This window comes from Oncorhynchus clarkii, chromosome 6, assembly GCF_045791955.1.
Source record: "Oncorhynchus clarkii lewisi isolate Uvic-CL-2024 chromosome 6, UVic_Ocla_1.0, whole genome shotgun sequence".
Classification (NCBI taxonomy): domain Eukaryota; kingdom Metazoa; phylum Chordata; class Actinopteri; order Salmoniformes; family Salmonidae; genus Oncorhynchus; species Oncorhynchus clarkii.
The window spans coordinates 48,593,785-48,717,678 of record NC_092152.1 but is presented as its reverse complement, the minus strand read 5'-3'; the positions used below and the strand labels follow the sequence as shown (position 1 = coordinate 48,717,678).

General features: G+C 42.8%; 3 protein-coding genes across 5 annotated transcripts; 2 read left to right on the top strand and 1 right to left on the bottom strand.

Annotated features, from left to right (window-relative positions):
• Nucleotides 1-9,750: 9,750 nt before the first annotated feature.
• Nucleotides 9,751-43,112, top strand: LOC139411246 (TSC complex subunit 1a). Of its 3 annotated transcripts, none has more exons than XM_071157284.1 (22): nt 9,751-10,079; nt 10,743-10,947; nt 12,903-13,006; nt 13,526-13,678; nt 13,916-14,060; nt 14,605-14,759; nt 14,881-14,954; nt 15,159-15,346; nt 15,805-15,917; nt 16,877-17,045; nt 17,250-17,329; nt 17,748-17,805; nt 19,720-19,824; nt 20,096-20,687; nt 20,975-21,018; nt 22,544-22,710; nt 23,039-23,221; nt 28,307-28,417; nt 28,632-28,754; nt 38,906-39,093; nt 39,374-39,550; nt 40,859-43,112. In XM_071157284.1, the coding sequence occupies exons 2-22, from the start codon at nt 10,839-10,841 to the stop codon at nt 41,502-41,504; spliced, it is 3,684 nt and encodes a 1,227-aa protein (XP_071013385.1). In that variant the 5' UTR covers nt 9,751-10,079; nt 10,743-10,838; the 3' UTR covers nt 41,505-43,112. The 3 variants fall into 3 exon arrangements, with proteins under 3 accessions (XP_071013385.1, XP_071013386.1, XP_071013384.1); XM_071157285.1 differs by having other exon boundaries at nt 9,767-9,907; XM_071157283.1 differs by having other exon boundaries at nt 9,786-10,079; nt 20,975-21,045.
• Nucleotides 43,113-43,433: 321 nt separating this feature from the next.
• On the bottom strand, nt 43,434-44,072 carry LOC139412392 (sperm acrosome associated 9). The gene is made up of 2 exons (XM_071159203.1): nt 44,005-44,072; nt 43,434-43,767 (listed from the first exon to the last, which is right to left on the bottom strand). Exons 1-2 carry the CDS (start codon nt 44,070-44,072, stop codon nt 43,434-43,436), a joined length of 402 nt encoding a protein of 133 aa, XP_071015304.1.
• Nucleotides 44,073-45,171: 1,099 nt separating this feature from the next.
• LOC139411250 (adenylate kinase 8) lies at nt 45,172-117,176 on the top strand. The gene is made up of 13 exons (XM_071157291.1): nt 45,172-45,255; nt 45,773-45,857; nt 46,309-46,358; nt 59,436-59,546; nt 60,876-60,944; nt 72,616-72,697; nt 72,824-72,895; nt 76,680-76,880; nt 93,913-94,044; nt 94,751-94,840; nt 97,261-97,402; nt 115,790-115,870; nt 116,813-117,176. The coding sequence occupies exons 1-13, from the start codon at nt 45,172-45,174 to the stop codon at nt 117,045-117,047; spliced, it is 1,434 nt and encodes a 477-aa protein (XP_071013392.1). The 3' UTR covers nt 117,048-117,176.
• The last annotated feature ends 6,718 nt before the right edge of the window (nt 117,177-123,894 follow it).

Here is a 123,894-nt window from a genome sequence, read left to right as displayed (position 1 = left end):
CTGTTTGTTAACTTGGTTTTCGAAGACCTTACAGATGCAGGGTAGGATAGATATAGGTCTGTAGCAGTTTGGGACTAGAGTGTCTCCCCCTTTGAAGAGGGGGATGACCGCGGCAGCTTTCCAATCTTTGGGAATCTCAGACGATACGAAAGAGAGGTTGAACAGGCTAGTAATAGGGGTTGCAACAATTTCGGCAGATAATTTTTAGAAAGAGAAGGTCCAGATTGTCTAGCCCGGCTGATTTGTAGGGGTCCAGATTTTGCAGCTCTTTCAGAACATCAGCTATCTGGATATGGGTGAAGGAGAAATGGTGGGGATTTGGGCGGGTTGCTGCGGAGGGTGCCGGGCAGTTGACCAGGGTAGGGGTAGCCAGGTGGAAAGCATGGCCAGCCGTAGAGAAATGCTTATTGAAATTCTCAATTATAGTGGATTTGTCGGTTGTAACAGTGTTTCCTAGCCTCAGAGCAGTGGGTAGCAGGGAGGAGGTGCTCTTATTCTCCATGGACTTTACAGTGTCCCAGAACTTTTTTGAGTTTGTACTGCAGGATGCAAATTTCTGTTTAAAAAAGCTAGCCTTAGCTTTCCTAACTGCCTGTGTAAATTGGTTCCTAACTTCCCTGAAAAGTTGCATATCACGGGGGCTATTCGATGCTAATGCAGAACGCCACAGGATGTTTTTGTGCTGGTCAAGGGCAGACAGGTCTGGAGTGAACCAAGGGCTATATCTATTCCTGGTTCTAAATTTTTTGAATGAGGCATGCCTATTTAAGATGGCGAGAAAGGCACTTTTAAAGAATAACCAGGCATCCTCTACTGTCGGGATGAGGTCAATGTCATTCCAGGATACCAAATCACATATGGTGTTGAGGGCACAGCTGGAGGCAGGGGGTGGTCTATAGCAAACGGCAACGGTGAGAGACTTGTTTCTGGAAAGGTTCATTTTTAGAAGTAGAAGCTCAAATTGTTTGGGTACAGACCTGGATAGTAAGAACTCTGCAGGTTATCTTTGCAGAAAATTGCAACACCGCCCCCTTTGGCAGTTCTATCTTGTCGGAAAATGTTATAGTTAAGAATGGAAATTTCGGCATAAGATACTATTTGAATGGGTGCCTCTGGAATATCTGACATGTACATTGCATTCTAAAACAGACCAGTTCTACAAAGTATGGGAACCTTATCTAAATTACCTAGAACCTGAGGTATCAGCTATTATGCTGCAAGGATTCTCGTAGAATGGCGGGGATCTATGTATTTCAGAACTACACTGTACGTTCCATGTGTGGAACCTAACCTCTTGGTTTAAACTGAGCTTTTTTGTTTAATTTCTGTTTGTAAGTTTGTTTAAAATGTATGTATTGAGAGACGCAGTGATGGTGATGGGGTGAGAGAAGCACCGAGCGGGAAGAGGAAAATGGTGTACGTATGTATGGGTGTGAATGTGTGTGTGTGCGTACGCGTATATGTGTGTATATGGATGAGTGTATGTATGTATATGTATGTGTGTGTATGTGTGTGTGTGTATATATATATAGATATATATATATATATATATATATATATATAGATATATATACGCGTCGATATGTGTTTTTTTCTGTGTGCTTTGTCTCTGTTGTTGTATCTCTTAATATGGGTGAAAATTGTGAAATTCCAATAAAAATACTGTTACAAAAAAAAAGAATGGAAATGTCAAGGTTTTTGGTGGTCTTCCTTAGCCAGGATTCAGACACGGCTAGGACATCCGGATTGGTGGAGTGTGCCAGGGCAGTGAATAAAACAAACTTAGGGAGGAGGCTTCTAATGTTAACATGCATGAAACCAAGGCCTGGGGGATGGGAGTGGAGGTAGACACTGCAGGGCCTGGATTAACCTCTACATCACCAGAGGAACAGAGGAGGAGTAGAATAAGGGTACGGCTAAAGGCTAACAGAACTGGACGCCTAGTGCGTTCAGAACAGAGAGTAAAAGGAGCAGATTTCTGGGTACAGTAGAATATATTCAAGGCATAATGTACAGACAAAGGTATAGTAGGATGTGAATACAGTGGGGGTAAACCTGTGCATATAGTGATAATGAAAGAGATACTGTCTCTAGAAATAGCATTTAAACCAGGTGATGTCACTGCGTGTGTGGGAGGTGGAACTAAATTGTTAGCCGAGGCGTGTTGAGCAGTGCTAGAGGCTCTACAGTGAAATAAAACAATAGTTACAAACCAGAACAGCAATCGACACGGCATGGTGATGTTAGGGAAAGGCATGCGTAGCCGGGTGTTCATACAAGTCCAGTGCGTGGCTTCAGGCAGCTAGCGGCACGGGGCTAGCAGGCTAACAGAAAGGCCTTAGAGGGATGACGCGATGGAGGAAAGTCTGTTGTGGCCCCCTCGTGCAGTTACATCAGCGGACGGATCAGCAGGGCTCCGTGTGGTAAACCAAGCCAATTGGCAAAATATGTATAGTGACCGAAGAAATATCTTCGAAGGGCCTCTTAAACCTTAAACTCTAAACTCTTAAGTCCAATGTGCTTTAGATAGCTAGCAGGCCGCATATTAGCGGCTGTGCGTTCAGGGGTCGTTAGCTGCTATAATTCCAGGTGGATTTAAAAAAAAAAACATAATAAAAATGTAAAAAAATAAAATAAAAAAATGGGTTCAGAGCTTGCAATCCGGAGATATGGAGAAGAATAAGTCCGACTAGCTCTGGTTTGAGTCGCGCTGTACAGACTGGCGATCACTTTTTTATGTGATCGAATCAACATTATATAATCCTTTTCAACAAAGAAAACTTTACAAGATTGAGTCTGTGATTTTGTAGTAGGCAGATCCAGAGCGCAACTGAGTAGAATCATGTTGCCAGGTAGCCCACAAGCGGTAGTCTGGCTTTTTCATGACGGTTTTGGAGCAGTGGCTTCTTCCTTGCTGAGCGGTCTCTCAAGTTATGTTGATATTGGACTCGTTTTACTGTGGATATAGATACTTTTGTACCTGTTTCCTCCAGCATCTTCACAAGGTCCTTTGATGTTGTTCTGAGATTGATTTGCACTTTTCGAACCAAAGTACATTCATCTCTAGGAGACAGAATGCGTCTCCTTCCTGAGCGGTATGGCGGCTGCGTGGTCCCATGGAGTTTATATTTGCATGCAGTTATTTGTACAGATGAACTTGGTACCTTCAGGCGTTTGGAAATTGCTCCCAAGGTTGAACCAGACTTGTGGAGGTCTCCAATTTTTTTCTGAGGTCTTGGCTGATTTCTTTTGATTTTCTCATGATGTCAAGCAAAGAGACACTGAGTTTGAAGGTAGGCCTTGAAATACTTCCACAGGTACACCTCCAATTGACTCAAATTATGTCAATTAGCCTATCAGAAGTTTCTAAAGCCATGACAATTTTCTGGAATTGTCCAAGCTGTTTAAGGCACAGTCAACTTAGTGTATGTAAACTTCTGACCCACTGGAATTGTGATACAGTTAACTAAGTGAAATAATTTAAACAATTATAGGAAAAATTCTTGTGTCATGCACAAAGTAGATGTCCTAACCGACTTGCCAAAACCATAGTTTTGAAATGTGTGGAGTGGTTGAAAACGAGGTTTATGTCTCCTACCCAATTGTATGTAAACTTCCAACTTCAACTGTGTATTATATATATACATACACACACATATTTTGGGGAGAAATTGATCCACGGGTCTACAAAACGCGGGCATGTTGCCCATCTCTGCTCTAAGAGCTCTATTTTTGGCAGGTGGTAAGGAGGCGCAAGTGTCAAACGTACTTTAGTATAGCACTTTCCACTCCTTACGCCAGGTTCGGCAATTTACCGGTCTATCAGTTCGCTTGTGTTGAGGTAGTAGGGGTGGAAATATGAGTTGTGTCCTTAAACACGTGTGCCAATATGCCAATTTCAGTCAGCGCAACTAGGGATATCTAAGACCGACCAAAAGCTGGTCTTAGTGGTAACGCAATTGGTTATGGCATTGATTTTGCCAGCCGAGGCGCCTTATGTATTTTATTTTATTAGGATCTCCATTAGCCGATGATAATGGCAACATCTAGTCTTACTGGGGTCGGACATAACAAAAAATACACTAGACTTTACAATTTACATACATTTAAAAGCATTAACATGTAGTGTGCATGTGCGCACGCATCTATCAGTTACACATACGTCAGTACATGCACACAAGTAGGACACATGGGCAAGAGGCGTTTTTCCGTGAGGTGCTGCTTCATTCGTTTAAAAAACATCAACAAGTTTGCTGTTTACTTGCACTATATGAGACAGGAGTTCCGTGCAATTATGGCTCTGTATAATACTGTTAGTTTCCCTGAATTTGTTTAACAACCTGAACCAGATTATAGGCACTAGTTAAGTGAGAAGCTTCATCAGACAGTGAGAAAAACAGTCAATATTCAGGTCCCCAAGAAAGTTGACCTCTCTGTTTACATCACATACACTATCAAGCATTTCACACACATGATCTGTAAACACTTGGTGGACTATAGCAACACCCTAAAATAATATGTTTTAGATGTCTAAGGTGAACCTGCAACCACACGTCCCACGATATCTTCTCTAAGCATTGCAGGGATATAGCACTGAATTCGGAAGTGCATTCAGAAAGTATTCAGACCCCTTGACTTTTTCAACATTTTGTTACATTACACCCTTATTCTAAAATGTATTGAATGTATTTTTCATCATCAATCTACACACAATACCCCATAATGACAAAGAAAAAACATTGTTTTTTACAAATAAAAAATTATAACTGAAATACCTTATTTACATAAGTATTCAGACCCTTTGCTATTCAGACTTGAAATCAGGTGCATCCCTGATGTTTCAACAACTTGATTGGAGTCCACCTGGTGTAAATTCAATTGATTGGACATGATTTGGAATGGCACACACCTGTCTATATAAGGTCCCACAGTTGACAGTGCATGTCAAAGCAAAAACAAGCCATGAGGTCGAAGGAATTGTCCGTAGAGCTCCGAGACAGGATTGTGTCGAGGCACCGATCTGGGGAAGAGTACCAAAAAAATTCTGCAGCATTGAAGGTCTCCAAGAACAGTGGCCTCCATCATTCATATATGGAAGAAGTTTGGAAACACCAAGACTTTTCCAAGAGCTGGCTGCCCGGCCAAACTGAGCAATAGGGGGAGAAGGGCATTGGTCAGGGAGGCAACCAAGAACCCGAGCTCTAGAGTTTCTCTGTGGAGATGGGAGAACCTTCCAGAAGGACAACCATCTCTGCAGCACTACACCAATCAGGCCTTTATGGTAGAGTGGCCGAGCAGAAGCCACTCCTCAGTAAAAGGCACATGACCGCCCACTTGGTGTTTGCCAAAAGGCACCATCTCAACGGTGAAGCATGGTGGTGGCAGCATCATGCTGTGGGGATGTTATTCAGCGGCAGGGACTGGGAGACTAGTCAGGATCGAAGGAAAGATGAACAGAGCAAAGTACAGAATCCTTGAAGAAAACCTGCTCCAGAGTGCTCAGGATCTCAGACTGGGGCCGAAGATTTACCTTCCAACAGGACAACGAGCCTAAGCACACAGCCAAGACAATACAGGAGTGGCTTTGGGACAATTTAATCAATTTTAGAATAACAAAATGTGGAAAAAGTCAAAGGGTCTGAATAGTTTCCGAATGCACTGTATATATTAACCTCTCCCATAGGCACTCCTGTGTCTTCAGCTACTGCTGTGTCAAAGGAATGATCTAAGTGAGTCTCAAAATTGGCTAATATATGAATGTTATGTTAGAAATAAAGTTCATGAAATCAATAACTTGCTAAGGCTACATTATCAGAGATAGACAATATGGAAAAGAACAAACAAATCAAGAGAATAAAAATAAAAACATTATTCAGAAGTCCATCAATCAGTTGGTGTGTGTTGCAGGGCTGACGCTATGAACCCACAGGCTTGGCTCGGTCATCCCTTTCAGGCTTTTGGGAGGGAGGGTGGACAGACAATGAGCCTGTCATAGTGGATGCAAGATATGTCCCCACGCGCTCTGACAGCTTTCATGGCTGGGATAAGTTCTTTCCTCTTCTGGCGCACAGCTTCAGGATAGTCCTAGACATTCCGCTCAAGTTCTTGGCTATTTCAAGAACAGCTACCTTGTCCTTGATCCTCAGGAACTTGACCACGATCGGCCTGGGCCGGTGTTGGGTTTCCAGTCCTGTCGGCGGACTCCACCTCACTCTTCTTGTGGTCCATATTCTGTTTTTAAATGATAATTTCCCTCACTTTGTCCTCAGATTCCATCCAGGTCTGGAGGAGATTCTGCAATTCCATCCACAACAATGTTGTTTCAGGAGAATCTGAGTTCTCTGTCATTGTTATTATGCATTCACATACAGAACTGATGTCCTCACTCAATGACTTACAGATTGCTGTTTAAACTCATCGAGCTAACCCTGGGAAAACTGCTAACTGTTCATCAGGTCCTGGACCTCTCTGGTCAGATTGTCCATTCTTTTATTAGTTGATTCCACAAGTATTTGGACACAATACTTTAAGCTATTTTCTTATTATAACAACTGCTTGTAGAACTCATTTTGTTTGTTTAAAATATCCTTCACCTTTAATAGACACCCCACAATGTCCTCAACGGTACTCCAACCGGCTTTTGTCTGTGTCATGGTAGCAACGTAGGCTACGCAGTTACTCCTCACAGTTCCAGAAAGGGCAGATGGAAACAGCAACAAACAGCAGGGATTCAAACAGTCACACTCCCGGGACAATTCATGGTTCTAGCCTTAAGGGCTGTGAGCTGTGTACAAGCTGCTAAGAAAAGCTAGCTTGATAACTAGCTAACATTAGTTAGAAGCTAGGCTAGCGTCTGCGCCAACAAGGGAATGAGCTATTTCTCTTGAGCAAAATAGACCTATTGTTCACTGTAATACAGTGAACGTTCTACACTTTTGTGATGTTACATGTTAGCAATTATTTGAAAATAAGTCGATTAATTCATAGTTTTTGCAAAAGAAAGCCACGAGAAAGAAACACATTTCAATGCATGTACATCAATGTTTTATTAAAATATCACAAACAGCAAATGAGTGAACCCCTTTTTAAAATTCTCTGACAATTTGTGTCCTGCTGCTGTTAAAAGTTTGGACTGATTATGTGCGATGCCATTGCATGAAAGGTGTCAGTGACTGTAGGAAGCCTGTTTAGGAAAATTAAGTTATTTAAAAAGACTGCTTATTGCTTATTATTTTTTTATTCTGTCAAAAAAAATATGCATCTTCCACTTTTCTCTGTTGGACCTAACTGTCAAATTGTTCTGAATCCGCTATATTTGCCTGTTGGTTTCCCTTTCACGTGACAAAAGTTACTACTTGCCATATCAACAGCAATGGTAGGCCTTCAAAGTATTCACACACCTTTTTCCACATTATGTTGTGTTACAGCCTGAATTTAAAATGGATTAAATTTAGATTTGTGTTATTTTGTCACTGGCAACTGAAATTGTTTCTCAAAATGTTTACTAATTAATAAAAAATGAAAAGCTGAAGTGCCTTGAGTCAATTAGTATTCAACCCCTTTGTTATGGCAAGTCTAAATAAGGTCAGGAGTAAAAAGGTGCATAGCAAATCATATATGATGTTTAAGGGACTCACTCTGTCTGCAATAATAGTTTAACATGATTTTTGAATGACTACCTCATCTCTGTACCCCACACATACAATTATCTATAAGGTCCCTCAGTCACACAAAAAATTTCAAACACAGATTCAACCACAAAGGCCAGGTTTTCCAATGCCTCGCAAATAAATGAAATCCAATCTCATTGGTCAGATACATGTGACCAATACACCCAGCCACTTAAAGAATACAAGCAGAAAGATTTAAAAATGTTTGTCTAACAATGATCAACAACCAACTTGACAAAGATTGAAGATTTTTAAAAAGATGAATGTGCAAATATTGCAATGCTCTTAAGAGACTTACCCAGAAAGACTCAGAGCTGTAACTGATGCCAAAGGTGATTCTAACATGTATTGACTAAGGGGCTTGAATACTTATCTAATCAAGAGTGTTTTATTTTACTTTTTACAAAGTATTTTGTATTGATCATTGACAAAAAAATAAATGAAATAAATTCCAATATATAACAAAATGTTGAAAAGGTAAAGGGGTGTGAACACTTTCTGAAGGCACTGTGTGTGTGTGTGTATATCTATATATATATATATATGGAATTTATTTCATTTATTTTTTGTCAATGATCAAACAGGCTGAGATTACTACACACTACTAGGGAGAGAATAGGTTATTTAAAGCAAGTTGCTTTGTTTTATTCACTGCCGATTTGTCTTTAATTTAATCTTTATTTTTGAAAACGTTTGGCATGTCCATGGCTCACACATAATGCATTTTACAGTAGGCCTATATCATTGTGAATCATATGTTTAACAATATATTTACATAGTGAAGCCATGCTATTACATAGAACATTGTGGACTGCAAACATGTTAAACATTCTTAGCAAATATGGGATATGTCTGCATTTAGTTACTTAGTTTCTGTAGTCTAATTAACAAACTAAGCTATAACTGACTAACATAATTGGAGTTGATGAAAATACAATACATAAAATACAATACACAACTTGAAGCAACCACATATTTAGCCATGGAGCACGTTCTGATCACTCCTCCACACACCTACAATTGTTAATTCATCGAAATTGAATTGAATTCAATTGTATTTGTCACATGCGCAGAATAAAACCGGTGTAGACCTTACTGTGAAATACTTACAAGCCCTTAATCAACAAAGCAGTTTAGAAAATATTTACTAAAAACTGAAGTATTTTTTTGTTGTTGTAAGAATTACACAAAATAATGAGGCTATATCCAGGGGGTCCAGGGGGCATTTGTACATGTAGGTAGGGGTAAAGTGACTATGCATAGAGAAACAGCGAGTAGCAGCAGTGTAAAAACAAAGTGTCCTGGTGGCCATTTGATTAATTGTGGGGGAAGATTAAGGAGCCTTTTGGGACTAGTTGACGCTCCATTACCGCAGCCTTTTTGCGCGCATAATTCTGGTTGTAAAAAAATCCGACACACCCCCAAACCTAAATCTTAGCCAGTGCTAAAATTTGACATTGCGTTCAGTTGGTTAAAATAGAGCCCTTAGGCTACTATTGAGAGTTTGAATCGTGGGCCTGGAATATACTATTCAAATACAAGGTGCAATTTTGAAATTTGGTAGTGCATCAGCAGTTTTCTTCATGTTATGCAGTGCGGCTTGGTAGGATCGTGTTTCGGACGCATAGTTCTCAACCTTCGCCTCTCTCTAGTCCGGGGGGATAAAACATTTTTTTTTAAATGAATTATGCTCTCTCGAGTCATGATTTATGTCCATATAAAAAAACAAGCGTTGTGAGCTCAACTGGTGCTTTGGTTCGATGGACTACACCTTCGCTTGTTGAGTAACCTTGCCTCTGAGACTAGAATACTTGTCAGCTCCCCAAATATGCCAAGGCTTTACATCAGCAGGTTAAGTATGCAGGCCTAGGCAACTCCAATATTTAGTTTTTTACGTACCTCCACAAATTCACCATTGCAGGCAACACAATGTAAGTGCGACTTCTGAGCAATGCCAATTCAACAGTGATATACTGCAGCACCATTTACAGTTACTGTTTGTCGTGGTACCGCATATGAATTGAAATCTGTTGGTAGGCCTAAGGTCTGGAATGGATAGGTCTACAGCACTTTGCCCTTGTGCGTAGGACGCTTGCGCAGACAGGCTTGCTATGTGAGTCACGAGAAGTCCGACTTGCCTCTCAACCAACAAGGCAGTCCCCATGCAACAACGCCATAGTCAACGGAGCACAATTATATTATATTAAAGTGTTATTGTTCCAATAAAAAAAGGAATGGTATGTATTATAACTTTCGTGCCAGATTTGAAGGTCAGCATTTAGTCGGACTTGGATTGTAGTTGACAGCTGTGGATAATTTTTCCTGAGTGCTGCGTAGATTTCAGGAGAGGGAGGGGCTTTTCGGTTGCTCAACATGGCTGCGCCCTGTGGAGAACAACAAGTGTAGAAGGTATTAAAATGTATTCCATGCATTTACTGAAGTGTTTACTTTCGCCGTGACAAATATTTTAGTCTAAAATTGGAACTTTGCTGGTACATATTTGAATTCAAAATAAATAAGTTCCCGCAAAATAGTTGATGAACTAATCGAGTTTGTCAGCACTGTACTAGCCAATGGTAACAGTTGACGTTAGCTAGCCAACTAGCTGGATGGCTAGCTAGCCTGGTTATAGATAGTTAACATTTTGGGGCAGCGTTCAATCAAGTTTGTGCATTAACGTCAGCTGTCTTCATTAGCTACTTTTTCTCGATTCATTGCAAGATGTCTTTAATATGTTGCAATGGTAATAACTTAGAAATATGTTGACACAAGTACTGTGCCGGCTACTCATCTCTCCCCAACTACTGTAACTAGCTAGCTAACTAGGATTCACAGATAACGAACTGTACACACGCGCTCAATTCCACCAGGCAGGCACCACTGATCATCCTTTATGTTGTAGTTGAACATTAAATAAAAAGTCAGCCTTGGCATAATACCACTTATTGATAGTAACTAGTAAATGGTCATATGATGTAAGTTCCTATTAATAGTATTGATGTGTAGCTAACTGCACAGCTGTATGAATTATTCAATTTTTTAGCTTGACCACATTTTATTTTCTGTCCAAAGTGCCTGCAGTGGCCACCCCATTAAAACAGCACAGCAGGTTGCTGGCAGGCTTTACCTTGAGAGGGAGGACAGTTCCATAGGTATCCCAGCAGCACCATGGCAAAGGAGCAGTCGAATGTGAGCGACCTCCTCCCGCTCCTGGAGTCGTCCGATCTGCATGAACTGGATCAGATCAAAAGTGTCCTCAATGACCACCTCGGCACAGGTCAGTACTCAAAATTCAGCATTATCCCCCCCCTCTTCCTACTAGCCACTCAACCACAACAGGTTGAGATTGCTACACGCTACTAGGGAGAGAATAGGTCAGTGTTTGCATGGTTTTCTGTAGGTCTCAAACTCTAGGTGACATTCTGCCGCCTTTACTGCAGAGCAATTAAGTTTTGGTTATTTAAAAAAAAAAAATTTACAACTTATTTGTGTTTGTTCTGAATCCCTATTAGCTCCTGCCTACTCTTCTTGGGACCCAATTACATACAATACAATACACAACACATTATTGCACACCACTCTACCATAACAGCCGAGTGGTTAGAGTGTTGGACTAGTAACCGGAAGGTTGCAAGTTCAAACCCCCGAGCTGACAAGGTACAAATCTGTCGTTCTGCCCCTGAACAGGTAGTTAACCCACTAGGCCGTCATTGAAAATAAGAATTTGTTCTTAACTGACTTGCCTAGTTAAATAAAGGGAGCAGGTCAATACAACACACGGATAAAGTGAATTGATTAAGTGCTTTACGATAATGATGGCTGGTCAACGAATCACTCTTAGGTTATTAATTGAGAGCCCAGAGACAAAGGTACAAAGGTCTTTTATAGCCAAGATACACCCCCTTCAGTCTACTTGACAAACAACAGATGTATGGAATGGGTCACAAGGTTAAGATTGGTATGAAATAGAGGTCGACCGATTATGATTTTTCAACACCGATATCGATTATTGGAGGACCAAAAAAGCCGATGCCGATTAATCAGCCGATTTCTTTTATTTATTTGTAATAGTGACAATTACAACAAGGGGTCCTGTAGAGGTTTTAAAAAGCATATGGAAATTAAAATAATAATGAATGTCCATCTTGGGCTCATAAATTAGTTTATTATGAAGTTCGATACCCACTGAGTTATATATATATTTTTGCTTCAAATCCAGATAATTCATTAAATAGTGATCTATTATGGTTACATTTGACATCACACAGGACCATGTGCTGACACAGACCAATCACATGCCGGCAGGCTACGAGGTCACTTGCGCCCTCATGCCATCGACATTAAGATTGACTTGCTCAGGGAGGATGAAAATGACTACATCGACCATGATCCTTTGATAGTTACGGCCACTTTCACCATGATCCTTTGCGTTTTTTGGGGGATGGGAGAGGGGTGCCATTCAGCCCAATTCAGCAATATGGTGCACAAATTCAGTCACTTCCGTTTTCATGTGCCATTGGGAGTTTTCCATAGGAATGCGTGGATGATGTCAGTGCTATCACTATCTACTGGTTTTGTCTAAAGAAAATACATTATTTTATTAATTGATAGTTGGTATTCAGCAGTCAAGTATGCCTTATTTACTTTGAATAACTACTAAAATAGTGATTTCTGTCAGACAGCATAGAGGTGTGTATCAATTTAACCTTATTTCTCACAGATATGAAAGATAAGGAGGTCATTATGCTTCCCAAACCGTGCAGCAAGCAATGCGTGTTAATATTCAGACCGAGCATTGAGGCTCTTAACAAAGCTCCCCATACAGAAACTGCCTTTTCCATTACATTATACAAGAGTAATTAGACACTGAGAGTCATGATCAAGGGCTGGGTTCTCTGTAGCTCAATTGGTACAGCATGGTGCTTGCATTGCCAGGATAGTGGGTTCGATTCCTGGGCCCACCCATACTTAAAAAGTATGCACGCATGATTGTCACTTTGGATAAAAGGGTCTGCTAAATGGCCTATATTATTAACAAATAAACTAACATCTAATGTATTGGTAGGATCTCCTCCTCTCTATGTTCTTGACGTTGTCTCCAGAGCTATATATTGAGAGATATCATAGCCATGTATTTTATTTATCTATTAAAAAAATACATGGCTCTGGTTGTCTCTAATCATCAACATGTTACATACATTGATTAGTTGATTCTTCCCTTCTAAATAACAGAGCGAGGATCTGTGCTGCTCAATGGCCTTGTCGATTACTACCTTGAGACCAGCTCTCCACAGGCTATACTCATCCTCTGCTCTGTCAGGGAGCCTCATGACAAGGTGAGCACTGTAGGGTAAAGTTGCCCAGAGGCTCTGATCTTGGGTTAGTTTAGCATTTTCTCCGGGGAGGTGATCCCTGATCTGTACTTAGGGGAATCTTCACCCGGAGCACCAATTGAGTTGCTTAGTCCCAGATCGGTGTGCTGTCCTGCCAACTCCTATTATCATTGGCATGAGTTGGCAGGATAGCACAAACAGAAATGCAACCAGTCTATCAATCCGGCCTCTGTGGATAAAGTGTGGTTTACCACAGGGATCTCAAAACATAACATTGTGCTCTGAACAATTGGATCATGGCTGTTTCACCACACACCTTAAACATAATTTTTTATTAATTGACAATATCCCACGGAAGCCATTGTTGACATGTTGAATTCCATGAGCAGCCATTGAGTGCTCACCGTAGCAAAACGTTTTCCAGCGGGATAAATACTTTTAGGTTAGTCCCTCTGTTTTGTCCAGTTCATTGTGAATACACCTTTGCATTGAATATGTTAACTTGTCTGTGTTGTCCCACAGCACCTCCTGGACAAGCTGAACGAGTGCATGGCCAAGCCAGCCTGTCGGCTGCCCACCCTTACCCTCCTGGGGCACGTTATCCGCAAGCAACCCCCCTGGATGCACAAGATAACCCGCTTCCCTCTGCTCACCTCCTTACTCAAATGCCTTAAGGTACATCAGTCAGCGCCTTGGTCAAAAGTAGTGCACTTTATAGGGCACGGGAGGTTGGTGGCACCTTAATTGGGGAGGACGGGCTCGTGGTATTGGCTGGAGCGGAATGAGTGGAATGGTATACCATTCCATTCGCTCCGTTCCAGCCATTATTATGAGCCGGCCTCCACTGATATAGGGAATAGGATGCAATGTGGTACACAGCCATTGAGTTTGCACTTTTTTTGCCAAATCTAGACGGACTCTGATGTGGTGGTGCTGATAACTGGAGTCCTAGTGTTGATCACACTGCTACCCGTGATACCCCAGGCAGGGAAGCAGCACATATACGACTTCTTTGACATCTTTGGCCGACTGGCGTCCTGGAGTCTGAAAAACCCAGGTGGTTTAACATAGATCAGTATTGCCCACATAGAAATACAATTACTAGAAAGGGCGTAGCCCATCAGACCACAGCAATTTGACACAGCAAATCACGCCTCTGGGACGACCAACCGTTTCACCTATTTGATCTATTCCATCACTAGATTCAGCTATTCATGGCTTTGATGATTATTTGACCAATTGAATCAGGTGTGTTAGTAATGGGATAGATGACATAAGCGAAATGAATGGAGGTTGTCGAGGAGAGGTTGGAGGAACACCCTAAGATCAAACCCATAACCTGCCCCATGGGAAGGAGGAACTGGGATGAGGGGACAGTAGCTCTCTGTGTACTATCTGATATTAGATTTTCCCATCATTAAATGTGTGGTGAATTGTAGTCACAGCCAAACTATTGAATAGTTCAACTACTAGAGCATCCATGCTCATCTAGCTACAGGACAGGATCTATTTCCTTGGGATCTCATTTGGTAATTTCCTTGGAATTGTGAAATGTTGCCTAACCCCTGTTCTCGCCCCACTCCCCACCCTGTGTGCCATAGGGCATGTGCACGGGGTGTATCTGATCCACCTCCATGCCAGTGTGTACTCCCTCTTCCACCGGCTCTATGGCATGTACCCCTGCAACTTTGTCTCCTACCTGCGCTCCCACTACAGTATGAAGGAGAACGTGGACACCTTTGAGGAAGTAGTGAAGGTTAGTACAACAGGACACGCCATACTCACCCCATCCTAGAATCTATGCACACTACATAAATGTATGTTGTGTGAAGAGATGTCTCGTTGTCATCCGTCTCACCAATTTGTTCGTTTCTTAGCCGATGTTGGGGCACGTGCGGATACATCCCGAATTGGTCACTGGAACCAACGACTATGAGCTGGACCCCTCCAGGTAAGCACTCAGAAAGTAAGATTCCCAAATGGCACCCTATTCCCTATATAATGCACTATTTTTGACTGGGGCCCTGGTCAAAAGTAGTGCACTATATAGGGTACCATTTGACGCAACCAAAGACTCTTTCGACTTGTAAGGTCTGACTCGACAACAGCCAAGTTTACACTAATAATAAGGGGTCCTGTCAAACCCCTTGGCCAGGTGGAAGAGGTTTGAGATCCACGACATTGTGATTGAATGTGCAAAAGTCTCCCTGGACCCCAAGGAGGCGTCCTGCGAGGAGGGTTACTCCAGCATGCCAGACCGCGTCACCATCCACCATCACCCCCACCTGCGGTCCGGTCTCGACTACACTGCCAGTCCCTACACCGACTTCCTCAGCAGCTTCGGTCAGAGCTCTGACACATTCATTTTGATACAACTCAATCCTAATAAAATATGACCAGCTCTGTCCTTAGCCTTGTCCCATGTCTGTTTGTGTCATCATGTCAACTCCTTGGCACTCATTGAGTTGACATGACGGCACAAACCTACCTGGGACCAGGCTACTCCGTCGTTTGTAATGACATAATGCAGTTACAGGCTAGAACAGCAGTTGGGCCAAATACCACTTGGTTACTTAGTTGTAAGCCACGCTTAAGCCACTGCTGTAATTCACAGGTAGAAAAACAATGGTTAAATATTTAATTTGCTTATAACCTGCCTTTTTATGTATTTTTCTACCACACAGTGTGTTACTTCAAGGGGTCGAAAGAGGTTTTGAGCTGTTCATCAGCGTGCCTGTATTTACAGGTTGTGTGTACATTAATGTTCCAGTTACGTGTTTTTTTTTCTCCTCCCCACACAGGTAGCTCTGCCTCTACCCCCCTATCGGTTGGCCGACTACCTCTCTCCCTGTCCTTACCCCAGCTACCAGGGACCCAGTCCTCCCTCTGCAGTCCCCACACCTCTTTCCATCAGGTAGGTCACTGTTCTCCAAGCGAAAACACCCCATTAGTGAGATTACATTGAAATCTTTGTTTATATACTTAACAAAAATATAAACGCAACATGCAACAATTTCAAAGATTTACAGTTCCTATAAGGAAATCAGTCAATTAAAATAAATGTATTAGGGCCTAATCTATGGATTTCACCTGACTGGGAATATGGATATGCATCTGTTGTTCACAGATACCGTAAAAAAAAAAATGGGCCGATGAACGATAATTTTCAGGATCTCGTCACGTTATTTTTGTGCATTTAAATTGCCATTGATAAAATGCAATTGTGTTCGTCGTCCGTAGCTTATGCCTGCCCATACCATAGGGCACTCTGGGTCTGTGGTTGTGACGCCATTTTGAATGTACTGCCAAATTCTCTGAAATGACTTATGGTAGAGAAATTAACATTGAATTATCTGGTGACCGCTCTGGTGGACATTCCTGCAGTCAGCATGCCAATTGCAAGTTCTCTCAACTTGAGACGTCTGTGCCGTTGTGTGACAAAATCGCACATTATGGAGTGGCTTTTTATTGCCCCCAGCACAAGGTAAACCTGTTTAATGGTCATTCTGTTAATCAGCTTCTTGATATGCCACACCTGTCAGGTGGCTGGATTATCTTGACAAATGAGAAATGCTCACTAACAGAGATGGAAACAAATTTGTCCACAATTTAAGAGAAATAAGCTTTTTGTGCATATGGAACAATTCTGGGATTTATTTTTCAGCTCATGAAACATGGGACCAAAACTTTACATGTTGAATTTATATATTTGTTCAGTGTATCAAGTATATAAAATAAAACACTGAAGCTCCCACTGAAAAATTAAGTTATTCTACACAATTGTATTCTATTCTGTATTCCCATTGATTGTGATTCATGTAAATTCTCTTGAGACACACATGGCCCTCTTGTCCCCTGTGCACATGTTTCCAGAACCAACACTGTGAAGTCGACCCAGCTGGGAATAAAGTGTCGATGTGGAGTCCGTGCTCGGATTGTGGAATGACCACACCTCCCACCTCGAGGGGTATCTCCCCTGCCAATGTTCCAGAGCTATCTCAAAGTGCCTCCCATGCCCCCAGCCAAACAGCCAGCACATCAGGTCATTTTTGTTCATTTTTTATTTTACCTTAGTTTTTGCTGGTCAAATACCGGCTGGGGAAAACATTTGAAGATCTAGTGAAAGTTAAGACGGGAGAACAAAGAACAGTTATAGTTAGTATACTTTCCGGTGCTACGAAGAGTGTTTTGATGGACTGTCATAAGGACTTTTCACTCAGAATTGTGTGTTCTTGTTTCATCGCAGGTGGTAAATGTCTCAGTCCTGCCCCGACTCTCTCCAATGAGTTTGAGCATCTTTGTTCAACCCCCAACACAACCAACCAGGCATGTACTATAGCACACAATTCTTACTACCATAATCTTTGTACCAGAACCCCTAAGCACTACTCCTAGTAGTTAATTACTGAAGATGTTCTTCAATTATTTAATTGGTTAGTACAGATCATAGCAACGAAAGGAAAGTATCTGCAGAGCCAGAGTGTACACTGAGCACAAGCAGAGCTGGAAATACCATCTTCAGCAGAAGTGGTGAACTGAACTCCCTCTAAAAGTCATGCAAACAAAGCAATCACTCCACCCGCAGAGGAGTGCCCAGCCTAAGGGAGTTTGTTTGCTCCAGCCAGTGTTGACTGTATTTAGATTGTGGTTGTACCCAGTGCTGTTTGTGCGCTGGTTGTGTGTTTGAAGCCAATGGTCCACCCGTAAGACTTTTCATCAGCTGAATTTATATCTGTTCCGACAGCTGAAGCAGAAACCGAGTGGAGAGGAAGAGAGAGGCAACCCTGAGGTCATCAGTAAAGGTCAGCAGCTTTGCTCATCTCCGAAAGAGGAACAGGTTTCGCTGTCACTATTCAGTGTTTTTTTATGGAGCTAATGTTAGCCTTTAACACTCATACCCGTATTCGGGTTGAAAATGGCAGGCTTGGACACTGATAAATGACCTTAATTGAAACGCAGTGACTGTACAGTAACATGCCATACGTGATGTCAGAGCTTCAGTCGGATCTCCGCTTCACAGCTCTTTATGGGTTTTGACTGACAGTCGTTCTGAACTTGAGCACCCCTCCTGCTAATTGGGCTACTTTTGCTCATTTTTTGTTGTCTGAGTGAGGTAAAGGCTGTAAATTACGTATTTTGAAAGATGAGACGCTGAGGATTACAATAAATACCGCTTTGATGTCATACAAAGAAGCCAAACACCTGTGAGTCCAAATGTGCACTTCACATTTTCATATCATAAAACTCATTGTAATATGCAGTGTCAATGTTTGATCACTATGTTTGATGACAAAGTGTTATAACCTGCAATGTCCTGAACAGAAAGAGCCTATGTTGTATTGTGAAGAAAATTTGCAATTGACCACGCATCTGAATGCACTCATGACTCTATTCTATGCTCACCAAAATTAGGATCTGCTTCTCTGAATTGCCTTGTGAAAGCCTAACACTGTAAGATCATATTTTATAATTTAGCTAGTTATGTTGGCAATTGATCCTGTTTTCAAATTATGCCCACCTGACCCAGGTTGCGATTTATTATGGACCGTTTTTGGATTGCGTAAACAACAGTTATTGTGTAAAGGTGGGGGATGCAGGGCTGTGTTCCAAACAAAAATACAAGTGTGCTTGCTCTAGTTCCTCAATGGCACAGCTAGGTTGAGCTCCAAAAAAACACCTTATAGTTAGACTTCTTTGAGTCATAAAAGTGCATTAAAATGACATAGGAACTGTGCACCCTTTAGAGAGGTATTTGGTCACACCAGTTAGTCCTCTCACTCAAACCCTTGTCATTTCTTTGTCTAATGTTGAACCTATCCCACATTTTCCCGGAATAAGAATTCGTTCTTAATTGATTTGCCTAGTTAAATAAAGGTCAAATATATTTTTAACATTTTTTTTTTTTTTTAACCAAATGTATCCAGAATATTTTCAGATTTCGTTATCAACAAATGCGTCAAAGTACAGAATGTAAAATGCACGTAAAATCAACAGTTTAATGTTTGGATTCAGTCTTTTAAAGTGAACTGTTGTCTTCACCTTTAGTCTAATAATTGTACCATAATCTCCAAACTGTTCCTTTTTTAATTGCTACACTTGTTATGCATATACTTTACATAGTTCTTCTGTAAGAAATATTTCAATGTAGCCCTGTCCATATAGGCCAATTCCCACAAGTGTAAGGAGTTAAGAACAAATGTCCTCTTCTTATGAGCGATCGTTCACTAGACCAGATTTCTAGCCTATTTTATTATGGCTGGCAATTGCTAGGTCCCTCATGATACGATATTATCACAGTACTTAGGTGCCGATACGATGGGTATTGCGATTCGATACTACGATTTTATATATTTCTTCCAAACATGGCTCACAATATGACTCGTTAGTTCTGTTGACATCGCCAAAGTACCTTTCCTCCCCAATTTTTGGGGGCTTTACGTGACCTTTGCTGTAAATAAAGGCATCATCCGAGACCATTATAGAATAGAGGTGGCGTTGACGGGACCTGGGTTGAAATAGTATTGCTTGTCTTTGGAATACTTTTTGTTTGATTGAGCCTGTCTAGAGTACCCAGATGGGCGGGGTTTGCACTTTTGCTACTATTCCATTAGTTTCATTGAGGCAAGCTCAATCTAGCGCAGCGGAAATATTTGAAAGAAAACAAATACTATTTGAACCCATGTCTGGAACTAAGCACACTCTATGCTCTTTGTCAGGTGCTGCTGGTGAGAGTGTGAAGACCATGTCATTGACCGAGTTGTCGGACTTCATCAAAGAGCAGGATTTGGACATTCAAAGGATGGAGAATGAACATGACGAGGGTGAATGGTTTTTCCCAATTCATTAAATGGTGTAGGGTGAAGTTGCCCCTATACCAGTGGTCTTTGGTCAGTTTTTCCATTTTCCTCACTAGTGGTTAGGATTGCAGGAGGGGAAGCCAATCCTTGATCTGTACCAAAGAGAAACTTCACACCAGGGCTCATTAAATCCCCCCAAACCTACTACGGTATTCATATCTTCCCATGAAAATCACTTGTGTTCAGTCAGTGTGAAAAATATTGATTTGTTCCATACGCTCTTCTCTCTGGTCAGATGCCATCACAGAGGAGCTCCTGAAGTTGACTGAGCAGAAGCACAAAGCAGACCGCTCTTTCTACAGCACTACAGAGACACTGACTGGGCATCAGGAGAAGGAGATGCTCCTCACCACCTCCAACCAGAGCCTAAACAAGGAGGCCCGGCGCCTGGTCTCCACACCCGACAAGAGCGAGTGCTCGGCAGGGGGAGGAGATCAGCAGCTCCCCTGGTCCTTCCGGCCGTGCTTCACCCCCATCGACAACCTGCTGACCGGATTTAGCATCTCTCAGAGCCCCTACAGGGCTGAGGAGGAGGGGGGCTCCGGTCTGGCAAATTATGGCCTGTTCTCCTCCCCCAGTATCTTCAGGGACCCTGTTAACCCTGTCTACGAGCCTCTGTTTGAGCTGGCCCTGCCCAGGGCTGCCTCTCTGTTCGTGGGGAGGAAGACTTCGGTGGCACTGGCACAGAGGGCCGCTGGCGATGAGGGGGAGAGGAACGCAAGCAAGGGGGAGGAGGAAGGGGACGAGATGGCGGCATTGTCCCCGCTGGAGGTCCTGGATCGCCTCATTCAGCACGGCAACGAGGCCTATGAAAAAGTGCTCAAGAGGTGAGAGGTCATGGCTGGCTGAGTGTGTTTCGCTACTCTGTCCGTATGGACGACGACCCCTTTATGGAAGTCTGGGCGGGCAAGCCAATTCCTTCCATAGACTAGTACTCCATCCATGTTATTGCTCTCTCATGTATTCACTGGTAGTCGGTCTATCTGTGCATTGTTATGAAGTGCTCATGACCTGGCTGTTTGGTGTGCCGTACTATGTCTGTCGGTGTCTGTTATTGACCCTTCATTGTGATCTTTCCTCACACTCCTCTGTACTGTGTGTGTTCTTGTTATAGATTGCCCATGCCAAACAAGTCAGTAGACTGGACACACTTTGGAGGTAAACAACAGAGTATGAAAGCGAAAGGTATTGCCAAATGTATTGCCACTACGCTATGATGGGGGAGAGGATGAGACTATCCTTTTTTTCCTGTCTGCGCTCTCCTTCCTACCGCATCCATCAATCTATTTGTCGGTTTGTCTCTTTTTTCTAGCAGGTTCCTACCTGTATCTTTGTTGAAAAGCTACATATCAGCTGTAAAATATGGAGTAGGGTGAAGTTGACCGTAAACGCTGATCTTGGGTCAATTTTGCTATTAACCCACTAAGGCTAGGATTGGGGGAGAGGGAGCTGATCATAGATCTGTACCTAGGGGAACTGCCATGAGTGTCTGTGGATCAACCTGTCCTTCTGTTTCTGTCCTCCAAACTCTCCAGGCTAATATTAATTAGATTGACCTATTCAATCCAATGGGATTTGGCTTACTATGTGATCAGAATCTGAGCGCCACTGCATCTCATTGTTTCTTGCCCTTTTGCTATGGAGTCAAAAGTTCGTCTTTTGAGAAAAATCTATGCATGCAGTGCTTAGGTTAATGCTTAAAATCTATGCAATATAAAGATCTATACTGAACAAAAATATAAACACAACATTCAACAATTTTAACTATTTTACTGAGTTACCGTTCATATAAGGAAATCAGTCAATTTAAATAAATAAATTAGGATTTGACTGAGCAGGGGCACAGCCATGGGTGGGCCTGGGAGGTCTCCCACTTGGGAGCCAGAACCACCCACTGGGGAGCCAGGCCCAGCCAATCGAAATGTGTTTTTCCCCACAAAAAGGGCTTTATTACAGATAGAAATACTCCTCAGTTTCATCAGCAGTCCGGGTGGCTGGTCTCAGACGATCCCACAGGTGAAGAAGTCGGATGTGGAGTTCCTGATCTGGCGTGATTACACTTGGTCTGCAGTTGTGAGGCCTGTTGCACATACTGCCAAATTCTCAAAAATGACATTGGAAGCTGCTTATGGTAGAGAAATTAGCATTTAATTATCTGGCAACAGCTCTGGTGGACATTCCTGCAGTCAGCATGCCAATTGCACGCTCCCTCAACTTGAGACATCTGTGGCATTGTGGTGTTTGACACAATTGCACATTTTAAAGTTGCCTTTTATTGTCCCCAGCACAAGGTGCACCTGTGTAATGATCATGCTGATAAGCAGCTTTTTGTTATGCCGCACCTGTCAGGTGGATGGATTATCTTGTCAAAGGAGAAATGCTCACTAACTCAGATGTATTAAAAAAAAAAGTTAAAATAATTCTGCACAAAAGTTGAAAGAAATAAGCTATTTGTGTATATGGAAAATCTGAGACTTTATTTAAGCTCTTGAAATGTTATATATTTATATTTACATTTATATTTTTGTTCAGTATAATTTGAATCGTTTTGGATACCACAGTACTAATATCTAGTTTTCTGTTGAGATGAATAACATGGCCTTGAAAAAATGAGTTTGAAAAGGTAATAAAATAAAAGTAATATTAAATAGTCAAACATTTTGCTCATGTGTCCTCTTGACAGGCACCACGCCGCTGGACGAGCTGCACACGCTGCGCAGTCAGGTGCTGCTGCTCCACAACCAGCTCCTGTACGAGCGCTACAAGAGAGAGCAGCACGCCATCCGCAACCGCCGTCTGCTCCGACGCATCATCAACGCCACTGCCATGGAAGAGCAAAACAACTCAATGGTTAATTAAAAACCTTGCACTCCCTGCCCAGTCAGAAGCCATTGAATCCTGAATAGAACATAACTTATTTTTGGAAATTAAAGCATGCATGTTGTTTACCAGGGTCGTATCCATTAGTGAACCCTGTAGCAAAATGTTTTGCAACGGAAAAAAGAAAACGAGCGGTTCATATTTGTGCCTACTGAACACGAGTATGAGGTTCTTTCGGTTGATGTGGGAGCGGTGGTTGACATATTTATTTAAAAAAAATGTATGGCCTGCTTGTTTTTGTTTCTCTTGAATTTTTTTGTTTTACTGTAAGGTGTGTTGTGATTTTATTTGGTTGCAGAAGGCCCAGCTGAAGCTGCAGGACATAGAGATCCAGTCTCTGCAGGCCAGTCTGGTGGAGGAGCAGCAGCGCTACAGGCGCCTGAAGGAGGATGGAGACACTGAGACGGCTTGCCTCCACAGTCAATTCCAACAGCTACAGCAGGGCCATGACCTGTATCTATCCAAGGCTCAGAAGCTACTGGTGAGCACACAGATGAATAACCACATATAGTACACAGTACCACTTTGACACAGGAGTGAATGTAATACATTTAACCTATCTTATTTTTATGAATCAACCGCCTTACAACCAGGACTTGCGTCTTTTCAGCAGGGGGTCTGTATATTTATTTACTGATGTCCAGCAGCCTCATGTATAACCGACGCATACATTTTACACTAAATATCTATGTGCACCATTTCTGAAAAGTCTGCGCACGCACAAAAGTATTGCGATTTATTAACTTGGCGCACGCCATACATACGCATGTTTCCAGTTATAAATCAGACCTTTCGTAAAACTGGCAGCGTGAACGCACATCATTCACCTTTTATGGTGACAGTAACTTCCTTAGTTGCTGTATATAACTTCTATGGGGGTATTGGAAACGGGCCACAACAGTATCTAAAGGAAATGGCCATGGCAGGTGTTGGCAGAATGTTTACTTTTGTAGTGACATTTGCCGTTTTGACCGTTTCTGAAAGACAAAAACAACTTCAAATTGTTGTGGACCAGTGAACAGATCTTTTGAATTCAATAATGTTTTGCATTTACTTTTTCCCAAACCTAAATATGCTGCACTGCCTGCAAATTCTGAAACATTGTCTACTTGAAAAACAAACTACAGTAGACCGACTTACAGTGGTAGCCTACACACTGCAATGCAAAATATCAATTGTCTGTTCACCTGTTAAATTTGGCTGTATGTAAAATCTCACTCTACATTCGGATGCATACAGCAACAACTAGAAATTATAATACCTTTCTAATAGGCTTAATTAAATGAGAGATGGGACGAATGGTAGCCTATCCTAACCTGTTGTAGGCGTATAGGCTATTTTGCGAGTAAGGAATTTATTCTGCAATGATCATGGAAATTAATTATTTTAAAATGCAAAGAAACTAAATTGATCGTCTAACTAGTTGAATAACGGTTAAATAATTTTTTTTTTTTTTTTAACGTTGTATTAATGCCTACATTTTAATGGATTAAATTAGGGTTTTTTGGTCACTGGCCTACACACAATAGCCCATGATGTAAAAGTGGAATTATGTTTTTTAAATGTTCACTAATCAATTAAAAATGAAAGGCTGAAATGTCTTGAGTCAATAAGCCCTTTTTGTTATGGCAAGTTCATAATAACATTTCCTTAAGTCACAGAATAAGTTCCATGGACTCGCTGTGTGCAACTGTTTAACATGATTTTTGAATGACTTCCTCATCTCTGTACCCCACATATCCGTAAGGTCCCTCATTCGAGCAGGGAATTTAAAACACAAAGACCGGGGAGGTTTTCTAATGCCTCCTAAAGAAGGGAACCTATTTTCATGTCTTTATTTTTACCCATTTACCAGTCATTGAACATCCCTTTGAGCATTGTGAAGTTATTGATTACACTTTGGATGGTGTATCAATACACCCAGTCACTTCAAAGATGCAGTTAACCTAACATACACCAACCCGAAGCCATGGATTACAGGCAACATCTGCACTGAGCTAAAGGGTAGAGCTGCCGCTTTCAAGGAGCGGGACTCTAACCCGGAAGCTTGTAGGAAATCCCGCTATGCCCTCTGACAAACCATCAAACAGGCAAAGCGTCAATACAGAACTAAGATCGAATCGTACTACACAGGCTCTGACGCTCGTCGGATGTGGCAGGGCTTGTAAACTATTACTGACTACAAAGGGAAGCACATTCATGAGCTGCCCAGTGACACGAACCTACCAGACGAGCTAAATCTCTCTGCAGCCGATGTGAGTTAGACCTTTAAACAAGTCAACATTCCCAAGGCCGCAGGGCTATACAGATTACCAGGACGTGTACTCCGAGAATGTGCTGACCAACTGGCAAGTGTCTTCACTGACATTTTCAACCTCTCCCTGTCTGAGTCTATAATACCAACATGTTTCAAGCAGACCTCCATAGCCCCTGTGCCCAAGAAGACTGAGGTAACCTGCCTAAATTACTACCGACCCGTAGCACTCACATCTGTAGCCATGAAGAACTTTGAAAGGCTGGTCAGGGCTCACATCAACACCATTATCCCAGAAACCCTAGACCCACTCCAATTTGCATACCGCCCAAACATGGGGACTTTAAAACAATTAGTTTAATGGCTCTAATAGGAGAGAACTTATGGTTGTTCAACAACATTGTAGTTACTCCACAATACTAACCTAATTGACAGTGAAAAGGAATCCCGGCTTCCCGAGTGGCGCAGTGGTGTAAGGCCATGCTTCGCAGTTGTGCGGCGTCACTACACCCTGGGGTGACCGGGAGTCCCATAGGGCGGCGCGCAATTGTCCCAGTGTCGTCCATGTTAGGGGAGGGTTTGGCCAGGGGGGCTTTACTTGGCTCACTGCGCTCTAGTGAATCAGTTAGGGAGTTGCAGCGATGAGACAAGATCGTAATCACGAAAAAGGAGTTAAAAAAAAATAAAGGAAAACTGTACAAAAAAATATTCCAAAATATGCATCATGTTTGAAACAAGGCACTAAAGTAATACTACCAAAAATGTGTCAAAGAAATTAACTTTTTCCCCTTAATACAAAGTGTTGTTTGGGGCTAATCCAATACAGCACATTACCGAGTACCAGTTTACGTATTTTCAAGCATCGTGGTGGCTGCATCATGTTATGGGTATGCTTATAATTAAGGACTGGGGAATTTTTCAGGATAAAAAAAAACTGAATCAAGCTAAGCACAGCCAAAATTCTAGATGATAACCTGGTTTAGTCTGCTTTCTACAGACACTGAGATAAATTCAACTTTCAGCAGGACAATAACCTAAAACACAAGGCCTGAGTGGCGAGTTAGTTTTGACTTAAATCTATTTGAAAATTTATGGCAAGACCTGAGTTTTTTTTGAGCAATGATCAACAAACAATTTGACAGGGCTTGAACATTTTGAAAATAATAATGGTGTTGCACAATCCAGTTGTGGAAAGCGCTTAGACTTACCCAGAGACTCACAGCTGTAATCGCTGCCAAAGGTGCTTATACAAAGTATTGAGTCCGGGGTGTGAATACTTTAGGTAAATTAGATTTCTCTATTTCATTTTCAATACATTTGCAAAAATGTATAGAAACCAATTTTCACTTTCACACTCTGGGGTATTGTGCTTAGATGGGTGAGAGCAATTTGATCATTTGAATTCAGGCTGTAACAACAATGTGGAACGGGTCAAGGGGTGTGAATTTTTTTCTGAAGGCACTGTATGCCTGTGATCAAATTCAGCACAGGGTAGGCATAACATTATTGCTTTCAAATATGTATTATTGGTACTGGAAGTTAAACATGTCAATTCCAGACGTAACAATTCAGTCTATATTCGGGCATTGTATTCGCTCATTTTAGTAACATTGCTCTGCGTAGATGCGGTAAATAGACTTGCTTTCTAATTTCACGCTGTGGACGCTCTTTTCTGTCACTTTAGTGCATTCTATTTCCAGTGTGTTCACAGGCGTTTTAAAAAAAACGTATTTTTGTTTGAATTAAGCTTGAGCGGCATCATGCAGTGCGTTTGGAAAGTATTCAGACCCGTTACTCTAAATTTTGTTACGTTACAGCCTTATTCTAAAATGTATGAAATTGTTTTCTGCACTCATCTACACACATTAACCCATGATGACAACGGGAAAACAGGTTTTTAGAAATATTAAAATAAAAAAAGATCTTGGAGTCCACCTGTGGTAAATTTAAATTGATTGGACATGATTTGGAAAGGCACACACCTGTCTATATTATGTCCCACAGTTGACGGTGCATGTCAGAGCAAAACCAAGCCAGGAGGTTGAAGGAATTGTCCGTAGAGCTCCGAGAGGATTGTCGAGGCACAGATCTGGGGAAGGGTACCAAAACATTGAAGGTCCCCAAGAACACAGTGGCCTCCATCATTCTTAAAATGGATGAAGTTTGGAACCACCAAGACTCTTCCTAGAGCTGACCGTCCTGCCAAACTGAGCAATCGGGGGAGAAGGGCCTTGGTCATGAAGATGACTAAGAACCCGATGGTCACTTTGACAGAGCTCCAGAGTTCCTCTGTAGAGATGCGAGCACCTTCCAGAAGGACAACCATCTCTGCAGCACCCCGCCAATCAAGGAAACCAAGATTGAACTCTTTGGCCTGAATGCCAAGTGCCACGTCTGGAGGAAACCTGGCACCATACATACGGTGATGCATGGTGGTGGCAGTATCATGCTGTGGGATGTTTTTCAGCGGCAGGGACTGGGAGACAAGTCAGGATTTGAGGGGAAGATGAACAAAGCAAAGTACAGATTGATCCTTGATGAAAACCTGCTCCACAGTGCTCAGGACCTTAGACTGGGGCGACGGTTCACCTACCAACAGTGCAATGACTCTAAGCACACAGCCAAGACAACACAGGAGTAGCTTCGGGACATGTCTCTATGTCCTTGAGTGGCCCAGCCAGAGCTTGGGCTTGAACCAGATCAAACATCTCTGGAGAGACCTGAGAGTAGCTGTGCAGTAACGCTCCCAATACAACCTGACTGAGCTTGAGAGGATCTGCGGAGAAGGGGAGAAACTCCCCAAATACAGGTATGCCAAGCTTGTAGAGTCATACCCAAGAAGATGCGAGGCTGTAATTGCTGCCAAAGGTGCTTCAACAAAGTACTGAGTAAAGGGTCTGAATACTTATGTAAATGTGATATTTCATGATTTTTTTTTTTTAAACATTTGCACAAATGTCTAAACCTGTTTTTTCTTTGTCATTATGGGGCATTGTATGTAGATTAATAAGGCTGTAACTTTGTTACGTTACAGCCTTATAATGTGGAAAATGTCAAGGGGTCTGAATACTTTCCGAATGAACTGTATATTCCCCATTTGCACAAGGCTACTTTGGCCTTCTTGCAATGCAACACTTCAGCTGTTTAGAAACTAAACTTTGTGTGACTGTAATCATATTCTCACGTCAATTTCAGTTTTTATGAATGACAACTTCTGCGTGAACTGGCACATGCGTGTTTTTGGGCATATTTTGTGTGTATGCAGCATTTTATAAATGAGTCCCAGGTACTGACTTCTGATTTTGTCTACAGAGTGAGTTACAAGAATGCCAAAGCAACATGGGAGAGCTGGAGGCTGAGCTTCAGAAAGCCAATAACGAGGCATACAACACTGGACACCAGCTCACCCAACTGTCCCTCAAGGTGAGCTTACGTGCATATAACAATTGCCATTATTAAGCATATTTAATTTCTCTATCTTATTCCTCAGAGAGAATAGCGTCTTAAAGAAGGTAGTTATAGGCTTGTCGAGCAAAATAAAATAATATTGTTGGTCAGTGTGTTTGAACAAACAAAACAAAAAAGTATTATGCTCCCAAAAAAATCTTTGCTTCTCTCTTCCTCTTCCCCTGTTCAGCTCACCAATAGTGAGAACCTCCAGCAGCAGATGTACTTGTTGAACAAACAGCTGCTGTTACTGGGAGAGACCAACAAGCTGGCAATACAGGAGGTGCAACGCCTGGGACCGGAGAGCAGTAAGGTAGAGGCAGGATTACGCCCCCCCCTAATATTCAACTCATCAAGCCTTTGATTAGTTGAATCAGGTCTGTTAATCTGAAACTATTGGATAAGGCATACTATGGTAGTATCCCACTTACCCTCTGAAAAGTGAGGTGGAATTATTTTTGCCATATTGCTTATGCCTACCCAAACGTTTAAGATCTACATAAGTTGTTAACCTCTCTAGGGTATGTGGGACGCTATCGTCCCACCTGGCCAACATCCAGTGAGATTGCAGAGCGCAAAAATTCAAATACAGAAATACTCAGACAACAAAACATATTTTACATAGGTTTAAAGATGAACTTCTTGTGAATCCAACCACGGTATCAGATTTAAAAATGCTTTACGGCGAAAGCATACCTTAAGATTATTTGAGAACACAGCCCAGCAGACAAATCATTACAAACAGTAACCAGCCAAGTAGAAGAGTTACACAAGTCCGAAATAGAGAGAAAATGAATCCCTTACCTTTGATGATCTTCATATGGTTGCACTCAGAAGACATTCATTTACTCAATAAATGTTCCTTTTGTTCGATAAAGTCTCTTTTATATCCACAAACCTCAGTTTTGTTTGCATTTTGTTCAGTAATCCACAGGCTCAAACAGTCAAAACAGGCAGACAAAAAAATCTAAATTGTATCCGTAAAGTTCATAGAAACATGTCAAACGATGTTTATATTCAATCCTCAGGTTGTGTTTAGCCTAAATATTCGATAATATTTCAACCGGACAGTAACCTCTTCAATATAAAAGGTAAACAAGAAAGGCACTCTCGGTCGCGCGCATGAAAAAGCTCTGTGACACGTCAGGGTCCATTCATTCAGACTGGTCTTACTCCCTCATTTTTCAGAATACAAGCCTGAAACAATTATGTCTTTTTACAGATCGACTGCACCTGTGACGTGTCTCACTCTACTGTGTGGGAGTCGTTAAAAGCATATCTAAGGGGCCAAATTATTTCATACACAGTGTATGACAACAAACAGTACACCAAACGCTTATCAAACCTCTCAACTCATTCTAGATGTGGACAACAGATATGCCTCTTATACTCCTGAACTCTACAAAGAGAGACTGCTACACCAATCGGAATTTGACAGTCTTTCCACCAAACAAACGGAGCGGCTTCTGTTTAAGTAGAGGCAAAAATTATATGAACACGGAGAGAAAGCTGGCAAGTTATCTGAAATCTGTTGCAGCTGATTTAACTTCTACCAATCCCAAAGAAATCAACAATCAATTTAAGCAATTCTATTCTTCCCTTCACTCGTCAGAGGCTCTTCCTGACACATCTCGTATGCATGCATTTCTAGACGATCTGGACATCCCCTGTCTCAATTCAGATGAACAAACCAACATGAATGCCTCAATAAGTGATGATGAAGCTACTCTGGTAATCCAGTCCATGCAGAGCGGTGAAGCCCCTGGGCCTGATGGCTTCCCTCTTGAATTTTATAAAGCGTTCTCCTCTAAATTATCCCCTATCCTCAGGTCATTGTACAATGAAATCCTTTCTAGTTAGAATCTTCCCCAGACACTTACCCAGGCGACCTCTTTCGGTTTTGCTTAAAAAAGACAAGAATCCACTAGACTGTGGAATATACCGCCTTAAGCCTTTTGTGCTGCGATTTATAAAATTCTCACTAAGGTCCTCTCGTGCCGTTTAGAGACAGTGATGCCTAATATAATTCACTTTGACCAAACCGGATTTATCTCAGGGAGGCAATCTTTCTATAATATGCGCCGGCTATTTAATCGTTATTCTTCCCACAAAACTCTACAGCCAGAGGTTGTCATTTCTCTTGATGCTGAAAAGGCTTTTGATCGGGTTGAGTGGGAATATCTATTTACAGTACTAGAGAGATTTGGGTTTGGCCTGTCATTCCTTTCCTGGATTAAGATTTTGTTCTCGTCCCCAGTGACTTGTGTTTGCACCAACAGTGTTACCTCCAGCTACTTCCCTCTCCACAGGGGGGGGCCAGGCAGGGTTGCTGTTTATCCCCTTTCCTATTTGATATGGCTAATGAGCCTCTTGCTGTCGCCCTGCGGCCGGAGGAGAGTATTAAGGGAATATTAAGGGGCAACATAACTCACAAGGTGTCCTTATATGCAGGCGGTCTTCTTTTATACAGTGGCAAGAAAAAGTATGTGAACCCTTTGGAATTACCTGGATTTCTGCATAAATTGGTAATCAAATTTGATCTGATCTTCATCTAAGTCACAACAATAGCACACTGTTTGTCTTGAACTTCATAGGGATAGGGGGCAGCATTTTCACTTTTGGATGAAAAGTGTGCCCAGAGTAAACTGCCTGTTACTCAGTCCCAGATGCTAATATATGCATATTATTAGTAGTATTGGATAGAAAACACTCTGAAGTTTCTAAAACTGAATGATGTCTGTGAGTATAACAGAACTCATATGGCAGGCAAAAACGTGATAAAAAATCCAACCAGGAAGTGGGAAATCTGAGGTTGGTCGTTTTTCAACTCAGCCCCTATTGAAGACACAGTGGGATATTGGTAATGTTGCACTTACTAAGGTTTCCACTAGATGTCAACAGTCTTTAGAACGTTGTTTCAGGCTTCCACTGTGAATGGGGGCTGAATGAGACAGAGGTCTGGCAGAGAGCCACGGGCTCGTGGCGCGCGGTCATGAGAGAGTTAGCTCGCTTTCCATTGCTTTTCTACAGACAAAGGAATTCTCCGGTTGGGACAATACTGAATATTTATGATAAAAACATCCTAAAGATTTTGTTTGCAAAAGTCCTGGATGTTCCACAGCGCTACTGGCAAAATATTCTGTGGACAGATTAAACTACAGTTGAGTTGTTTGGAAGGAACACAACACTGTATGGAGAAATAAAAGCACAGCACACCAACATCAAAACCTCATCCCAAATGTGAAGTATGGTGGAGAGAGCATCATGGTTTGGGGCTGCTTTGCTGCCTCAGGGCCTGGACAGCTTGCTATCATTGCAAAAACGAATTCACAAGTTTATCAAGACATTTTGCAGGAGAATGTTAGGCTACCTGTCTGCTGATTGAAGCTCAACAGAAGTTTGCTGACGCAACAGGACAACTCCCCAAAACAGAAGTTGATTAACAACAGAATGCCTTCAACAGAAGAAAATATGCCTTCTGGAGTGGCCCAGTCAGTCCTGACAACCTGATTTGAGATGCTGTGGCAAGAGAGCAGTTCACACCAGACATCCCAAGAATATTGCTGAACTGAAACAGTTTTGTAAAGAGGAATGGTCCAAAATTCCTCCTGACTGTTGTGCAGGTTTGATCCACAACTACAGAAAACATTTGGTTGTTATTGCTGACAAAGGAGAGTCAACCAGTTATTAAATCCAAGGGTTCCCATACTTTTCTCACCCTGCACTGTGAATTTACACGGTGTGTTAAATAAATATATGAAAACATATAATTGTTTATTAGTTTAAGCAGACTGTGTTTGTCTATTGTTGTGATCTAGATGAAGATCAGATCAAATTTTATATTCACATACTTTTTCTTGCCACTGTATATCTCTAACCCTGTGGAGATGTACAGGTTTATACTACAAGGTTTTGGGACATTCTCTGGTTATAAGTTAAACCTAACAAAAAGTGTGCTCCTCCCATTAATCATTTAGCAGAAGGAATTGGGTATGCCAATTTTCCATTTAAGGTGGAGCATCAGGTCTTTACTTATTTGTGGATAAAAGTCACACGCTCTGTTTTAAAAAACTTCAAAACACTCCTGCAATGCACTAAGCAGGATTTCATAAGGTGGTCGTCTCTTCCCATTTCATTAACAGGTCGCATTAATTCTGTTAAGATGACTGTACTACCTAGGTTTTTGTACTTATTCCAAATGATTCCCATTTTTCTGCCAAAGTTGATGTTCAAACAACTGGACAGCTACATTTCCAACTTCATTTGGAATAAGTCAAGGCCCCAGGCCTTACCACTTATTTTTTTTTATTTTTATTTTTTTAACACTACTACTGGTCAGCAAATATCTAAATATGTTTGTTGGGTTTCTACATTTGAAAACAATGTTGACCCAACTTGGGCCATCATGGAGTTAGTCAAGCCTTCCAACTTCTCTGGTCTCGCTCTTGTGCTCCCCAGTGCCCATGAACCTTGGCACCCATGTTTTGAACCCCATTGTTAAGAGCTCCCTTAAAATCTGGTCCCAATTCCTTCAGTCACTTTAGCCTTAAACAAGCAAGCGGCTTCTCTCCATGAACATCTAATCATCTCTTCCCAGTGTCACAGATTGACACGGCATTCTAGTTCTGGCATAGGAACGGTCTGGTATTTTTTTGTGTGTGACCTATTTGTTGATAACACAGTCTCATTTGATACTCTTGAGGGTTGACCACCCAATACCCACTTTTTTAGATGCCTGCCAACTCTCAGCTTTGCCAAAAAAAAAACATTTCCTTTATTTCCATTCGGGCCAACTAAGTGTCCAGTTGAGAGGTGCTTAGAACTTAACCCTTATCTGAAAGGCATAATCTCCAGATGATACAACATAATACAGAACATTAATTCGCCTTCCTTTGCAAATACAAAAACTGCATGGGAGCAAGACCTAGGTGGCGAGCTACCTGGTGAAATGTGGCTACAAAGTATTGAGCGTATCCACACATCCTTTTGCATAAGGCGTGAGCTTATTCATTTCAAGGGTTTGCACCGTCTCCATTACTCAAATGACAGATTGGCAAAAATATACCCAAATGTTGACTAAGTGTTTGAGATGCCACCAGAGTCCAGTGACTGTGGGACACATGTTTTGGTCATGCCTATCTTTGAGTGGCCTCTGCCTCAAAAATGGGGCCCCATTCTTACATATGTGTAATACAACTGTTAGCCCCAACCCATTCACTGCCATTTTTGGGGTACTTCCCCTAGACCAGAATGCTACCTTGCCGCCTTGTCCTCTCTCACTGGAAGTCTGCAAAGCCGCCCTCCTTTATGCAGTGGGTTAAGGAGGTGATGTCATCTCTGCCTCTGAAGGAGGTTAGGTACACTGTGCATGGGCCTGACAAAAGTTTGACTTAACCTGTTCCCCATTAATACAATACGTGGAGAGCTTGTCTTTTACTTAGTGTAACTTGCATAGTGGCCATTTGTGTTGATAATAATTTGTATTTAACTTTGTTTTCCCCATTTGGTTTTGTTTCTATTATTGTTTGTTTCTGTTTTTCTTATTTAACTTACTTTTATAGATGCCTTGGTGGGTGGGAGTGGAGGGGATGGATGAAGGGTTGGGGTTGTACTGTTTTTGTTATCTGAAAATCTACTAATAGTTAAAATACAAATAAAATGTAAGTATGCAATCTGGTTTCAGAGTTGGTCATGGGTGCACCTCAGCCACGCTCAAGGTCCTAAACGATATCTTAACCGCCATCGATAAGAAACAATACTGTGCAGCCGTATTCATTGACCTGGCCAAGGCTTTCGACTCTGTCAATCACCACATCCTCATCGGTAGACTCGACAGCCTTGGTTTCTCAAATGATTGCCTCGTCTGGTTCACCAACTACTTCTCTGATAGAGCTCAGTGTGTCAAATCGGAGGGTCTGTTGTCCGGGCCTCTGGCAGTCTCTATGGGGGTGCCACAGGGTTCAATTCTTGGACCGACTCTCTTCTCTGTATACAGTGCCTTGCGAAAGTATTCGGCCCCCTTGAACTTTGTGACCTTTTGCCACATTTCAGGCTTCAAACATAAAGATATAAAACTGTATTTTTTTGTGAAGAATCAACAACAATCATGAAGTGGAACGACATTTATTGGATATTTCAAACTTTTTTAACAAATCAAAAACTGAAAAATTGGGCGTGCAAAATTATTCAGCCCCCTTAAGTTAATACTTTGTAGCGCCACCTTTTGCTGCGATTACAGCTGTAAGTCGCTTGGGGTATGTCTCTATCAGTTTTGCACATCGAGAGACTGTAATTTCTTCCCATTCCTCCTTGCAAAACAGCTCGAGCTCAGTGAGGTTGGATGGAGAGCATTTGTGAACAGCAGTTTTCAGTTCTTTCCACAGATTCTCGATTGGATTCAGGTCTGGACTTTGACTTGGCCATTCTAACACCTGGATATGTTTATTTTTGAACCATTCCATTGTAGATTTTGCTTTATGTTTTGGATCATTGTCTTGTTGGAAGACAAATCTCCGTCCCAGTCTCAGGTCTTTTGCAGACTCCATCAGGTTTTCTTCCAGAATGGTCCTGTATTTGGCTCCATCCATCTTCCCATCAATTTTAACCATCTTCCCTGTCCCTGCTGAAGAAAAGCAGGCCCAAACCATGATGCTGCCACCACCATGTTTGACAGTGGGGATGGTGTGTTCAGGGTGATGAGCTGTGTTGCTTTTACGCCAAACATAACGTTTTGCATTGTTGCCAAAAAGTTCAATTTTGGTTTCATCTGACCAGAGCACCTTCTTCCACATGTTTGGTGTGTCTCCCAGGTGGCTTGTGGCAAACTTTAAACAACACTTTTTATGGATATCTTTAAGAAATGGCTTTCTTCTTGCCACTCTTCCATAAAGGCCAGATTTGTGCAATATACGACTGATTGTTGTCCTATGGACAGAGTCTCCCACCTCAGCTGTAGATCTCTGCAGTTCATCCAGAGTGATCATGGGCCTCTTGGCTGCATCTCTGAGCAGTCTTCTCCTTGTATGAGCTAAAAGTTTAGAGGGACGGCCAGGTCTTGGTAGATTTGCAGTGGTCTGATACTCCTTCCATTTCAATATTATCGCTTGCACAGTGCTCTTTGGGATGTTTAAAGCTTGGGAAATCTTTTTGTATCCAAATCCGGCTTTAAACTTCTTCACAACAGTATCTCGGACCTGCCTGGTGTGTTCCTTGTTCTTCATGATGCTCTCTGCGCTTTTAACGGACCTCTGAGACTATCACAGTGCAGGTGCATTTATACGGAGACTTGATTACACACAGGTGGATTGTATTTATCATCATTAGTCATTTAGGTCAACATTGGATCATTCAGAGATCCTCACTGAACTTCTGGAGAGAGTTTGCTGCACTGAAAGTAAAGGGGCTGAATAATTTTGCACGCCCAATTTTTCAGTTTTTGATTTGTTAAAAAAGTTTGAAATATCCAATAAATGTCGTTCCACTTCATGATTGTGTCCCACTTGTTGTTGATTCTTCACAAAAAAATACAGTTTTATATCTTTATGTTTGAAGCCTGAAATATGACAAAAGGTCTCAAAGTTCAAGGGGGCCAAATACTTTCGCAAGGCACTATACATCAATGATGTCGCTCTTGCTGCTGGTGAGTCTCTGATCCACCTCTACGCAGACGACACCATTCTGTATACTTCTGGCCCTTCTTTGGACACTGTTAACAACCCTCCAGACAAGCTTCAATGCCATACAACTCTCCTTCCCTGGCCTCCAATTGCTCTTAAATACAAGTAAAACTAAATGCATGCTCTTCAACCAATCGCTGCCTGCACCTGCCCGCCTGTCCAACATTACTACTCTGGACGGCTCTGACATAGAATATGTGGACAACTACAAATACCTAGGTGTCTGGTTAGACTCTAAACTCTCCTTCCAGACTCACATCAAACATCTCCAATCCAAAGTTAAATCTAGAATTGGCTTCCTATTTTGCAACAAAGCATCCTTCACTCATGCTGCCAAACATACCCTTGTAAAACTGACCATCCTACCGATCCTCGACTTCGGCGATGTCATTTACAAAATAGCCTCCAACACTACTGGATGCAGTCTATCACAGTGCCATCCGTTTTGTCACCAAAGCCCCATATACTACCCACCACTGCGACCTGTACGCTCTCGTTGGCTGGCCCTCGCTTCATACTCGTCGCCAAACCCACTGGCTCCAGGTCCTCTACAAGATCCTGCTAGGTAAAGTCCCCCCTTATCTCAGCTCGCTGGTAACCATAGCAACACTCACCTGTAGCACGCGCTCCAGCAGGTATCTCTCTGGTCACCCCCAAAACCAATTCTTCCTTTGGCCGCCTCTCCTTCCAGTTCTCTGCTGCCAATGACTGGGACGAACTACCAAAATCTCTGAAACTGGAAACACTTATCTTCCTCACTAGCTTTAAGCACCAGCTGTCAGAGCAGCTCACAGATTACTGCACCTGTTCATAGCCCATCTATAATTTAGCCCAAACTGCTACCTCTTTCCCTACTGTATTTATTTATTTTGATCCTTTGCACCCCATTATTTCTATCTCTACTTTGCACATTCTTCCACTGCAAATCAACCATTCCAGTGTTTTACTTGCTATATTGTATGTACTTCGCCACCATGGCTTTTTTTTGCCTTTACCTCGCTTATCTCACCTCACTTGCTCACATTGTATATATACTTATTTTTCTACTGTATTATTGACTGTATGTTTGTTTTACTCCATGTGTAACTGTTGTATGTGTCAAACTGCTTTTCTTTATCTTGACCAGGTCACAATTGTAAATGAGAACTTGTTCTCAACTTGCCTACCTGGTTAAATAAAGGTGAAAAAAAGAGACTCGGAGCTAGAAAATGGTATATCATACACTGCAGTTGAGCAACAATGGGAAAGTAATTCTGCTTTGAAAGTTGATAAACCTGTAACCCCACTTTTGAGAAAATGGCCCTTAAATGTTTTGGATCAGCTACTGGAGCGTTCTTCTTTGTCTACACCCATTCAGCATCATTCACACCCTCTTTAGCCCCACCCATCTCTTTAAGGATTCACATGTGAGGCCATGTACTAAACAACCAAAGATTTCACGACTAAAGGCTGGTTTATACTACAGGTGTGTTTTGTAAATTTTGCCTGGAGTGCTCTCTGGGCATTCATAAACTCATTGTCAGATTGTCCATTTGTAAATTCAGAGCGTTTTGCTCTCGGAGCATTCAGAGCGCACACTGAATGCTTTGGTCGAGGAGTAGGGTTGATCCGAGCGTTCGACCCTAACGTTGGCTAGCTTGCTAGCTACTTCCAGACACAAATGAGAGAACAGCTCACTCTGACCATTTTACTTGCCCTAGCAGAGATGGTTAGGATGTTTTGATGTTAACCAGAGCGCTGGTGACTGCAACTGTGCTGCTGGCAACAATTTAATTACACTTTTTTGCCACCGTTTTCTGACACCGTCCATATTCAGCAGGTGTTGAGCATTCGTAAATTATTCTGAGCTCTGGCACACTCAGACGAGAGTGCTCTGATAGCTGGTAAATTCGCTCTAGATATCTACTCTATGTGTATTGACAGTTGTTGTAATGACATCATGAACATTCTGTTGAAATGGTTACTTGCATTCTGGAGTCTTTTTGTTTAGACATGTAGCTAGCTAAACAATGAACCATAATCCCAACTCATAACGTTACTACCCTGCATGAATCGGCAGGTAGCTAAACAACCAGGTTCAATGTTAGCTAGCTAGCTAAAAGTACACTATAACTTGAAATGAAAACGACTTTCTGAGAAAATTAGAAACGTGTACTATCTGAAAATGTAGCTAGCTAGATTATCTTGCCTGTATACATGTATGGACGCTTATTCCTCTGTAATCCAGAGACTGGTGTCAAACACCAGAATTTTCTTAGCTATCATACTCTAATTCCAAGATTTCAAAACTTGGTCCTCTAGAAATTGGAGAGCAACACTTATGTAGTTCTACTATGTGATATCTTTTTTTTTAAACACGATAGAAAGGATTACCTACTCCTACTGACCAGCTCATGTGATAGACAAAAGCATGCTAAATGGCAGACCAATCTGAACTAATCTCTCGGCATGTCCAGCCCGCTCATTATCTCCACCAATCATGGAAAACTTGAAGGTTGCGGTCTTTTTCCGTGGCTAAACCAACTGGGCTCGTAATTTAACAATTTGTATTCGTATTTACAGATGTCATACAAGTTTGTTATTAAGGCACATGAAAGTTCACATGTTCCAGAAGGCATTTCTGCCCAAAAAATGCATTTGGATAAAAATTTAAAAAAGCGTTTTTAAATGGCTCTTGTGTGAAGTAGTTTCCTGAAACCAGCCAAAAATGTGCACCCCTTTTGCATTCCCAGGACCAGGATAGAGCAGCACTGCCATAGACTAAACCATTTCCTGGTCCTATCTGCAGGGACTGCAGATGCTGCAGTCATCCATGGGCAAGGAGCAGGAGTGTCTGCGTCAGAGCATGCTGCAGCAGACCCAGGGGCTTGAGGCAGCCCAGCAGCGCATCGGAGACCTGGAGGCCCAGCTAGCCAAGAAGGAGCACCTCATTCTGGAGCAGAAGTTGTTCCTGGAGGAAGTCAAAGGCCAGACCAAGTAAGGGCCCAATTCCACTCTACTTTTTTTTAGGCTATTGCGAGCTCTGATTCTCTTTATGTATTTTATTATTTTTCAAAGCGATTGTATTTAAAATGGTGGACAGATTTGAAAGGGGAGAACTGGTGGGGAGGCTGGATTCAACCGACATCAGCTATGTACTTGGCTCCCAGTACCAAACTCAACTCTTATTATTCCACAATGGATGGACTGTATTGTGTACTTTCCCCCCCGTGAACTTTTACATTTTAAAGGTGTGTCTGTCTATGTGTAACCCCAGGGGCCAGCTGCAGGCGTCGGAGAGCAGGTACCTGGCCATGCGACGGGTCACCCAGGTGCTGCAGACGGAGATGCTGCAGCTCTACAGCCAGCTGGACGCCGAAATGCTGACCACCAACCAGAGTCTCTCGGAGTCTGACACCATCGAGCCCTCCAGCGCTCCTCCTGGCACTTCCAGGTGAGACCCAGCACCTCCTTTGATCCCTTTCCCACAGTTTGAGGGATTGTTCCAGCTCCCACAGAAGGGATATAACAGCCAAGGGCCTTCAAAGCATAATTACGCAATATTGACAAAATGCTGCTGGTGTTTTTTTTGTACAATGAATGTCTTCTCTCTGGGACAAAGTCAAATGATATAACTGTGCCAAATGCTACTAGCAGGAAATGGTCTTTTAGGTAGGCTATACCCAGTGCAGTGCAATTTGCATTCATTTGAGCCATCTCATCATCGCTACAGTCTAGAAATACAGTACTATTGAAACCAACTCAGTCAGGATTAGGGGTGTGAACGTTTTAAACTAAATTGGGATCCTCACAAAATTGAAATCACTGTGCAGCTGGCTTGCCTGCTCTTTCTCTTCGCTAATAATGCGAGTGTGTGTTCTGTCTTCGATCTGTTGCCTGCAGAATAACTTAGCCTATTTATTAATGATAGGCCCTGTTTTACTGAAGTTGCGAGACATTGCAAGCCAAGAAATGCTAAATATACATTCCATTGTGACAGAACGCTTTTGATTGCCGATAGATAGGCCTAGTGCACGGTTCTGCCTGGTGGCCGACCTGCCTATACTGTGCCCATTCCCCGTCCCTCGTCCCTTTCCCCTTGCTATGAAAGATGCAGGTGTTTGTTCTCAGAAGTACGCCAACTAATCAGTCTCTTCCGTGCCAAAAACACAATCTTAGGAGTCGATTCCTAGCGGAAGATGTTTTCTTTTTACTAAATGTCTTTTTTAGGAGAGCATGGCCTGCATCAGGCAGTTTAAGATTGTGATGGATGTCAGTCCCCATTTCAGAAGCTGCATTCCTTTACTGACAAGTAAAATGCCCATTAAGTGAGGCGTCAAAACTAATCTCCAGATAAGGTTTTGTTTCTCCATATAAAAAGCACCCTTGGACAAACGAACATGCTGTAAGCCGAGGTGCTTTCAAGGCTTATATGACTGCGGTAGATATAACTTCATTGCCTGGCCCTAGCGGTTATACATAAGTAACTGGGCCATAATTCTGCATTGTGAGTTGACGTCAAAATAATAATCTTGTTTTAACAGAAAACCGTAAATGGCCGTTTTTAAACGTCAATCAAAATGGTCAATTTGTCACAGGATAAGGGAGAGGTTAGCCTGTATATAAATTAAAAGTAGGTACTATGGACTAATCCCAGAGAGATTACAGCTCTTGAACATAATGTTTTGTTTGATGGAGTGAAGCTGAAGACCAATGTAAAAAGATGAACAATAGTGTATGTGTCTGTCTGTGTGTTTGCTAGGCCAAATGGCAGCAGTAGCAGAACTGTGCCAACTGCTCAGGGCAGCTCTGACCGACGCACCCAAGCGTGGCCGCCTGGCAACGGAGGCACTTTACCACCCGGGGGTGGAGCTCAGTCCACTACCTCGGTGACCCTCAATGGCAGTCTGAAACAGCCCCCTCTCCTGTCAGATATGTCCCCTACCCACCTGGCCGCCTTTCCGCTTTCCCTATCCCCCGCTGGCACCCCCTTCACTGTGGGTACCTACCCCAGTGCCAAGAGCTTCCTGGGAATGCACGCCCGAGAGCTGTTCTGCAACAAAAGCGATAGCCAGTGTGACGGGGATGAGGACACCCAGCTCAGTAGTCTCTCTCACAGCCTGGTCGTCGGTGAGGAGAGCAGCGAGTCGACAGAGAACGTCCAGTCCAGCCCATTTCCTCCTCCCGCCACAGGCACCCCCCCACATTTTCCTCCTCCTGCTGCTGCTCCTCCATCACAGGGCTCTGCTCAGTCTGCTTTGGCCCAGGAGCCACCCCCATCAGACAGCCAGCAGCTTAGGGCCCACCACGGGCAGGGGGCAAGGCCTAGGGCCAGTGCTGCCGCCCGCCAGAGGAGGAAGGACCTGCGGATCATGGACTACAATGAAACACAGCAGGAGCACATCTGACGACGACGAGAGAGGGGGGGGTGGGGCAACAGCTGCTGATGAGTTGCCACTGTAACAACAGATGTAAGAAATATCTCTAAATGCAGTGTTATTTTCGCTGTTTCCCCAGTGGATGGGCAAATACAGATTCATATAAAGCTATATTATATAAACAAGAAAAAAAATGTCCCTAAGCAAAGGACAATGAGCAAATTTGGCCTCATAATTAGCTTTTTAATGTATTCTGTCGAAGGGCCACTGCTATATGTATCCATTAGGGGGAGCAAGAGTGAACAAAAAGTATTCAACAGTGAATTTAACATGGATTCCTTATGGCAAGTCCTATCACACAGAATTGGTCTATTGGGTGTGTAAATCTATATATTGAGGCTACGTCGGTCTGTGTGATGTAAAACGAATAACAGCAACAGGAAAACGAGCAAGAATCTTTTGTTAGATGTTTTAATAAGCTATTTATTTATGGTTTTGGCACACCCCAATCTAGAATGGCCTGAACTTTCTGTATGGTTCGGAGGGTCCTACTCACACAAGTGCAATACTTTTCTCAAATGGATTCATCTTGTTTTTTTTGCTGCTTGGTCAAAGGCCTCACAGCCTCAGCTTTTCAGAACACTTTTTGAGTTGTTCCATCACATTTCCCTCCCCAAAACACTGAGTGCCTCTTGTTTTAACACATATAGCTCTACAAATAGGTACTAAAGTTATTGCAATAATTAGTTATAATTTATAACCAGCTAAAGAGAGCTTAAAGAGTATCAAGTAACAATTTTATTTTGTCTTGTTGATTCAATGGGCATGATCCCACCATACAATGAAGTTTTACAGCAATAACGCATCTTGCCTAGGTTTAAGCTAAATCTCTAGCTCAGGTCGTGTTCCTGCAGTAGTGGAGGAACGTGCAATAACACCCTAGACCAGAGCTTGTTAATTCTCATACATTCTCTTGAGTTAAATGTGCCACGTGGCATCCATCTTGCTTTTTGGGGGTTTATTGATCAAGTTGATGTAGATCACTGCATTATTTTGTCTAGGCTAGAGGCCTGAGAGGACTGTGTTCTTTTGGATATTCAGTGCCTTGATGGCTGCACACAACTGCCAGAATTCCTGCAGTGGGACTCTGATGGCGCTCTTGATGTCTTGGCATTGAAGCTATGCCAGGTATATGTCCCTCTTCATAGAGGTCCTTCCTCACCCAATGCCTTTAAAGTGAATCAGGTCACAATGTAGTTCTTAACATGGACATATTGTGAGTTTCTGTTGCCATATAGTCAATTGTCATCTAAGGTGACAATCATTGTTCCATCCCCTACTCAGGATCAGGGCTTGCAAGCTAGTCAGTTAAGTCACATATCCATGGAAGTCAGTATTACCCATCTCCAGCTGTTATCCTCAAAGCAAGGTCTCTGTCCAAGATCCTGGTGTCAATTCAAGTGTTCCTTTTTTTCCCCCACATCTTTTGTTGTCAAGCATGTAAATCAATGTTAAACACCATCGGGATGAGGAAACTATGGTACAGTGAATCTGACGGTATGTTAAGACAGTTCTGATTTACAAATGTTCTGAAAACAAAAAGGGGAAAAATGAACTGAATATAAATCAATACAAATATTTTGCATTGTCTCTTTTTTTTAAAGTTTTTTTTTAAAAAGTTTGCCGAGAGCACACACACATTGCTACATGCTAATTGAACAAGATTTGGTTATGGACGCCGAGATAGTTATTTACCTTCTTATTCTAGTGTCAGTGGGGTTTAGAAATGCCACTGCATTGTTTTGATGGAAATCACTTATGTCTCAATGCAAATGGTGTTGAAGACTATTTGTCCAGTTTGTCTGTTGTATGAAACATTGTGTAATATGGTTGCCAAGTTCTGAGTAATAGTTGATCACAAGTCAAACCAAGAGAAACAAACTTTATTGCAATGCTGATTTATGTCAAATAGAGGAAAAGGCCTAATCCTGGTGGTGAGGCCCGGAGGTCTCCAGGCTGGCTTGATTGCATGCCTGTTCTCTTAGCTTGGGTCTTCTTAGTGTTATGAGCACCAGTCACGTCTCCCACACCAGCCGTCCCACCTCGCTGTCCTGAGGACTCAAGCCCATCCACATTAGGATTCCCAGCAGACGTGTTGTCCTGGCCGCAGTAGGTGTAGGAACTGACCATCCTTTGCAGTAGCTCCAGTGCTAGTAGGATAAGGCTTACCACACCACTGTAGTAGTTCCTGGCCTCGTCACAGCTCAGTTGATTCACTTTATCATGTGGGTAACTACAGACAAAGAAAGGACCTGGGTTAGAAAACAGGCAAAATAGTCCAACCTCACAACTCCAGTTTAAAATGCAACAGTTATTTTGCAACATTTACCATGTCTACTGTCGAACTCGGTCCTTGATGTACATGGGCCTGCAGTTTGCTGATGTTGTAGCTGAGAAGCAACCTATGTCATCCTAGACACCTCCAGGGCTTTGGTTGTTGCCCTTCAGGAGCCTCAGAACAGTTCTCTACTCCTCCACAATTTTCAAGAAGAGGGTGAAAATGTGTAGATCTGTGGCATTAATACAATGGTGCTCCATGTACCCTTGAATGTGTGCAATAAGGGATGGGTATATTTTATTTTAAAAAAGGACCTGTGAGAAAAACTGTTGAGAGATGGTCTCACCTGCATGACTGTTGCCACTGGTTCTGTCCTATCATGAGCTGTTGTGAGTGTAATGGCCTTCAACCTCTCCCTTGCCAGTTGTGCACACTCGTCAACAGGAAAATGCCATTTGAGATGGATAAGTTTACAATATGGAGCTGCAGCACAATACATATACTCTGCTGCTCTGGACAAAGTCTCTAGACAGACAGCCTTGTACCAATGTAAGTACCTGATTTTCGAGACAACTCTGGAAAGGTCCTAATAAATACAATTTACCTGCGGGTCTATGTGCCGAGTCAGTCTAGCAGTATCAATATTTTTTTCTTTGGATACAAAGTTACAAATAGCGCAGAATGTTGCTAAATGATAGGCACGAATGTGTAGTACATGATTGACAACGAAGCACTGTGGTCTCAGAATGTTGTCTTGAGAAGTCGAACCAACAATCAACGAGCGTTCTGACGTTGCTGGGCAACATGACACCAATTACGTTTTCCTTAGCAACGTGTGAATGCGCTTTGGCAAGAGACTTGGATTCATGTTATAAGCGGGTAAGAAAATATTTTACAGTTTTCCCAAAGCCAGTTTCAAACTAAGCTATCTACTTAGCCACATTTCATTAGATATTGTACAATAATTGTACAAGTTAATGAGTTTTGTCGAAACGCCATATTTACTGAGTCAGAATTTGCTAGTTAGTTAGCATTTTGGTTAGCAAAGAGCAAAAAACACGTAACGTTAGCTTGTTTACTTCGACTAGCTTGGTCAGTCAATCTCTCAGCCAGAGGGCCTAGAAGTAGGACCAACGGGGTCTCAGAGGGCTTTCAGGGGGTCCCTGAAAAAACAGCTAAATTAGCAACAAAACCAAATTACAGCGCTCACATTCAATGGAATAACTATTTGACATCCAGACATTAAAACATTTCATTGTGCAATTGCATGGCAAAGTTGTTTCGTATTCATTTTATGTTACTTGTTACACAATATCCCACCTTTTCCCCATCAAACAGACTGCAAATCACCTTATTGCAATGGATGAAACGGCAAAACCCCTAAGAATTCCACCTGAAATGGCTATTTATGCAGAGAAGCATGAAATATTTGATTTAGTCCAGGTAAACATATTTTCTATTTCATTTGACAATAACATTGCAAAGGTTCCCACTAGTTACCCACCACCTCACGAGTCTGGTCTCAGATCTGTTTGTGCTATCATGTCAACGCCCTGTCATGCCAAAACAGATCTGTAACCTGACAAGAGGGAGTACAGCTACAACCGGAAGTGACTCTTTGTAGCAGGTTAGGTGAGCATTTCAGCTAACCCTAACCTTTTCCTAACCTTAACCCTAGTCTCATAACCTGCCACATGAATTATCCTAACCTGCTGTGTAAATTCTCCTAACCTGCTATGAAAAAGTAACTTCCGGTTGTAGCTGTACTCCCTCTAGTCAGATCCCAGGCTACCTCTGCTCTTCTTTTGCTTCTACTCCCTTCATCCTGACTGATCTGTCATCTTACTCTTTTTCATCAGAGCTGGTGATGAAGACTACTACTTTCATCCCTTGTTTACATTTTAAGAAAAATACAAATAAAACATGCTCTAATGGTAGAAAGTGATTTTGTTTTTTTTAGACATTGGTGACAAATCTTATGGTTGATAAGCCAGAGGATCCCATCCAGTATCTAATTGTTCTTCTCAAAAGGGGCAGTGTTCAGGGTAAGTGCTCTCTGGTCCACATACAGTAGGTATTTCATGATGGTAACAAATTCAGGTTGGACCCTACCCGTTTGGTTCGTAAACGATTTCCGGGATGAATACACCTGTGATGTGCATACAACTGATTTCATGTAGTGTTGTTATTCTACCACTAGGTGACACTATATGAGAAGTTTGAGCCACTAGCTTTGTTTACATTGGCAGCCCAATTCTGACATTTTTCCCAATAATTGGTCAATTGACCAATCACATCAGATCTTTTTCAGAGCTGATCCAATTGTTCAAAATTCCAATTAATGGGAAAAAAATATCAGAATTCGGATACCTGTGTAAACGCTGCCTATGAGGCGCCTGGCGTTCACATCCCACATGTCAATATCATGTATTTTCGTTGAATATTATTTCCTGAAACTAAATTGTGGTCGTAATACATGTTTGTTTATGTTTGCAGTACCCAGAGTGATGTTGTTAGGTCCACCTGCATCAGGGAAAAGAACTGTTGTGAGTAGATGTTTGTTCTCAAAACTGATTTTAAAGCCTACAGTATTAGGATGAATTGAGATGTCATGAAAATGGATGGGATTGATTTGGTTGGGATAAAATATTTTGGGGATTTGTAACATAAGTAAATTGTTCAATAACAAGGACATTTCTAAGTGACCCCAAACTTTTGAATGTGGTTGTGTACGTCATACAGTTAACAAAATATCAACACATGCTCCACCATTTCCTCCACTAAACACTCATCACATAGACCTGTTTCATGTCTCCCTATCATCCACAACTTGGCATTCAAACCTGTGTGCCCAAACCGTAGTCTACTCCATACAACTTCGTGTCCTACATCCCATACTCACCACTTCTTCTTTTACTGATCGATGCATGCAATAAAATTGCCTCCCCTTACTACGAGTATCCCACTCCCTTTGCCAAAGATCGAGCCCTTTTGCCTGGATCAAGGACTTGACTTCCCTGTGGGCCAGTGTGACCTGAATATCTACCCCCTCTCTCCTCACAGCACTCTTAGCCACCACATCAGCCTTCTCATTACCCTCCACACCCACATGGGCAGGAACCCAACAAAAGCTTACCACCACTCCCATCCTCTCCAATCCCATTAACAGCACCATCATTTCCACAAACAAGTCTCCCCTCTCCAACCTGCCCGCCTTCACACTTTTCTTTTCTTTTTTTTCTCATCTTTATTTAACCAGGTAGGCTAGTTGAGAACAAGTTCTCATTTCCAACTTCGTCCTGGCCAAGATAAAGCAAAGCAGTGCGACACAAACAACACAGAGTTACACATGGAATAAACAAGCGTACAGTCAATAACAATAGAAAAAAATAATGTCTATGTCTGTGTGCAAATGGCGTGAGGAGGTAAGGCAATAAATAGGCCATAGTAGCAAGTAATTGCAATTTAGCAAATTAACACTGGAGTGATACATGTGCAGATGATGATGTGCAAGTAAAAATACTGGTGTGCAAAAGAGCAGAAAAGTAAATAAAAACAATATGGGGATGAGGTAGGTAGATTATTGGATGGGCTATTTACAGATGGGCTATGTACAGCTGCAGCGATCGGTTAGCTGCTCAGATAGCTGATGTTTAAAGTTAGTGAGGGACTGCAGCCCAATCAACACTGCAGCCCAATCAGAGCATATCGCAGTGGTTTCACCTCCAACCATCTCAAACCTATAATCATGGCCATCAGCTCTGCCGCATACACTGACACATAATCAGTTAACCTCTTACATACTCAAACATTGAAATCTGGGATAAACACCCCAGGCCCCACCCCCCACCCTTCAATTTTCACCTAAAATTACACCCAAATCTAACTGCCTGTAGCTCAGGCCCTAAAGCAAGGATATGCATATTCTTGGTACCATTTGAAAGGAAACACTGAAGTTTGTGGAAATGTGAATTGATTGTAGGAGAATATAACACAATAGATCTGGTAGAATAAAATGCAAAGAAAATAAACAACCGTTTTTTTTCTACCACCATCTTTGAAATGCAACAGAATTGGTTGTATTTCTACTGTAAATTGGACCGTGCAGTTAAATTAACAAGAATTTAAGCTTTCAGCCGATATAAGACACTTACTTATATGTACCGACATTTGTTGTTTCTCTAAAATCTGTGATCGTGACTCAAGGCTCTGCATGATTTACAGCTGTCCCGCTGACGGGACGCCATACCCGAAGAGGTTTTAAACTCAGTCACCCTATCTATATCCTGATTGTATATTTGTATCCCTAACATCTTTAACCTTCCTTTATGAAAACACCATAAAGCAGGACTTGGCCATAGACATCCTAAACCCCCATCTTGCACACTCCCACAGCTTCTTGCATCTTCCTCATCACATATTTCACATTCGCACTTCTCTTCCATACAGCCCATCATCAGCATACAAGGCCATACCCACTCCCTATCCCACCTCCTTAAATATGTCATCGATCATCAGGGTGAACAACACCAGACTAACCATACTTTCCTGAGGAGTACCACTGTCCACTTTAAACCGGATTGATCATTCGGATCTCACCCTCACCCGTATGACTCGATTGAAAAGGAAGTCCACGATCCAGTTATACAGACCAATGCACTCAACTTGATCAACAACCCTTCCCTCCACATGGAATTGTAAGGTTTCTCAATGTCAGAATGCACAACACTAATCACCTATTTTATTGTCAGGGCCTTTGCTATCTCTGTACTAACTGTAACCAGGGCATCCATGGCAGACCTCCGTCTCCTGAACCCACTCTGTGCAATGCTCACAAATCCCCTAACTTCCAAGAAATATATCATCCTACTCACTATCATCTTTTCCATCAACTTACACACATTGGATGTCAGCTCGATAAGCCTTTAACTGCCCTCCCTAGTGGGATTTTTACCTGGTTTTACAAACGGCAACAGATTCCCTTCAACCTCTAGCAGCACCATAGTGCTTTCTACACCATCCTCCCTTTTCTTACTGTTCATTCGCCTCGTCTCAACCACTTTTCACCCCGATCACCTCCCTCTTAAACTCGTCTATTGACACCTCCATCAGTGCTCCCGCAATCACCCCTCTCACTTTCGCCTTTCTGCCAGCGATATGGCATTTCACCCTACCTCCATTTAGAGCCGCCATTTTCAATATCTTGTCCCTCTGAGTTATATTAACTGCAAATATCAATACTTTTCCTTTCCCTACACACCTAGCATCTTTTACATGTCCTATGTCTGATTTGATGGCTTTTGACAATGTAATCGGTTGTAACATTTTGATGGTTGGCTCAGAAAAGACAATCATTACTTTGTTCTTCTGTACCTCATCTCCTGCCTGTTTGCTCTTCTAGATTTCCCCCTTCTATTTATGTCCCCATCTGTGGTAAATCAACCTTCATCCCCTTTTCTGAACCTTTTCCTATTTTTCTCCCGTACAGTCGTGTAGGTAGACTCCTCCCTAATACTACTGCCTTCATCCATCTCAGACTTACTCCCATCTGAGCTACTTGCCATGCCTACCTCCGTCTCAGTACAGCTGTGCAGCTTCACCAACAAACGCAACACTTTCGAAACCGAACGTTATGATCGAACACCCAAAAAAACAATGACAGCCTTCTTCTTCTATGGTATTATAGTGGTCCGCAAACATACATTATAGGTGCATGCCGCCACCTACTGTGTGGGGTGAAACCTGGGGAAATGTAACAACAACAAAAAATGTTGTATCAGCTGTAAAGTCCTGGAGATCCAAAAACCTTTTTGCTGCATTCACAATTATGTAAAGTTTCTCCGATTTCTTGTTAGTTTCACCAGGCCCAGATCCAGGATGACATGCCTGAGGGAGCATTTAAATCCATGGGGGTAGTATTGCTTTAGAGCCCTAATAAAACAAGGTAGATTGGTCCTACTACTGTTCAAATATACAAAAATGTATCTGAAATGTAGCTGTACACATCAACAACCATCGTTTTATAGAACACAAGAAAGATATGCATGCGCCCACTATGACAAACTCAGCAAAAAAAAAAACTTCTCTCACTGTCAACTGCGTTTATTTTCAGCAAGCTTAACATGTGTAAATATTTGTATGAACATAAAATTCAACAACTGAGACAAACTGAACAAGTTCCACAGACATGTGACTAACAGAAATGGAATAATGTGTCCCTGAAAAGGGGGGAGCGGGGGTCAAAATTAACAGTCAGTAATGCACCAGCTGCATTAAGTACTGCAGTGCATCTCCTCCTCATGGACTGCACCAGATTTGCCAGTTCTTGCTGTGAGATATTCCCCCACTCTTCCACTCAGGCACCTGCAAGTTCCTGTACATTTCTGGGGGGAATGGCCCTAGCCCTCACCCTCCGATCCAACAGGTCCCAGACGTGAGATCCAGGCTCTTCGCTGGCCATGGCAGAACACTGACATTCCTGTCTTGCAGGAAATCACACAGAACCAGCAGTATGGCTGTTGGCATTGTCATGCTGGTGGGTCATTTCAGGATGAGCCTGCAGGAAGGGTACCACATGAGGGAGGAGGATGTCTTCCCTGTAACGCACAGCGTTGAGATTGCCTGCAATGACAATAAGCTCAGTCCGATAGTGCTGTGACACACCGCCCCAGACCATGACGGACCCTCCACCTCCAAATCGATCCCATTCCAGAGCACAGGCCTCAGTGTAACGCTCATTCCTTCAACAATACACGCGAATCCGACCTTCAACCCTGGTGAGACAAAACCGTCACTCGTCAGTGAAGAGCACTTTTTGCCAGTCCTGTCTGGTCTAGTGACGGTGGGTTTGTGCCCATAGGCGGCGTTGTTGCCGGTGATGTCTGGTGAGGACCTGCCTTACAACAGGCCTACAAGCCCTCAGTCCAGCCTCTCTCAGCCTATTGCGGACAGTGTGAGCACTGATGGAGGATTTGTGTGTTCCTGGTGTAACTCGGGCAGTTGTTGCCATCCTGTACCTGTCCCGCAGGTGTGATGTTCGGATGTACCGATCCTGTGCAGGTGTTACACGTGGTGTGCCACTGCGAGGACGATCAGCTGTCCGTCCTGTCTCCCTGTAGCGCTGTTTTAGGCGTCTCACAGTACGGACATTGCAATTTATTGCCCTGGCCGCATCTGCAGTCCTCATGCCTCCTTGCAGCATGCCTAAGGCACGTTCACGCAGATGAGCAGGGACCCTGGGCATCTTTCTTTTGGTGTTTTTCAGAGTCAGTAGAAATGCCTCGTTTAGTGTCCTAAGTTTTCATGACTGTGACCTTAATTGCCTACCGTCTGTAAGCTGTTTGTATCTAAACAACCGTTCCACAGGTGCATGTTCATGAATTGTTTATGGTTCATTGAACAATTATGGGAAGCAGTGTTTAAACCCTTTACAATGAAGATCTGTGAAGTTATTTGGATTTTTACAAATTATCTTTGAAAGACAGGGCCCTGAAAAAGGGACATTTCGTTTTTTGCTGAGTTTACATAGCTACTGTAGGCCTACACGTACTTTGCGCCTACCAACACGCACAGATCGGCTCCACAGAATGAGCACCATGGCTAAAATATTATTGCATGCTTCATAGCTTAAACTTCAATAATTAGAATTATAGGCTATATTGCTGTTAAATATGTGACACTACGCAATGAGCGCAACCAAGCAGCCACTTCTCCAGTTGCGCCATATTTTCTGTGTGGAAGAGTTTCACACACACACACACACACACAACTTCGTGTGATGTATTGTTGTCTCTACCTTTTTATCATTTGTGCTGTTGTCTGTGCCTAACAATGTTTTCACCATGTTTGTGCTGCTGTCTTGTTGTGTTGCTACTGTTGTTGTCATGTGTTGCTGCCATGCTGTGTTGTCTTAGCTCTGTTTATGTAGTGTTGTGGTGTCTCTCTTGTCGTGATGTGTGTGTTGTCCTACATTTGTATTTTTAATCACAGCCCCCGTCCCCGCATTTGGCCTTCTGCCTCTTGGTAGGCTGTCATTGTAAATAAGAATTTGTTCTTAATTGACTTGCTTAGTTAAATAAAGGTTCAAATAAAAACATTTTAAAAATAAAAATTATTAGGTGAACAATAGGTAGGTAAAGAAAGAAATAAGTAAAAAGACATGGTTAAAGTGACTATGCATATATGATGAACAGAGAGTAGCAGAAGCATAAAAAGGGGGTGGTGGGTGGGACACAATGCAGATAGCCCGGTTAGCCAATGTGCGGGAGCACTGGTTGGTCGGCCCAATTGAGGTAGTATGTACATGAATGTATAGTTAAAGTGACTATGCATATATGATGAACAGAGAGTAGCAGCAGCGTAAAAAGAGGGGGTGGGGGGGCGGGGGCACACAATGCAAATTGTCCAGGTAGCCATTTGATTACCTGTTCAGGAGTCTTATGACTTGGGGGTAAAAACTGTTGAGAAGCCTTCTTATCCTAGACTTGGCACTCCGGTCTGTGGCTGGGGTCTTTGACCATTTTTTGGGCCTTCCTCTGACACCGCCTGGTGTAGAGGTCCTGGATGGCAGGCAGCTTAGCCTCAGTGATGTACTGGGCCGTACACACTACCCTCTGTAGTGCCTTGCGGTCAGAGGCTGAGCAATTGCCGTACCAGGCGGTGATGCAACCACCGGTAGAACCTTTTGAGGATCTGAGGACCCATGCCAAATCTTTCTAGTTTCCTGGATATGCTTTGCCCTCTTCACGACTGTCTTGGTGTTATTGGACCATTCTAGTTTGTTGTTGATGTGAACACCTAGGAACTTGAAGCTCTCAACCTGCTCCACTAAAGCCCCATCGATGAGCATGGGGGCGTGCTCAGTCCTCCTTTTCCTGTCGTCCACAATCATCTCCTTAGTCTTGGTTACGTTGAGGGATAGGTTGTTATTCTGGCACCACCCGGCCAGGTCTCTGACTTCCTCCCTATAGGCTGTCTCGTCGTTGTCGGTGATCAGGCCTACCACTGTTGTGTCGTCTGCAAACTTAATGATGGTGTTGGAGTCATTCCTGACCATGCAGTCGTGGGTGAACAGGGAGTACAGGAGGGGACTGAGCCCACACCCCCGGGGAGCTCCAGTGTTGAGGGCAGGGAGGAGGCGTTTTCATAGTATTTACATTACTTTTTCAGTAGCCTATCACACAACTAATGTGTAATGCAAATTAGTGATAACAGAATGAACGTTTGCCAACTTCTTTTAGTAGGCTACACGTGGTATTGGTCGTACTACTGCGACATACAAAATGTAAAAACATTTTGGCCTATCTGAAATGCAGCCATATACACAACAAATGTTGTTGAAGCATGCAATGTTTAAGAGAAGCCACTCAAAGACTGGTAGCCAAAGATCCATTAATTAAAACAGCACACACCGTAACCATTGATTCAGGACCATGGACAGAAGGTTACTGCCAGTCAGCATGATGAAAGGACAATTTCAGCACCATCGGAGTGAACAGTCGGGACAACCGGAGCATTGTGCCAGGGCTCACCTCCGAGCACAACCAATAGGCTCTATGCATTATTCCGCCTCCAACGGTCTAATTTACTTCCGACCGGATTGATGACTTCCGGAGCGAGTTCTGCTATTTTTATCATTAGCTTACTAGCTATCGTCGATGCATTTCTGACTGAAATAGTTCGCAATGGCTACGTTTAAATTACAGCCCCGCGAAAGAGGTGCTAATGAACATTGTTCAGTGCCTCTGTGTTCAGTTTCTTCCAAATGTAATGGTATTGTGAGCTTCCATCGTTTCCCAGTCGATGTAGAGCTCAGAAAAAGGTGGTTAGTGCCAGTACATTGTGGCAACTTTACTGTCACCAAACACACAAAGGTGTGTAGTACACATTTTGTCGAAAGTGACTGTTGAGGGAAACATTGGTGTTGTTCCTACTGTCTTCGCGTGGAACTGGCAAATTCAAAAGAGACCTGGTGTTTGGGAAAGAAGACTGAAACCTCCTGCTCCGACTGAGGGGGGTGAAGAACAAGGTGCACTGCCTATGGACTGTGCCGTCTCTGATCCGGTCCAGAGCATGGGCCAAGCCAGTGTTAATGTACATGTGTTTATTTGCTAGCAGCAAAATAATAATTTGTTTATCTACGTCATGTATCAATCATTTGTGTTGTAGTGAATATCAATTTGTGTGGAGCTTGTATTAGCTTTAATTAGGCAATGAGTAACAGGGGTGGGGGAAAGAAATCAAGTAAACACAGAACAGCCAGAATGCAAGATTGAATACAATGTTAGAGATGTGTAATTGATTCTTAACTGTTGAACATTTGCTGAAATACATTTTTTTTAAACAAATCTATTCTACTGTAGATTTCTTCACAAGAACATCAATACTTATTTTTCATAAAACCACTAAACTTGGCACCCATGCAGGGGATCCATTCAGGTGCGAGATAGACACTTCTGCAAGTAGTGGTAAAAATAAGTGGTCAACCTTCTCTCTTATAATTTTTGAAACCTGTAGATCTTTATATATCCTTTCAACTAGGATGTCCTGTGCACATATGACAGTCACACCAGCTACAACCTGTGAGAAGGACTTGACCTTGCACCTGCCAGTAGTAAGCATGAGATCTCTTCAACTTCTGCTCTCCATTCTGTGTCTTCAGGTAAGGGCAGTCAACATAACTTGGTACATTTGGGCACTTGATCTCTAAGAGTCCAAAGTGTGGTCTTACACTGGGATCAAATATGATTCCATCTGGAGAGGATCCTAACCACGGAGCATCTGGGTGCACAACGAAGCCACACGGAAAGAAGTTAACATTCTTCAGTGTGCAGTACTCCTGTACAGCCACTGGCTCCATGGCTAGCCCCCTCTTCATCTTCATGGTCTACATACCCGATCCCTTGAACATCCGCTCAGCTAGGTGGTCAGCTGAGGTCTCTCCCCGGACATGGCAAACCTCTCAAACGAGAGGATGTTATTCTCATTTTCCGGAGCTGACGCCATTCCGGGCTGCTGCTCTGCTCCCTTGTAGCAACCTCGACTTTGTCTGACAGCTCGTAGGTTGTCTCTAATACCTTGAGGTGGAACTGCTCCTGATGGCTAAGGACGTAAGCACACTGGGAAGCCTGAAGCCTGTAGCCATCTAATGGAAGTATTGGTGGAGAAGGGGCATCGGCAATCTTCACAATTTCACGGGTCTTTGTCTGTGGAAGCTGATAGGACAGAACACTGCCGGCTTGCACTGGCCCAAAGGGGGACTCAACCAGGGGCACGTCAGCTGACATTTCCATTGTTGTCACAAGAGGGGCAGTAAGTGGAGAAAAGTTGGCATGCGTTTCTGAGACGCAGAGAAGGTCCATGTCAGGCATGTATCCATTGAGTGCTTTGTAGAGAGAACTTCTGCAAAACATTTTAAAACCTTAACATCAGGTTGGAGAGATTACTATGACTCATGTAACTTTTCCAGAAACGGCACAAACCCGAAAGTTCAAATAAAATGAATTAAAATATACAGATTTATAGATGATATTTCCCCCCAGTCTTTGTCCCAAACATTTGTCATTACATCGTAAAGACGCCACTGTTTAGGCTTATCATCTGGATACAATCACAAGAAAATGTTTTCTAAAATGTTTCCATTCTAGGAACCTCCAACTTACCTTATTCCATCAGCACACGAGTTAGTAGATTTACGGAACTCTATCCCATCAACCGGACCTGGCTTCACACCCTAATTAAGGATTTACTGTTACATAGGCTGAATACTTTTCAGGTGCATTTTCTTATGGATATTGATAGACTCATAAGTGTTCTTGGCTTGTGCCAACGCTGTTCTGTGGCTGTGCAGCTGTGAACTGGTGGTGCAGCAGGAATGTTTAGTTGAGAGTAGTGCGCTGTCTGGTAAAGGGCCACCAGATGATTGCACAGAGCACTTCCTGCAACACAGGAGCATTGGCTTTGGACCACTATCACTGGTACGGAGTGCTTTAACACCATCTGTGAAGATAAGTGTGATGAAAGACTGAAGTGAGGAACAAGAATGATGCGGCCCATAAATAACAATAAACATAGTAGTGTCTAGTCTTAACTAGGGGCTCATTTAACTATACAGGAATACATTGGGTCTCAGTAACACAATTACCAAACACTGCATCAACAGATCTTTACCGAATATCCTGGCAATTCTAAATTGGGATTGGGACCCATCATTAATATCTATACTGATAAGATTAAACGTTGACACTGTCTCCAACACATGTTGACCATGATGACAGTGTCTCACAGGAGATGTTTAACAAGGTCTCTAGTAGCTATCTATAACCTTTCCTTACTCTCATGCTGTGCAGCTTTTCACTCTTCCTCATGGACCTGTGACAGGCAGCCCTCACGGTGATATCTCCTGTCAATGTTTCTTTGTTAGATACTGTGTAGAAGACATGAATAACAATTATTTTTAGCTAGCAAGCATAACTTAACCAAGCTAACGAAAATACACACATTCTCAGGTAGATTCTGTCAACGTTACATAATTTTACAAAGTAGCTAGCTAGCTAAAGTTAATAGTTAAATTAGCTAGCTAAATTCTTGCTAGCTGGAGTCTCGGAGGCTGATTTAACAATTTGATGTACATCATTAATATTAATTTGAGGCAAGTCCGGAAGACACCTAGTAAAAAACTTCGACATAGTTTTAGTAACGTTATATCGTCGATAACAACTAGACTGACCGGAAATTGCCAAACCGATAGGAAGTGTGTTTAGAACGTTCGATCATTGAATGTGCATAAGGGCTACATTGGTCATTGTCCCTATACCATCAAACAACGCCAAGCTGTATATCTATCAATAGCAATTAGACATGCAAAAGCAAGTAGCCTAATGACATTAAGAATCACAGATACAACTAAAATATCCATTGAAGTAAAAAGCAAAGGCCTAAACTATACATACATTACGTATCTTTTTTTGTCAAACAACTAGTAGGCTTACATGCGGAAAAACCAAGGAATAAATCATTCTTGCATGGCGGCCAGGGCCATAACCTGTTTGGGCGCAAGAACCGCTAGCGCGACACATACGACAACATCCGGTGAAATTACAGAGCGCGAAATTCAAAATACAAAAATTTTAATATTAAACATTAATGAAAATACAAGTGTCATACATCATTTAAAAGCTTAACTTCTTGTTAATCCAGCCGCGTTGTCAGATTTCAAAAAGGCATTACGGCGAAGCATACCATGCGATTATCTGAGTTAAAACAGGGAATAGTATTTCAATAGGGAAGATAAATAACGAAGAGTGCGCACCTCATTCACACGCCAACAAGACTACTTTTCTCATGAGAGAGACCTTGGAAAAACTACAACTACTTGCTAATTTTTCAAAAAACAAGCTTGGAACCCTTTCTAAAGACTTGACATCTAGTGGAAGCTATGTGAACTGCAATCTGGGTCTTATTTATTTGTATTTCCCATAGGCTAGCATTGAAATGGCCAGTGACCTCCAAAAAACAAAAAAAATCTGGATCGATTTTCCTCAGTTTTTCACCTGCTATATCAGTTCTGTTATACTCACAGCAATTATTTTAAATGTTTTAGAAACTTCAAAGTGTTTTCTATGCTAGCAAGTATATGCATATCCTATCCTAAGTAACATGCAGTTCATTTTGGGCACGTCAGTCATCTGAAATTCCGAACAATAACCAGTATGCTAATAAAGATAAAGTTTGTAGCTTACCATTTAGCAACCTCATGAGAGGTTTCTGATTCCATTCTCCTTCCTGGCTAAATGTACTTGTCAGGTCCCTCTCAATTGCCAGCTGGACAATCTGAGCTTTTCATTGATGTAACATGCTCTCTGTTCAGAGTCTGTGTTCACTGAATATGTTATTCAGGGTGGAGAACACATTTTCACTTTGCTGTAGATGCTCCAAAAATGTTAATCATGTTTCATTGCCAACAGCACAGTCGGCATTCCTGACAAAGGCAAAGACAAAGTACCTTTGAAGAACACTGAGTGGGGTCCATTTGTTGTTGCTGGCTGTGGTTGCGATTTCACTTTGCAAGAATGTGCAAGCCACAATAAATTCAGGTTCCACTAGTTCAGTTTTGGTTAGATTCAACAGGTCATCAGGTGCTAGTGGCTGGGGTAATTGAGGTGCAGGTGCTTGTTGGGATGTTACTCTTGTGCTGCTGGTGCTAGGCCCTGGCTCTTCTCAATCTTGTTGATCAACAGGTGGCGTGGGGGATGCGCCGCTACCAAAACGTAACTATCTTCGAAGCTAGCTGTATAGAGCAGCACTATATTGCAGGGTAATTCATATACCATTTGTTATGTTTATGGGGAAGCAAAACTGTGTGTGTGAGGGGGGGGGGGCTTGACTTGTACAATTTATCACCTGCGCAATAAATGAAAAAAATAACCACCTTCACTATCAGTACTTCAGGATCCCTCAACTGATGAACAACACTTTCTTCAGGCTGCAGGGCAAGCATTACTATTTATTTCTCATTTTCTCACCCCCTTTGCTATGAAGCCCCTAAATAAGATCTGGTGCAACCTTCAGAAGTCACATAATTAGTTAGATTGCACACACGTGGACTTTATTTAAGTGTCACATGATCTCAGTGTATATATATATACACCTGCTCCGAAAGGCCCCAGAGTCTGCAACACCGCTAAGCAAGGGACACCACCAAGCAAGCGGCACCATGAAGACCAAGGAGCTCTTCAAACAGGTCAGGGACAAAGTTGTGGAGAAGTACAGATCAGGGTTGGGTTATAAAAAAATATCAGAAACTTTTAACATCCCACAAAGCGCCATTAAATCCATTATTAAAAAATGGAAAGAATATGGCACCACAACAAACCTGCCAAGAAGGCCACCCACCAAATCTCACAGACCAGGCAAGGAGGGCATTAATCAGAGAGGCAACAAAGAAACCAAAGAAGGAGCTGCAAAGCAGTTTTGGTGTTTTGGTTTTGCCTTGAATAATGGGCAAAAATCCCAGTGGCAATATGTGCCAAGTTTTTTTAGACATACCCCAAGAGACTTGTAGCTGTAATTGCTGCAAAAGGGGCACGCTCAAGTTTTCTGTTTTTTTGTGTTATTTCTTGTTTGTTTCACAATAAAAAATATTTTGCATCTTCAAAGTGGTAGGCATGTTATGTAAATCAAATGATACAACCCCCCCAAAAAAATATATTTTAATTCCAGGTTGCAAGGCAACAAAATAGGAAAAATACCAAGAGGGTGAATACTTTCGCAAGCCATTCTATGTACAGTATTCACCAAGGTTTCCATATTTTATTTTTGCACAGCAGATCATGCTGCACTTGCCTGGGTCAAAATCTGTGCTGTGATGTGCACACAAAAAAGACTGCATCTGTACCAGGTTTGGTTGTCCGGATATTTATGCTACTCAGTGTATCATACAGTAGCAGCGTGTATTCATAAAACCACCAAACCACACCTATTTGCACTGTTTTTCCTAGAGAGTAGCACAGCTATCTCAACAGGTGGTAAATTCAACATGGGTGGCAAAGTTATATAAATAGCCTCTATGAACTGATAGCCTATTTGTCCTTTCATTTTGAAGCCATTTCTTTTTGTCCCCACAGGCCAGGAAGCTGTGTGAACACACTCAAGTGATCCATATTACAGACAGCAACATTCTGAAGGAAGACACTGACCTAACAAAGAAGGCACTACAATACAAAGCCAAGCAACAGGTACAGTTCAGGTGGTTTTATTGTGTCTGTGAAGAACTAGAGAGACACTGTATCCTTATTTCTGAATTATCATTCCTTTAAAAAAAAAAAGTGGAATAGAAAATTATTAGATAGAAATAACACTGTCCCATGATCTTACTTCGTATGGAATATGGGATTGAAGTATGACAAGTATTTTTGATATATTTCCTGTGCTTCTGAAGAGGTGAGAAAAAGAGTAGCTGGCAACATTGTTCGACTTACGTGGATGCAAATATCTCAGCACATTAGAAAATAAGTTAGATAAGAGAACGAGGAGGAAGAATTCACAGGGCCTGCAAAAGTATGTCCTCGTGGTATGATTATTTTAATTATCCTTCCCCCTCCAGTCTTTCAAGGTCCTTCCCTTGGCAATGAACTGCCCCTTAAAAGGCCTATTTGGGTGATAATATTTAAAAGCCAGGGTGGAGAGAAAGATGAAAGGCAATAAGTGTCTCTGAATCAGGGCCCGTATTCATAAAGCACCTCAGGGTAGGATCTAGGATCAGACCATACTTGTCCATATAATACTATTCATTATGATCGAAGACGCTTGATACATACTCCATGTCTTTCGTAGAGGTAAAACTGTTTTTAATTGTTTTTATATATTTATTTATTTATTTATTTATTTACTAGAGTAGTACTGAAGTCATGATCTGCTAATGGAAGTGGGAGATGGTTGAAGACTTGTATCTATCGAGCAGGAGATTTCAAATATACTCTCCTCTTGAAGCTGTGCAAGCATTCTCACCATTTTGGCTGCTGGCGCTTCTCTCTCGATGACACTTCAAAGAGTATGTGCAGACACTGCATGCTGTGTGGCAGAAACTAACTGACTTGAGGGCATTTTGGGAAAATGCTAGGTGAGGTGGTCCATGTTAATTTGTCTAAATTGTTAGTTTTGTCATATAATGGTCATATTTTGGCTTCACAATGGGAGCCCTGTGGAAAAAAAATGTGCTGGTGTGGGGGCCTTGAAGAAGAATAGTGGAGCGGTGTTATTAGAAGTGCCCAGGACAATTTCTGGTCACAGTCCATCCCTGCCGTGTCTCATAGCACACCCTGCTAGCTCAGATCAGAGCCAATATTCACTCCCCACAAAGGCCCATTGGTGTTGCCACAGCACATCTAGCATAAGAGAAATCTGTCTAGAGGAAGACCAATCAGAGATACAGTAGTTGTTCCTGTGCCGTTTGCGATGTGTCCTGGATTCACTCTGAGGCAGAGGGCAACTTGGGTCCCTTTTGAAGTGAGTATTGGAATGACAATCAAGAGATTAAAAGGTTTTGTTGAATTTGTTTTTTTTAGGACATCCCAGGTGACCTTTGGATTAAGTTGATTCAGCAACGGCTGTCGAAAATAGACTGTGTCCGACGGGTAAGCGTGCACATACGCACGAAGGCATGCACCCACGCAAGCATGTGCACACACACACACACACACATTACATTTGTAGCTCTTTATTGAAAGGAAAGGTAGGCCATAGTTTGACATTGGAGATATGCATGTAACCGCCAAAATAATGGAAACACTTGAGTAAATAAGGGATACAAAGTATATTGAAAGCAGGCGTTTTCACACAGATGTGGTTCCTGAGTTAATTAAGCAATTAACATCCCATCATGCTCAGGGTCATGTATAAAAATGCCCTGTTGCCCATTTATTTTGGCTAACATGGCTAGAAGAAGTGATCTCATTGACTTTGAAATAGGGGTCTCAAAGGAGCATAGGGGTTTAAAGGGTGTGTGTGTCTCAGTCACCAGATCTCAACCCAGTTGCGCACTTATGGGAGATTCTGGAGCGGCGCGTGAGACCATGTTTTCCACCGCCTTCAACAAAACACCAAATTATTGAATTTCTTATGGAAGAATGATGTTGCATCCCTCCAATAGAGTTCCACATACTTGTAGAATTTATGCTACGGTGCATTGAAGCTGTACTGGCGGTTTGTGGTGGCCCAATGCCCTATTAAGACACTTCACATTGGGCACAAACGTCAGTTCAATGTCTAGTTTTGATTTACGTTTGGTTAAGTGGTCAACTAAAGTGAATTCAATGTGAAATCAACCCAGAAAATTCACATCATTGGATTTAGATTAAAAGTCCAGGTGAAAAAAAATACGCAATGCCCTTACTTTGATGACTTTTTGCAAATCCAATTAGCTTTCCACGTTGATTCAATGTCATCACATACTGCCGATTTTTGGGATTGAAATGACGTGAAAAAACGTTGATTCAACAAGTTTTTGGCCAGTCGGTTTATGTTTGTTTCCTTTATTTTGGTAGTTACATACATGAAGGGAACATTTTGACATTTGCCGTATGGTTGATGGGAAACTCCATATTGCAAATGTACGGTCCCATACTAGACGTCCGCGAACGTTTGTAAAATTCCCGGACGGCAGCGGGCTGTGCACGGGGGCCAGATCTTCCGGGAAGTCATCGAACGAAGTCTCTCGGACATTCAGTTTCCGTTTTATAAAATTTTCAAATTTTGGTCATTTTTCCGCTGTCCCGGTAAATCCCACCAGAGGGCGAATGGAATCATATTGCAAATGTACAAAACATCACCAATCACGACGTGGCCTTTTCTCTTAAACGGAAAATACTTCAAAGACGAAACTTGGTGAGCATAGGTTTGGCATAATGGGCAGTTGGCCCCGAACAAGATGGCGTCGAGGCTTCAACGCTTTTTGAGTTATGGCCGTTATCCTGGGATTAAAGGTCAAAAACTAAAATAGAGCGCTAATTTGACCGCTTCACGTCAAAGTACATGAACCTATGGTGTCAGGAAAAAAAGAACCAGTCATTTATCTATCACAATTTAAGAGAAATCGTACAATGTACAATTGGTGATGTTAAAAAAAAAAAAAAGTTTTTTCCCCCCCAAAAAAGATACAGATCCAGTTGCAGCGTGTTCAGACAAACCTTTTTTAAGTGTGTTTCGGAGCTCTGCGAGATTTCTGTGGTTTTCTGAAATAACACACACTCATTTAACCCTCTGTAAATAAGTCAGTTCTTAACATAAAGACTTAAAACTCAATATTCTATAAGAGCCTACCCCAAGGAGGATATGTGTTCACTTTCAGCTTCCTGTGTCAACCGGAAGTACCTTAAAATGGTGACATAGTGGCTGTTTTGAAGGGTTAAAAAGGTCAGATCTTTTCAAAACTTCATATGTGTGATTAGGCAACCCTCATGAACTGTAAATCAGTAATTTCTCCCAACAGATGTCAAAGAAAAGCTCTCTCTCACACACACACACACAGCAAGGATGGAGTGACAAAGTGCGGTGCTTAAAGACACTCAATGGCATTACCATAATCTATAGGCTGTGCCGAGTTCAACGAGATGCTCTGCTTGACCGTAGCTCGCTCAGTCTGAGCGCAGCGACCGTGGGAAAAAAAAGAAGGCCCAAAATGAAGCCTGGCCCTAAATTTCATGTGCTTTTGGGTGACAGTGGGATAACCGTTAGGGTGAGAAGCACAATTCGACCTCAGGAACGTTCCTGAGGTCCTCCCGATCTGTGCAAGCCTAACCTTGACCGTGTGGCATTAACCCTTTACAGTGAAAACAGTTTTTTTCATCTCACAGTTTACAGTGACATCTCTCCCCATAGGAATACATAGGCTTCAGGTTGAATTTAGAGGAGAAGGCAATGTGGGTTATGAATGCCTTATGAACCTGTCTTCGATGACAATCCATCAGGCCACTATGAGGTCTACCTGTGTTGATTCTAAGCTTCCTGGAGCAACCGGAAGTGGTTCAATTCACCCAAAAGGTGTTTTGATGTACATAACCTGCAAATGTGAAAATGACTGCATTCAACCCTGTGTAGATCCGTCAATTCTTAACCTGTAGTGACACCCCATCCCGTGAACGGGACCGTTGTCATCATCTGACACTAATTAGCATAACGCAACAGACTTAAATCTTCCTAGAAAATATTCCTATTCATGAAAATCACAAGTGAAATATATTGGAACACAGCTTAGCCTTTTGTTAATCACCCTGTCATCGCAGATTTTCAAAATATGTTTTACAGCCAACGCTAGACAAGCATTTTTGTAAGTTTGTCATAGCCTAGCATAGCATTATGCCTTGCTAGCAGCAGGCAACCTTGTCACGGAAATCAGAAAAGCAATCAAATTAAATAGTTTACCTTTGATGAACTTCGGATGTTTTCACTCACGAGACTCCCAGCTAGACAGCCAAAGTTCATTTTTTCCCAAAATATTATTTTTGTAGGCGAAATAGCTCCGTTTGTTCTTCACGTTTGGCTGAGAAATCGCCCGGAAATTGCGGTCACCACAACACTCCATAATGTCGACAGAAACATGGCAAACGTTGTTTAGAATCCATCCTCAAGGTGTTTTTGGTTATCTCTGTATTTTACGCGAGAAGCTCTCTCGGAGCCACCATGTGACCACCCACGCAATAGCCTACGGCTATTCTTCAACAGAAATGCGTAAAACTACGACACAATGCTGTAGACACAATGTTGTAGACACCTTGGGGAATACGTAGAAAGCGTAAGCTCGTTGATGGTACGTTCACAGCTGAATAGGGAGTCATTGGAACGCAGCGCTTTCAAAACCTGGGGCACTTCCAGATTGGATTTTTCTCAGGCTTTCGCCTGCAACATCAGTTCTGTTATACTCACAGACAATATCTTTACAGTTTTGGAAACGTTAGAGTGTTTTCTATCCAAAGCTGTCTTATTAATTATATGCATATTCTAGCATCTTTACCTGACAAAATATCCCGTTTAAAACGGGAATGTTTTTTTTCCAAAAATGAAAATACTGCCCCCTAACACCAAGAGGTTAACGTAAAGACTTTAAACTCAGAATTCTGTAAGAGCATACCCCAATCAGGATATGTGTTTACTTATAGCTTCCTGTGCCAACCGGAAGTGCCTTAAATTGGGGTCATAGGAGCTGTTTCGAAGGGTTAATCTTTCAAAAACCTCATATGTGATTAGTCAACCCTCATGATCTGTAAATCAGTCATTTATCCCATCAGATTTCCAAGAAAAACACACACACACACACACACACACACACACAGCTAGGACAGAGTGACACAGTGTGGGGCTTCGAGACATACAGAGCCTGCAATAGTTACCTTTGTTCGAACTACGGTTCGTTAGACCTAGAGCTCTGAAACTTTAAAAACCTGTTCTAGAGCTCAAGTCGAGTTATGTGGCTCTAAAAGGTTCTCAGACCGAGAAACTGCCTCATACATTTGCAATAACTTCAATTCATTTTGACGTCACAAAAATGACGACATTTAGAAATGTCCCAGAGTCACAAGACTAGGTGCATTGAAACCGCCTCGGCCCATAGAGATGGACCCTAACGTTTCTGTCCGATAGCTCATTCACGGACCCCGTAGGAATGCCTGGAAAATTTGAATTTTCAACACCAATTAAGGTCTCTACTCAGGCTCCAAATGACCTATCGAGCCGAAACTTGGGATTCGGGGTCGCCTCAGCTAGGCCTACATATAATGTCAGAACTGGACCCGCAGCTAGAACGTAACTATGTGTTTTATGTTTTTATTATGGTTTGAACAGAAGGCGCTGTGAATTTTGGGCCTGCTCTGAAATATGTGATAGTTGGCTTCTAAACAGGTTGGAAAAAGTGTGTGTGGTGTCAGTTTGTATCAGTTTGGTATCAGAATGATATCTAATTTACTGATGGACGGTGACTTGCTGGCTTACTTTTGTCCATTTGCAATATGTTTAAACAGTGACGTACCATCACCAAAATGACATTCTGAAATCAACACCAACGAGCGATGAAGTGGAACCAGAATCACTGCCCGGCCATCCCGAGTTCATCGGGCCAGTCAATTTTGCATTTCTGCAGTATTTTTGAGCATGTCAAATTCGTGATGGTAAATGCCCATTGAAACATATTGCAAATGCACAGTACATTTGCAATATGATTCAACAGTGAAAAAACATCACCAAATGGGACATGATGAAATCAACACAAAGAGCGATGGAGAGGAACCACTATCACTGCCCGGCCATCCCGAGTCCATTTATTTGACACGTTTGATCCAGAAAACGTTTCCAAAAAACTCAACGTCACTACAAAATATTTCAAAAGTTGCCTATAAACTTTGCCAAAATATTTCAAACTACTTTTGTAATACAACTTTAGGTATTTTAAACGTTAATAATCGATCAAATTGTAGACGGGGCAATCTATTTTCAATACAGGAAGAAAACAAACCATGCTCCGTCTTGCGCAACTCTCAATAGTGTAACGTTGTTCCTGGATGTGCTTCTTCTTCGTTGCACAAATGAATAACCTCAACCAAATTCCAAAGACTGGTGACATCCAGTGGAAGCGGTAGTAACTGAAGACAGGTTCCTAAGCAATATCCCTTGGCAATGACAAGTCAGGGAACAGTCAGAGGCAAAAATAATAATAATTCTGAACAGTTAGTCCTCAGGGTTTTGCCTGCTACATAAGTTCTGTTATACTCATAGACATGATTCAAACAGTTTTAGAAACTTCAGAGTGTTTTCTATCCAAATCTACTAATAATATGCATATCTTATCTTCTGGGGATGAGTAGCAGGCAGTTGAATTTGGGCCTGCATTTCATCCAAAATTCAAAATGCTGCCCCCTATCCTAGAGAAGTTAAGGGGGTGATAAGTTTTTGCAAAAATGTTCACATTTTCAAAATTTTACTCTTGGGTTTTGACTTGTTACATTTGCAATATGAAAAATTAGGGTGGAGCGCACGCGCCATCTATTGGATTTTTGCAGTGTTACACTTGGCATTTGCCATATGGCATTTGCAATCAGTTTTGAATGAAACATCGTCCAATTGAGTGGTATTGTACATTGTGTATATGTTTCGTACGGTGCCATTAACATCCCATTCATTTTTGTCCATTTCAGGGGGGTGTTCCCTTACATTTAGCTAGTCCACGAGACTGTGCAGTTCCAAAAAGACTTGTATGAGTTACCAGGCATGGGAAAAGATCAATAGAGCGATGCTGAGTTCTAATGTGAGATGTGTAGACTTCCATACCCCTCGTACTTCTCGGTCTGTCACTTTCAATTACAACAGTTAGACATGCCTATGGACTAGCTGCTTTGGGACTGTGCCAACACACATATACACACACACACACTTGGAAATAAACAGAATTTTAACAGATCAGCAAATGCTAATAGTAACAAATACCTGTATATTATATAGCCCTTCTCATTTGATGTGTTTACTTAATGATGTGAATTACACCAGTGTACAGCTCCATTCCCAGCGGATCGGCCCCTTCCTCCCAGGGGGATTTGGGCCTCTTGTGATAGAACATGATGACTCTTTGAGCAAAACCCTCATCACACACCTGTCACCCGCCTCCACCAGTCTGTGTTCTCCTCTCTAATGTGACATGGGTAACCCACAACATAGTCAGCCATACCCCCAAACCTAGGCCCTCTAATCCTGACACTGTCTCTATCACACAGTCAATAAGCTCACTATCAAACACACAGCAACCATTCTTGTGATGGGTATCTTATCTCTGAAGTGTCAGTTTTCCCTGTAGTGGTGTGGAAAAATATGGAAATAGAAAAAAACTGCTATTTTTTTCTTATAAACTTTGCTTAGGCTGAATACATTACTTTTTCGCTTGGCATCCTTTAACTTTCGCCTTTTAAGTGTTGTAGTTTGTGATTCATTTTTTCTTTTAATTTGGTAATGGCTGTTTATCCCTTTAGGCTAAATGTCTGATGGTGTTTATTCATTTGTTTAATTATTTTCCTGTACATCTGCATAAACGGCTGAGAATTCAGTCAGGAACCAGGGCTAGTTCTCTGTCGCCGGAAACAAAGCAGTACTGTTGCAGCTTTACCAGATCTGCATCGGATTGGAGTCTCTCTGTCACACAAAGGCACTCCTTCATCTCGTGCACAAAAATGGAGTAGCGACAGAATGATTGACACGTTGCATTACAACTGAAGTCAAGGCCTGTCTGCTTAATTGCAGCTCCACTCGTTATCGGCTGTTTTTCGTGTGCTCTCTTTCTCTGTTTTTTTCCCTCTCAAATTAAAGTGATTGTGGAACGTTAATCATACCTAATCTAGGTCGCTCGGGTTCAGTCTCTTTTTTACTCTTTGTTCTAGAGGCTGTTGTTTGTAAAACTTTAGACTTGTATTCTACAGGGAAATCATAGAAGGGAAAAGTGGATGGAAGCGTAATAATGAACGAAGTGGAAGTGGAATAACAACTGAATTAGTGCAGTACTCCTGCTGATTTAAAAGAGGTTGAACTCTGTGAAAAGAGGTACAAGCCACACGGATGTATCAAAGAGCTCTGTCACTCTAGACCTCTAGCACTGGTGTAATGCAGTTTCTCTGGAACCCCGCAAGGTCTAAATTCGCCCGAAGCCTAACATTTCACAAAGCTATACACGGTGTAGCTACCAATTGATGTTTTAGAATATACAACGGTCCTGTATAGACTAGATGAACCTGCATGACATAAGTCATCCTCATGCTCTCTCTCAAAAGTTGTTAAAGCAGTCAATGAATGGCAAATAATACAGTCCATCCTAATTTGTTCTCCTTCCATTATGCATTGTACTATCGATAACTATATACCATATTTAGCTGCTATTTATAAACTTTTTATTAGAATTACTTTTTTGTATAGAAATGTTTTCACCATGTCCTGTAGGTCCAGGTTGCGGGCTCAACTGCTTATTTTTTTTATAGAGTATTGCCAACCCAGACAGTGCTTCCTGAGACATTTTGCATTATATGTCCATTGAGCTGCACACGATTTAAACTTAGTCTTGAATGGTGCATGCCAAGATGTACCAGAGATAAAGGACTATTGATATTGCAACTACACAACTCAAACGCCGGTTCGCCAGTATGAGCAAAATCGCAAACCGCTTTCTTTGTTCAAGCTCTCAAGAACTGTTGTTCACTAAAGATGGTAATCTGTTTGCATCTGCCAATTTATTGGCCGTCCAGTATCCAAATTATCTGTCCCCAGAACTTCCTATATAGTTAATCTCTTTCCGTAATGTGTTTGAGGCCGGCAGTTAAGGAGAATGATAGGCTCAATGAAAGATGTTGCAGAATTGCTGTATTTGAAGCAACACTCCCTTCAGCCTAGTTTCCCTGATGATGCTGCGGAATTAAATATCCCTGTAACTGACGCTTCTGCGGAGAGATTGTTTTATAAACTTAAACTCATAAACTACCTAACTCCCTAAGAAGCATTAGGCTCTCGGTCTGATATGTGCTTTTGAATACCTGAGTAAGCTCCAATCATTGCACTGGCACTGTTGTAGCCTTGACCACGGTATTTGTTCATTGATATCCCCTTTACTTTCAATCAGTTTCATTTGGGGTTTTTCAAGGCCTGGAGCACATTCCTGAAGCCCAAGAAACAAACACTGAGCTTCTTAGTACATATAGAAATTAAAAATGTTATATATTTTATAAAATCTTTTTTGAAGGGTTACTGTCAAAATGATTTATAGAAATAGACATCAATGACAGGCTTATATATTTAGATTGTGAAGTTTGCTAATGTGTTATTAACAAGCACCTTTTACAGATAAATACTAAGAATAAGCCTAATTTATTTGTCAATTTTCCAAAAACGGTTTATACAGTATGTGCTAAACTTTAAAAATATTAACCCAAGATGGGATCTAGGCTATTATTTAAACACCCTAAAAACGGAATGTTCAACAAAACAAGCAAAGAGCAATCGGAGCACCGCTCTTGAAATCAAACTGTATTTGTATAGCACAGTTGGTACAATACAATGCAGTGCAAAGTGCTTGGAATTACCAGGAGTATAAAAGTCGGACCTGTTAAATGTGAATATCTTTACCCATGAGGTATCTCATCATTTATTAATCAAGGCTTAACATATTTACATTTTTCGAGTATAGCAATAAAATGTATTTGTCATTTAAAAGGCATTACCCTATTGTGCTATTATGCTATTACATAATGGTGAAAACAGTTAAGGATGACGCTGTCTCTGGAAGATTAGGATAAAGGCTGATTACAACAATGGTTGTTTGTAACAATGTTATAGATTTTTGTTTTGATAGTGTAGATTGAATTGCCCATTAATAAGTAAAGTGTTGATCCAATGTACTTAAAATGATCTATTTTAGTAAAATATAGTACAGTAATTATAACGTTTCCTCAACATTGAATGTTGGTTCATCAAATGTAGATATTTTCCATTGCCAAATAATCAAGATCCATTTTTAGATTGAGCTTTGATTTGGTGTAACATTGTAGGGTAATTACAGTAATAACCACACTGTAGTATCTAGTTTTGCACTAAGTACCTTTTAATTGGTGCCACATGGCTATCCTATAGTAGATAGATATACAAAGCCTCCAGTGCACAATGGAACTAGCATAGCTCCTAGTGGACATGTCCCGTGCAGGACATGGCTCCTTAGTAACAAAAACACACAGACAATGATTATCTGATTAGCAGCAGGGTGACTAATTGGCTGATTGTACTGTCAAAAGGACCTTGTTAGCGAGCCTTCGCGACAGGGCCATGGACTATTTTGTGCACGGAGCACAGCAGACTGCTAAGGTCTCTCTCCGGCTTGTCGAGCACTGCTCCCCTACACTCCCCCACATTGTCCCCCCCAGCCTGCTGTTGAGCGCCCCGTGACATCTGCTTCATGCGTGTCCATCCTGTGATACATCCCCCCCCCCTCCCTTCTCCCCACTGCAGATGTTGTGGTCCTGGGGTTCTGTATGAACGCCGAGCCCTTTTGATGTAGGGATGAAACGGAATGGAGGGAGCCACTGTGTGGGACCCCAGTGATGGAGGCAGGGCGGAGGAGTGTGCTGGGGAGAGGGAGTTGGGGGTGTTGTTGTTTTGACGTAGCTCATTAGAATTTCAATCAGGCCTGAGCTTTTGGGGCCTGGCTGGGAGGGACTTCCCTGCCTTTCCACAGCCCTGGCCTAGTCTCCCCTGGGAGGGAGTGGTGGAGAGGTAGAAGGGTATTACCAGGAGCTGGACTGGCCTGGTCTGGCTGGAGATTGACATCTTTCCTGTTCTCCACTATTCCTCATTGGACCTGCTGTTTGTATGGGCTCCGTTACTTCTCTATACCTTACTAACTACACACTTTCATTTGCAACCATGTACAGTGGTTACCACTTTACCCAGTCGTTTTTAGGGTGCATTCATAAAATTTGCAGAATAAATTATGATTTTATGAACGCTCAACACCCCATTGAATATGGCTGTTGCCAGTAAACCTCAGCAAAAAAGCGTAATTAAATTGTTGCCAGCTCAGTTAGTCACCAACGCTCTGGATAACATGAAAACAGCCTAACCAGCTCTGCTATGGCAAGTAAATTGGTCAAAGTGAGGTGTTCTCATGTATTTCTGGAAGTAGCTAGCAAGCTAGCTAACTTTAGCCAGTTAGCTTGGGTGTTTGACTGCCGTTGTGAGGTCAGAATGCTTGGATCAACCCTACTCCTCAGCCAGAGCATCCAGTGTGCGCTCTGAACACTCCGAGAGCGAGACGCTAAGAATTTATGTATGAACAATCTGACAACATTTACAAATGCACAGAGCGCACTCTGGCACTCCAGAGTGAATTTAGAAATGCACCCATAGTCATGGCATCACTATCATTTTACTAAAGTGAAGAGGCTACTACTGTGTATATCCAGTTTGTCTTGGTTTTCATTGTGATTTTATTGTAGTACAAAGGAGCCAATTACAAAATGCTGCTCATGGTTATGGAAGTGGACTCCCACTTCTATTATCAGCTCATGGACAGCACTGCCACAGAGACAATCAAAGGTTTAATGGGAAAGTAAGTGGGAGGAAGAAGTGCGCGTGTGTGTGTAATTTAGGTGAAGTGGTGATTGATTAGTGGTTAAAGATCAAAGAGGAAAACAAATGCGGATTTCAAACAGGCCAGGGAAACTTGGCAACAAACCCCATAACTGCTCTGATAATACTGAGATCTATAAATGTTTTCCATAGTTACATATTTATTTGAAGATTATTAATTGAAATAATAATTTGGCCCTAACAAGCACTTGAGAGAACTGGTTTCTTTTTCTCTCTTTATTTTCCAGCTCCATTGAGCTGTAAGCCCTGGGATTTCGGAGGCTATTAGAGTTTTTTTTGTGGCCAAGGAATGATATGCATGTTGCCTCTTTCTTCTTATGTTTATTTTTATGGCAAATTGGGGATAGGAACTGGATAATTAGCCACATTTTCAAGGTTTAGGAATTTAACCCACCTATTGAATCACTACTTGAAGTGGCAATTGTTTTCCTCTCTCTGTTTCAGATATTTATTCATAGAGTTATTGTCTCTTAAGGTCTCAGTCAGGGACTTGGTTTAACTGCATTATAAAGTGACAGCGTCTAACTTCTTTAAACAACCAACTATTTACAATGAGAGAATGGGACAGTTTAAATGAAGTGATGAATATAAAAATAGGCCACTAAATAGAAATAGGGTGGAGTAGAAATGCATTGCATTGTAATCATATTACTGTGTACGGTCATATGCCATTGCAGAGATGTTTTTAAACATTGAATTACTTACTTAGAAATAAATTACTATTTCTTAAAATTATTGAGCACAGGGCACAGAGCTAACCCTGTCGTTTGGGCCCACAGAGCTAACCTTGTCGATCAGGCAATGATCATCTCCAGAATTATTTTTGGATTATTGTGTCATCTCAGGAGAAAAGAAAACCACTCCATCAGAAGAACTATACTTTATAATTTATATAATTATATATATCATACTATACTATCATATGATAAATAATACATCTGGCGGCTGTTCCCTGGACGCAGATTAAGCCTAGTCCTGGAAAAAATGTTTTAAGTAGAGGCTCCACCGAGTTTGCTTTTTAGTCCAGGACTAGGCTTAATCTGTCTTCGGGAAACTGCCCCATCATGTCCTATATGAGAAATCTTCTAGTCTTTTGACCCCAGTTTGAGCCACGTTGTTTATTGCTTGTGTTGTTTGTTCTGTGTTCAGGGTTGGGTGTTGGAGGGGATACCTCAGACACGAGAGGAGGCCCTGTCCCTACAGGAGGCTGGAGTTGCCCCAAATCATGTGGGTTAGTGTCTCAGTTTACCTCAGTTATCCATTTATGTTTGGTTATTTCCATGTTGCGTTTGTGTTTGTACGTGTGTGCATTTGTGTGTGTGTATTGAAGGAACTGTTTGTGTGTGTTCTCTGTCAGTGTTGCTGGAGGCACCCGATGCAGTGCTGATTGAACGGAGTCAGGGCAAGAGAATAGACCCTGTCACAGGAGGTAAGATGAAGAACCCTGGAGATGTATTCCAGAGTGCCCGATTCTACCAAGGGGAGGGGGGTGAAAGTGATACAGAGAGACATTCCTTTTTTTATAATTCACATCATAACCACAAACCCACATCCATATTGAACCTGGCTTTCAAGGAGCGGGACATTAATCTGGACGCTTATAAGAAATTCCGCTATGCCCTCAGACAAACCATTAAAGTGGCAAAGCGTCAATACAGGACTAAGATTGAATCCTACTACACCGGCTCTGATGCTCGTTGGATGTGGCAGGGCTTGCAAACTATTACGGACTACCGCGATCTGCCCAGTGACGCGAGCCGACCAGACGAGCTAAATGCCTTTTATGCCCGCTTTGAGGCAAGCTACACTAAAGCATGCATGAGGGCACCAGCTGTTCCAGACGACTGTGTGATCACACTCTCCGTAGCCGATGTGAGCAAGACCTTTAAACAGCTCAACACTCACAAGGCAGCAGGGCCAGACGGATTACCAGGATGTGTACTCAGAACATACGAGGACCAACTGGCAAGTGTCTTCACTGACATGTTCAACCTCATCCTGACCGAGTCTGTAATACCTACATGTTTCAAACAGACCACCATAGTCCCTGTGCCCAAGAAAGCGAAGGTAACCTGCCTAAATTACTACCGCCCCGTAGCACTCAAGTCGGTAGCCATGATGTGCTTTGAAAGGCTGGTCATGACTCACATCAACACCATCATCCCAGAAACCCTAGACCCACTCCAATTTGCATACCGCACCAACAGATTGACAGATGATTCAATCTCACTGCCCATTCCCACCTGGACAAAAGGAACACCTATGTGAGAATGCTGTTCATTGACTACAGCTCAGCGTTCAACACCATAGTGCCCACAAAGCACATCACTAAGCTAAGGACCCTGGGACTAACACCTCCTTCTGCAACTGGATCCTGGACCCCCAGGTGGTAAGGGTAGGCAACAACACATCCTCAACACTGGAGCCCCTCAGGGGTGCGTGCTTAGGTCCTCCTGTACTCCCTGTTCACCCACAACTGTGTGGCCAAGCATGACTCCAACACCATCATTAAGTGTGCTGATGACACAACAGTGATAGGCCTGATCACTGACAACGATGAGACAGCCTAAAGGGAGGAGGTCAGAGACCTGGCAGTGTGGTCCCAGGACAACAACCTCTCCCTCAATGTGAGCAAGACAAATGAGCTGATAGTGGACTACAAGAAAAGGAGGACCGAGCACACCTCCACACCTTCTCCGCGACGAGGCTGCAGTGGAGTAGGTTGAGAGCTTCAAGTTCCTTGGTGTCCACATCATGGTCCAAACACACCAAGACAGTTGTGAAGAGGGCACGACAACAACTTTTCCCCCTCAGGAGACTGAAAAGATTTGGCATGGGTCCTCAGATCCTCAAAAAGTTCTGACATCCAGGACTTATATAATAGGTGGTGACAGAGGAAGGCCCAAAAATGTCTCAAAGGACTCCAGTCACCCGAGTCATAGACTTATCTCTGCTACCGCACAGCAAGCGGTACTGGAGCACCAAGTTTAGGTCCAAATGGCTCCTTAACAGCTTCTACCCCCAAGCCATAAGACTGGTGAACAGTTATTAAAATGTCCACCCGGTTATTTACATTGTTTTTACACTGCTGCATCTCGCTGTTTATTATCTTTGCATAGTCACTTTACCCCTACCTACATGTACAAATTACCTTGACTAACCTATACCTCCGCACATTGACTCAGTACCGTTATCCCCTGTATAGCCTCGTTATTGTTATTTTGTTACTTTTAATTATATGTTTTACTTTAGTTTATTTAATAAATATTTTCTTAAATCTATTTATTGAATTGGCCTTGTAAGTAAGCATTTCACTGTAAAGTTTACACCTGTTGTGTTCGGCGCATGTGACAAATACGTTTTGGTTTCTTTGAATTCCCACCATAGCTCTCCAGGAGAACAGGTCCTTAGAGTATAGCAAAGCTGTGCTATAATTAACAAAAGCCTCAGCTCCCAATAGGTTGGTTTGTTATGGTGAGGATGTACTCGATCAAAATAATTGCCATCTCTGTTTTCATTGTGCCGAGGTCTCATTTTGCCTTTGTCAGTAGAATTACATGCATTGTGCAAATGAGCTCTGTTTTTTTTCAAAGCTGTCCAAATACTTACCACGTTTTATTTTTCACTCATACAGAATTTGTTTGTCAACGTGACGAAATGATTGGTACCTGTGTAAACATTATCAGAATTACTTTATTCACCTCGAACATTTACAGATACCCAAAATGTGAATTGTCAAAGTCAATATGCATAAATACAGTAAACATAGAACTCTGGAGTACAGGCTGATATACAATGAGGATATACAGGTAACTGCCAAAATAATGGCAACACTTGAGTAAATGAGGAATACAAAGTGTATTGAAAGCAGGTGCTTCCACACAGGTGTGGTTCCTGAGTTACTTAAGCAATTAACATCCCATCGTGCTTAGGGTCATGTATAAAAATGCTGGGCAGGTCATTATTCTGGCTACCATAGCTGACAATGCCCCCATCCACAGGGCAGGAGTGGTCACTTAATGGTTTGATGAGCATGAAAATGATGTAAACCATATGCCATTGCCGACTCAGTCACCAGATCTCAACCCAATTGAACACTTATGGGAGTTTCTGGGGCGGCCACCTCATACAACGTTTCCCACCACCATCAACAAAACACCAAATTATAGAATTTCTCTTGGAAGAATGGTGTCCCTCCAATAGAGTACCAGGCACTTGTAGAATCTATACCAAGGTGCATTGAAGCTGTTCTGGCTCGTGGTGGCCAAACGCCCTATTCATCAAATCACATTTTGTCACATGTGCCGAACACTACAATACCTTACCGTGAAATGCTTACTTACAAGCCCTTAACCAACAATGCAGTTTTAAGAAAATAGAGTTTGAAACATATTTACTAAATAAACTCCATTTTAAAAAACTCAACTCATTTCTCAGAACAAGAATAGACTGATGAGTTTCAGAAGAAAGTTTTTTGTTTCTGGGCGTTTTGAGCCTGTAATTGAACTCACAAATGCTGATGCTTCAGATACTCAACTAGTCTAAAGAAGGCCAGTTGTATTGCTTCTTTAATTAGCACAACGGATTTCAGCTGTGCTAACATAATTGCAAAAGGATTTTCTAATGATCAATTAGCCTTTTAAAATTATAAACTTGGATTTGCTAACACAACGTGCCATTGGAACACAGGATTCCAATGGTTGGTTGCTGATAATGGGCCTCTATACGCCTATGTAGATATTCCATTAAAAATCAGCCGTTTCCAGCGTCAATAGTCATTTACAATATTAACCATGTCTACACTGTATTTCTGATCAATTTGATGTTATTTTAATGGACAGGAAGATGTGCCTTTCTTTCAAAAACAAGGAAATGTCTAAGTGACCCCAAACTTTTGAACGGTAGTGTATATTATCCACTTTATGTTGGTGTTTCCTTTCTAATTTTTTTGTGGGGATATTTTACAGTGGGAAGATATCTAGAACATGAAGTCTATGAACAAGAAGAGATAAATAGATCCCACCCTCCCTGTCATGGGGCCATCAGGGCCTGTATTCATAAAGTGTCTCAGGGTAGGAGTGCTAGGATCAGTTTGCCTTTCAGATCATAGTAAATTTAGTTACATGGATAAGAGAGACCTGATACTAGATCAGCACTCTTACTCTGAGACACTTGATGAATACATACCCTGATCTTCTCTATTACCTGTGTAGATGTGTACCACGTCACGTTCATTTGGCCCGAGGACAAGGAAGTGGTGCAGCGGTTAGAGCGCCAGAAGGCCGTGTCAGAAGAGCAGCTTGTCGCCCAGCTGATGCAGCACCATCGCGAGGTTCACGCCCTGCGTAAGACCTACCGCAACTGCCTGAAGGGCATTGATGCCGACCAACCGCATGTGGACGTATTTGACCAAGGTGAGAAGACCACTCCCAGCTAGCACATTTGGTTCCTTGGAAGTTGTGGGAAAGTATGTTTTTAGATTCACATTGGTTGTGGGAATGAAACCATACTGGTAAAACAATGTTTTTTAAATATTCTGGGAACTTACATTTTTAGTTTGAAGGGATGTTCTGAGAAAGTTTAACTCTGGTTCCTTGAAAGTTTTCCTGGGAGGTTTCACTAAGACTCTGAGAATAGAAATGATAGGTTGGGGGCCTCCTGAGTGGCGTTGGGGGGCCTCCCGAGTGGCGGTCTAAGGCACTGCATCGCAGTGCTAAATGCGTCACAACACAGGCTGTGTCGCAGCCAGCAGCGACCGGGAGACACATGAGGTGGCGCACAATTGGCCCAGCGTTGTTCGGGTTAGGGGAGGGTTTGGCCGGCCGGGATGTCCATGTCCCATTGCGCTCTAGCGACTCCTGTGGCCGGGCGCATGCACGCTGACACGGTCGCCAGTTGCACAGTGTTTCCTCCGACACATTTGTGTGGCTGGCTTCCTGGCTAAGGGGGAGCAGTGTGTCGAGAAGCAGTGCGGCTTGACTGGTCGTGTTTCGGAGGATGCATGGCACTCGGCCTTCGCCTCTCCCGAGTCTGTACGGGAGTTGCAGTAATGGAACAAGACTAACTACCAATTGGATATCATGAAATTGGGTAGAAAAAGGGGTCAAAAAATACAAATTGGATATTTGGAAGTTTTTGTTTCAATAAGACTTTTAGCTCATTTTGGGTTAACTTTTTTCCAACTCCAAGCGCAGATTGGACAAATGGAAATAAATGTCCTTAGGCATTAATCATTGTGACACAGCATCAGTGAAATTCAAACTTAGAATCTTCTGTTCTCTATCCATGTAATTAGTCCACTGCGCCACCAGGATGGAGCTAACGTGTCTTGTTTTTTTACATATACAAAGCTGTCCATTTTAGTCTATTCAAACAGACCCCATTTCAAAGGAAACAAGCACTCATTAAGATCAGAGGTGCGTTCAGTTCGATTGAATGTTTGCTGAACGACAGAATGGTTTGTACTGAACGACACGTTTCCCCAAAACATTCTTGTATGTTTTTGAACAGACTTTGAGGTTTGTTTGCTCCCGTTTGGTGGGTGCATTGAGGTGTGGCTTGAAGCAATGAGTGACGTATTTACAGTGCCTTGCGAAAGAATTCATACCCCTTGACTTATTCTGCATTTTGTTGTGTTACAGCCTAAATTCAAAATGGATTAAATATATGTTTTTTTCACCCATCTACACACAATATCCCATAATGACGAAGTTAAAAATGTTTTTGCAAATTTATTGAAAATGAAATACAGAAATCTCATTTACATAAGTATTCACACCCCTGAGTCAATACTTTGTAGAAACACATTTGGCGGCATTTACAGAGTCATCTTGCACATCTGGATTTAGGGATTTTCCCCCATTCTTTCTTGCAGATTTTCCCAAGCTCTATTAAGTTAGATAGGGAGTGGCGGTGAACCGCAATCTTCAACTCTTTCCACAGATTTTCAATGGTATTCAAGTCTGTGATTATGGTTGGGCCACTCAAGGACTTTTACATTCTTGTTCTGAAGCCATTCCAGCATTGCGTTGGCTGTATGCTAAGGGTCATTGACCTGTTGGGACTGGTCGTTTGCACTCAAGCAGGTTCTCATCAAGGATTTGCTTGTATTTGGCTCCATTAATTGTTCCTTCTATCCTTACCAGTCTCCCAGTCCCTGCCTCTAAAAAGCATCCCCATAGCATGATGCTGCCACCACCATGCTTCACGGTATGGATGATGTTAGACGGGTGATAAACTGTGCCTGGTTTTCTCCAGACATAGTGCTTTGCCATTTGGCCAAATAGTTACTTTTCTTTCTCATCCGACCACAGAGTCTTTTGCCTTATGATCTCAGAGTCTTTCCCATGCATTTTTGCAAACCCCAGGCGTGCTGCCATGTGCCTTTTTCTCAGGAGTGGCTTCCATCTGGCCACTCTCCCATAAAGCCCAGAATGGTGCTGTAGAGACCGTTGTCCTTCTGACAGGTTCTCCCATCTCAGCCAAGGAACGCTGTAGTTCATTCAGAGTGGTCATTGGTCACCTCCCTGACCACGGTCCTTCTTGCCCGGTTGCTCAGTTTGTTCAGACAACCAGCTCTAGAGTCTGGGTGGTTCCATATTTTTTCAATTTCCCAAAGATGGAGGCCACTGTGCTCTTGGAAACTGTCAACACGAGAAATGGTTTTATACCATTCCCTAAATACAGTGGGGCAAAAAAGTATTTAGTCAGCCACCAATTGTGCAAGTTCTCCCACTTAAAAAGATGAGAGAGGCCTGTAATTTTCATCATAGGTACACTTCAACTATGACAGACAAAATGAGAAAAAAAATCCAGAAAATCACATTGTAGGATTTTTTATGAATTTATTTGCAAATTGTCTCTGATTGGGAACCATATTTAGATAGCCTGTTTTGTTGTTATGGATTATTGTCTATGTGTAGTGTTTGTGTCAGCACGATTGTTCATTAGCTTCACGGTTGTCACGTTGTTGTTTTGTAGTGTTCAGTTTTTCCATGAAAATTACGAACACTTACCACGCTGCGTATTGGTCCTCCGATCCTTCTCGCTTCTCCTCGTCAGATGAGAAGGACGAAGACACCCACCCACCAAGGACCAAGCGGCGTGGTAACGGACAGCGGCAGCAGCAGCGGCCGAAATTTCAGGACTCCTGGACATGGGAGGAGATTTTAAACGGAGAAGGACCCTGGGCACAGGCTGGGGAATATCGCCGCCCCAAAGCAGAGATGGAGGCAGCGAAAGCTGAGAGGCGGCGATATGAGGAGGCAGCACGGCAGCGCGACAGGTACGAGAGGCAGCCCCCAATTTTTTTGGGGGGGGGGTGGCACACGGGGAGTGTGGCTAAGCCAGGTAGCAGACCTGAGCTCACTCCTCGTGCTTATTATAAGCAGCGCGTTACTGGTCAGGCACCGTGTTATGCGGTTAAGAGCACGGTGTCGCCAGTACGTGCCCATAGCCCAGTGCGCTATAGGGCAGCCCCCCGAAAGTGTCATGCGACTGTGGGCATCCAGCCAGGGCGTATGGTGCCTGCTCAGCGTGTCTGGTCGCCGGTACGCCGTTGCGTGCTGTGTCTCCGGGGGCGCTGGGAGGGTGCAGTGCCTCCTACGCCTGCACTCCGCTCGTGCTGGGCAAATGTGGGAGTGGAGCCTAAGGGAGAGGTGCACGTAGTAGGCACTAGATCTCCAGTGCTTACCCACAGCCCGGTTCAACCTGTGCCTGCACTCTGGAGGGTCCGGGCTAGAGTAGTTATCCAGCCTGGGGGAGTGGTGCCAAGGCTGCGCACCAGAGTTCCAGTGCTCCCCCACAGCCCAGTCCTTCAGGTGCCTCCTAACACCAAGCCTCCTGGAGGTCTCCCCAGCCTGGTGAGTCCTGTGGCAGCCCCACGCACCTAGGCTGTCTCTCTGTTTCCTCCCTACAGGTGCTCCCGTCTGTCCAGAGCCGCCAGTCTGTCCAGAGCCGCCCGTCTGTCCAGCGCCGCCAGAGCCGCCCGTCTGTCCAGAGCCGCCCGTCTGTCCAGCGCCGCCAGAGTCGCCCGTCTGTCCAGCGCCGCCAGAGTCGCCCGTCTGTCCAGCGCCGCCAGAGTCGCCCGTCTGTCCAGCGCCGCCAGAGCCGCCCGTCTGTCCAGCGCCGCCAGAGCCGCCCGTCTGTCCAGCGCCGCCAGAGCCGCCCGTCTGTCCAGCGCCGCCAGAGCCGCCCGTCTGTCCAGCGCCGCCAGAGCCGCCCGTCTGTCCAGCGCCGCCAGAGCCGCCCGTCTGTCCAGGGCCGCCAGAGCCGCCCGTCTGTCCAGGGCCGCCAGAGCCGCCCGTCTGTCCAGGGCCGCCAGAGCCGCCAGTCTGTCCTGGGCCGCCAGAGCCGCCAGTCTGTCCTGGGCCGCCAGAGCCGCCAGTCTGTCCTGGGCCGCCAGAGCCGCCAGTCTGTCCTGGGCCGCCAGAGCCGCCAGTCTGTCCTGGGCCGCCAGAGCCGCCAGTCTGTCCTGGGCCGCCAGAGCCGCCAGTCTGTCCTGGGCCGCCAGAGCCGCCAGTCTGTCCTGGGCCGCCAGAGCCGCCAGTCTGTCCTGGGCCGCCAGAGCCGCCAGTCTGTCCTGGGCCGCCAGAGCCGCCAGTCTGTCCTGGGCCGCCAGAGCCGCCAGTCTGTCCTGGGCCGCCAGAGCCGCCAGTCTGTCCTGGGCCGCCAGAGCCGCCAGTCTGTCCTGGGCCGCCAGAGCCGCCAGTCTGTCCTGGGCCGCCAGAGCCGCCAGTCTGTCCTGGGCCGCCAGAGCCGCCAGTCTGTCCTGGGCCGCCAGAGCCGCCAGTCTGTCCTGGGCCGCCAGAGCAGTCAGCCAGCCAGGAGCCGCCAGAGCTGCCATTCAGTCCGGAGCTGCCCCTCAGTCCGGAGCTGCCCCTCAGTCCGGAGCTGCCCCTCAGTCCGGAGCTGCCCCTCAGTCCGGAGTTAGGAGGCCATAGAAGCGGATTAAGACTATGGTGGAGTGGGGACCACGTCCAGCGCCAGAGCCGCCACCGCGGACAGATGCCCACCCAGACCCCCCCTTCATTCGCAAACATATGCTACATGTTTCCAATTGTCTGTCCTTCCTCCCAAGTGTGCACTTGTTCCTTTCATTTCAAGGAAATGACTGGTGTAAGAAACATGGTGGAAACTCTAGCCCATGCCTTCACCAATCCAATATTTTTAGGTTTGTGGGAAGTAGTGAACGAGTGTATTTATTATTGGGACGAAGGACACAGCCATAAAGGGGACACTTTTTTAAACCAGAAGCAAATACTCAGACTGACATGTCTCCATATTCCATAGTAGTACACTGAACCAAAATGCAACATGTAAAGTGTTGGTCCCATGTTTCATGAGCTGAAATAAAAGATCACAGAAATGTTCCATAATGCATCCAGCTTACAGGTGTGGCATTTCAAGAATCTGATTAAACAGCATGTTCATTACACAGGTGCACCTTGTGCCAGAGTGTTTAATGTTAATTTCTCTACCTTAAGCCGCCTCCAATGTCATTTTAGAGAATTTGGCAGTACATCCTCACAACCACAGACCACATGTATGGCGTTGTGTGGGCGAGCAGTTTGCTGACGTTAACGTTGTGAACAGAGTGCCCCATGGTGGCGGTAGGGTTATGGTATGGGCAAGCATAAGCTACGGACAATTGCATTTTCTCGATGGCAATTTGAATGCACAAAAATACTGTGACGAGGTCGTGAGGCCCATTTTTGGAGGGGTATCTGTATTCCCTGTCGTGTGAAATCCATAGATTTAGGGGCTAATGCATTTATTTCAATTGACTGATTTCCTCATGTGAATTGTAACTCAGTAAAATCTTTGAAATTGCTGCATTTATATTTTTGTTCAATATAGTAATGACTTTGATGCCCCTCTCTACCTGAGACAGTGATTGGCGATGGATGACAGTCTCTCCCATCACAGGCCTCAGAGGCTTTGTTGCACAGCATCAAAGCCTCGTCACAATATCTTCTCAGTCTGCGTCCCAAATGGCACCCTATTCCCTATATAGTGCAATACTTTTGGCCAGAGCCCATATCAGTAATAGGGTGCTATTTTAGGACACACTCTTAGTGGGCTGCTGCCCCTCCACAGCCACGCCTTCTGGAGGGATGTCAGCACTGCACTGCAGCAGACCCATGGGGAGGTTTTGATTCCCCTCCCTGTCAGCCCAGCTGATGGACAGGGAGTTTGCCTAAGGCTAAGCTACAGGCAAGGGGAGCAGGAGCAGCCGTCGCAGCCTTCAGTCACACCATTAAAGCCATCTGAATACTACCTGTCTGAACATTACACCACTCAACTTGACAAAATAGTTCTGTCATTTTCTCTCTTAAGATTACTTTAGCCCAACCCCTGCAAATGATACACATACAGGTTTTGGAGAGGTACGGGGGTCTGCCACACTGGGTGCCTGTTGTGGGGGGTTAAGTGCTTTGCTCAAGGGCACAAAAGCAGGCAATGTCATCTAGGATTTGATACCAGCAACCCTCCGTTTGCCAGCTCAATTCTCAACAGCTTTTTCCTCTCTGACCCGGGATTTGACCTGGCAATCCTCCAGCCGTTGGCTCACCTCTCTAACCACTAGGCTACCTGCCGCCTTAGGTTTGTTGTGTGAGGCAGGGCAGTGGTGACGGTAGAAGGCTAGAAGCAGGCGCACCATGGCGGATGTGAATTGGGCTTAAACAAGTTTGCTTTACTAAAGTGTATATATTTAAATCGGAGTGTCTGGAATCTTACAAAGAAAGCTAACTGATAGATAGTAACAAAGTTTTTTCTGCAGAGAAAAGTCTTGGGTGGGCCGTCTGTAAAAAAGATAATGGATCTATATAATTGTAAATAAGATAATCTTGGAGAAGTAACAATGACCCAAATAAAAATTATGCATTCAGGAGTATTAGCTTTAAAACTGGAACATTTTCACTCTGCCCCATGGCAAAATGTGTAGAATAGCAGGAAATTTGCTTTCAACTACAATTCAACCATTTCTACATCCATTTTTGGATGTATTGTAACGTAGGCGCTGGTAGTCGAGAATAGCGTAGGAGCCGGAGTAGACGTGACACATATATTAGTGGTTGAGAGATGCCAAGATTGTATAAAGCTGTCATCAAGGCAAAGGGTAGCTACTTTGAAGAATCTCAAATATAAAATATATTTTGAGGTGTTTAGCAATTTTTGGGTTACTACTGGGTTGCACATTTTGGGGAATATTCAGAGGTGGAAACTTTGTGTGGGGATTAACGGGAATATATGGGAATTAACGGAAATATTTGCAAATGTAATAGTAATACCATTTAAATCTAGATTTTTTTGCATTGGATATATTTATCATATGGAGACAGAAACATAAACCTTATCATTAGTAGACATAATTGCAAATTATTAAATCCTTCCAATAGAAATAAACATGTAAAAAAAAAATACGAATTTATCTTTAATTAAATGAATTGACTCTTCACATGGGATGATTTCACTGAACAACAAAAGAAAGGGGATATTGAATGATCCCCAATGATCCATCACATCTTCCAAAAATGTTTTCAACATAACATAAAATGATAGTGTAGAAACTAAAGCTTTGGCTGCCTTTGTCTCAGGCTTCCATGTCTTCTCCCTGGACCTCCTCAATGTCCACCTCTTGAACATCAGACTCTAAGGCCTCATCGTCACTGTCACTTTCCAAACTTGTTGAGGATGGCTCATTGCCAGGCTTAAAAAGCCTCAAATTTGCTCGGATGGCCACCAATTTTTCAACTCTTGTATTGGTTAGCCTGTTGCGTGCATTGGTGTGTGTGTTCCCAAACAAGGACCAGTTGCTCTCTGAGGCGGCTGATGTTGGTGGGATTTAGAGGATGATGGAGGCAACAGGGGAAAGAGCCTCAGATCCATGAAGTCCCTTCCACGGGGTGGCTGATGAGATATGTTGGCACGACTGCCATGTTGCATCTCCATCCCAAAGCCCTTGCTTGGAAGTGTACTTCTCCAGACTGCCAAGAACCATGCCCTCATCCAGGCCAAGGTGGAGATGACACCATAGGCCTTGTTGATCTCTGCACCAGACAGGATGCTCTTGCCAGCATACTTGGGGTCCAACATGTATGCTGCAGCGTGTATGGGCTTCAAGCAGAAGTCTTCACGCTTTTTGATGTATTTCAGAACTGCAGTTTCCTCTGCTTGGAGCAACAGTGAAGTGGGAAGGGCAGTACGGATTTATTATCTTACATCTGCAAGCAGAGTCTGAACAACAGACACTATGGCATTGTCTCCCTCAATCCATGCAATGGCTACTGCTGTATGTTTCAGGAGTTTCAGGCTGCTTACCACTCTCTCCCAAAATACATCATCCAGGAGGATCCCCTTGATGGGACTGTCCACATTGGCAGACTGTGATATGGCCATTTCTTGGAGAGACTCCTTCCCCTCCTGGAGACCCAAATGGATGTTGCTGGGCAGCTTCAATGTGGTGTTCATATTCTTCTCACTTTGCTTGGTGAGGTAGATTGCCGCTATAATTTGATGACCCTTCACTTACCTAACCATTTCCTTGGCTCTCTTGTAGAGTGTAACCATTGTTTTCAGTGCCATGATGTCCTTGAGGAGCAGATTCAATGCATGATCAGCACAGCCAATGGGTGTGATGTGAGGTAGGACTCCTCCACTTTAGACCAAACAGCCTTCATGTTCACAGCATTGTCTGTCACCAGTGCAAATACCTTCTGTAATTAATTATTCCTTGCCTACGCACATTCAACCACCCATCAGAGATGATTGCAATACAGTCTGCTTTTTCTATGATTTGCTAGACCTTCACTTGAACTAAGATGACGTGGTGTGGCCACAACAACATACAGGAACTCAAGTCCTTCTGTTCACCTGATTTAGAATTCCTCACAATCAAATGTCGACCGCATTATCTACCAAGGGAATTCTCTTCGATTATAATCACAGCCGTATATATTCCCCCCCAAGCAGACACATCGATGGCTCTGAACGAACTTTATTTGACTCTTTGCAAACTGGATTCCATATATCCTGTGGCTGCATTCATTGTAGCTGGGGATTTTAACAAGGCTAATCTAATTTTAACAAGGCTAATCTGAAAACAAGTAATTGTATCAGCATATCGATTGCGCAACCAGGGCTGGAAAAAACTTGGATCATTGCTATTCTAACTTCCGCGACGCATTTAAGGCCCTGCCCCGCTCTCCTTTCGGAAAAGCTGACCACGACTCCATTTTGTTGATCCCTGCCTACAGACAGAAACTAAAACAAGAAGCTCCCGCGCTGAGGTCTGTTCAACGCTGGTCCGACCAATCTGATTCCACACTCCAAGACTGCTTCCATCACGTGGACTAGGATATGTTTCGTATTGCATCAAACAACAACATTGACGAATACGCTAATTCGGTGAGCGAGTTTATTAGAACGTGCGTTGAAGATGTCGTTCCCATAGCAACGATTAAAACATTCCCAAACCAGAAACCGTGGATTGATGGCAGCATTCGCGTGAAACTGAAAGCGCAAACCACTGCTTTTAATCAGGGCAAGGTGACCGGAAACATGACCGAATACAAACAGTGTAGCTATTCCCTCCGCAAGGCAATCAAACAAGCTAAGCGTCAGTATAGAGACAAAGTAGAATCTCAATTCAACGGCTCAGACACAAGAGGTATGTGGCAGGGTCTACAGTCAATCACGGATTACAAAAAGAAAACCAGCCCCGTCCAGGATGTCTTGCTCCCAGGCAGACTAAATAACTTTTTTGCACGCTTTGAGGACAATACAGTGCCACTGACACGGCCTGCAACCAAAACATGCGGACTCTCCTTCACTGCAGCCGACGTGAGGAAAACATTTAAACGTGTTAACCCTCGCAAGGCTGCAGGCCCAGACGGCATCCCCAGCCGCGCCCTCAGAGCATGCGCAGACCAGCTGGCTGGTGTGTTTACGGACATATTCAATCAATCCCTATCCCAGTCTGCTGTTCCCACATGCTTCAAGAGGGCCACCATTGTTCCTGTTTCCAAGAAAGCTAAGGTAACTGAGCTAAACGACTACCGCCCCGTAGCACTCACTTCCGTCATCATGAAGTGCTTTGAGAGACTAGTCAAGGACCATATCACTTTCACCCTACCTGACACCCTAGACCCACTCCAATTTGCTTACCGCCCAAATAGGTCCACAGACGATGCAATCTCAACCACACTGCACACTGCCCTAACCCATCTGGACAAGAGGAATACCTATGTGAGAATGCTGTTCATCGACTACAGTTCGGCATTTAACACCATAGTGCCCTCCAAGCTCGTCATCAAGCTCGAGACCCTTGGTCTCGACCCCGCCCTGTGCAACTGGGTACTGGACTTCCTGACGGGCCGCCCCCAGGTGGTGAGGGTAGGCAACAACATCTCCACCCCGCTGATCCTCAACACTGCGGCCCCACAAGGGTGCGTTCTGAGCCCTCTCCTGTACTCCCTGTTCACCCACGACTGTGTGGCCACGCACGCCTCCAACTCAATCATCAAGTTTGAGGACGACACAACAGTGGTAGGCTTGATTACCAACAACGACGAGACGGCCTACAGGGAGGAGGTGAGGGCCCTCGGAGTGTGGTGTCAGGAAAATAACCTCACACTCAACGTCAACAAAACTAAGGAGATGATTGTGGACTTCAGGAAACAGCAGAGGTAACACCCCCCTATCCACATCGATGGAACAGTAGTGGAGAGGGTAGTAAGTTTTAAGTTCCTCGGCATACACATCACAGACAAACTGAATTGGTCCACCCACACAGACAGCATCGTGAAGAAGGCGCAGCAGCGCCTCTTCAACCTCAGGAGGCTGAATAAATTTGGCTTGTCACCAAAAGCACTCACAAACTTCTACAGATGCACAATCGAGAGCATCCTGTCGGGCTGTATCAATGCCTGGTACGGCAACTGCTCTGCCCACAACCGTAAGGCTCTCCAGAGGGTAGTGAGGTCTGCACAACGCATCACCGGGGGCAAACTACCTGCCCTCCAGGACACCTACACCACCCGATGTTACAGGAAGGCCATAAAGATCATCAAGGACAACAACCACCCGAGCCACTGCCTGTTCACCCCGCTATCATCCAGAAGGCGAGGTCAGTACAGGTGCATCAAAGCTGGGACCGAGAGACTGAAAAACAGCTTCTATCTCAAGGCCATCAGACTGTTAAACAGCCACCACTAACATTGAGTGGCTGCTGCCAACACACTGACTCAACTCCAGCCACTTTAATAATGGGAATTGATGGGAAATTATGTAAAATATATCACTAGCCACTTTAAACAATGCTACCTAATATAATGTTTACATACCCTACATTATTCATCTCATATGTATACGTATATACTGTACTCTATATCATCTACTGCATCTTTATGTAATACATGTATCACTATCCACTTTAACTATGCCACTTTGTTTACATACTCATCTCATATGTATATACTGTACTCGATACCATCTACTGCATCTTGCCTATGCCGCTCTGTACCATCACTCATTCATATATCTTTATGTACATATTCTTTATCCCCTTACACTTGTGTCTATAAGGTAGTAGTTTTGGAATTGTTAGCTAGATTACTTGTTGGTTATTACTGCATTGTCGGAACTAGAAGCACAAGCATTTCGCTACACTCGCATTAACATCTGCTAACCATGTGTATGTGACAAATAAAATTTGATTTGATTTTGATGAACTCTGCATCCAGCATATAAGTAGATAAAGCATGTCTGGTTGGAGTGGTGTATGATGGGCATCATTCAAAAATATTTTTCAATACACATTGCCTGTGAGCATCATTGGTGAACCAGTTGCATACACAGCTCGAGCAAAACATTCATCAGCATTTCTCTGACTACGTTCCTCCATTAAGTCAAAACACTTCTGATTCCAGGAGGACCATGAGTTGTTGCTATCGATAAGGTGTCTGATTCATCATTTTCACCTCGAATAGAAGTAGAGGTTGCTTGTTCTGAGCACTGAGGGAACTTTATGCACTTGGCCAGATGATTCTGCATCTTTGTTGCATTCTTCACATATGATTTGGGACAGTATTTGCAAATGTACACAGCTTAGCTGTACTGAAATGTCTCCACACATCAGATAGTGTCCGTGGCAATTTCCTGTAAAGTTTAGAAAAGAAATTGTAGCAAAAAAAACGAATACAATTCCATTTACAGATAAATAGTTAAGCAGTCAGATTAAACAACTCCTTTGTGAGATAAATGTTTTAAAATGAAACATGTATGGAAACAGGTGAATTAACACTCCTCAGTTAGCAGGCTCAAGCAAGCTAAAACCCACATGGTAGCAAAACTAACTAGCAGAAATTGTTAACAAGTTAGAAATTATTTAAACACACTTTGCTGTAGGCTACTATCTACTAGTTAACAAAAGAAATCATGTATGTCATATAAAATATATTCACCCACCCAGTATTGTTATCAAAACTTACCAGAAAGCATGTAGTCCTTGGCTCAGACAGTGTAGTAGTGTGGGCTCAATAGCATCTCATTAGTGTGCAAGATCTTGAGAATCAGCTGTACATGTGATGGAAGAATGCATGTGCATGCAGAGGGTTGCAATTCCATTGGATAGTTTAACCAAAATATGCCCCACGACCTAGAATTGCCTTATGTATATCCCACAAACAAAGGTTCACTGTTATAAGCTAACTTTTTTGATGAATTTAAGCCAAATTCCCAGAAGATTCCCTGAAAAATGTTGTAAATTTACCGGAAAGTTTCCGACCCTTTTCAACCCTAGTTACTACATGATTCCACATGTCTATTTCATAGTTTTGATGTCTTCACTATTATTCTACAATGTAGAAAATAATAAAAAAATAAATTAAAAAAACCTGGAATGAGTAGGTGTGTCCAAACTTTTGACTGGTACTGTATACCCATTGCTTCCTGAAGAATATAACTTCTAAATGGCTCATGAGGTTTAGTTCAACTGTCGTACCCCATCAGAACCCAAAATATAAGCTTGCTTGATTCCAATATTTGTAAACAATGTAATCAAACACTGTATAGCCTCAAAACATATTTAAAACTATAATTTTATGGATGGTCAGTCCTTGAATCCATACCTCTGTCTATGAATCTGAGAGGTGTTACATTTCTGCAGGCCCATCTCTCAGCTTTTTACCAAAACGTAGGGTGCTGCTTTGTTATTGTTTCAATTAAGGATTGTAGCTTTAAAACAGCAACATTTTGATCCTGTGTAAGAATTACACACGTGATCTTTTTTTTTAGGTCTCGACTCAGCCTCTCCATCCTGTGGTATTAGTTACCAACAGTCCTCCCTCAGTGCCAGAATCAGCCATGTATGCTGTCTTTCCCCAGATCCTCTCTGATTTAGAAGCAGGCCTGCATCCTAAATGGCACCCTATTCCCTTTGATCAGAGCCCAAGTAGTACACTATTTTTTTTTTATTTTTTTTATTTTACCTTTATTTAACCAGGCAAGTCAGTTAAGAACAAATTCTTATTTTCAATGACGGCCTGGGAACAGTGGGTTAACTGCCTGTTCAGGGGCAGAACGACAGATTTGTACCTTGTCAGCTCGGGAATAGGGTGCAATTTGGGACGCAGTCCAGGTCTATGATTGCAGATAGAGATTTAGAGGAGGCTATGTGTGTTTACTCTCCCGGGCTGTGTTTTCAGCTTGATAAGTAAACGAAAGGTTTCTGTAATGGCACCATTTATAATTAATCAACTTCTTATTTGCTCAAGTTAAACTGAGGGCATAGAAATGTTTCGAAATGTCTTTGCGATTAAGTATTCATATGCTGTCGTTGAAATACCAGATGTGCTAAAACTGTTTCTTTGAATATTGATTATTACGCTAATTAAGATGCGTCCTTTATTATGATCTGACTGGCTCCCTCTGCCTTAGCCATACGAAAATATGATGTTTACCCTATGTACGCTTGTCAGAAGTCAAATCAAATTGCATTTGTCACATGCACCGAATACAACAGTGAAATGCTTACTTACAAGCCCTTAACCCACAATGCTTTAACAAGTTAAGAAAAAAATAGAAAATAAAAGTAACAAATAATTAAACAGCTGCAGTAAAATAACAAGCGAGGCTATATACAGAGGGTACCGGTACAGAGTCAATGTGCGGGGACACCAGTTAGTTGAGGTAATATGTACATGTAAGTAGAGTTAAAGTGACTCTGCATAGATTATAAACAGAGAGTAGCAGCAGCATAAAAGAGGGGTTTGGGTAACCCTTTGATTAGCTGTTCAGGAGTCTTATGGCTTGGGGGAAGAAGCTGTTAAGAAGCCTTTTGGACCTAGACTTGGCGCTCCGGCTTGCCGTGCGGTAGCAGAGAGAACAATCTATGACTAGGGTGGCTGGAGTCTTTGACAATGTTTAGGTCTTTCCTCTGACACTGTCTGATTATAGAGGTCCTGGATGACGGGAAGCTTGGCCCCAGTGACGTACTGGGCCGTACGCACTACCCTCTGTAGTGCCTTGCGGTCGGAGGCAGAGCAGTTGCCATACCAGGCAGTGACGCTCTCGATGGTGCAGCTGTAGAACCTTTTGAGGATCTGAGGACCCAAATCTTTTCAGTCTCCTGAGGAGGAATAGGCCTTGTCGTGCCCTCTTCACGACTGTCTTAGTGTGTTTGGACCATGATAGTTTATTGATGATGTTGACACCAAGGAACTCGAAGTCTTCAACCTGTTCCACTACAGCCCCATCAATGAGAATGGGGGCGTGCTCGATCCTCTTTTTCTTGTAGTCCACAATCATCTCCTTTGTCTTGATCACGTTGAGGGAGAGGTTGTTGTCCTGGCACCACACGGCCAGGTCTCTGATATGCTGTCTCGTCGCTGTGTCATCGGCAAACTTGATGATGGTGTTGGAGTGGTGCCTGGCCATGCAGTCATGAGTGAATAGGGAGTACAGGAGGGGACTGAGCACGCGCCCCTGTGTTGAGGATCAGCGTGGTGGATGTGTTGTTTCCTACCCTCACCACCTGGGGGCGGCCCATCAGGAAGTCTAGGATCCAGTTTGCAGAGGGAGGTGTTTAGTATCGGGGTCCTTAGCTTATTGATGAGCTTTGAGGGCACTGGTGTTGAACGCTGAGCTGTAGTCAAAGAATAGCATTCTCACATAGGTGTTCCTTTTGTCCAGGTGGGAAAGGGCAGTGTTGAGTGCAATAGAGATTGCATCATCTGTTGGGGGCGGTATGCAAATTGGAGTGGGTCTAGGGTTTCTAGGATTTTGGTGTTGATGTGAGCCATGACCAACCTTTCAAAGCATTTCATGTCTACAGACGTGAGTGCACTATGTGGTATATATATTTTTTTGCATATTAGAGGCTTAGAGTGATTAGTTCCAATTAGCTTGTTGTTAATTGCAGTGTGTTAAACGCAAGGCCTATCATATTGACGCACAGTATTGTTGTGGTTCGACTCAAATGTAAACAGCTGTTCGCTTCCTCTTGAGTGTCACACTTCAAACAAATACTCCCCTGGAACCAGGGGAAGAAGGGAGGGAGGGAGCGAGCGTTAGAGAGAGAGACTCAATTTATTGATCACCTCCTTTAAAATCAGATTAGCCCGCTGGCTCGCTCTTTATTACTCCATGGGAGAGAATAGGGCTTTAAACAATCCCCAGCCAGCCCCAATGCACTGGGATACCTCTGCATGTTAATAGCTGGCTTATTATACATGACAGTGCAAGTAAGCTAACAGAGTTATTGTTAAGCACAAGATATTTAGTTATTTGTATCCTACTTACAAAGCATGTAGAGGTCTGTAATTTTTTTCATATGTACACTTCAACTGTGAGAGACAGAATCTAAAACAAAAATCCAGAAAATCAGATTGTATGATTTTTAAGTAATTAATTTGCATTTTATTGCATGACATAAGTATTTGATACATCAGAAAAGCAGAACCTAATATTTGGTACAGAAACCTTTGTTTGCAATTACAGAGATCATACGTTTCCTGTAGTTCTTGACTAGGTTTGCACACACTGCAGCAGGGATTTTGGCCCACTCCTCCATACAGACCTTCTCCAGATCCTTCAGGTTTCGGGGCTGTCGCTGGGCAATACAGACTTTCAGCTCCCTCCAAAGATTTTCTATTGGGTTCAGGTCTGGAGACTGGCTAGGCCACTCCAGGTCCTTGAGATGCTTCTTACGGAGCCACTCCTTAGTTGCCCTGGCTGTGTGTTTCGGGTCGTTGTCATGCTGGAAGACCCAGCCACGACCCATCTTCAATGCTCTTACTGAGGGAAGGAGGTTGTTGACCAAGGTCTCACGATACATGGCCCCATCCATCCTCCCCTTAATACGGTGCAGTCGTCCTGTCCCCTTTGCAGAAAAGCATCCCCAAATAATGATGTTTCCACCTCCATGCTTCACGGTTGGGATGGTGTTCTTGGGGTTGTACTCATCCTTCTTCTCCCTCCAAACACGGCGAGTGGAGTTTAGACCAAAAAGCTCTATTTTTGTCTCATCAGACCACATGACCTTCTCCCATTCCTCCTCTGGATCATCTAGATGGTCATTGGCAAACTTCAGACTGGCCTGGACATGCGCTGGCTTGAGCAGGGGGACCTTGCGTGCGCTGCAGGATTTTAATCCATGACGGCGTAGTGTGTTACTAATGATTTTCTTTGAGACTGTGGCCCCAGCTCTCTTCAGGTCATTGACCAGGTCCTGCCGTGTAGTTCTGGGCTGATCCCTCACCTTTCTCATGATCAGCCCCAGACCGAGGGTGATTGACCGTCATCTTGAACTTCTTCCATTTTCTAATAATTGCTCCAGCAGTTGTTGCCTTCTCACCAAGCTGCTTGCCTATTGTCCTGTAGCCCATCCCAGCCTTGTGCAGGGCTATAATTTTATCCCTGATGTCTTTACACAGCTCTCTGGTCTTGGCCATTGTGGAGAGGTTAGAGTCTGTTTGATTGAGTGTGTGGACAGGTGTCTTTTATACAGGTAACGAGTTCAAACAGGTGCAGTTAATACAGGTAATGAGAAAGAAAAACTAACAGGTCTGTGAGAGCCAGAATTCTTACTGGTTGGTAGGTGATCAAATACTTATGTCATGCAATAAAATGCAAATTAATTACTTACAAATAATACAATGTGATTATCTGTATTTTTGTTTTAGATTCCATCTCTCACAGTTGAAGTGTACCTATGATAAAAATTACAGACCTCTACATGCTTTGTAAGTAGGAAAACCTGCCAATCGTCAGTGTATCAAATACTTGTTCTCCCCACTGTATATAGTGCAAAGTACACACACTGAAGGTGTGCTATAATGACATACCTGGACCACCTCTTGAGTTCATGTAAATCATGTGTTAAAATAGGTGAAAAGGAGAACTGGATTGCCACTTTAATGCTGTGGTTGTTGTCTCCTCCCACAGTTCTGACGTACATTCTCTCGCGGCACTGTTCTGTGGCCCCTCACACCCCCAGGGTCCTCCTATTTGGCCCCCCTGGCTCAGGCAAGAGTCTGCAGGCGAAACTTATCTCTCAGAAATACAACATTGTCAATCGTAAGTTTTCACCCAGAACAGTCCTTCACTGTCCCTCTCAATGTGTACCTGGCTCTATAGAATAGTCATTGATTGAATTTGTACTATGGTTATGGCGTTAAATTCAAAATTGGCTTTAGAAGTACTTCTTATGATACAACTTTTTGTTATTTTGACATAAAGTATATTTTGCCATGTTCTCTAGAGTAGCCACAGAAACAGACAGAATGTGGTTATATTAAGTGCAGTTTTTCTCACTCCCAGTTTGCAAACCAGAGAAATGATTTAATACTGTAGATTTATGCCTGAAGTGCTGGAGAATAGAGCCAAAATTAAAATTGTAGCTTCACTGTCCAAATACATATGGCGAGGACTGTATGTACAGTATATTATATATTTGTTTAGACACAAACATGATTAAAATGTTCTGTTTTGACATGGAGTCTTATGTCACTGCCATTTTTTTGCACAGACTTTCATTTTCCATCCTCCATCTCTCCTTGTTTACTGTGTATGTCTGCATCCCAAATGCAACTATTCCTATTTAGTGCACTACTTTTGACCAAGACCGCTCTAGGGAATAGGGTGCCGTTTGGGACGCAGCCTACAGGAGCTGTCATTTTTCCTATTCTGTTTATTCCCTGTCTGAAAGGTTACATTGTGTATTCTGTTTATTTCAACATGAATGTCTCCCCTTTCTTGTCCCGACTCTCCGCTTCCCTTGTAGTTTGCTGCGGTGAGCTTCTGGAGGCGGTTTCTGCAGACGCGACCAATATGGGAGAACTCATTAAACCTTACTTGGAATCTGGACAACAAGGTACACAGTTAGTCATACAATAGGGTGCACTCATACTCACGTGCTCACACACACCTTTGTGGCCATACAATTTACCTGGTTCCTCCTTCAATTAGTTGCTTTTAGCATCAGAGCCTGCATGTAAACAGTGTTACAGGGGGGAGTAAAAATGGAGACCCTGTATCCCTGCCCATGCAAAAGTAATGAACAGCTCTGGAATGGCTAGAGTCGTTTGCCCAAAATAATTAGATTAGCTCGGGCTACTCATCATCAGACAATTCTCTGATGTGAATAATAACTAAGGAGACATTCTCTAGTACTACATTTCCAAATAGTTCGAATCAGGTTTTGATCTGGGTTGTGTGTCTCATCTTGATTGGAAAAAGATACATATTTCAGTCAGTTTTTATTTATTTAATTGTTTTGCTACTTTGGAATAACATCCTGTGGAAAATAATATTAGACATGATATAAGGCGGTTGCCATTTAGCTGGGGCTACTGCTCCACTCTAGAGGGTGTATGTAGCTGCCAAAGCGTGCCAATCACTGCAGTGCCCAGGGCTTGTGTCTGGGCCACTCGCCTTGAGCAACTTTTTATTAATTGAATTAACATCCCCCGGGGAGTGGGCTCCATGCAGATGTGTCGAGATTGTGCCGCCAATGCATACTGAGTTCAAGCCTAATGGAGGCCTTGACTCGCACACTTATCCCTCACGCGCACACACACAAACACACATTTGCACATACACATGTATAGGCTACACAAACATATACACACACACACACACACACACACACACACACACACACAGGCTTAATCTGGGTCTGGGAAAATGACCCATAGAGTCCATTTGCAACTATTTACGACCAGAAGAACCACTGCTGGCCACAGTGGGAACCAACTCACATTCATATTGTTACCAATGTACATATTGGAGTGGAGAATATGCATGGAATATGTTAATTGTTGTGTTCAACTTCTTGTATTTTGTTGAACTGGGCTTTATGTTATCCAGTGAGAGAAGGCGGCTTTTGCTATTTGAAGACATCTCTTTCTCCCTAACCCTCCCTACATCACTCTCCCTCTCTGTGACAGTGAGAATTGCAGGGAAAGGAGCTTGCTTAAGTAATTTACAAGTTGATTAATCGACTCACTGGGGTATAATTAGGGTATGGAGAGATTGTGGCTAGTGTAACCAGTACAGTGCTTTAGGGATTTGGAGAGCCACATTAAGGAAGTAGAAAATAGGAAATGGTGTTATGGAGGAGTGGATGGAAAGGAGGGAGTGGAAACGAAGGGAGAAGAAGAAACCTTTTCAGGCTGCCTGATGTTTGAAGACGTTTCTGCAGGAGGGAGAAGCTCAGATTGTTTGTTGTGGAAATTGGACATTTCAATCCATCAACTTACATTTTTCCCAGGCTTCTTCATGGTCCCCTTGGGTTTTGCTCTTATTTTTTCTCAAATAATATAATTATATTTGTATTACCTACCCCCCTTTTCATTTTCTGCTATTTTCTCTCTACCTTTCACACATACTTTCCTTCTCCCATCTCCACCCACTGTTTTTCTTATCTTGTTAAAAGCCACTTATTCACCTTACTTTTGGAATGCCATCATCATCAACATAAATAAATAATAATTAAACTTATGCTGCCTGTCATGCTGCAGCTAGCTGATTTCAGAGTGAAAGGTGTGTGGAGTGTCTTCAAGAAATGTAAACATGAATTTGTCTGATTCCAACTTAATTATTTTGTTGCCGGATACATTCCTCCTTGGTTCATTCCTCCTTGATTTAGAAGAAAATGCATGTAGTGATAAAATCCTGTCTCTGAAGATATAGCCTACACTTAATAGGCATGTTTATTTTTGGAAACAAGACAGATTTCTGGCTCAAGGTGCAATAAGTGTGGTGGAAAAAACAAGACCAAATAGAAAGTACAGAGGGGGATAAATTATACCAGACAAGTTAACATAAAGGTTGATATCCATTTGTTTGGGGGGGGGGGGGGGGGATTTCCACCACAAGCCTTGTCAGAAATGAAGAGCACATGTATAAGAATCCTCTGGACCCAATCTGCTGATATGATCATAAAGCCAGGAATTAGACTAATCAATGAAATGTTCTATTTCTAAATGAAAAGATTATTAAAGAGTAGGCTATAGTGTTTATTCAGAAAATTCCTGAAGAATCCACAAAAACAGAAGTAATGAGAGAAATATGTTCATCGTGAATACGTCCGTAGAAAACACAAATTGATAGAACCATTGCTTATACTGTATCTATCACATCTTACACCAATCCAGGCATGTCAGAACAGGGATCTCTCTGTCAGATGTCTGATCAGGAAGGATGCATTCTTAAAGTCTTCTTAAGAATTCTGAAAGAACAAGACCAGAGTCTCTAAGGGAGTGTGTTATGTGTGTCCCTGTGTTTCCTTAGTGCCTGATAGTATGGTGCTGCAGATCCTGACAGAGCGTCTCAGCAGGCTGGACTGTACCACACGAGGCTGGGTGCTGCATGGCTTCCCCAGAGACCTGGAGCAGGCAGAGAAACTCCAGGAGTCCAACTTCATCCCCAGCAGGTAGGCCTATTTACCTCTAGCTCTGGTCCAGGGTGTTAATGCCTGTTCCTCTACTAACGCCTCGAGTTGCATAGGCCACACGATGGAACCCGTGCTAATTTACCTCTAGATCCCCTAGAGCAGTGGTTCCCAAACTTTTTATAGTCCCGTACCCCTTCAAACATTCCACCTCCAACTGTGTACCCCCTCTAGCACCAGGGTCAGCGCACTCTCAAATGTTGTTTTTTTACCATCATTGTAAGCCTGCCACACCCACACTATAAGAATGAGTGTGAGTTTTTGTCACAACCCAACTCGTGGGAAGCGACAAATTGCTCTTATAGGACCAGGGCACAAATAATAATCATCAATAATTTGGCTCTTTATTTAGCCATCTTACACATAAAACTTTATTTGTTCATCTAAAATTGTGAATAACTCACCACAGGTTAATGAGAAGGGTGTACTTGAAAGGATGCACATAACTCTGCAATGTTGGAAGGTATTGGAGAGAGTCTCCGTCTTAAATAATTTTCCACACACAGTCTGTGTGCCTGTATTTAGTTTTCATGCTAGTGAGGGCCGAGAATCCACTCTCACATAGGTACGTGGTTGCAAAGGGCATTAGTGTCTTAACAGCACGATTTGCCAAGGCAGGATACTCTGAGCGCAGCCCAATCTAGAAATCCGGCAGTGGCTTCTGATTAAATTAAATTTTCACAGAACCGCTTGTTGCAATTTCAATGAGGCTCTCTTGTTCAGATATCGGTAAGTGGACTGGAGGCAGGGCATGAAAGGGATAATGAATCCAGTTGATTGTGTCATCCGTTTCGGAAAGTTCCTACGTAATTGCGCACCCAACTCACTCAGGTGCTTCGCTATATCACATTTGACATTGTCCGTAAGCTTGAGTTCATTTGCACACAAAAATATCATACATCGATGAAAAGACCTGTGTTAATGCAAACAGAGAAGAGCTCCAACTTCTTAATCATAGCCTCAATTTTGTCTCGCACATCCTAGATTCAGATCATTCAGGTGAGAAAAACAGATAGGCCAGTCGTGTGAGAAACTCATCATCATGCAAGCGGTCAGACAAGTGAAAATTATGGTCAGTAAAGAAAACTTTAAGCTCCTCTCTCAACAAAAAAAAAACATGTCAATACTGCGCACTTCTGTATGTTGTAAAATCGTTACATGGTCGCTGCCCATACCATTGCATAGTGCAGAAATACATGAGAGTTCAGGGGCCTTGCTTTAACAAAGTTAACCATTTTCACTGTTGTGTCTAAAATGTCTTTCAAGCGGTCAGGCATTCCTTTGGCAGCAAGAGCCTCTCGGTGGATGCTGCAGTGCACCCAAGTGGCGTCGGGAGCAACTGCTTGCACACGTGTTACTACTCCACTATGTCTTCCTGTCATGGCTTTTGCGCCATCAGTACAGATACCAACACATCTTGACCACCAAAGTCCATTTGATGTCACAAAGCTGTCCAGTACTTTAAAAATATCCTCTCCTGTTGTCCTGGTTTCCAGTGGTTTGCAGATTGACCCCCCATAGACGTAACAGACATATAACAGGATCTGTGCCATGCCTGCCACGTATGTTGACTCATCCAGCTGTAATGCATAGAATTCACTGGCTTGTATGCGAAGCAGGAATTGTTTAAACAAAACATGCCAATTTGAAAATAAGCCACAGCATTTTTTTGAGAATTAAGACGACTTTCGAGTATTAAGACATTTATAAAATCAACAGATAACATCAAAAGAAGGGGCTAGACGCGTCGTATATGGTGAGCTACTGAGTGGCCAGGACAGGCAATTATTATTATTATTATTGTGGAGGACTTAGGTCCAATGTCCCTGTCTGTTGTTCGGTGCTTTCCCGCCTAAGGGGTCAGTAGCTCTTCGGCTGCATCAGATTCACAAATGTCAGTGTCCATGCTAGCTGGGCTAACAACAAATGTAGAATTACTGATGTTAGCATTGGATGTGCTCGTGAAAGCAGAACAACTTGTGTCGTCGACAGGTGCATGTGTAGTACTGCTGGTAGTAGCAGTACTACCAGTAGAACTGGTAAGTGTTTCTATGGATGCGGGACTTACTTTTTTTTAACCATTCATCCATTTTCAAGCAAACGGAATGAGCAGCAGCTACATTTGGCTGCATATGGACCGTTAGTGGATTTCCCGCGAGAGAGTAACGGTTTAATGTGATTGGATGTTAATTATTTGACGAGGCTACCTGCATTTGACTTTGTTGTTATTTCGCTGAACATTAGATAGTTTCATTTTATTTTTGGCAGTGAAATGAGGATACTCAGGCGAAAAAAACTCACCCAAATGTATAGCCCCATTGGAAAATATAAATGGACTGTTTGAAAATGTGACTTTTTTTTCTCCTTTTAAATATATATAGATATTTTTTTTTTAAATTTTTATGTGAATCACATTTTTAGTAGTTGCTCAGTAATGTCTCCTGCTTCTCCATTCTGTGTAAAGAGATTAGTTTATATAGCTAGTAGGTTCCAGTTTAATTCATGTTTTGGTTCAAAACCACTTCACTTCATTACATGACAGTCAGGCTACATTTAGGGCTCCCCACTGGTGCAGCGATCTAAGAGGCGTCACTACAGTTCCTGGTTCGAATCCAGGCTGCATCACATCTGGCCGTGATTGGGAGTCCCATAGGGCGGCGCACATTTGGCCCAGCGTCGTCCGGATTTGGCCGGGGTAAGCCGTCATTATATAAAATAATTTGTTCTTAACTGACTTGCCTAGTTAAATAAAGGTTCAATTAAAAAAATTATCAATTAAATAAATAAATTACATGTTTGCCTGGTGGAACCAGCCTGTTACCTGTGTTCACCATTATTTTTTACTGAAATAGAATGGTGAATGCAGCGCCCTTACAAAAAAAACACTTGAAAAAAATCATAACAAAACTTTTTTTACAATGAATTTGTTCTCGCATTTCGAAATGATTTCCTTGCAATATTTTGTTTTGCTATCAATACCTTTGGGTTTATGTTTTGCTTTCAATATAATTATTTTTGTTTGCGACTTCAAAAGTTTTACTTGATATTGATGGCAGAAAAGTAACTCACTCACTAGAGGCTAACACCATATAATAACACTATTACTCTAATAAAGGTGTTTGAAGAGGCAATCCTTAATTGAAACCTTAAACAGTTTCAGTAAAAAGCTGAGGGATGGGGCTGGAGAAATGCAACCACTCATATCCATAGACTACGCTATGGATGCAAGGATTGACCATCCATGATATCCAAACTATAGTTTTAAACATGTTTTTAGACTACAATGGTTGTTTACATTTATTTTGTTTACAAATATTGTAGTTAAACAAGTTTGACTTATAACCCGCAATCAGGGTGGGCGGGTTTAGGGTCATGAAATATTGTGTGGATGAAGGGCGGGTTGAATAAATAGAAAATCCATAAATGTATAATTCTTGTGAAATGTTTATCTGTAGGCTACAATTAGGTTTTTCTTTCATTCTTTTTAGGCTATTTGGCATAAGTGCATAAGCCTATAAGCTTTAGGGCCTAAAGGAAAAAACACATTAATATCAATATGATATCTTCAGAGACGGGCTTTTATGGCTATATGCGTTTTCTTCTAAATCAAGGAGGAATGTATCCGGCTTCAAAATTATTTAATTTGGAATCAGACAAATTCATGTTTATATTTCTTGAAGGCACTCCACACACCTTCCACTCTGAAATCAGCTAGCTGCAGCATGACAGACAGCGTAAGTTAATTGTTTTTGGTGATGATGGCATTACAAAAGAAAGGTGAAGCAGTGTCTTTTAACAAGAGAAGAAAAAACAGTGGGTGGAGGTGGGAGTAGAAAAGTGCGTGTGAAATTTAGAGCGAAATAAGCAGAAAATGAAAAGGGGGAGGTAATAAAAAATTGCCTACCAAATTGTTGGAAATTATATCTACATTAAGCACCCCAAAAATATCCTGCAGTCCCTGTCAAAAAATTGTTCCACCTTCTCTGACTGCAGCCTACACCAAATTTTTGTATGTTTGAGAGATAGGGTCCGGTGTGGGCCTCCAGATTTGCACTTTATCACACAGTCAGGTGGTTGCAGATGGGTTATTAGCAATTGCGAACGGGTGCGTGTGAACAAACAGCGTCAAGAATCAATGGTTACATATTAATTCATAGGTCCAAAAATGGATGTAGCAACTAAGGATTGCCCCTTTAATAAATCCTGTTAAACTCTGAGTGGTTTAAGGATTGCCCCGCCACAACCTACCGGTTTGGTTTTGGTTGTTGGTCAGTAACTGTTTGTTCGTTCCCATTTCTGTTTGAGTGACACTGGTTTTCTTGCTGGGGAACGTAACAAAACCAAGAAAAACAGTGGTGTAAAGCTGGCCACCATTTGACTCTGGAGCAGTGAAAACGCATTCTGTAGAGTGATGAATCACCCTTCACCATCTGGCAGTCCGACGGACAAATCTGGGTTTGGTGGATGCCAGGAGAACGCTACCTGCCCCAATGCAGTGCCAACTGTAAAGTTTGGTGGAGTAGGAATAATGTTCTTGGACAGTTTCTCATGGTTCGGGCTAGACCCCTTAGTTCCAGTGAATGGAAATCTACAGCATACATTCTATATGATTCTATGCTTCCAACTTTGTGGCCACAATTTAGGAAAGGCCCTTTCCTGTTTCAGCATGACAATGCCCCTGTGCTCAAACGAGGTCCATACAGAAATTATTTGTCGAGATCGGTGTGGAAGAACTTAACTGGCCTGCACGATTACAGCCTCGAGTCTTCTTGAGTATGATGTTACAAGCTTGGCATACCTGTATTTGGGTGGAGTGCTGCGGAGATGGTTGTCCTTCTGGAAGGTTCTCCTATCTCCACAGAGGAACTCTGTCAGAGTGACCATCAGGTTATTGGTCATTCCCCGACTAAGGCTCTTCTCCCCCGATTGCTCAATTTGTCCGGGTGACCAGTTCTAGGAAGAGTCTTGGTGGATCCAACACGGTGGCCTCCATCCAAGAATGATGGAGGCCTCCGTGTTCTTGGGGACCTTCAGTGCTGCAGAAATGTCTTGGTACCCTTCCCCAGATCTGTGCCTCAACACAATCCAGTCTCGGACCATTCCTTCCACGTCATGGCTTGGTTTTTGCTCTGACATGCACTGCCAACTGTGGGACTTTATAAAGACAGCTGTGCGTCTTTCCAAATCATGTCCAATCAATTGAATTTACCACCGGTGGACTCCAATCAAGTTGTAGAAACATCTCAAGGATGATAAACAGGATGCATCTGAGCTCAATTTCGAGTCTCATAGCAAACGGTCTGAATACTTGAGTAAATAAGGTATCTGGTTTTCATTTGTAATAAATTTGCAAAAATTTCAAAGACCTGTTTTTGCTTTGTCATTATGGGGCATTGCGTGTATTCAAAAAATATTCAATACATTTTATAATAAGGCTGTAATGTAGCAAAATGTGGAAAAATTAAAGGGGTCTGAATACTTTCCAAATGCACTGTACGTACCTCTGGATGCATATCACCCGCCACGGAGACTCCAGTTACTCCAAAGTATTCTATCCAACCCCCTCGGATCTGATGGCACTCTCTGGCTGTGTACCAAATGGCACCCTATTCCCATGATATACAGTGCACTACTTTTGTAGGCACTGGTCAAAAGTAGTGCAATAAATAGGGAATAGGGTGTCATTTGGAATGCCAACTCTCTCTGTGGGTAGTGTGGGAATGTACCAAGTGGAAATTAAATGAGGTCATTATGAGTGTAAAGATTTTGCTAGTGGCGTATTGTGGACTGGCCCAGTTGAGGGCTCACAGGTCAGTGCTCCGTTGGTAGCTTGGTCCTAAACCTGTTTGTGCTGTCATGTCAACTCCTTGTCATTCATCATGACAATTCTAGGCTATTCTTCACTCATTGTCATGACACTTCGACTATTCCTCCACCCAGGCTATTCGGTTGACACAGAGCCAGGGATGGTCATATTTCCTCCAAGGGGTACTCCTCTTTATCTAACCATGCCAGAAACAGAGGAACTATGTTGTTGGAAATGCTGTGGAATTGAATCCTTATTGTTGCCTGTACAGGTGTACAGATCCTTTCTGTGTCCACGAAGGATTCTATATCATTCCTTCCCCAGTGTAATCTCACTGGGCAGAAACTGGTTGAACTACCTTTGTTTTGTTTCTTTATTTACTAGCATTACGAAGGAAAGAAATTCCTCAAATTAACTTTTAACAAGACACACCTGTTAATTGAAATGCATTTCAGGTGGCTACCTCATGAAGCTGGTTGAGAGAATTCCAGGAGTGTGGTCTCCTGTAACCTGACCTGATCAGGACAGTCATGACAGTGGTAACCGGGTGGTCCTGTTTGAATTCACCCTCTTAGACACTTCTACTCATCCGTAGCATAGATTGTTTTAAGGTTCCTTTGTCTTCCCTTTGTGTCCTTCAACCTCATGTTGCGTTTTGGGGTTACAACTAATCGGACCTTGGCTGCAGCTCATGAAATGGGTGTCTGGGTCTGATATGTTAAATCTTAATTGTTTTATACCTTCGGGTCAGAAATGTGCGTTTCCGCCTTTAGTGCAAGTTCTCTGGGCGTAACTCGTTACGAGGCAAGGTCTGGATATTACTCAGATCCAATTTAGACATAACTCCACACTTCATCTTTACAAAAACATTATCTTTATCTGGACATTTTCCACACAACGTACAGTATGCAAACATCAGGTTCATATTGTGAAAACTCTTCAAGTTAATGTTTATATTTTAACGTCATCGTTTAACTTTTAATAACATAACAAAAACAACATTCATTTTCATATTCCATCTATCGTCACTACAACCATTTTGGCTGACGAAACATATTGTCCCAAAGTCCATTTATTACATGTTACTGTTCTGAGGTAGGTTCTCCGTAGGCCCCATCATACATTCCATTCTTCCATACTGAAAGAACAAAGGATTTTGTCTGCTGCCTTAAGATTTACAATGCGCGGGAGGTGTCATAAAAAAAAAACACCTCCATACCTCTGAATTTCTCCCCCTCTGGTGGGTGTGAGAGATGTCTCTGTAGGATTGTGGTCCATGGAAACCTGACCCAAACTGGCCAATGATGACACCCATTTCATGAAGCTCCAGACGAACCGTTCTTGTGCTTATGTTGCTCCCAGAGGTAGTTTGGAACTCGGTAGTGATCCTTGCAACCGAGGACCAACGATTTTTACACGCTACGTGCTCAGCACTTGGCGAACCCGGTCTGTGAGCTTGTGTGGTCTACCACTTTGCGGGTGAGCTGTTGTTGCACCTAGACGTTTCCACTTTACAATAACCATACTTACAGTTGACCGGGGCAGCTCTAACAGGGCATAAGTTTGACGAACTTACTTGTTGGAAAGGTGGCATCCTATGACTGTGCCACGTTGAAAGTCACTGAGCTCTTCAGAAAGGCCGTTCTACAGCCAATGTTAGTCATGCAATCTCCATAGACAATCTGTTCAATTTTATACACCTGTCAGCAACGGGTGTGGCTGAAATACCCGAATCCACTCATTTGAAGGGGTGTCCACATACTTTTGTATATACTGTGCATTCAGAAAGTATTCAGACCCCTTGACTTTTTCCACATTTTGTTACGTTACAGCCTTATTAAAAAATTGTATAAATAAAAAAAATCCTCAATCTACACACAATGCCCCATAATGACAAAGGAAAAAATATATTACAAGTAAAAAAATCTGAAATACCTTATTTACATAATATTTACATTGCTATGAGACTTGAAATTGAGCTCAGGTGCATCCTGTTTCCATTGATCATTCTTGAGATGTTTCTACAACTTCATTGGAGTCCACCTGTGGTCAGTTCAATTGATTGGACATTATTTGGAAACGCACACACCTGTCTATGTAAGGTCCCACCAAGCCATGAGGTCAAAGAAATTGTCCGTAGAGGCTCTGAGACAGGATTGTGTTGAGGCACAGATCTGGGGAAGGGTACCAATAAATGTCTGCAGCACTGAAGTTCCCCAAGAACACAGGGGCCCTCGATCATTCTTAAATGGTAGTAATTTGGAACCACCAAGACTCTTCCTAGAGCTGGCCACCTGGCCAAACTGAGCAATCGGGGGAGAAGGGCCTTGGTCAGGGAGGTGACCAAGAACCTAATGGTCACTCTGACAGAGTTCCTCTGTGGAGATGGGAGAACCTTCCAGAAGGACAACCATCTCTGCAGCACTCCACCAATCAGACCTTTATGGTAGAGTGGTCAGACGGAAGCCACTCCTCAGTACAAAGGCTCATGACAGCCCCCTTGGAGTTTGCCAAAAGGCACCTAATGGACTCAGACCATGAGAAATAAGATTATCTGGTCTAATGAAACCAAGATTGAACTCTTTTGCCTGAATGCCAAGTGTCAGGTCCTGAGGAAACCTGGCACCATCCCTACAGTGAAGCATAATGGTGGCAGCCTCATGCTGTGGGGATGTTTTTCAGCAGCAGGGACAAGGAGACTACTCAGGATTGAGGGAAAGATGAACGGAGCAAAGTACAGAGAGATCTTTGATGAAAACCTGCTTAGGACCGCAGACTGGGGCGAAGGTTCACCTTCCAATAGGACAACGACCCTTAGCACACATCCAAGACAACGCAGGAGTGGCTTCGGGACAATCTCTGAATGTTCTTGAGTGGCCCAGCCATAGCCCGGATTCGAACATCTCTGGAGAGAGCTGAAAATAGCTGGGCAGTGACGCTGCCCATCCAACCTGACAGAGCTTGAGAATCTGCAGAGAAGAATGGGAGAAACTCCCCAAATACAGTTGTGCCACGCTTGTAGCGTCATACCTAAGAAGATAAGGCTGTAATCGCTGCCAAAGGTGCTTCAACAAAGTACTGAGTAAAGGGTCTGAATACTTATGTAAATGTTATATGCCAAGAGTGTGCAAAGGGTAGCTACTTTGAAAAATGAAATATATTTAGATTTGTTTAACACTATTTTGGTTACTACATGATTCCATTTGTGCTATTTCATAGTTGATGTCTTCACTATTATTCTACAATGTAGAAAATAGTAAAAATTATGAAAAACCCTGGAATGAGTAGGTGTGTCCAAACTTTTGACTGGTATTGGTATTCCCTAAAGTCTGCTGATTGAAATTATGTATAATATGCTATTCTGTATTTTGTAATTTTCAAGAAATGCTAGAGGAAACCTTACCTGTACTTAGAATGTACATGGAAATGGACATAACTTGGACGTGGGCATAACTTTTTGAATGGGATGTATGGGATACGATACTTAGGCTACTTGGGCCCATTATTATGTTCTTCATACCACCACCAAACATGTTAAGCCATCATTGGTATTTATGTGCCAATTATTTATGGTAATATGGCCATGTGAATCCTGTTCACTATTTTTCTTAAAATTCTAGCCATTTTGGAAGCATCATTGCCATCATTAGACTAAAGGGAACACCCATATCACTTTTTTTAGAGTGTTTACATGTAACCCATTGGAACTAACCAGAAAATGGAAGAAGTTAGAATTAGAAAATGGAAGAAGTTCAAGATGACGGTCAATCACTCTCGGTCTGGGGCTCCATGCAAGATCTCACCTCGTGGGGCATCAATGATCATGAGGAAGGTGAGGGATCAGCCCAGAACTACACGGCAGGACCTGGTCAATGACCTGAAGAGAGCTGGGACCACAGTCTCAAAGAAAACCATTAGTAACACACTACGCCATCATGGGTTAAAATCCTGCAGCTCACACAAGGTCCCCCTGCTCAAGCCAGCGCATGTCCAGCACCGTATTGAGGGGAGGATGGATGGGGCCATGTATTACGAGATCTTGGCCAACAACCTTCTTCCCTCAGTAAGAGCATTGAAGATGGGTCGTGGCTGGGTCTTCCAGCATGACAACGACCCGAAACACGCAGCCAGGGCAACTAAGGAGTGGCTCCGTAAGAAGCATCTCAAGGTCCTGGAGGGGTCTAGCCAGTCTCCAGACCTGAACCCAATAGAAAATCTTTGGAGGGAGCTGAAGTCCGTATTGCCCAGCGACAGCCCCGAAACCTGACGGATCTGGAGAAGGTCTGTATGGAGGAGTGGGCCAAAATCCCTGCTGCAGTGTGTGCAAACCTGGTCAAGAACTACAGGAAACGTATGATCTCTGTAATTGCAAACAAAGGTTTCTGTACCAAATATTAGGTTCTGCTTGTCTGATGTATCAAATACTTATGTCATGCAATAAAATGCTAATTAATTACTTAAAAATCATACAATGTGATTTTCTGGATTTTTGTTTTAGATTCCGTCTCTCACAGTTGAAGTGTACCTATGATTTAAAAAATTACAGACCTCTACATGCTTTGTAAGTAGGAAAACCTGCGAAATCGGCAGTGTATCAAATACTTGTTCTCCCCATTGTATATGGCATATTTGGGCAATTTTATTGTGTTCTCCAGACCCCTCAAACATTTTAAGCCATCATTGGGCTTTATGCTATACTCCGCATTGGCCACACCTTGGCTCCTTAAAGGCCTTACACAAGTTTAAACAATCAGTCTTTGTGAACAGTGAAATATGCATGCAGATTTGTGACACGCAGATAAAGCAGGGCAATTAGCCATGTAATCCTAGATAGCTGTGGACAAATGTCAGCTTGAGCCTTCCTCTTTCTACCCCAACCCCTCTCTCACTCAGATGTTTTTTAACTACCCAGCAGACCGTATCAAATTAACACTTCCTCTAATTGGCTTATAAATAATACAACATGGCCTGCATTCTAATTTAATCAGTGGTAAACATTGCCAAGGCGGGCTGTAAAGAATATGCCCCTCATTAATTTCTTAATTTGGGTAAGATGGAATGGGGGGGAAATAAGGACAGGGGGTTGGGAGGGGGGGGGGTTCTGGTTCTAGACAGGGGGATCAGATGAGTGGAGCCTCTTGGTTTAGTTGAGGAGTCTACGTCCCAAATGGCACCCTACTTTCCAGTGCACTACTTTTGACCAGAGCCCAAAGTGCATTATATAGTGTATAGGGTGCCATTTTGGTATGCAGACAGGGTCTTTGTGCAGAAAGAGGTACTTGTACAGTGTGTACGTTCCTCACTCATCAAATTTAGGTTATATACCCACATGCCTAAAACACAAAGACAGAAATGCATGTGCATTCATTCAAGTGTGCACACACACTTTACGTTTCTTTCCAATTTTTCCCCATATCTCCGCTTGTGAGCACTCTTGTTTATGTAAGTCATTTGTTTTAGAGCATCAAGCTGTTCCACAAACAACACCCAATGTAAATGATCTCTTCTCTTACAACCCCCCTACCCAGACTGACTCTCCTATCAGTCTTTTTTTTATCTTCTTGGTTTAACCATGAATATTTCATGTAGTGGCATAAATATTAATTCTAATAGCTTTGCAGAGTAGTTCTTTTTTATTTTTTTTAAAGACAAATATTCATAAAAAATTCAAGACACTCTCCCCAAAATAATTGACCATAGTCAGACACACACACACAAAGCTTTCTCCGAGGCATACATTTAAAATCTTCGTCTAGAAATGTTTTACAGTGGTGATTGACAGCTCTCTGACATGTTGTTCAGTATGTGCCAATCAGGACATCCCCGCCACAGTCTCTTAATCTGTAACAGTTAGGAACACTTGGGGAACATCATGGAATGGAAGGCATTTCAAAGGGCTTTAGTAGGCCTATATACTGTATCACACACAGTATATTCCGAGGAGTGTGTGTGTGTGTCATTGATCCTTTGTAATTTGAAATGTTCCAAATGGTCCTTCTATATACTCTCCTCTTGAAGTAAATGTAAAACATTTATGATACGGTGAATGCAGTCAAGAGGTCACCATCCTATGATCCTCCAGAGACCACTATGGGGCCGGTGTTTAGAAGGGGATGACGGGGACTAGGGGGCGAGGACAGTTAGCATGGTGTTCCTCCACCTGACCACACCATTAGAGGCACTTTACGTAAGCAGCAGCGTGTCCTGGGAGAGACCCGTGTGGACATTCCCGCGATTATTAAGTTGTGCCTGTTCAGGAGACCGTCATGATCCATTCACTTTCTCTTAGCTGCCCTCATGATTATTTCAGTTAGGCACAGTGATATTCAGGCATTAACATTATTGTTTTCATGGGACATTTCGAAGACAAAATCATTTAGGAGTAGTAAGTAAGCATACCAACCGGCATCTTCTCTCAAGTGGAAGTAAAGGGAAGAGAAATGGTCTCTAAGTGATTGTTCCTTGACGATCCCAAACCCGGCACTGGCTTATGTGGCTTACTTTGGGGTTTTATATCAAGAAAGGTGACTGGTCATCATTGTTTGTCTGGAGGAAATATATTGTATATTTATCTAACAATGTATTGTGACAAACCTCTTCATGTATTGTGACAAACCTCTTCATGTATTGTGACAAACCTCTTCAAGATTAGTAGAGTTTCACAAATTAAGCTGGAAACCGTCACCAAAGAACCCCAGAATGAGAGTTCTTTCGAACAGGACAGTACCTGTGTGTTTCCCTGTCCTGGTCCACCCAGGCCTCTGGTGAGGTCAAGGTTAGCAGGGTTCGGTACACAAATTGGGTTCTCGGTAGGTCCAGGTCCAAACGCCAACAAGTAAGTCCAAACAGTCCAGCTCATACACTGTAAATCCAGCTGATATACACTGCTCAAAAAATAAAGGGAACACTTAAACAACACAATGTAACTCCAAGTCAATCACACTTCTGTGAAATCAAACTGTCCACTTAGGAAGCAACACTGATTGACAATAAATTTCACATGCTGTTGTGCAAATGGAATAGACAACAGGTGGAAATTATAGGCAATTAGCAAGACACCCCCAATAAAGGAGTGGTTCTGCAGGTGGTGACCACAGACCACTTCTCAATTCCTATGCTTCCTGGCTGATGTTTTGGTCACTTTTGAATGCTGGCGGTGCTTTCACTCTAGTGGTAGCATGAGACGGAGTCTACAACCCACACAAGTGGCTCAGGTAGTGCAGCTCATCCAGGATGGCACATCAATGCGAGCTGTGGTAAGGTTTGCTGTGTCTGTCAGCGTAGTGTCCAGAGCATGGAGGCGCTACCAGGAGACAGGCCAGTACATCAGGAGACGTGGAGGAGGCCGTAGGAGGGCAACAACCCAGCAGCAGGACCGCTACCTCCGCCTTTGTGCAAGGAGGAGCAGGAGGAGCACTGCCAGAGCCCTGCAAAATGACCTCCAGCAGGCCACAAATGTGCATGTGTCTGCTCAAACGGTCAGAAACAGACTCCATGAGGGTGGTATGAGGGCCCGACGTCCACAGGTGGGGGTTGTGCTTACAGCCCAACACCGTGCAGGACGTTTGGCATTTGCCAGAGAACACCAAGATTGGCAAATTCGCCACTGGCGAAGACAGTGTGCTCTTCACAGATGAAAGCAGGTTCACACTGAGCACATGTGACAGACGTGACAGAGTCTGGAGACGCCGTGGAGAACGTTCTGCTGCCTGCAACATCCTCCAGCATGACCGGTTTGGCGGTGGGTCAGTCATGGTGTGGGGTGGCATTTCTTTGGGGGGCCGCACAGCCCTCCATGTGCTCGCCAGAGGTAGCCTGACTGCCATTAGGTACCGAGATGAGATCCTCAGACCCCTTGTGAGACCATATGCTGGTGCGGTTGGCCCTGGGTTCCTCCTAATGCAAGACAATGCTAGACCTCATGTGGCTGGAGTGTGTCAGCAGTTCCTGCAAGAGGAAGGCATTGATGCTATGGACTGGCCCGCCCGTTCCCCAGACCTGAATCCAATTGAGCACATCTGGGACATCATGTCTCGCTCCATCCACCAACGCCACGTTGCACCACAGACTGTCCAGGAGTTGGCGGATGCTTTAGTCCAGGTCTGGGAGGAGATCCCTCAGGAGACCATCCGCCACCTCATCAGGAGCATGCCCAGGCGTTGTAGGGAGGTCATATAGGCACGTGGAGGCCACACACACTACTGAGCCTCATTTTGACTTGTTTTAAGGACATTACATCAAAGTTGGATCAGCCTGTAGTGTGGTTTTCCACTTTAATTTTGAGTGTGACTCCAAATCCAGACCTCCATGGGTTGATAAATTTGATTTCCATTGATCATTTTTGTGTAATTTTGTTGTCAGCACATTCAACTATGTAAAGAAAAAAGTATTTAATAAGAATATTTCATTCATTCAGATCTAGGATGTGTTATTTTAGTGTTCTTGTTATTTTTTTGAGCAGTGTATATTGTCTCTTTCTCTGTGGTTCACAGATCCTTCCAGCCCTTCCCCTCTTTCTTCCTGGTTTGTCTTGACCCGTTATCTGTGGGTCGGCCCCACTTTCTGAGCGTTCCCCTTGCTTCTGGGAATAGTAGTTTTGGCGGTCAGACATTTTGTGATCTGTAGTTCTGATCGGGGTGGCCATTTTAGTGAGAGGGCAGAGCCCGTTTATTAGTTCTGCTCTCACATATCTGCCATTTACCACTCGACTCCCTTCTTTGCCACACATCTCCCCCCTAGATTCGACCCCTAGGTTGAGCTACCGGAGCAAAATATGCGTGCTTGCGGGATAACCCATCCACATTTTCCATTTCCTTCCCTGCTCTGGGTTTAAGTCAAAGTGAAACGGTTGGAGACTCAAAAACCACCGCATCACCCGAGCGTTCTTCTCTTTAGCCCTATGCATCCAAGTGAGTGGGGCATGGTCACTGATAAGGGTGAAGTGGCGCCCTAGCAGGTAGGATTTCAGGCTTTCTAGAGCCCAATTTACTGCCAGCGCCTCTTTCTCAACGACTGAGTAGTTGGCCTCCCGTGGTTCCAGCTTCCTGCTTAAAAACAGGATGGGGTGTTCCACCCCTTCTACGTCTTGGGATAGCACGGCTCCCAAGCCAACCTCTGAGGCATCCGTCTGAACCACGAACTCTCGCTCAAAGTCTGGTACCACCAGCACTGGATTACAGCAGAGTGCCTCCTGTAATGTTCTAAATGCTTTGGTGGCCCTTTCGTCCCATTTTACCATGTTTGGTCCTCTGGTTCTAGTCATGTCGGTGAATGGGGGCGGCCACTGTAGCATAACTTGGAATGAATTTCCGGTATTAACTGGTCAACCCTAGTGTTGAATTTATTATGGATTTATTATGGATAAATGAATAAACAATATCCCCATTTTAAATAGAATTGTATCTAGGTAAACTTATACTCTGTCTTATAAGTAATAGACAATATGATTTCATAAGAAGGAATTGTGTGACAGGACAAGTTAATGAACACCATTCCAAATAGGCAGGAACAAATGGGTTGTGGACTGTGTAAACACATAAGGTCGTTAGCCTATGGTTGACCCAACTGAAACTTAGCTCTGGGGTTTTTAGATAAGGCAGTGAGTGCATTCCTAGGTTTTCTTTCTAATAAAACTGTCAGTTCAGTGGTGATCGATAATGTTGAGGGGTCAAAAGTTATTTGGGAGTGTGGTAGTAAGTTAGAATGAACTTTTCACCTTACTTTGTCCCGGTCGAGAGGAGGGGATTCGGTTAAGGCAGTGAAATGACGTCATGATCTGTATATAAACTGATGCATGTGTTTAAGTGGTAGCGCGCTCCGAGAATAAATTCTATTACCTATTATTTAAAGACTGGTCTGCGTCTATTTTATGCAAACAAGAAATCTTACAAATTCTCATAAAATAGATTAAGGGCTTTCAATTGATGAAAGCACATTGGCATAATTAAATTATACTAACACCTAGGAAGGCTCGAACCTGCTTCTTATTTACTGGTTTCGGCCATCCTCTAATTGCTTCCACCTTCTTACGTTGGGGTTTGATTAACCCTATTCCCACGGTGTATCCCAGATAATCTGTTTCCTCTAACTCTACGTAAAAATTGTCAGGTTTCGCCGTGAGAAGGGTTCGCCGTGCCTTCCTAAGGGCGTCTAACACTGCCTGTACCCGGGTGAAGTGGGATTCCCAATCTAGATCCCCACGTCATCTAAATAGGCTTTGGCATACGCTTGGTGCGGTTTTAGGACCTTGTCCATTGGCTGTTGAAAGGTGGCTGGGGCCCCGTGTAAGCCGAATGGCATGACGGTGTTTTGAAACAAACCGTCAGGGGTTGCAAAGGCTGTCTTTTCTTTGGCTCTGGGGGTCAGAGGAATTTGCCAGTAACCTTTGGTTAGGTCCAGGGTCGTAATGTACCGAGCTTTACCAATTTTCTCCAGCAGTTCATCTACTCGGGGCATGGGGTAGGCATCGAACTTGGAGATTTCATTGACCTTCAGAAAGTCGTTACAGAACCGCAAATACCATCACAATTGGGCTAGACCATGTGACTCTTCAACCACTCCAGCTGCCAACATTTTCTCTGTCTCTGTTCTAATCGCGGCCTGTCGAACCTCAGGTACAGTGCCTTGCGAAAGTATTCGGCCCCCTTGAACTTTGCGACCTTTTGCCACATTTCAGGCTTCAAACATAAAGATATAAAACTATTTTTTTTGTGAAGAATCAACAACAAGTGGGACACAATCATGAAGTGGAACGACATTTATTGGATATTTCAAACTTTTTTAACAAATCAAAAACTGAAAAATTGGGCGTGCAAAATTATTCAGCCCCTTTACTTTCAGTGCAGCAAACTCTCTCCAGAAGTTCAGTGAGGATCTCTGAATGATCCAATGTTGACCTAAATGACTAATGATGATAAATACAATCCACCTGTGTGTAATCAAGTCTCCGTATAAATGCACCTGCACTGTGATAGTCTCAGAGGTCCGTTAAAAGCGCAGAGAGCATCATGAAGAACAAGGAACACACCAGGCAGGTCCGAGATACTGTTGTGAAGAAGTTTAAAGCCGGATTTGGATACAAAAAGATTTCCCAAGCTTTAAACATCCCAAGGAGCACTGTGCAAGCGATAATATTGAAATGGAAGGAGTATCAGACCACTGCAAATCTACCAAGACCTGGCCGTCCCTCTAAACTTTCAGCTCATACAAGGAGAAGACTGATCAGAGATGCAGCCAAGAGGCCCATGATCACTCTGGATGAACTGCAGAGATCTACAGCTGAGGTGGGAGACTCTGTCCATAGGACAACAATCAGTTGTATATTGCACAAATCTGGCCTTTATGGAAGAGTGGCAAGAAGAAAGCCATTTCTTAAAGATATCCATAAAAAGTGTTGTTTAAAGTTTGCCACAAGCCACCTGGGAGACACACCAAACATGTGGAAGAAGGTGCTCTGGTCAGATGTAACCAAAATTGAACTTTTTGGCAACAATGCAAAACGTTATGTTTGGCGTAAAAGCAACACAGCTCATCACCCTGAACACACCATACCCACTGTCAAACATGGTGGTGGCAGCATCATGGTTTGGGCCTGCTTTTCTTCAGCAGGGACAGGGAAGATGGTTAAAATTGATGGGAAGATGGATGGAGCCAAATACAGGACCATTCTGGAAGAAAACCTGATGGAGTCTGCAAAAGACCTGAGACTGGGACGGAGATTTGTCTTCCAACAAGACAATGATCCAAAACATAAAGCAAAATCTACAATGGAATGGTTCAAAAATAAACATATCCAGGTGTTAGAATGGCCAAGTCAAAGTCCAGACCTGAATCCAATCGAGAATCTGTGGAAAGAACTGAAAACTGCTGTTCACAAATGCTCTCCATCCAACCTCACTGAGCTCGAGCTGTTTTGCAAGGAGGAATGGAAAAAAATGTCAGTCTCTCGATGTGCAAAACTGATAGAGACATACCCCAAGCGACTTACAGCTGTAATCGCAGCAAAAGGTGGCGCTACAAAGTATTAACTTAAGGGGGCTGAATAATTTTGCACGCCCAATTTTTCAGTTTTTGATTTGTTAAAAAAGTTTTAAATATCCAATAAATGTCGTTCCACTTCATGATTGTGTCCCACTTGTTGTTGATTCTTCACAATATATCTTTATGTTTGAAGCCTGAAATGTGGCAAAAGGTCGCAAAGTTCAAGGGGGCCAAGGCAGTGCAAGGCACTGTACCTGATATGGCCTCATGCTCACTTTTCTCCCTGGTATGGAAACAATATCATGAGCCGTAACCTCAGTTCGGCCTGGTACCTCTGAAAACACATCTCTGTTTTTTGGATCAGGGTCTTTACTTCCTGTACTTGTGCTTGGGACAGAGTAGGTGAAATATTTACTTTGGCTGTCTCCTGAGTGGGTGTGGGGTACATGACCATTAGTGGTATGTGGAGAAATGTTTTTAGACCTATCCTAAAATGAACCTAAGATGAGGCTCGTACAGCTAATTACAGTCCTTGCAACTATTTATGGGTGGATATCTAATGTTCATTTCCTTTCTCGCCATAGGGTCTTCTTTTTGGAGATGACAGACGATGTGGCCATCGAGAGAGTCACTCTGAGGTCAATCGACCCTGTCACTGGGGAGAGGTGAGTCATGCGACGCAGTCATTGCTCGGGCTTATGGGGATGTTGACCCTATGACATAGACAGCGGCTGCATTCCAAACTCTTAAAAGACACACCCTCTCCCCTCAGCCCTCAAATTAGGTGGACACTTCTGATGACGTATCATGATGTCTGACGAGTTGACACTTGCAGGGCAAGGGCCGAGGGAAGAATGAATACATTTTAAATGGACCGCTCCTGACCGGAAATTTGTCACTTGTTCAACCCACGGTTGTGTTTTCAGTCATCATGGAACTGTTGTGTGTGCCTTATATGCACTACAATCAATTATGATTGCATTTCATATCTTGACTAGAAGACAACTCATCCACAAACATCGAATATTAGCCATCCTACTAAATCAGGAAAATCGAAAGTTACAATCTGTAAGTGTGACGTCAGGGGAGCAAAATGTCTAACTTATTTACATTCCTTTTAACTTGTATGTTGACTTCTCCATATTAATGTTGGTTTTAAGTTTTGGCTGAATTTTCTTAGCAGATGTACAATCATCGCAAATTGAATTATGGGTGGTTTCAGGTCCCGGAGTGAACATAATTGTACACCCGCAAACTCCATTTAAAACGAGGGCTGAGGGGCTTATGTTGCAAACTACCCTTGCTTGGCTAATAATTTGGACCGACGACAAATATGGCCGCGGGGATTCCCCTAAGGGCATAAGGCGAGGTGGATGAGGGTGTGTCTTTTATGAGTTTGAAACACAGGCTGTGTCCCAAATGTTACCATATTCCCTATTTAGTGCACTACTTTTGACCAAGACCCATAGGGTTCTGGTCAAAAGTAGCCCACTATATAGAAAAGAGGGTACCATTAAATGGGGATGTTCCCATAGTCTGATGTACAAAGTTCTCTGTTGTTTATTCCTCGTCCTTTGTTATTCTTAGTCTTTCTTTTTGCCCGACAGATACCACTCACTGTATAAGCCAGCCCCCAGTCCTGAGGTGCAGACCCGTCTGCAGTTCAATCCCAAGGACTCCGAGGCCCAACTGCTTCAGCAGCTAAAGGAGTACTGGGCCAATGCTTCCTCCCTGCAGGACCTCTACCCTGAGGCGGTGCATATCAACGCTGACCAGGACCCACACACCGTCTTTGAGTCCCTAGAGAGTCGTCTAGTCGGACGTCTTCAAAACGACTCCTGAATTCTAATCGAGACCCCCACCCACCCTCATGATTTTTACATTAACACAAGCAGAGTGAAGATCCTTTTTAGTTAGTATAACGTATTGGAATCTTAATTGTAGAAATAAAAGGAGTTTATTGTTCAAACCCAATGAAGCCGTCCGTCATCGTTGTCATTTGTTTCCGCATCCACTTTGTCTGTGGCCTCTTGACCAGTGGTGTAAACTTCTTTTAAGTACTTTAAAGTACTACTGAAGTAGTTTCTTTGGGGTATCTGTACTTTTTAAAACTTTTTTCTTCACTACATCCCTAAAGAAAATAATGTACTTTTTACTCCATACATTTTCCCTGACACCCAAAAGTACTTGACAGGAAAATGGTCCAATTCACACACTTATCAAGAGAACATCTCTGATCCTCCCTTACTGCACCTGATCTGGCGGACTCACTAAACACAAATGCTTTGTTTGTAAATTATGTCTGAGTGATGGAGTGTGACCCTGGCTATCCGCACACAAAAAAAAGAAAATAAAATTATGTCGTCTGTTTTGCTTAATATAAGGAATTTGAAATGATTTGTACATTTACTTTTGATACTTAAGTATAATTAAAACCAAATCCTTTTAGACTTTTACTGAAGTAGAATTTACTGGGTGACTTTCACTTTTACTTGAGTCATTTTATATTAAGGTATCTTTACTTTTACTCAAGTATGACAATTGAGTACTTTTTTCACCACTGCTCCTGGCCCTAATCTTCACAAGGTGCACTGGTTAACTCTGCTTTATTACCATATAGAAGTAACACTGCTGCTTGGTTCAAGTCCTCTGTACAGGGGAGCCATTAGTTAGCAATCAGCGAGACTTAAGTGCAGCAGTTAAACAAAGATGTTAATATGGCAGATTTTTCAAAGTCCCCAATGACTGGTCCAGGCAGATTTCAATACTGCAGATGAGTTTGAACATAATATGCATCTCCCTTGAATATTTTAGTAGTGGGATTTTTTTATGTGGTGGTGTTTGAAAGTTTGTACTCTAGAGTAAAGCAACCAAATCCCATGCCCTCTTTATTTTTTTGTGTTCCACTAATCAGTGTAGTTCTGATTTATTTAGTAGACAAGTCTGTTTTCATGATGTGGGGGATTGCTTGCTTGATATTTTAGTCTGTAGTGTAAATGCAGACTACCTGTAAATGCAGGTGAGAAGACAGACTTGTCCATCTTATCATAAGCATCAGAATCTATTTCGAAGTTCTGTATTTGTTGTTGGTCTCAACTCAGAAAATGGACTTGTCAATCAACTCAAACAATACCACTACAAAGCACGTTTTCTGAATGTAAGTTAACAAAGAACTTGCTCCATATTATGATGTTGTATTTGTCGTGACATGACTTGACTTTCATTAATGTGATGTCTGTTATTTATCAAATCAACTATACTTAATTGTTCCCCGATTAAATTAATAATTTAACAATTAACTCATTAGGAATTTGGGGCACCACGGAAGAAGTTGTTTATAGTTACCATCTCCCGAATTAAACTCTAAATATATGTTATATATCGATAACAGTCACTTATTAATCATTACCTCATGTCAGTCTCATTCTGAATGTGTTGCAGACTTGAATCTGCACAAAGCCGAGTTTTGCTGATCATCCCGTAACACACACATTGATTTGATTATTTATTTACTAACTAACTAAATGATAACACAGGATACACACACGCATGGTATAGGTTATTTATTAGAAACGTAATACAATGAAAACAGGTCCCAAGCAGACTAACACAATATGACACTTGTTACAAAAGATGGAGAGTTAAAGAGAAAGAGAGACAACATATAGATACATTTGGGAACTACTCTCATAGCAATCATAACACTTTTCCCCGAGTAATGCCTGTATTTACGTGTTGAATGTCTTCCTTCATCTTGTATCTCTGTTGGATCCAGGCCTTCGTGAAAAGGCTTCCGCTTCGTAAAAAGGGTTTGATTGGGCCTTCTCCTTCTTAGTTGTCTGTGTTTACTTTCACTCTTTCTGGAAGAGTGGTCTTCTGAGGACAGCTAATCAGCCGTGTCGATGATCCCCATTGGGGTGATGCGAGCAGTGTAGTCGATGATGATTTGAAGAGAATAACCAGATGGTCCTACTTAAATTCACTTTCTTAGATACAGTACTTAGAACAGCTACTCTACCGTAACATTGATTGTTAGAGGCTACTTTGTCGTCTTCAACTCGTGTTGATTTTCAGGGTCGTGACCTAGCTGCAGCTTAAGTCCTAGTCTGGTATATTAATTCTTAACTCAATATTTTATACACTTAGGTAAAAAGGGGCGTTTCCGTCATACTGACATGCTTTCTGAGCTCCCTTGGGCGTGGCTAGTTACTGGCAAAGTATCATCAAAACTATGAACTTGTTAGAACACTAAACGAACATTCATATCTTAACAAAAACATCTTCATCCTTGATATTTCCGACACATCATAAAGGATGTAAACCTGACATACACAGTGTGAAAGCTCTTCAAGTTACCACATTTTCATTATATCACTTTTATACCATTTTTAATTACGTCACAAAATAGACATTCATTTCCCATATTCCATCTCTCATCGTTCCCCACATTCGGATATTGAAAATATTGTCCCAGTGTTCACTTTTGGACATTAGAGTTTTTGGGCAGCAAAATCTTCTGTAACAAAGTGATTCCAATCACCAGTACTAGAGACCAAAAGGAGTCGTCTGCTGCATACAATTTACGATTGGCATGAGGTGTCATAAAACCCCAACACCAATCCCTCCTCCCCTCTGTGGGTGAGAGGGCTCTGTAGACATTGATCCATTGTAACCTGATCTTTGGATCCTCACATGAGAGTCATGACACATATTGAATCCCTCCCTCCCAAGGGCCTTGTTGGTCTAATGACATGGCACAATAATGAGGGCCCGATCCTGTGGGCAGATGTGAGATTCATTTTAATTAGTGAGGTCAGAGTGCACATAGTTAAATATTATTAACCCTTGGTTGAGAACATGGGCCGGGGGAGCAGTAGGCTACATACAGTCCCCAAAGCAAGCAATGGGTTGGGTAACACCGAGGTGAATGCCTCATGATTAAAGATGGGACTGGGAGTCGATGAGTAGGGACCCAGAGGATCATGTCCACTTTCATATGTATACATCTCTATCCATACCTCTACAAAAGCCAAGGAAAGGGTTATACTGTAGAAGTGTCTGGGATATGAATAAGATTATTTGTTTTACTTAAGTTGATGTGGAGGATTCCTTTTATGTACAGTATTCAATTTTTTGTCTAAATTTTCTTGAATAATTATTCTGAGAACTTTCCATAAATAACGAGTGTTTCAAAGACAGTCTTATTTCAAAATGACATTTTGACAAATTACATTCTGGTCTACGTCCCAAATGACACCCTATTCCCTATTTAGTGCACTACTTTTGACCAGGTTTTTGACCATAGGGACCTGGTAAAAATGAAAGCACGACAGAGAACACATGAGAAAGTAGGACTAAGGATCAGATGATTTGAAAATCCAAATATGCGAACAAATATTGAGCATGGTGTAATATAAAGTACAGTGCATTCGGAAAGTATTCAGACCCCTTGACTTATTCCACATTTTGCTACATTACAGCCTTATTCTAAAATTGATTAATAGTCCCCCCCCCATCAATCTACACACAATACCCCATAATAACAAAGCAAGAACTGTTGTTTTTGTGCAAATTTATTGAAAAAAAAATGAAACCTTAATAAATTAACATAAGTATTCAGACCCTTTACTCAGTACTTTGTTGAAGCACATTTGGCAGCAGTTACAGCCTCAATTCTTCTTGGGTATGACGTTACAAGCTTGGCACACCTGTATTTGGGAGTTTCTCCCTTCTCTGAAGATCCTCTCAAGCTCTGTCAGGTTGTATGGGGAGCGTCGCTGCACAGCTATTGTCAGGTCTCTCCAGAGATGTTTGATCGGGTTCTAGTCTGGGCTCTGGCTGGGCCACTCAAGGACATTCAGAGAATTGTCCCGAAGCCACTCCTGCGTTGTCTTGGATGTGGCCTTGGATCGTTGTCCTGTTGGAAGGTGAACCGTCACCCCAGTCTGCGGTCCTGAGCACTCTAGAGCAGGTTCAGCAAGGATCTCTCTATACTTTGCTCAGTTCATATTTTCCTCGACCCTGACCAGTCTTTTAGCACCTTCTAGCTGAAAAACATAAACACCACATCATGATGCTGCCACCACCATGCTTCACCGTAGGGATGGTGCCAGGGTTCCTCCAGACGTGACGCTTGGCATTCAATCTTGGTTTCATCAGGCCAGAGAATCTTGTTTCTCATGGTCTGAGAGTCTTTAGGTGCCTTTTGGCAAACTCCAAGCGGGCTCTCATGTGGCTTTACTGAGGAGTGGCTTCCGTCTGGCCACTCTACCATAAAGGCCTAATTGGTGGATTGCTGAAGAGATTGTTGTCCTTCTGGAAGATTATCCCATCTCCACAGTGTTTCAGAGTGACCATCGGGTTCTTGGTCAGCTCCCTGACCAAGGCCCTTCTCCCCCGAATGCTCAGTTTGACCGGGCGGCCAGCTCTAGTGTTGGTGGTTCCAAATGTCTTCCATTTAAGAATGATGGAATCCACTGTGTTCTTGGGGACCTTCAATGCTTCAAAAACCATCAAGCGCTATGGTGAAACTGGCTCTCATGAGGCCCACCACAGGAAAGGAGGACCCAGAGTTACCACTGCTGCAGAGGATACGTTAGTTACAGTTACCAGCCTCAGAAATTGCACCCCAAATAAATGCTTCACAGAGCTCAAGTAACAGACATATCTCAACATCAACTGTTCAGAGGAGACTACGTAAATCAGGCCTTCATGGTCGAATTGCTGCAAAGAAACCCCCACTAAAGGACACTAATAATATGAAGATATTTGCTTGGGCCAAGAAACACAAACAATGGACATTAGACCAGTGGAAATCTGTCCTTTGGTCAGATTAATCCAAATTTGAGATTTTTGGTTCCAACCGCTGTGTCTTTGTGAGACGCAGAGTATGTGTGCTTCCCACCGTGAAGCATGGAGGAGGAGGTGCGAGGGTTTGGGGGTGCTTTGCTGGTGACACTGTCTGTGATTTATTTAGAATTCAAGGCACACTTAACCAGCATGGCTACCACAGCATTCTGTAGCTATACGCCATCACATCTGGTTTGTGCTTTATGGGACTGTCATTTGTTTTTCAACAGGACAATGACCCAACACACCTCCAGTAAGGGCTGTTTGACCAAGAAGGAGAGTTCCATATGTGCTATTTCATAGTTTTGATGTCTTCACTATTATTCTACAATGTTGAAAATAGCAAAAAATAAAGAACAGCCCTTTAATGAGTAGATGTGTCCAAACTTTTGGCTGGTACTGTACATCATTGGGTCAGACAGACAGGTCAAAGTGTTAAACAGCGACTAGTTGAGATCAGGGGTCACCTTCATACTAAGGGAATTTAACTGTAACAAAGTTTAACCTCTGTGTTGATGGGGGAATATACTTTTGATCTGCACAATTAAGCGTATTATAGGTTTAAATGGAACATGAACCCCATATTCATAATTCATGTCTTTGGTCTTCCAGTCTAATTTCAGTGTTTACATTTAAATGTTAGTAGGCTTCTGTCCTGTGCTTTGATATTTTTGCTGTCTTTTAATTGAATGTAAATATATTTATCTACTGAGCTAGTAGTACTTATTTATGTTGTATTTACAGGTAACTGCCAAAATAAAGGATACACCAACATAAAGTGTCTTAATAGGGTGTTGGGCAACCACGAGCTGCCAGAACAGCTTCAATGCACTTTGGCATAGATTCTACAAGTGTCTGGAACTCTATTGGAGTGATTTGACACCATTCTTCTACGATAAATTCCATAATTTGGTGTTTTGTTGATGGTGATGGAAAACGCTGTCTCATGTGCCACTCCAGAATGTCTTATAAGTGTTCAATTGGATTAAGTCCTGGTGACTGAGACGGCCATGGCATATCATGAATCATCAGCAAGTTGAGCAGTCTTTGTCACTGAAGCTCCTGCCAAACGTGCCACAACAATCGGCCAAATTTCAAAGCCACTGTCTTAGTCTACATGACGATTGCCCCATAGCACTCACATTTGTAGCCATGAAAGGCTTTGAAAGGCTGGTCATGGCTCACATCAACACCATCAGACACCCTGGACGCACTCCAATTCTCATACCGCCCCACAAGATCTAGAGATGATGCAATCTCTACTGCACCACACTGCCCTCTCTCACCTGGACAAGAGGAACACCTATGTGAGAATGATGTTCATTGACTACAGCTCAGCATTCAACACCATAGTGACCTCCAAGCTCATCACTAAGCTCAGGACCCTGAGACTGAACACCTCCCTCTGCAACTTGACCCTGGACTTCCCGACAGGCAGCCACCAGGTAGTGAGTGTAGGCAACAACATATCCGCCAAGCGGACCCTCAACACGGGGGCCCCTCAGGGGTGTGTACTTAGTCCCCTCCTGTACTCCCTGTTCATCCACGACTATGTGGCAGCACACGACTCAAACACCATCATTAAGTTTGGTGGTAGGCCTGATCACCAACGACAATGAGACAACCAGAAAAAGGGGGTAAAAAATATATATATATATATATATATACAGTGCCTTGCGAAAGTATTCGGCCCCCTTGAACTTTGCGACCTTTTGCCACATTTCAGGCTTCAAACATAAAGATATAAAACTGTATTTTTTTGTGAAGAATCAACAACAAGTGGGACACAATCATGAAGTGGAATGACATTTATTGGATATTTCAAACTTTTTTAACAAAT

Coding starts and splice junctions, on each gene's coding strand:
- LOC139412392 (XM_071159203.1), bottom strand. CDS start 44,072: ATGGAGCACCATTGTATTAATGCCACAGATCTACACATTTTCACCCTC. Junction 43,768..44,004: donor TTCTTGAAAATTGTGGAGGA/GTAGAGAACTGT, acceptor CTTTGTCTGTAG/TTACCCACATGATAAAGTGA.
- LOC139411246 (XM_071157283.1), top strand. CDS start 10,839: ATGGCAAAGGAGCAGTCGAATGTGAGCGACCTCCTCCCGCTCCTGGAG. Junction 17,330..17,747: donor CCCCCAACACAACCAACCAG/GCATGTACTATA, acceptor CTGTTCCGACAG/CTGAAGCAGAAACCGAGTGG. Junction 23,222..28,306: donor CCAAGGCTCAGAAGCTACTG/GTGAGCACACAG, acceptor TTTTGTCTACAG/AGTGAGTTACAAGAATGCCA.
- LOC139411250 (XM_071157291.1), top strand. CDS start 45,172: ATGGATGAAACGGCAAAACCCCTAAGAATTCCACCTGAAATGGCTATT. Junction 94,045..94,750: donor GAAATACAACATTGTCAATC/GTAAGTTTTCAC, acceptor CTTCCCTTGTAG/TTTGCTGCGGTGAGCTTCTG. Junction 115,871..116,812: donor GACCCTGTCACTGGGGAGAG/GTGAGTCATGCG, acceptor TTTGCCCGACAG/ATACCACTCACTGTATAAGC.